The 141,089-nt window shown below is 39.5% G+C and overlaps 2 protein-coding genes across 2 annotated transcripts in view; both read right to left on the reverse strand.

The window, feature by feature from the left end:
* The window catches only part of LOC123249721 (solute carrier family 40 member 1-like), a 16,507-nt gene extending 13,875 nt beyond the window's left edge, over positions 1 to 2,632 (reverse strand). Inside the window, 2 exon segments of the mRNA XM_044678854.1 lie at positions 2,192 to 2,260; positions 2,463 to 2,632. Coding sequence (XP_044534789.1) covers positions 2,192 to 2,260; positions 2,463 to 2,632 — 239 coding nt within the window.
* A 29,253-nt stretch (positions 2,633 to 31,885) lies between these two features.
* FAM126A (family with sequence similarity 126 member A) lies at positions 31,886 to 92,911 on the reverse strand. Its single transcript, XM_044678855.1, has 11 exons — positions 92,844 to 92,911; positions 92,446 to 92,524; positions 78,932 to 79,033; positions 72,680 to 72,859; positions 63,934 to 64,014; positions 59,029 to 59,144; positions 58,819 to 58,914; positions 55,338 to 55,454; positions 51,779 to 51,866; positions 51,190 to 51,349; positions 31,886 to 32,468 (listed from the first exon to the last, which is right to left on the reverse strand). Exons 1-11 carry the CDS (start codon positions 92,909 to 92,911, stop codon positions 31,894 to 31,896), a joined length of 1,662 nt encoding a protein of 553 aa, XP_044534790.1. The 3' UTR covers positions 31,886 to 31,893.
* Between the last annotated feature and the right edge of the window lie 48,178 nt (positions 92,912 to 141,089).

Consider the following 141,089-nt stretch of genomic DNA (forward strand, 5'->3'; position numbering starts at 1 on the left):
TCTCTTCTCTGTCTCTCTTCTCTCTCTCATCTGTCTTCTATCTTTTCTTTCTCTCTCTCTATTCTTTCTGTTCTGTCTCTCTCTTCTCTGTCTCTCTTCTCTGTCTCTCTTCTCTCTCATCTGTCTTCTATCTTTTCTTTCTCTCTCTCTATTCTTTCTGTTCTGTCTCTCTCTAGTTTGTCTCTGTCTCTCTTCTCTCTCTTTCTCTCTCTACCCTCTGTCCTTCTCTTTCCTCTTCCTTCTCTCTTTTTTCTCTTTCTCTTCTCTCTTTTTACTCTCTCCCCTCTCTCTCCCCTTTTCTCTATTTTTCTCTCTCCCCTTTTCTATTTCTGTTCTCTCTTGTCTCTTTCTTCTCTCTCTCTCTCTTTCTATTCCTTTTCTCATTCTCTCTTTCTCCTTTCATCCATTGCTTCTCTCTGTGTGCCTGTCTCTCTCTCTCCGTGTACCCCTCCCTACACTCAGTCCTGTGCGGAGGGCTGTCAGGGAAAGCCAAGGACACAGCCCAGACCTGGGTAACAGCCTGGTTTTTAATTTAAAGGCATTTTCAGTTATGGAGTGAAAATAAACAGTTTGCCCCCAAGTGAAATAGGAAACAGAATCCACTCTGGCAGCTGGAGCCTTCAATTTAAATGGAAGTGATTGAATTGAGGGCTTGAAGCACATTTTCGTTAATAATTAAGCAAAGGGGCTTTTTTCTGCCTCCAATTCCTTGTGGCCACTAAGATCATGCTTCTCCCTCCGCTCTCTCGAAACCCAACAGATCTCCAAAGAAAAGGCCTGGCTCTGAACTGCAGGGAGAGACCTGATTAAAGCTTTAGCCTCCAAGGCTGTGGCCAGTCACCGAAGTGTCTCACCCATTTATCTCCCTGGGTGGGAGCCCTGCAGGAATTCCCATTTGTAAAATTCTCTGGGATTGTAAACTGGCAAGTGCTTCTGTTGCATGGAGCCCCATTGGAAATCCATCACGAAGAGACGCCTTCCCCCATGAGCAACGGATGTTCGGCAGGCCCTTCGGACACGTGAGACGCTTTGGAAGGGGGATTTCACTTCACCCTAAACCCCACGCTTTGCCATTTAATCTTACAAATGAAAGAAAGCAGGAGTCACTAGTGAAAACAGAACAAGAGATGACATTTTACAGTTGTTGCTCTAACTAGACACTAACAAGGTATTTTTAATATTCAATTCAATTAGGCAACAAGAAAGCGTACAAACACTCTCGGAGAGAGCCTTTGGAAAAGGGGCCAAATGGCTTAGTGACATTTAAATTAGAGAAATTCTGTTTTTGCAGTACATCATTACACAAAGAACAAATGCATGAAAACCCCCCTATTCATTTGACTTAATCCAATCCCCCCATGCCCAGTGGCACCGGGTAATTTCAGCCTGATGATGTTAACAGAGCAATATTTCCAACCCGGAGAGAGATTTGCTTCTTTTCCCAACCGAGCCGGCTTTGGAGAGCGCCCCTTTATTGGCGACCTACCTAAACGCCTCTTTTCTCTCCTAATTTGTCTGGTGCCCAGGATTTCACTCCATTTCTCTTTATTTCCACAGTCTTTGATAGCATTGCCTTCTCTCATCATGACTGCATACTGTGAACAAGAGATTTTCAAGAATGACAGATTTATTCAGGGGACCGGCGGCCATTGTCCTCGCCGGTGAGGAATTAACAAGCTCGCCCCTTCATTCCGAATGGATTTCCCCTAAAAACCGCTCCCACTTGATTCTTTCAACTGGAATAAGTTAATTGTACAATCTATTATAAGGTCTGCTGCATAGGAATAAAGTCGAAGTACTTGTCAACAAACGAGGCATGTTAATAATGCCCCAAACCAATTACTCAGGGGAAATAAATCTCCGTCAGCGGCAATCAAAAGCCCTCCCAGTTTTAATTTATCAAAAGAGAGAGAGAGAGAGAGAGAGAGAGAGAGAGAGAGACAGAGAGAGAGAGAGAGAAATACTTGAACAGTAAACAGCCCTTCATTAAACACATTATGTTTGCACTTTAATTATTCACCAGGGTAAATTGATTACATTTGCTGTAATTAATGAAAGTTTAAAAATGAAAAGAAAACCCCAAGCACATTTACAAGATCACAGCAACGAGCCACAAATGTTTGCTCCCACCTGCTAGAGAATTTTCTCTCAGATTAGAAGCATCGGAAACTTGGCGAATTGTTCTACTCACCCAGTGCAGGCAGCAGGGCGCAGGTTTTCATCTGGCCCCGCTTTCAGGCCAGCCTTGATTTCCCGTCCACTCCCCGGAGACCACGTGCAAAGATGAAACCGGTCAGTGAAAGGCCTCCGAAACTTACATGTGCCCTTGTCCACACACGCACCCCATTGTGCAAAAAGTGCTGGGTGTGCGAATGCCTCCTGTGGGGCAGCAGATGAACAGCCAGCAGTTTCTGCTCCCCGTGACAGGCCGGGGCCACATAATAAAAACGGGCCGTCTGCACCCTCTCCGCCGAAGGGCTGGGCCGGGGGAGGCCGTCAGACGGTCCTGAGGCCGGCCTTTCTCCTCGGCAGCCTGCACGGACAGCACAGCCGGGCTCTGACCCTGCTCCTTGAGGGTTTCCCCAAACTGGCACGCGAAATCTAGAGGAGAGATGGTGGGAATATCATTCATGATGGATCGAACACAGTCCCAGACCTGAAAGTGCTCCCTAAAGGATCATTTGTTTTATTTATTAACATTTTTATTTGTTTAAACCCTTCCCTTCTGTCCCGATGACAAGCCTAAGGCAGAGGAGTGGCAAGGGCTAGGCAGTCGGTACCCAGCTACAAAAGGCCTAAGCCCAAATTTGAACACAGGTCCTCCCATCTCCAGGTTTGGTGTTCTATCCACTGAGCCACCCTGCTACCTCCAATGACCGTTTATTTTCAGTTTGCTGTCATGCTTCAAAGGCACCCTCAGAAAAACCCGGTTGTTAGTCATGCCTCAAAGCGCTCCATTTTGATCTCCATTCTAGAGCTGAAGCCAATAATATCAAAGACTGGAAATAAAGAGAAATGGAGTGAAATCCTCAGCATTTGGTCTGGAAACAGACTTGCCCAAGATCTCACTAGTAGAGCCTGGAGTGGAATTTGAATCCAAGTCTCCTTGCCTCCAAACCCAGCACTCTCTCTGGAACATCACGCCCAAGAAGATGTTAGATGAAGTTTCTGAAGGAAGAGCATCATTGCCTCTCCTGGAGTGCTTGTAGGATACACCTTCCAGCAAGCACAAGTGGGCCCTCCCTCGATAGGAGGCTATGGGATTCGGGGTCCCCTCTCACTCACCCCCCCTCCGATGGCCTTTCCCATTATGTGGAGTCCCAGCTTTCCCAGGGCCTCGAGCTCTCAGCCAATCATCAAACCCATCTCACATGGCTGACCCCTCGGAGCACTCTCCTCAGGACCCCACTTCTTTGTCTTGTACCTCATTTGCTCTGTGTTCTCCAGCTCCTTCCTGCTAATTGTTGGTCTAAAAGGCTTTCGTAGACTCACTCACGCTTGGGTGCACACGTCTCATAATGACTTAATGGATCTCCCCTCCATGGGGTATTTACCTCTAACCCAGAGCAAGGTAGCAGCTCTGAGGTGAGGGGGAAGCTGCTGGGCAGCGGGTAGGTTGGAAGCATTCACCTTTGGCCCATCAGCTCCTCAGAGCCCAGGGTCAGAGGTTCTCCAGCTATCTGTTCCTGAAAGTATAGGAAGTATTGGCTCTGGATCCAGGGGATCTGGCTTCCAATCCCAGCTCTTTTATTGATTACCCATTGGACTTTGGGGCAAGTCACTTCACCCAAGTTTTCTCCTCCATAAAATGAGGAAATTCCCAAGAGTTCCCTTTAAGCTCAATATCCAGGGTCCTGTGACCCAGACTCCTGGACTTTTACTTTATAAGCCATTCAGAAGAAAGAGAAATCATGGCGGTGGCAGATTTATGCGCTTGAGAGGAATTATTCCCCTTTTCCCTATGAGATCCGTGCTTCCTCCTGAAACCCTGCTTTTTTGGGGAGAAAATAAAAAGAGAGCAGACTTGGGATTTTACAGATGGGAGAAACTCTGGGCATGGACACTCGACAGATCAGGGCCATCTCAGTACCTTAACATTTTAAAGACATTCCTGGGGGCATCGAGGTGTTACGTGACTTCCCCAAGGCCACACAGCTACCAAGGAGCCATGCCCACATCATGCTGGCTCTGAGTCTTCATTCTCCCCAAATGATAATAGTGAATAAATAATAGCCCAGACCTTTTTGAGTTTGCCAAGTACTCCATGTCCACCTCTGATCATCCCAAGGCAGCCACATTCCACAAGCCCTTCCTCCACTTCCCAAAGCCATCATGCTGAAGAGGTGACAAGTACTAGGTGGGCTCCACTATACGGGATCGAAAGACACTCATTTGGGACACCTGAAAATAGATGGGGAGAACTTCAGCCCAGGGGCCTGGAGATGGAGGCAGCCCCTTTAGGGAGTACACATCCTCTGGTAGTTTCAGGAAAGTAAAGGAGATCTTGGGGGCAGCTGGGTAGCTCAGTGGAGTGAGAGTCAGGCCTAGAGACAGGAGGTCCTAGGTTCAAACCCGGCCTCAGCCACTTCCCAGCTGTGTGACCCTGGACAAGTCACTTGACCCCCATTGCCCACCCTTACCAATCTTCTACCTATGAGACAATACACGGAAGTACAAGGGTTAAAAAAAAAATTTAAAAAAAAAAAAAAGGAGATCTCCATGGTGATGGTGGTGGGGAAGGGGATAAGGATAGCGATAGGGATAAGGATGGTACTTCTATCCTCTACCCTGTTCAGATCATGCCTGAAGTCTGCCATTTTAGGAAAGGGACTAGACTTGGGATTTCACTGATCTGGGAAATTCCCAGATGGAGAAATTACTTCTCCCACTGGAGCTCTGCACCTTCCCTTCAATTTGGTCTTAGAAAGGTGCCTAGAAGCCTTTGCCAATCAGTCCCCTTAACATTGGTGCCTTCTCTCTAGATTCTCTGCATTATACCTTGTTTCCATCTTCTTTGTCCAAGGCTGGTGTGTCATCTCTCTCGTTGGACTGGGAGCTCCTTAAAGGTCTGACTAAGTTGGCCTTTCTTTTTATCTTCTGTGCTTAGCCTATTCTCTGACAAATGGGAAGCTTTGTCAAAAATGCTTATTGACAACCTAGAGAATGGAGACATTAAATGACAGACTCACGTAAAGACATGTGGACCAGAAACCTTATTTGAGGGGGCAGCTGGGTGTCTCGGTGGATTGAGAGCCAGGCCTAGAGATAGGAGTTCCTAGGTTCAAATCTGGCCTCAGGTCCTTCCTAGTTGTGTGACCCTGGGCAAGTCACTTAACCCCCATTGCCTAGCCCTTATAGCTCTTCTGCCTTGGAACTAATACACAGTATTGCTTCTAAGACGGAAGGCAATGGTTAAAAAAAAGAAGAAGAATGATTTGAATGTCGGTTTATAGTGATTTTATAAGGATTTTAGCTGGAACTTGAAGGAATTTAGGGAAGCCATTAGGTGAAGATGAGGAGAAAGAGCATTCTAGACAGAAGGAACAGTCAAAGAAAATGCCTGGAGCTAGGAAATGGACTGTCTTGTTCCAGAAACTGGAAAGAGACTGGTGTCACTGGACTGCAAAATATCCATGGTGAGGACTATGGTTTAAGAAGACTGAAAAGGTAAGAAGTGGTCAGGTTGTGAAGGTGTTGGAAAGCCAAATGGGAGGAGAGATTTGATTCCAAAGGTGAAAGGGAGCCATCGGAGTTTATTTAATGAGATAGGTGAGAGAGGTTTGTGGGGGTGTGGGTGTGGGTGTGAGGGAGAGACAAAGAGAGACAGAGAGACAGACAGAGACAGAGACAGACACAGACACAGACACAGAGAGATGATCAGATCTTTGCTTTAGGAAGATTAACTTGCCAGCTGAGCAGAGGGTATTCTAGAATCAGGAAAGTCTTGAGGTTGATGAAGGGCTGGGCCAGGGTGGCAACAATGTCCAAATCAGGAGAGGGTGGATATAAGAGAAGTTACAAAGGTATAAATGACAGTACTTGGCAAGAGATTGGCTATGGATGGTGAGGGTATATGAAGTGGAAGATTACACTTAAATTGTGGTGTACTTGGTGACTGGGTTGATGATGATGGTGTAATGAGGAAGTTAGGAAGGGAGATGATTTCAGGGGAAGGATTAGAGTTTAGTTTTAGACACAGTGATTTAAGATGTCTCCCTGACAGCCAGTTGGAGGGGTCTCAAAGGTAGCTGGAGATGCTGAGTTTGGATAAATAAATCTGGGAATCATTAGCATAGAGGTGATAGTTGCATCCATGTTTGCTGATGGAATACTGTAGTGCAAAAGGGTGCATATTAACCCTGCAAAGCCTTACTGCAGAGTTTCTGACAGTTGAAAAGGGTTGAGAATCCTGAGGTTAGACAGTTGACCCGGATGAGAGCTGAGTTCTATCTTTGGACTGAAAACCTGGCCTATATTCTGCAGCTTTTCTCTTAAAATTTTTTAGCTTAACTATTTCCTTTGGATCTCCCTAACCTCCCCTATTCCCAAACATCATTTTCCCTTCCTGAATTTCTTGGGTTTCTGAAAGGAGGGTGGATCTGGGTGGTAGCTTTCAAACTTGGTAGATTTAGTTTCCCCATAGTCAAATAGGGCTTACCCTTGTTACAAATTATCTCTTGAATCATTGTATCCAACTTTCCTAACCCTAAAGGCTACAAAACCTCTCAGGGGCTGACTTAGGCAGGTCCTTTCTCAGTCTCACATTCCTGTCTCCCTCCCCCACCTGAAGTTTTCTCTAGGCGGCTGTTAGAGTCACCCTGTATCCCTCCATCCCTTCTAATCAACCCTAAAATTCAATAAACCCTGTTTGTCACTTAATCAAACCTTTGGCTAGTTCATTAGTTGATTGATAAGAGAGGGAGAAGGGGAGAAAGGAATAATATTGTCTCTGGGTCCTGAAGGGAATTGGAGGCACCCATTTTGGAGGAAGTGTAATCTCAATACTTCCTCTGGACTCTTCCTTTGTGAACCTGAGAAACTGACTAGAAACCCTCTAGTCAGTTTCAAGCCAGTCGTGGCTGGCCCCAACCTTTGTCTGTAGAAGTGCCCTTCCTGCCTGGAGGGTTCAGTCTGTTTTCCTTTAGTGTCTCTGTCTCGAACCCGTGTCCCAGTCTGTGTCTCCCAGGCTGCAGCTGCCTGCCCAAAATATCTCATCTTCTCCCTTGCAACTCTTTATATCTCCGTGTTTATATTCCCTAAACTCAGTCATTCCCTTATTTCTCCTACCACCTCAATTTACCACCTTCACCATTGTACCTTCCTTATCCACTTTACTGCCTTAGGGATCCACAAACCCTATCCACAGTGCCTCATCCCCTATTCACACTACCTTTAGTCCCTTACCTGCCTTATACCTATTACAACCTTACCTCTGCCTTAATTTCCCTATTACCTCTAGCCTATTCCCTTATTACAATACCCAAGAGAAATCATTTAGAAGAAGAGAAGAGAGCCCAGGGCAGAGTCTTAGGGGATGGCCATGTATGAAGGTCCAGGAAAGGAAATTGAGAAGGAGCAATCATGTTGGACGAGAAAGGAAATAACTTGCATCAGATAAACTGAGAAGGAAGCAATTCTCAAAGAGAAGAGGATGATAACCAGTGTTAAGCGCTGCTGAGAGGTCAGCAAAGATAAAGAAGGGGGAAAGGCTGTTAGCTTTGGTGGTTGAGGGAGCATGGAGAACTCTGGAGAGAGCAGCTTCAGCTTAATGATGAGTTCAGAAAGCAGACTGAGGGGCTTAGGAAGAGAGTGAAAGAAGGGGAAGTGGAAGCATCATTTCTGATGGCATTCTCAAGGAACAGAAGCCACGAAGGCAAGAAGAGATACCTCACAGGAGCCAGCAGAGATGGATGGATTGTGAAAGGGGTTTTTTTGAGGATGAAGGAGACATGGGCATGTTCGTAGGCAGGAGGGAAGCAGCCAGTAGACAAGGAGAGACTGAAGATGAGACTGGAATGAAGGGGGAGATAGTGGCAGAAGGCAGCTGGGTGGTGTGAGATAAGGAAGAAGGCATAAGAGAGAGCTCTTCAAATGGATGACCTTAATTTTTCAGTAAAATATGAGAGACTGAAGGATGGAGATGGGGTGTGTGAGGTGGGATGAAATGGCATGGAAGAGCTGCTGCGGTGAAGGCCCAATTAAGATCATAAGAAATGTTATAGTGTGCCCACTCTGCATGAGTTGAAGATATTCTACAAATTGATTCAGCAATAGGAATATACATTTATATAGCACTTACTATATGCCAGACACTATGTTAGGCACTTTTTGAAAAACAAATATCTGATTTGATCCTTATGACAACCCTGAGAGGTGGCTGTCATTATTAGCCCCATTTTTCAGAAGAAGACATTGATGCAAAAAAGGGCTAAGCGACTTGCCCAGGGCCACACAATAATTAATAAGTGTCTGAGACTGGATTCAAACTCAAGCTTTCCTGACTCCAAGTCCAGCACTCTATCCACTGTTCTACCCGCTGCCTCACATGAGTAGAACCAAAAGCAGTGGATGGTGGCTTTGATCTGAGACGGAGGCTTGGAAGGGCAAGATCTCAATAGAAGATGAAAGCAAGGGCCTTGACAAAGAAGACAGCCTGGAGTCAAATTGGTTCACAAAGTAGCCAGTGTAGAGGTTGATAGATCATGGAACCAAAGCCACACTTCCCCCAGCACCTGTCCAAGGCCTGGGACAAGAACTGCCACAAAAGCACACCTGGCAGAACTCCAAAACCTTGTTCATATTGCATCCCTGAGCACAAGCCTGGGAACCTAAAGCCCCCACCTCCAAAGTCAACTCTCTCAGGATCATCCAGTGAACTTCACCCAAGTAGCCCAGTTTGACCAGTAGAGGCAATCCAGATGACCTCATCCCAGACAACCACCCTATAAAAGATTGCCCCCTTCTCCACTCAGGTGGAGACACATAGTCATTCGCTAGATTTGGACCCAAGCCTTCCATTTCTAGGCCTGGCTCTATATCCACTGAGCCACTAGCTGCTCCCCACCTCACCCTCTTTTAAGTAATCTCTCAAGGAGGAGAAATAAGCAGGCAAGGAAGGGGTACCTATGAAAGGTGAGTCTTTTAGGTGATTTTGACTTTTCTTATATTAAAAAGAAAAAGTCATTACTCCAAACTGAGCCTAAATCTATGGATAATGGGAAATGGAGAAACCAACAATCTTCCAATGAAGCCTCATTTACTCACCATGTTCTATTCTAGCCTCAATGGTAGAAGTCACTGTTTTTAAACCCTTGCCTTCCATCTTGGAATCAATATTGAGTAGGAGTGGTAAGGGCTAAGCAATAGAGCTTAAGTTACTTGCCTACTTGAGCCACCTAGCTGCCCCATCCAACAGGGGTAGAATTCTAATGGGGATTAATTATTGGAGCCTGTGGGACCCAACTAAGGACTGTCCAAAACTCTCCTTGTTCCTCCCATCCCAGAAGGGCAAGGGATGCTGGGAAAATAACTAGTTTGTATTTGTTTTGTATATATTCTGCACATACAGAGGGGATGAGTGATGGAGCGAGAGCTAGCCTCAGGGGCAGGTAGGTGGCTCAGGGGGTAGAGAACCAGGCCTGGAGACAGGAGGTCCTGTGTTCAAATATGGCTTCAGACACTTCCTAGCTGTGTGACCTTGGGCAAGTCACTTAACCTCAGTTGCTTAGTTCTTAGTGCTCTTCTGCCTTGGAACTGATAGTATAAATTCTAAGACAGAAGGTAAAGTTTTGTTGTTGTTGTTTTAAAGAGCTGGCCTCAATGCCAGGAAGTGGTTCAAATCTGGCCTCTGAACCATCCTGGGTAGGAAGCCATCTAGCCTCCCAAGGCTCTGAGGCAACTCTTCAAGACACTAAAATGCAAAGAAGATGTTGCTCCTCACTCCCCATGAATCCCAGGTCTTATCCCTTATTCCCATCTATGTTGTGTCCTCTCTTAGAACAGAAAAGTCCTTGAGAGTCAGGACTGTTTCTTTCTCATCTCTATATCTGAAGGGCTCAGCAGAGTCAGATGGCTAATAGGTGCTAGTTAAATGACTGGTGGCCAATCTATAGATAGACTAAGAGTAGATCCCTTAGGGGTGAGGTAGAAACAATGAATGAAACCCCAGAAGGCCAAGATCTCTCAAAGAATCAATCAAAAGGAAATCTGTTGTGAATAAGCCATAAATCAATTCCAAAGTATTATGGAGGCTTTCTTTCATTGGATGAAAGCAGAGGATACAGATGCCAAGGGAATATCTTGTGAATGATTAAAAGGATCAAATATATTTATTTGCCTCCAATTCAGAATTCCATGGTCCAGTAGCTGACCAGTCTAGTTAGTGGTGAAGGGGCTCTGGCCCCTTAGGTAACTTAATTACTCTATGCCTCAGTTTCCTCTGCAAAATGGGGAAAATACTAGCACATACATTACAGGGTTGTTGTGGGGTTCAAATAATATAAGATTTAGCACAGTGCCTGGAAGAACATAGTAGGTGCTTTCCTGTTTTGCTTTGGAAAGGCACTGATTCTCAGAGTCCAGGAGATAGTTAAGCATTCATGTTAAGCATATTCATGAGGATTCAATGAAGGAAGAAAAGAACTAAAAATAATCTGGAATTTTCAGGTTCCTCTTTGGTCATATAAGTTCCCTATGGTATGCCTCTTTACCATCTTAATTATAAATTTAAGCCCCCTCTCCCTGTGGATGTTGCCTGCATGCAAGGGGAGAGCATTCTACTTTTTAGTAATTTTTAAAAAAAAACTGTCCTTCTCAGTAAATACCCTTTCTAAAAGTTAATTAAATCTGGCTGATAGTCAATGGAAAAACAGGTATGGCGGCTCATGAGTGTCTGTACTAGAAATCCCATCCACCCAGAGTTATCTCAAGAACTTTGATGAGAGAAATAGTCAGTTGTCCTCTGGGGATCCAGCCTACCAAAGCAGCCCTAGAAGGGGTGCTACATAAATTAAACCCTATCTTTGTTAAATAAAACCTAAAACCTTATGGTTCTAGAATATCTTGGGGGTAGTGCGGAGAGAATGCCTCCACTGTCTACATCTCAACCTCTCCATGCCTGAGCAGATAGGTTTACTAAGTTTCTGAAGCCAAGATAATTTTTTTTCTCAGTGGCTGGCCTCTGGAGATGAGTCCCTCTTACCTTCTCTTGGCTGGTCCTCAGGTGATAGAAACAAAGGTCTATTTCTAGATCTATTTTAGAAGGTTCTTCCACTCAGGAAGACTTGCTCAAGCTTGAGATCCACTGGCACAGCCTCTGAGAACCCTTTTACAAAAAAATCACTGCCATCATTACCCTTCCTGCAAATATCAGTGTTGGCTCTCATGGGGCTTGTTTAGCTTCTGACATTTTAAGGCTTGGTTTTAGAAAGCATGAATATCATAAGCCTTCTGGGCAATGATTTGGGTCTGACTGAACCTCTTCTGGTTCTGGAGTGAGACATAAGTGACAGCAAAACATTTCCAGAAGAGGCAAATCCCCACTCTTAGACTCTGCCCTGACATCAGCATTGGGCCTGATGCTGACTCCTCTATCATTGTGCTACTAAAGCATCAATTGCCAAATAAATGTCAGGGCATATTTATCCACATACCACAGAAGCCAACTAAAGAGGGCTGTGAGATGCCCCCACTCCCCCAGGAGGGCTGGATACAGACATTGTCCTCCAGCAGGAGTCATGGGGCATTCTGTGAGTTAGAGGGAGTGTCCTAAGTGGAATTCCTTCTATTTCCTCCAACTCCACTCCTTCTCCAAACTTTTCCTTTCTGTTGAGGATACCACCATCCTTGCAGTCATGCAGGTTCTCTAGCTAGAAGTCACCTTGGATGCCTACCTGTCCCTCATCCCACATATATGTTGAGACTTCTTGATTCTACCTTAACACTTTCTTTTTTCTCTATTCCCACAATTTCTAACCCCATTCATCATCCCACCCTCATCTTTCATCTAGACCAGTGATGGTGAACCTTTTAGAAATTCAGTGCCCAGATTGAAACATTTTGTGTGAGTCCCCTGTCTTACTCCAGACAGGGGAGGGAGGATGTACTCCCATTGGGCTGCTGGGCAGAGGAGTGGGTGATGGGAGAAATGTTCTCAGGTATACATGGAGGGGGGAAGAGAGCAGACCCCTCTGGCATACGTGCCATAAGTTCGCCAACACAGATCTAGACAATCACTATACTCTACTAATTAGTCTCTCTGCTTCCACTCCCTCCCCTTCCCAATCCATCCTCCATACATTTGCCAAGCATATGAAAATATGAATCTGACAGCATTACTCCTATTACTCAAGAATCCTCAGTGACTCCCTGTTGCCTCCAAGACAAAACACAAAATCCTCAGCCTAGCCCATCATCTGACTGCCATCTATCTTGCTAGCATTGTTTCAGATTCCTTCCCTTTCCATGTTAAAGTGGCCTTTCATGACATTCCATCTCTTGCCCCTTTGTTTTTGAATAGGAGCTCTCTCCCACCTAGACAGTGGACTCCCTCCTCACCTTTAGCTTTTGGAATACATCTGCTCCTTCAGAGGCTACTTTGTGCATCATCTGCCCAGTTCTTCCTGCTGGTGCCCTCATGAAATTTTGTGTTCACTTCTCTGTGAATGCACCCTATCTTCTTTTTCCCACCTTCCCAGGAGAATATGGAGACTTTCATATTTGTCTATCCTCAGTGATAAAGAAGAAGACTGAGCATTTGTTTGACTGATGCCAGCTAAGGACCATGGGACCTTTCCATCGAACTTGTAACTGAAATCTTCCATGTGCATTGTCTCCATCAAAATATTAGTTCCTGGAAGGACTGGATGACTTTTCTAAGGGTATATCTAGCACTTGGCACAAAGCTGTTCACATAGTCATTCAATCAATCATTCAGTGCCTGGCTCATTGTAGACACCTAAGTGTTTATTGAATCACAAGTAGTAGAAGGCACAAATGCTCAAGTATAGCCTGGGTTAAATGGTCTGTGAGGTCCCATCACCCAGCTCCAACATTCTGTGATAAACCTTCTGGCCCAGTGTGTCTTTGGAGAGTACCCAAATTTCTCCCAGCTTTCTTCTTCTGGATGCTAAATGTGTGCTCCCCAAACCAAGCTAGTATGAGCAAGCAGCAGCACAATTCTTTCTCTTGAGGGATGAGGTTCAGGACTGCTCCAAAGAGAAAAGTGGCAGTAAGTCAGTATCATGGAGGTCCCCATCCCCTTGTACTTCTGTGAACTCCCCATGATGCCCCCATGTCCTGACTGTATAGAAATTTTCTCTCTTCCCCTCATCCCAGTCTGCCCTCTCCAGGGGTGCTCTAGGTTCCAAAATGACCCTTTTCTCCATCTTCCAAACACCTATCACCATGTTGGCAAACCTATGGCATGTGTGCTGGAGGGCGAATGCTCACTTCCACCCCTTCTACACAGGCCTGAAGACATTTCTCATATCATCCACCCCTCTGTCCAGCAGCTTAATGGAAGCACTTCCTCCTCCCATCTGGGCTTATGGGGAGCTCACATAAAACATGAGGGTTGGGGCAGCTGGGTAGCTCAGTGGAGTGAGAGTCAAGCCTAGAGACAGGAGGTCCTAGGTTCAAACCCGGCCTCAGCCACTTCCCAGCTGTGTGACCCTGGGCAAGTCACTTGACCCCCATTGCCCACCCTTACCAATCTTCCACCTATGAGACAATACACTGAAGTACAAGGGTTTAAATAAAACAAAACAAAACATGAGGGTTGCAGTTTGGGCACTCCGTCTCTAAAAGGTTCACCATCACTGACCTATCACCTCAATGCCTCATGTCATCTAAGAAAGAAAACTAAGACACTAGTTCAAACTTTAATGGTTAAGAAGAGCTAGGGAGAGCATTCCTTCTTAGGGGTATTTGTATTATAAGAGAGGATGCCTATGGGCATCTTCCTTGCTATTTCTCTCATAAATACTCTACCTCTCAAACTCTGGGCATTTTTCTAGTCTCCAGGCCTGGAATTTTTTCCCTCCTCCTCATCACCTCTTGCCCTCCTCAGATTCTTTCAAGTCTCAGTTAAAATCCCACCTTCTCTAAGGAATCTTTCCTGACCCCATCCCCTAAAACTAGTGCCTTCCTTTTGTTAGCGGTCTCCAATCTATCCTGTCTATAACTAGTTATTACATAGCTGTATTCTTATAGTTTCCCTCATTTGATGGTGAGCTCCTTGAGGGCAGGGACTTTGCATTTCTTTGTGTTCCCAATTGGTAGCCCAGTGCCTGGCATGTAGTACCCATAATAGATGTTTAGCTGCTGCCTTCCTTGGTCTACCTGGGTCTGCCTTCTTCCTTTTGTCCTTTCCTGACTCTTTTAAGTCTGACTGAAGAACTTGGAAGGGACCTTGCAAATCATCTAACTAAGCTGGCCTACTTCTTGTTCTCAGGGGCACCAACTGCTTCTCCATGCCAGTGGTCAGATGTCCCCTATGCCTGGAGTGTGTTCCCTTCTATTCCCTACCCTTTAGAATCCCCAATTTCCTTCCCACCTCAGTTCGAAGGCCTTATCCAGCACTGGATCTTTTTTGATCCCTCCCCAAGTTCCTAGTACCCACCAGAGACATACCCAAATGAACTTTGGAGATTTTGGTTCTATTAAATGTGCCTATATATGTTATTTCACCCCACTTCTCAGTAGAATAGAAATGCCCTAAAGGCAAGAATTGTTTTGGTTTTTTTTGCTCTAAATCCACCTCACCTGGTACATGGTAGGTGTTTATGGAACCAATGAATGAATGAATGACATCTTGACCCCTGTGAAAATCCCTCTTTAGCCCCTCTAACAGCCAAACACCCCCGTTGGATGCTTTTCCTCCTGGTATTCCCTTGTATTATATTCGTGTGTGCGTATGTGTGTTGGGTGCCCCATCGCTCTCTGAAGGCAAAGGGACACTTTGCTTGTCATCTTGCCCTTCCCAGCATCTAGCCCACAATAAGCAAGTGCTTATCCAGTGTCGCTGACTAGAGAGGCCCCTGTGGTGCTCCGGGTCATCTGCCCCCAGAAGGGCATTCCTGCCTTCCTCAAGCATCCTTTGGCTTCTCCCCAGATCTCTGTCTGTCTCTCACCCCGAGCGTGCCTGGCCAACGAAGCCCCAAACACCAGCAAGGCGGGGAGGCTTGGTGAGTTCGGATTTTATTTTACCTTGCTCTACAGACTATGGTGACTAGAGGAGAATGTCCAAAATAACGTAGATTAGATTGGGAACCGATTCCAAGGCCTTCCAACTCCTTTGTTCTTATAGCTTCGGCTCGCAAATAGCTAATTTTAAGTAAAGATCTTCTGACAAGTAAGATCAGTTCTAAACTTGTTTTGCAAAATGCAGCAAGACACTGACTCCGCTTCCGACTCCAGCTGTTTATTCTGTCGGTATCCCCTGACTGCCCCTGGCCAAAGAGATAAGTCATTTTTCACAGTTTACAGCGAGTTATTTTTCCAAGAACAGAAAGAAGCAATTTGTAAATAAGACACGACAAATGAATAGAATCATGTTGCTAGACTTACTGGGAGTAATATGTATATATATAATTATGTGTATAATTATATATAAAAATAGAATATACGGGGAGTAACATATATGTATATTTATATATAAATATAAATATATATATATATATTAGGAAGAAGGGAGAAGGAAGCAATTTTAAAATGTTGCCAACAATTAATCCATAATGACCAATATGGCAAGTTTTAGTGGGCAGGAGACCTTCTTGGTTAGCTTCTCTATACTCAGCTGTATCCTTGGACTAACGGTTTCTCAGTGCCTCAGTTTTCCCTTTTGTATAAACCCCCGCAGAGCTATTTTAAGGGGAATCGGAAAATTTTGGAGGTGATGTACCTTTTATTTAGCCATTAGATAATGAGATTAGGGGATCGTGAAATGGAGTCCACCATCTCACAAACAAAAAGCAGATGTGTTTCAAGTGTTGACTTGGATAATGACTGCAAATCTTCATTTCTTATCACAAAGAGGAAACAGGAGACAGACAGTGGGACACCTGACGCTCGCTCGGGAGAAGAAGACCTGCCTTTGAATCCCGTTCTGCCACTAGTGAGGTCGATGAGTTTGGGCATGGCATCCAAAGGTCTGTTTTCTCATCAGTCGGGTGGGACTAGATGACCTGGGGGGAAGGGAAAATATACCCCAGATGACTAATGCATCCCAATTCTCCCTTTGATTATTTCCTAGCTGTGTGACCCTAGGCAAGTCATTTCACTCCCTGGGGTCTCCCTTTCCTTATTTTTATAATGAGGATAACACGAGCACTTCCTAGTTCACAGGGCTATTGTAAAGAAAGTGCTTTGTTTGAAGCTCCTTTAGCAATGTGAGTTTTTCTCATTTCCCACCCAAGAACTTTAGACTCCTAGCAGCATGAGTCACAATTGTTATTCAAAAACAACAACGATGCCAACTTCTCTAAAGTAACAAAGCAGACATTTGGGGAAAGTTGGTGATACCACTTTAGAGTTGGATCTTAGAGCTGCTCTATTTTTACAGTCATTTTAACCCCTTCAAGGATATCCAGATGAGAGCAAACAGTCTCTGCTTGGTACGAGGGCTGTTTGGCTGCTGCTGTTCAAGCCTTTTCCCATTTATTTTGGGTATCACTCCTGCAGCTCCCGATAATAAATGTTTCAAGAACGCGCAGCCCCTGGGAACATGATGTCTTCAGCAGCGCCACAGAAATGATTTTTTTTCCCAAACGAATTGGATTTTGTCCCTCATGCGTGAGCAACCACAGTGGGAAAGTTTTGTTATGAAAGAACAAAATTTAATTGCTCTGACAACCTCCTGCCCTTCTCGTAGACAGGCAGGGGCTGCCCAGTGCACACGCAGTTTTTACTCCAGACACAACCCAGGAAACTTTGGCCCAAATGTTAAAGCCAAAGATGGCCGGAAGCAGAGGTCAGCAACCAGGAGAGGAAGCACAAGGGAGTGTCCGTTGGCACCAATCCTTCGTACTTTCCTGAGCTCTCCATTAATACCGGGATGTCGGATGACTCTACTTTGGTCTAGCTGAACCTGACGGGCTCATCAGATTTTCACCTTATTCCAAAATGTTCTCCTTTTACATTTCTCTTTGAGCATTTCACTGGCCACAGAAAGGTCCCCGGTTCTATGGGCTCACACTGAAAGGAGATCCTAGACTAATCCAGACTTCCTCCCTGCTATTCCCCCAAACTTCCACTTCTCGCTGGCAGTAATATTAGGGGAGAGCAATGAATTAGAGATGCGTCCACTGGCTCAAAAGAGTCATCAGCCTCATAGGAGATGATCCGAGGGGCAAGGACTGGCATGGAGAAGACGTGCAGGTTAGTGGACGGAGCTCTGGACGTGGAGCCAGCCAGAGAATTCACATCCCTCTAACCCCGGGAGCGCGAGTTCCTTACCGCCTCTGAACCTCAGGTTCCTCATCTGTCAGATGGGAATGATCACATACAAGGTCTACTTTCCATCTCAGATGAGATTGTGTAAAGGGCACGATCAGCCTCTGGACTTTCAGCCCCATGGCTTGGATGGGAACATAAACACATACATTGTAGAAGCTACTGTTTCTAAGGACAAACGAGTTTGATTTCTGACAATTCCTATTTGCTCTGGCTGTGTCAGCCAGCAAGGATGATCATTAGGCGGGTAAGAATAAACTCTGAATGCTTAATGGGAAGCCCAAAGCCAAGACATTAAGGAATAAAGTGAAGCATAACCTAGTGGCCCTCAGTGAACCCAAGATGCTGGGTCCACACTTCGCACTCTGCCCATGTCTAGATTTTCTCTTCATAGGTAGTAATGAAACAGGTAAAGATGGGGAGAGAAGGCAGTGTAGGCAAAGGGAACAGAGTGAGGCAAGACCCAGATAAGTGAGGGAGCCGTACATCTATTTTGGCTAGAGTCTGAAGTGTGGAAAGGGACTAGACTAGACTGCAGGGGCTCTCACATGCCGAAAGGGTTTGAATTAAATGTGGTGGCCAGGGGGAACCACTGAAGATTCTTGAGCTGAGGAGGGGTGAGGCAAGATCCAGGAACCACTTCAAAGAATGGATTGGGATAGGAATAGGGGTGAAGAGGAAAGAAGAAAGAAGAAAAGTTGATAAGACAATTCAGGGGAAGGATAATGAGGCATTGTACTGGATTAGTAGCAGCAGGACTAGAGAGAAAAGGATGGATATGAAAGCTGCTTTGGAGAAAGAATGGACAAGATGAGATGATAGCTCACCTTTCCCGAGGGCTCAGGGGTTGGCAAAGCACTTTTCCCCACTGCCCCATGAGATAAATAGTACAGATGTCCCCATTTTACAGACAAAGAAACTCAGATGGGAGAGAGAGAGAGAGATTGAGTGTCTCACAATTCATGTTGTCTCTAGTAACTGCCAAAGTTAAGATCCAACTCAAGTCTTGTAACTCCAAGTCTGGGGTTCCCTTGACCACTTCATGCCTCTCCATAATGGTTCCAACGTTAGAGGTAATTCTACCATTTTGATTTTTTTTTTAAATCTAGATTACAATTGGTGTGATCCTAGAATCACAGGGTTGGAGGAGACTTTATAATCCTGAGTTCTTAAGAAGGAGAGACAGGAATGGCCAACTTTTTTTTTTTTAACATTTTGATAACTGCTCCCTAAATATAAATGGTTTCCTTTTAAATTTTATTCTATGCATTAAAAAAATGTGATTCTGAGAAGAGATCCATAGGCTTTACCAGATTGTGCAAGGGACCCAGAAGAGCTTAGGAACCTCTGCTATGGGAGAGAGATAAAGGAGAGGAAATAGCATTGATAGAGTGCCTATTATGTTCCAGGCTAAGCCCTTTGCAAACTCTATCTCATTTGAGCTTCACAGCAACCCTGAGAGGTAGATGCTGTTATTATCTTCTTTCTACTGCTGAGAAAACTGAGGCAAACACAGGTTAAGTGACTTGACTTAATCATCTTCATTAACTTAGTTAATTGACTTAGATCATCTAAGTCCAATTCCCTCAATTTTAGAGGTGGGGAAACTGAGGCTCAGAGTGGTTAGGCCATTGCCCAAGTTCAACTAGGTAGATCATCTAAATACGATCCCTAATATCGGCCAGTCACTACTTAATAGGAAATGTGCTCACACTCTTAGGTATATTTACAAATATCTTTTTAACATCTGCATTGAATATACTTTGAAGTGTTCTGAAGCTAAGAAGACTTGCTCTGGGCATTCGTTTATTTGAGGAACATAGCTTTTGCCCAGGTATAAATCCCAATATATGCCAATTCCATTTCTGCACAGCCCATCTCCTTTCAATCTTGACTCAGATCTTGCCTCACAAGTGGTAAACTTTGAGTAAAACATGGAATTATTTATTGAATTCTGTCCTATGGGAATGAGGGACTTTTAAATTAAATTACTTTTAAGAAATAAGCTTTAATCTCAAAATCTGAGAAAGGTATTACTTCATTTAGGAGGTAGTTCTGGTTATGACCTAGGACACTAGGTCGAACAGTGGATCAGGTATGGGACCTGGAATCAGTAAAGACCTGAATTCAAATCCAACCTCAGTTCTTTAGCCATTATTTGCTTTAGTTTCCTCATCAGCAAAATGGGGTACTGATAATAGCCTCTCCCTTCTATGGTTGTCAGGAAGATAAAACAAGATCTTTGCAAAGCACTTTGCAAACCTTAAAGTGCTATATAACTGCTAGCTGCCATCATGATTATTATCACCATTCTCCTACTTACTTAATTGCAGCAGTCTCTAGGATAAACTCTAAACTACTTGACTTAACATTTTAAAACCATCACAATCTGGCTCCACCTATCTTTCCAGCCTCCCTGAATCTTATGCCTTTTCCCAAACTCTGAGATCCAGGCAAGCTGGCATTGTCTTCATGTCTCTTTGGTCCTCTTCGAGTACAAAGGACAGCAACCAACCAAGCAAGCACTCTGCATGCCTGCAATGTCCTTTCTTCCTTCAAGATGGTGTCAGTACCATCATCCGTGTGAAGTATTTCCTGAGACCCCCAGCTGCTTCTTTCCTCCCCTTCTCACTACCTTGCATTGAACTTCTTATCTTGTTACCCATGCACGTGCGCGTGCACACACACACATACACACACACTGCTCCATTAGAATGTTAGCTAATGACCAATATGACAGTAAAGGAAGGTGATAAGTGTTGGAGGGAATGTGGGGAAATTGGGACACTAATGCATTGTTGGTGGAGTTGTGAACTGATCCAGCCATTCTGTGGGACAATTTGGAACAATGCCCAAAGGGCTATAGAACAATGATCTGATCCAGTAATACCACTACTAGGTCTATATCCCAAAGAGGATTTTAAAAAAATGGGAAAGGCCTTACTTGTACAAAAATATTCATAGCTGCTCTTTGAGAGGTGGGAAAGAACTGGAAATTGAAGGGATGTCCATCCATTGGGGAATGGCTGAACAAATTGTGGTATATGATGGGGATAGAATACTATTGTGCTCTAAAGAATGATGAACAGGAGGATGTCAGAAAGAGCTGGAAAGACTCTACCATTCATTGTATTTGGCTCTCTAACATTTAGCCTAAGGTTTGGTACACAGTACGAAGTAATAAATGCTTACTGATTGACTAAATTAACTGCCTCCAAGAAGTGAGAGAGGCTGGAAATATAATTTTAGAAGTCATAGTTTACATATAAGACATTTTGAAGTACCCATTTAATCTTTCAAGTGAAACAACAGGCAGATAGTCATTCTTTTTCAGAACCTACCAAGATGTAACCACCTAACTCCCGAGCCCAGGGGTCTTAGTGAGGGAATTGTCGTGTTCTGATTGGTGGGTTGGATTTTGTGACATTGTTCGTGTTTTCAATGATTTCCATCCTGTATTAAATTTTTAAAAAATAAAACCATTAAACACAAATGTTCTCCTGGTGATGCTCTATGGTCAGAAGGACCAAAAGGGTGGGTGACCCCAAGAGTGATATAAAAGTTCATTGTAGGCATGAGTGGGCCATAGAATATTCTCTCCATAATGACTGATACATAAGAAACGTCCTGAAGGATAATGCCAAGGAAGTGTGCCATTGTCAAAGGAAACAGGCCAATTAACAGATGGACAGCCCAGACGCTGTAATGGGTGCTCACAGGATGTGAAAAGATCTTGAAGGGGGCCTCAAGCACACTGGGTGGATGCTGTGTGAAGGACCACTAGGTGAAAATGGATGATGTGCAGAGAATGTTTCAGGTGTTGATGGGCTGCCATTTGTACTGATGGAAGGATGATGAAATCATAGATCCATTAAGTAGAAATGTGGAAGTACTGCAAGTATCATTTACTTGGGTGTTTGTCTTTAAAGTGTCTGAATTTGATTGTTCCTAACAGCGGGCAGGTCACTCCACCCTGTTTGCCTCAGTTTCTTCACCTGTAAAATAAACTGAAAAAGAAAATGGCGAATCACTCCAGTATCTTTACCAAGAAAACCCCAAGTAGGGTCAGGAAGAGTCAGTCACGACTGAAACAATCGAATAACAACAGTGCACGGAAGTAGATATTTGTTTAGAATATGATCTCAGAAATCGGATAACTATAATACATAAAACATCACCCCTGTATCCCAGAGGTTCTTAACCTTTTCTGTATGCTTGTGTCACTGCCTCTGGACCCCTTCTCGGCATTGTGCTCTTAAATAATGGAAGAAAATGTGTGTCTGCTTCAGCCAGAGATGACTAAAAATCCAGAGGGCGTTCTTTTCTCATCCACATTTACAGACCCAGGTTAAGAACCCCTGTTCTGGAGAACGATAGTTTGTTGTGTTTCCAATTTGACAAACATGGATCTTTTTCTGGGTCAGTAAAACAAAGGGTTAGGACTGAGTCTCTCTAGCTTTCTGGGCAGGGAGAGATTTTTGCCCCAATTCCATGGATGCTTCAGTTCTCTTTTCTTGGCTGTGGCGACCTTGTCTTTCATCACCTTATCAACCTACAATTCTAGTAAAGAATCCAAGAGGGAAACCATGCTCTAATTGACAATGGCTAGCAGGGGTCTGTGTGCAGAGAGGATGATCACCGACCTCCATGGCAGGCAGCAGGCTCTGAAGGGCATGTAATTCACTGGCCCCTGCATTTGAGACCTGGACCTTGGTTAGTCTCATCTTGCAGAATGCACCCAGATCTACTCATCAATGCCAAAACAAACATGTCCCAAAGAAGCAAGGCCCTGCATTGATAGGCATTTCCTAAGGTCATAGATTTAGAACTGGAAGGACCGTAAAAGTTAGGTCCAACTCCCTCATTTTTTAAAAGGGGAAACTGAGACACAGGTCAATTAAGTGATTTGCTCAAGGTCATACGGCTAACGAAGAAGAGTTATGGGAGATACATCTGGGCATAGATTGGTCTTAGATTCAAAGTCAGAAATGGTAATAAGAAGGATTTGGTGGTAGGGTTCAGGTAGAGTATACATGCAGTTTATTTGGGATAAAGTGGAATTTTGCATAAGAATTTGGAATAAAAACTGCATTAAGTGAAATGATTTGTACTTCCATTTAGTGGTGGAAAACCTTGAATGTGAGAGGGAAAGCAGTTTGAATTTTATGCAAAAGGAAACCAAGAAGTCAAGAAAACAAGGCAGAGAGAAAAATGTCCTCAACTGAGGCAAGACTTTTCCTAATACACCTTTTTATTAGAATATGGATATCCTTGATTTAATTCAATTCAACCAGTGCTGTCCATGTGGTAGAATGATACATGCCATGAATGTGTTTCAGAGAAGAGAGGACAAAAAGAAAAAAAGGATGAAAGAAAATTCTAGGTCATCATCATCATCATCATCTTTATCATCTTCACTGTCATCATCACCACCACCACCATCATCTTCACTCCCATTTATTTATTTATCATCTTAAATTTTGAAAAGCACTTTGCAATGATATCTCCCTCAGTCCCTCACAATGACCCTCACCACAAGGCAGGCATGATCTTGATCTCCTTTTTACAGATGGGGAGACTGAGGCTGAGCAAAATGGAGTGCCCTGCCCAGTGCCAGAAGCACTCGGTCTCCGTTCAGCACACCATCCATAATGGCATCCTGCCTCCTAAGGCATCCCAGCAAAAGCTTTAGTACTAGGGAAGGTTGTGCCAAAGTTCACAAAATGCCTAATGTAGCCATTAGAACTAAGAGAGGGGCTGAATTCTCTCAGAAAAACTTGGGAAGACTTACATGAACTGAGGCAAAGTGAAGTGAGCAAAGCCAGGAGAAAGTTGTGCATAGTAACAGCAATATTGTGCAATGATCCAAGATGATTCTGAAGGAATTATGATTAAAAAAAATGGTAGCTGCCTCCAGAGAAGCAGCTGTTGGAATCAAAATGCAGATTGAAGTTAACTTTCTAAAACTTTTTTTTCCTAGCTTTTCTTGGTGCCTTCTTTCATAATATAACTAATATGGAAAATATGTTTTACATGACTGTGCATATATAACCAATATCAAATTGCTTGCCATCTCAGGGAGGGGAAAGGAAGGGAAGAAGAGAAATTGAAACTCAAAATTTGAAAAAACATTTAAGTGTTTACATGTAATTGGGAAAGAAGATGCTAAAATTTTTTTTAAAAGAAAAGATCTAGGAGAGGTGTGCGATATGTTGGAAAGAATACTAGATTTGGAATGAGAAGAGGTGGGACTGAACTCTTGGGCTGACTCTTGGGCAAACAAATTCACGCATCTTTGGTCTTAGTTTCCCCCATTCCTGAATGGAAAGGACTAGACTAGGGTTCCAGTCTGATCTGATCAAGTTGAGCAGCACCTACTATGTGCCAGGCACCATCTTTGTGTATGAAGCCAACTAAGCAGCTCTATTTCACCATCAAGAACAATCTCGAGTCACAGAATCTGAAAATAGAAAAGGCTTCTAAAGAGTGAGGAAGTTAAGCCTGGGAGGGGTTTAAGTGATAGCTCAGAAAGAAGTGGCGAAGTCAAGACTTGAAGCCGAGTGTCCTGATGCCAAGCTCTCGAGTAACCGCTGCTACATCCTAGCGCACTGCATTCCTAAGAGACTTCATTCCTTGAGGATTTGGGTTCAGAGCATGCTCTGATTTTTAAAAAAACATTGAATGATGACATGCTCCAAACATTTTTATTTAAGTGGGCTCACTCAACCTCTTAATTCCCTTTGGAGTTAGAAAGTGCAGGCTTTGAAGTTCTTTCCCTGAGGTTGCTTAGGGTTTGATTTGGTTTAAATTCAAAATGTGGGTTTTCCTCAAGGAGAGATGGGGATATATGATGTTTCCAGGGGCAGCCCACAGTGGTCCAAGCACACCATGTCTACAGCTCTGTGCTCTCTTTTCCCAGCCTGACTGAGCGTGCCAAAGGCAACTACTTCATTATAATGATGGATGACAAGCTGACAAGCTCACTCCAGATCACCACAACCACTTTTCCACACCTGGTTCTTGCAAACAGGTCACTATTATCTCATCTTCTCATGAGTAATCATCATAATAATACTAATGATAATAATTAGCATTTATATGGCGCTTATAGCATGCCAGGCACTGGGCTATGTATGTGTTTTACAATTCTTATCTCATTTGATCCTCAAAACAACCTTGGGAGGTAGACACTATTATTATCCCCATTTTACAGATGAGGAAACTGAGGCTAACAGAGGCTAAGTGACTTGCCCAAGGTCATACATCTAGGATGTGCCTGAGGCTAGATTTGAGTCTTCCTGGCTCCAAGCCCAGTACTCTATCCGCTGCCCACCTCACTACCTGATGAGAGCACAGTCTATTGTGGTACTTGAACAGATAATGATCAGACAGAACCAGAGAACAATGTTCTGCTGCCATTTCTACAGTATAACTGCCTCTTGTTTCTACGGTAACAACTATACCATCCAGACACAGCAAGGAACTCCAGGACACCAAACTGATCGCCAAAACCAAGAGGTATGGAGGACCCTAAAAGACAAGATGGTGATGTACCACTGCCTGTCAATCTCAGGAATCATCATTTCTATCATTCTTGTTGGTGCTTAGCGGATGGAAGCCTTTTCACCACGGGCTTCCCTGGGTAGCCCTGGATTCATGGTTATGGTTGAGTAGCTTCAGAATTCAACAGCGGTAGAGTGCTTTAAGCCATAATATTTGAATGGAATTCTGCACGACTGCACAATGCACCATAGCAAATGTTAGGGACAATCTTTACCCTATTATTTTACACCAAACCTCATCTTGACCATTGCGGGTCAAAACAATTCAATTATTTATTTACTTCAAAAAAGTTCCTATTGTAGAAAATTTACATGGAGTTTTTTCTTTCTCATAATGTCAGCAAATCCAGAAAGCCCAAAGTTCTATTAAAAGCTGTAAATGATGCCGGCTAATTTTAAAATACTCTTGACAGATTTTTCATATGAATACTTCCTTTTGCTTATCTAGAATACTTATGCCTTCACGGCCTTTTTAGATTTTGTCTGTATCGTCCTATAAATCCTCTACTGTCTCTTTATAGTTGTGGTGGCCACATAGAATGTCCCTCATGATGTCTGTGTGCAAATACTGTTGGAAATAATTATGCTTTTGTCTAATGACATCCATTATATATATATATGTATATGTCTATATATATATTTATCTCATCCTTGCCAATAGAATTATACATGATTTTACATTGTTGGAGACTAAACCTGTTGTTTCCTGGGTACAAAGAAATCTCCTTGATGGAAGGGGCTGTTTCACCTTGTCTTTATGCACCCCGCCTCCAATACAATTCCAAGGCCATAGAAGGTATCATACTTATTGATTGGCTGAATTGTCCACTATAGGAAATGTCTTTGCTTGCCTATTTTCTTCTCATTTCCAATAAGACCTTTGATATCTATGTAGACCATTCTCATAAAACCATTTATAAAGAAGAAATCAGACATATATAGACTGGTAGCTGCAGATGTATTTTTCTTAAATTGTCTTTTTTGTAGTAATGTTTTGTTTTGGTTTTTATTCATCCTTGTGATATCTTCTGTGTAGGAGGCACAGCCCTATGGCAAGGCTATGCTTAGGCTGTGCCTCCTACACTTCTGTCCCTTGAAAAGTTCAGAAAATTGATTCTTTAGAACTTTTAAAATTGTAGCACTGGTTATATGGAGTTTTCCGATTTGTACTTCATCTTTTCGATTTTATTCTCCTAATTAGCATTTCCACTTCCTTGCATGGCACAAAAGTGGTGATTTTAATACAGCAAATCGTGAGAAGAGATCAGGAGAGAAAGGTTACCCAATCTCCTCCATTTTTTATTTCAAATGCTTTTGGGACAAGCTTAGATGGGCCCTACACCAAATTTTTCTCAAGACTTATTTTTGCTTCCACTGTTTAAGGCTATACTTCTCATAATTTTCAATGATCTTCCTCCATAGTGACTTAATAGATATGTCTATATTCTAAACAAATATTGCTCTTGCTTACAAGGTTATTTGGTGAGATCCAGGGTTTCTTGACAGATGGTTTCTGGGCTCTTTTGAACTCTTCATTGTGGTGATTATTTTAACACTGAATAAACATTTCTCAAAAATTTTACCTTTCTCCTCTACCTGTTTTAAGATGCTAATAGCTTAAGGTGGAAGTTTTAATTAATGTAGAGTCTTTTAATTATCCACTTTTTTTACCTTAATATTTTGACCTTTGTTCTGATTAGTCAATCACCTGACTGCACAAAGTCAGTACTTTCCCTCTAAGATAACCAGTTTCATTGATGTATGTGAGATGTTCATTGTTCATCACATCCCAATTCGATTCTCTGATTCTCTTCTTCCAGAAGGTATTTATGAAAAGTGGAGAAGCTTTCCGAGTGATCTATCATTCTGTCTTGGACCTCCATTTTTTAATCCAGACTCATTGTTTTCCAAAATGTTCTTTGCCATCCTTTTCTCTGCCCACATTCTTATTTAAGTCAATACACACTTTTAAATACTTTTTCCGAGGATCTTGCTTAATTCTTGTAGGCTTTTTTCCTCTGGCACTGACCACAACAGGTATTCATATATAACTGGAAGTGATCTTCATGATGGTTTTTTTTAAAGCTATATTAAATCAAACCTCAAAGTGATATTGTGGCTTTGGGGGACACAAAGTGACCTATGACTTCTTTTTGAGGAGAAACTATGAACCATCCTTCTTTATGCCTTTTCATTTAACTTATAGAGACCATAAACGTAGAGCTGAAGGGAACTTCATGGTTATCTAGTCCAGCCCCTCACTTTACAGATGAGAAAACCAAGGCCCCTGGATGTTAATTAACTTGCTCAAGGTCACTTAGGAAATAAGCACCAGAGATGAGATCTGATGCTCCTTCTTCTTTATCATGGTGTCTTCCATGGACAACGTTATTAGTGATAGGCTTTGGGTCTGCCATTAGACTCCTAACAGTTAAAAATTACTTCTTATGGATGATGTAGAAATTGCGTAAATTCCTCTGTCACTTTCCCACAGCTCTACCACTGTACCTAAAGAAATGGAAAAGGACCACAGGACTCAGGGATATTTTGTATTTTTCTTGTGCAACGGATTAAAAAATGGCCAAAGAATTCATCAGCTAGCAAGTGGCTTGCTGGGGGATGAGCCTCTTAGTATTTAGCCTGGCTGGTCCATGGCCAATAGACCAGCCATATATGTTTGTCTCTCCAGTCTTCAGATTTGTCTGCCCAGTGTGGTAGAGTCTGCTAGAACTTGCTCTACTGGAAAATCCTTCAAGAATTTGATCATCTAGCATATGATCAGACAAGAGTTAAGATGCATAATGCAGTTTAAAAATATGTTTTCTGTTTTTATAGCTTCTGCTATATCCCTAAAACTAGAACTACTTAATGGAAGATAAATAATTTTTGTTCTGAGTGAAATCTAGTCCAGCCAGTTAGAAAGGGGGTGAAAAGACACGATTTGAATCCCCACCTCTTCCACTGTTTTTGTTGGGGAAAAAAATCTTTGTATAGATTGGTGTGTAACAGTTATAATTGTTCTGCCCAAATTCATGGAAGGTGAGGACACAATTGATTAATTAGACCCTACCAAGTTCCTCTCTGCTTTGCTAATTCATGTTAGTTAAGGCTGTTACAAGAAGAAATATTTCAGCTGACCAGTATGACCCTTACTAAATTATTCCTGGGAGCTGTATCCAGGATAAATATATTATAGTTATAAAAACCCTTCTAGTTCTTTGGATAAAAGGCAATTTACAAAAGTATAGTTTTACTATATTATTAGCAAAGTACTGTTGTACCTATTAAGAAGTTTTCTATTGCCCTTAGACATACACATTCATTTTCCCGAAAGAATAATACTTAGTGGCACAGAAGACCCAGGACAAGGATGCCATTGTAAAAGAATTTCTATTGTATATAAACCACAAAATATCGGATCACACCTCTTCATGCAGCCATCCAAAAAGAATACATTGTGCCCCTACAATGTTCAAAGTACTACGCCAAGGGCAGATGGGGATACAAAATCATAACTTATGGTCTCTTCTCTCTAAAAATTTATAATCCTCTTAGGGAAAAAAAGATACCTGCTTATGAATTAAGGAAAGACAGAAGGCACTGTCGTCATTCTACATGAGTTTTTCTAATACAACTTGTCAAGCTTTTAATATCATCAAGCACTGATGAATGTTCCAGAGGACGCTCGGTTCACTTCCTTTTCCCGAAACAAAGCCCTGATGAACACCTTTAGTGGTACACATCTACTGTTCGTGTAACATCAGTTCTGCCATCTGTCTTATCCCTAAGACCACCCAATGAATGGCTCGGCCCTGGAAAGCAGTTCTCCATATTGAAATCAACTTATCTGGATTCCCTTCCTCACTTTCTTTCCACTTTCCTTAACTTCTACTAATTTTCAGTGATAGGGATTTTCATAATGAGTACATGATCTGGAAACAAGATTTTTCTTCAACTTTTATTTCAATAAAACCTATTTATTAGCAGCAACATTCTGCTATATAAAATACTGTATATGGAAAACACTTACACAATATACAAAACTTCAAAAAACTAAACTCCAATTTATTTTCATTGCCATAAAAAGGTAGGTAGCACATAAAAAGTATTCAAACTTGTGATTTATTCTTCAGGAATGTAAACTCTAGGTATACAATTAAAAACCAAACATTGACTCTGAAAAGATTAGTATCACGGCATAATTAGAAGAAAAGGTGACAAGGGAAAGGGGCGCAATCAAAACTATACATGAGAAAGCAATTCTAAGAAAAAGGATCTCTGATTGGACTAATTAAAAAAATTTCACATCAGCATAGTATGTGGACTCTTGAACTAACTGGTCTTCCACTATTAAAAAAAAGTGATATCACATTTTCCACTTTATCTAATGTCTGTAGATATGGAGTGGTTATAAAATACAAAAGAATTACAAAAAGGCAAAATATACTTCATACCCACAATGGGGAAATTCAATGTACTTTTAACACTGGTAGGAATCATTGACAGTACTGAGCATAATTTTACTAAGCAAGCCTGGAAAAAAAACCACCCTCATCAAAAGTCATCTTCCTTTTTCTCCCCATGGCTGGGAAGGTTCCATCATACATTCTTTATAAACAACTATCTTTAGTAAGAGTACACCAAGGTCAACAAATTATTTCCTCTTCTGAACCAAATGACCACAGAACAAAACACATATCTAAACATACACTGAGATTTGGAAGCCACAAAAAATGTTCTGTTAAGCAGTGAAGATACAGACTTTGCAGAATCTCAAAGGTAACGTTTCTCTCGCAGTATCGCCCTCCAACAACGTGGGACCTCGGGGTGCCCGGAAGTTCAAATGTCAGGCTGCATGACTTTCCCAATTCTTAGTCCTTTTAAGTCATCCTAGCTGCAATAGGCCTTCTGCTCCAGACTATTAAGAAAATTGAACACAGTGCTAATGCTTTAATTTTATTTTTCCAATGAATAAAACTGGGATAGATCTCAACTTTTGGCTCAAATGTATATTTCCTTCTATGAAAACATTTTAAAGTAATGTTTAAGAAATGAGTAATGTCTGATGAGTGTTTCATAATTAAAAAGGATGCAGAAAATGCTGCTCCAAAAGGAATTCCAGCCAGGATTCCTAGCCTGGGGGTCTCTCGGGAAGAAGCCCCTCTTTCTTACTGCCCGGCATGGCGGGAGCCCCAGTGATCTGGGTGACGCTCTCGAGTCTCCCCAGGCTGAAGGGGAAGGAGAGTGTCCGGCTTGTCCCCAGAGCCTCTCCCCACTGCATGGGTTTGGACTCGGACCAGAACGACCTTCAGTCCTGCTGAACCACGTCTCCCAGCGGTGAGAGGGCAGGACTGTGGCCACCAAGCTGGACGCCCATCCTGGAACTCCTCCCCACCCCAGAGCCGGCCCCCACGTTTTCTGTCAGCTTCCGACAGTGAGATCCGGACAGGGTCATCCATTGCTTTCCTGCTACGAGTGTCATTCTATGCTATGGGTTAACGGCAAACAAATGTGGTGCATGTGAGATTATTCCAAATTAATTTTCGGATGTTTTACTATCAAATAATTTTTCCATGATATGTCATGAGAAAAATAGGATGAAAATGCAAAGAGCATTTGTGAAAGAACTTTAAACCACGAGCCTGCGGCACGTCGAATGAGGGTCGGGCCTGCCGTGGGGCGCCGCTCCCCACACCTCCTCCATGGACACACCAGAAGGGATGCCCTGCTGGAGATGAAGACTGAAGACGGATTCATGAGGAACAGTAAGACCAGAACAGCTCTGGGCATGAGCCTGCCGCCCTGGCAGAGGGAAGGGATGCTCGGGAGCCTGGAGCCCTCTTTCCCCGCCTCGGCCCCTTCTCGTGGGCTCCCCCCGAGGAGAGGAAAGCAAAGCTCCCTCGACAATGTCGGGATTCGGGGCCCAGAGTCGGCAGGCCTGTGCTTTGGTTTTTCACAGATTCCCTTTTGACCTAAGTTTGCGAATCCCCCCATGGTGGCCCCCTCTGATTTCTGAGGCGCCGAAGGAAAGGCTGTAAGCAGGAAACATCCCGAGTCACTGTCTATCCCCCTCCGAGCTAAGCAGAAAAACGTGGGAGCACTAATCTGCAGAGGCTCTGGTCCTCCCGAAGGGCTCCGGAGAGGAGGCTGTGGGCTCTTTCGGCCAGTCTGTCCACTCCCACGGGAGGGCCGTCGTGGGCGGGAGCCGAGAAGGCCGTGGCAGCTCCAGTCTGCGGTTCTGTCCTGTCTTCCAGGGCTCCGAGACTTTGGCCTCATTATTTGCATAGAAATGCCTTGCCGTGAGGCTCTCTGGCCTCCTCCAGGCCCTCGTTTCCTTCTTGGCTGGAATGATGTGGGGTTTCCAGAGCTTTTCCTCCCCATTAACTAGCACAATCGGCGCTCCTCCTCCTCCGCTCAGGCCGCAGCAGGGAGCACCAGGAAGCAGGGGCCACCCAACAGGCCGATCCGGTCCTGTGGCCCATAGCCTCATCCCCTCCGCTGGCGCCCAGGCTTCTGTCCCACTCTGGTCCCGAGGTCTCACTACCGCCTCGCCTTCCTGACAACGCTAACATCGGCGGACGTTGTCCCTCTACAACTAACAGAAAGTTCACCTCTCCCGTGGTGTGGCCGGAGGGATCAGCGGCCCACCAGAACTGCACCCTACCTTCCTTGGGGGCCCCAAAAAGGGGAACGGGGGAGAAGGGGCCCAGCCGAGGAAGAGCCAAAGATCACTTGAACTCATTGCGATCCAGACATCGCTGCCATTCCAGATGATTCCACAATATAAGCCATTCGTCTTGTCCAAAACTCAGGTGAAGGACACAAAAGAAAAGGGAAGGAAACCTCCGAATGCACTGGCTACGGGGGAACGTCTGAGGCGCTAATCAGTGGACAGGGTGATGCTGATGCTGGGAGGTCTCTGCGGACCAGGAGGGTGCTTAACTGCACCTGGTGGCTCAGTTCTTTCCGAGATGTAAATCAGCTTTTCCTCTTGCAGACTACAAGCAGAAAACCTATTGGCATCCGTTCCTGCCCCTCCAGCCCCCGCAGGGCCCGGCGTGTGGGGGACGGTGCCGCCACTGACTTGTTCGAAAGACTTGCTGAAGACGGTGGTGGCAGTCCTGGCCAGGCTGTGGCTGCCAGGCTTGGGCAGAGATTGGCTGGTGGTCAGAGTGAGCCTCTTCAGGGACAGCAGCTCGAGGTTCTCACTCAGGGCTCTTGGATTTTGTTTGCGAGCGGAGTGCTCTCTGCCCGATTCGCCGGAGGCTTCCTTCTCTTTTCCTCCACTTCTGTTTCCTCCAGACCTTCGTGGATTCTTTCCTAAACTGGTCTTGCTGGTAGTGTGGTTGTTTGATAAGGCAGACTGGCTGGTACTGGATGCAGCCCTGGAATAAAACCCTTCATCAACTTCAGATATTTCCATGAGCTCCTCTTGACCTGTTAAATCTGTATTACCTAAACAAAGAAACAACAATAAAAAAATCCATTAGCATTCAATAATTCACATGGGGTGATTAGTTTTTAAAAATCAATTTAGATTTGAATGATTTTTTAGTAAAAATCCATAAAGCAACAGACTATCACAGAGCAAATTTCAAAGAATGAATCAAAACAAGCACTATTCCACTAAATTGTGGAAATGCTTCTGTGTGATTTAAATGATAGCAATTAAGGCTGTATTTAACACAAAAGCAAAAAAAGGCATGCTATTATCACACTCCATGGTGTTTTGGGAAAGATATCTCCTATAATTCATGCAAAAGATTAGGAAAGATTAGAAAAATATCATGAGGAAAAAGTAGGGGCAAAAACCCTGCTATTGCATGTACTATAATGATCAAAGCTTTGAAATAGCCAATCTCCATTCTTACATTTTTAGCAATACTTCAGGTAAAGACTGAAAAAATGGGAAAGTCTCCTTTCCCAGTTGGGTTCACTATGTCACTAGTTGGGTATTTCAAATATGGTCTGGATGATAAACATCAGTGATAATTTTTTTTTAATTTCCCTCCATTAATGAAGTAGACCCTAAAAATACCTAAAGAAGTACTTTAAAATTATATGTCAAAATTTGAAACAGACAGCCTTCGTATCAATGGTGATTGATAATATTCTTGAAAACAGACAGCAGAAAACAATCAGTTCCTGATCATTTTCTGCCCATGTTTTTCCTAACAATATATAAGTAGGTCTGACCATTCCAAGTACCATCAAGATTCGTGGGAAAGGTGCTGGGTCTAATCCATGCATTTTATTTTGATTTTTAGTGAATGACATGCAACATGTCTGTGCCTGTGCCAATCCTCTCCAACATGCAGCAGTGCCCTCGCCACCGGGCGGGTACCTTGGAGGGCAGTTAGAAAGAGCTCTGCTAAAGCGGCCCTCGGCCGGCCGGGGTCACTCCATCCTCCATCATTCTCCTCACAGATTTTTGCCTCCTGAGCTCTGGTAAGCCTTTGCTCTCAGTTCTAGAGTCTGTGGCTGTTTCCTGTACACCCTGCAAATGCTGGGCATCACTGTCTCCTAGGGCTTTGCCTTTTTCCCCATTCCCGGGTCTCTCTCCGGCCACCTTTGTGACACTAAGCTCAGGTATGACCAAGACGCCCGGGTCAGCAGAATCATTACTGTTGTCATCTTGCTCTAGAAGTGAAGATGATAAGACAAAATGATGGCTGCAGACAAACAAGACAAAAATGCAGAACGAGAAAAAACAAAAGAGCCCAAACAAAAACTGGATGTCTGAAGGATGATATATGAGGCAGACTTAGGACCATCAACCACAATGGGGTCACGGAGCTCGAACACAGCGTCGCACTCTCACAGTTTTTAGACACACTCAGAATATAAATTCACATTGAACATGGAAGAGAATTCTTTTTAAAAGCCAAGAGGAATTCCAGATGCTCTGAACCTGTACTGCACTAAACATTTAGAAGCAAACTGCCAACACATACACCTCCACGCTTTAGAAAACGCGCCTTCATGCCCTGGCTGATAAAAGAGAGCCACAGGTGAGAAAATCAAAGTTCTAAATGAAGGGGACCTTGGAGGTCACTTCATTGGGGCCCAGAGAGGGTAAGGGACTTGTCTAGTGTTATCCAGTTGGGAAATGACAGTCAGACTCATGTGCACAGAAGTACTTGACCTCTCCCTCAGCCCTTTCTCAGGTTTTCTAGGCTGCCTCCCTAGAGAGGGTCACTATTATCATTCATTCTTACAAACAAATGGTGCTTAAGGCTAGTTATTGTTGCCCCACTTCTCAAATGTTCTTATATCCTGGAGAAACTTCATATTTATAGCCTGTATATAAATTAAACACTTTGAGAAAAAAAGGCAAACCCTATTTGGAGGGCCTGTTACCTATTTAATAATTACTGTGAACACAAAGAAGACTGTCAAGGAGGTTCAACAGAATAATTACAAAAGATCTCCTGATCAGTGAAGCTTGTCTATAGACAGGTCTGAGAATGAACAGTTTGGACAGCTGACTTCTCCAAGTTCAAGTTCCATTCACTCTGCAGACTTTTCCTCAATCGCTTCAAGGTAATAGTAATGCCTCTCCTCTGTCCTCTGACACCCCCCTCCCCATCCCTCTGCCAAGTGCTTTCTTCTGCACCCAAGGTGTGTTAGGTGCCCTTCTTTAAAACTGTCTTGACATCAATCCATTTTGCTTGTTCTCCAACCAAAATGGCCAATCCTGGCTCTACAGCCTTACTATGTCAGGGACCCCACCAGCTCCCTCAGCCACATTTCCCAGCAAGGATTTCATTGCATCACCTTCCAAGCGGACTCACCCATTCTGGGAGCCATCTAGCTGCCTCCCAAAAGGGAGGAGGCGAACCCTGGTGAAGATGGCAGCCCTGCAGCCACTCCATGAGGAGTAAAGCTGACAACATCTACTTGAATGTACGGAGTAGTGCCTACTTCAGGGCTCTTTCCACTTCACTCTACACTGACCACTATAACATATGTCAGGCAATGGCCAGAGCTGGCTGCTAATATTAGGAAAGGGGCATAGACCCTCTCACCCCTAAAACGGCAATCACTAGGTTATAATAGGAAACTATCCAAACATCATGAATCTAGTCAATAGTAAAATATAACAGGGAAAAGAAATGGAAATGAGATTAATTAAGCTCAAGACTACATTATGGAAACAAGAGTAACTTTAAATGACATCACTTAAAATGGAGTTAAATCTTTGCATTCTCTCCCCATCACACAAACCAGACTGCCTAGATAAATTTCAATATCTTTCAGGAAAAAAAATCTTTCAGGGATTTCTTAAAAAGCAATTATGTTAGTTTGGTTAAAAAGAATGCCAAGTCAAATAAAGTTTCTTCAAGGCACCTAAGATGAGTTATTATTTCAAAATTATCCCAAATTATATTTATTTGTACAAAATATAAGTTGTGAATGATTAACTTGAAAATGAGCAGAGAGGTGAAAATGTTCAGTTTGACAAAAGTTAATGAGACATGGGCATTGGTGTTACCCAATACCTTAACTGTTGACTATAGTCATCTATATAGACATAAGGATCAGAAAAAAGAGAAGCATTCTTATTAAACTCACAAAATAAAGCTAAGTTATAAGTAGAAATTCGAGAATTAATGTTTTTCTATAGGAATAGTTACTTAACTAAATAAGACATGTACATGGGAATTAAAGTTGAGGGGCACAAAGAAGGCACTTAATTTTTTAAAAATGGCAATGCTTTAAAATATTCATTTATTATTTATTTTAAAAATTCTTTTTAAATTTTGAGTTCCAAATTCTCTCCCTCTCTCCCATCTTCCTCCACCCATAAGCAACAGGATATCAATTATGCATATGATATCATGGAAAACATTTCCAAGTTAAGCCACGTTTCTTTAAAAAGCAATAAAATCATACTTCAATTTATACTCAGAGTTAACCACTTCTCTCTTTGGAGGTGGAAAGCATTTTTTCCTCATGAATCCTTTGGAATTATCTTGGATCACTGTGTTGATCAAAGTAGCCAAGTCCTTCACAGTTGCTCATCAATACAACATTGCTGTTTCTGTCCACAATGATCTCCTGGTTCTTCTCATTTCACTTTACATCTACATATATGTCTTGCCATGTTTTTCTGAAATCATGCCCACACGTCATTTCTATAGCACAAAAGTATTCCATCACAAACATATGCCACAACTCATTCAGCCATTCCCCATTAAGTGGGCATCACCTCAATTTCTAATTCTTTGCCACCACAAAAAGAGTTGCTATGGATATTTTTGTACATTTAAGTCTTTTTCCTTTTCCTTTGATCTCTGGAATAGGGACCTAGCAATGATATTGTTGCCTCAAAGGGTATGCAGAGTTTTATATAGCCCTTTAGGCTTAGTTCCAAATTGTGCTTCAGAATGGTTGGATTAGTTCATTACTCCACCAACAATTCATTAGTGTACTTATTTCTCTCTCATCACCTCCAGCATTTGTCATTTCTGATAGGTGTGAGTTGGTACCTCAGAGTTGTTTTAATTTCTCTAATCAGTAGTGATTTGGAACATTTTTTTTCTGAGTATAAATATTTTTGATTTCTTCTTCTGAAAACTGCCTGTTTGTGGTTTTATCAATTGCAGAATGGCCCCTATTTTTATAAATTTGTATCAGTTCTCTATTTGGTATATATTTGAGAAATGAGGCCTTTATCAGAAAAAAAGCTTGTAAATTTTTTTATATTACTTTATTGTCTATGGTACCTTTTGGCAAAATGTAGTTTCCCTGATTTTCCCTGTTACATAAGTCTTTTGCTTTGTCTGAGAGATCATGATAGCTACCCCTGGCTTCTAAAAATTTAGCGGAAGCATATTAGATTCTGTTCTAGCCCTTTATTTTAATTGTGAGTCTTTCTGTTTCAAGCACCTCTCTTATAAACAACATATTGTTGGATTCTGTTTTCCAATCCATTCTGCCATCTGCTTCCATTTTATGGGTGAGTTCATCCCGTTCATTTTCACGGTTATGATTACTATGTATTTCCCTCTATCCTATTTTCTTCTTTTTCTTCTTTTATCTTTCTCTTTTTTAAATCATCCCTCCTCAAAAGCCTGTTTTGCTTCTTACCACTCCCTTCCTTCAACCAACCTTTTCCTTTATCCCCCTTTCCCTCCTACCTCCGAATAGGTAAGAATGATTTCTATATTCAACTGAGGGTGTATATGTATTCTTCCTTCTTTGAACCAATTCCAATGAGAATGAGGTTCAAGCACTGCTCCCTCCCCAATTTTTTCCTCCAAAATGTGTCTCTTTTATGTGAGAAAAATTTCCCCCTTCTCCCACTTCTTTCCCTCTTCTCTCAATGCATCTCTCTTTTTCGTCCATCAATTTTTTTGGAGATCATTCCAACACAATTGACTTACACCCATGTTCTCTGTCTGTATAGACTCCTTTTCACTACCCTAAAATAATAACATACATGTATCATCTTCCTATACAGGAATGTAAACAGTTTTTTATTGAGACTCTTATCTTTCATGTTTACCTTTTTATGCTTCTCTTGAGTCTTGTATTTGAATATGAAATTTTCTATTTGGCTTTTGTCTTTTCATCATCAGGACTGCTTGAAAAATCCTCTATTTCATTAAAGATTCATTTTTTTGCCCTAAAGAATTATACTCAATTTTGCTGGGTAGGTTATTCTTGGTTGCAAACCTGGCTCCATCACTTTCCAGAATATCATATTCCAAGACCTCTGCTCTTTTGACCTGGACGCCACTAAATTTTATGTTATTCTGACTGTGGCTCCATAATATTTGAATTGTCTCATTCTAGCTGTTTGAAGTATTTTCTCTTTGACCTGGGAGCTCTGAAATTTGGCTAAAATATTCCTGGTAGTTTTCATACCATGAGGACATGATCAGTAGATTCTTTGCATTGTTGCTTTACATATGAATCTAAGATATCAAGGAAATTTGATAATTTCTTAAAATGTGATGTCTAGGCTCTTTCTTTGACCATTGCTTTTCAGATAGTCCAGTAATTCTCAAATTATCTTTCCTTGATCTATTTTCTAGGTCAGTTGTTTTTCCAATGAGTTATTTTACATTTTTCTTTTATTTTTTTCATTTTTTTAGGTCTCATTAGCTTTGAGTTGTCCAAATCTAGTTTTTAAGAAATTATTTTCTTCAGTGAGATTTTGTATCTCTTTTTCCAGTTGGACAGTTCTGTTGTTGTTGCTTTTTTTTTTTTTTATAAACCCTTACATACCCATTGCCTACCCCTTACTGCTCTTCTGCCTTAGAACCAATAGAGTTAGTGACTTGCCCAGGATCACACAGCTGGAAAGCATCTGAGGCTAGATTTGAACCTAGGACCTCCCATCTCTAAGCCTGGTTCTCAATTCAATGAGCCACTCAGCTGCTCCTGATAGTTCTGTTTTTTAAAGAAGTGCTTTTCTCTGGGGAATTTTTGTACCTCCAGTTCCATTTGGCCATTCTGCTTTTTAAGAAAGTTCTTTATGGAATTTTTTGTATCTCTTTTACCAAGCTATTAATCCTCTTTTCATCATTTCCTTGTATCATTTTCATTTCTTTTCCAATTGTTCTTATCTCTTGAATTCTTTTAGGAATTCTCGTTGAGCTTGGGTCTGATTACTGTAAGTCTTTGTAACTGTTTTTACATTGTAATCTTCTTCTAAATTTAAGTCTTGGTCTTCCCTGACACTGTAGTAGCTATTTATGGCTGAATTCTGTTGTTGTTGCTCATTTTCCCAGCCTATTTCTTGACATTGGACTTTACATCAAAATTGTGCTCTGCACAAAATTAAGGGTGAGGAGGCACTGCACTAAGCTTCAGGCTTTTTCATGATGCTGTTTTCAGAGCTAGATCTGGGGTGCAGGGTGGAGTCTGTAAGTTTTCAGTGCTTTCAAGGTGGTGTGATGCAGGGAGAGGTGTGGTCATTGCTTTCCTGTCTGTACTCTAGTTCTACCCAGGAAAAGTCCTGGTCCCCTGAAGCCATAAGCACTAAAATTCTCTTTGCCTTGGCACTGTGACCAGAGCCCCTGCTCCTTCATGACCCACCACCACTGCTCTTCTCAGCCCTAGAACTGTGACCCAAAACCTTATAATTGCCAATCAGTGCCAGCTGTGTCCAGTGCCAGCAAAGGGTCCCCTGTAATCTCTCCTTGGTTACTTGCCTGACTCCCTTACCATCTGTGGGCTGAGAGCTCTCAAAGAGACTATGGCTGCTGTTGCTGCTGCTGTGTACAGGCTCCAGATAGTCCTCCATCCTGGCGTCACAAAATTTCTCCTGTCTACCTCTTAAGTTTTCTCAACTTAGAAAAATGTCTCACTCTGACCTTTTGTTGACTCTGCCACTCCACAGTTTGATTTGGGGTATTATTTTGAAGTTGTTTGTAGGGGAATCTTGAGAGACTTTGACTGGGTTGCCTCTAATCTACTATCTTGGCTCTGCCACCCCCACCAAAGGAGGCATTTCATAAAAATTTGTTGAGGAGAAATGTGAAAAACATATTTCTTCAGGGAAAAGCAGCAGCAGTCTTGATAATGAAAAGGGAAAAGAAATTGATCTAACGGTACTTCTAACTGGAAACATAGTTCCATCAGTTGAGGAATAGCTGAAGAGTCAGTCAGTCAATCAACACATTTATTAAGCACCTACTGTGTGCTGGACCCTGTGTTAAGAACTTGAGGATACAAATAGAGACAAAAGACAGTTGGCCTTCAAGGATCTCACAGATGCATGGGGGAGACAACAAGGAACTGAAGTACAAACCAGCTATTGACAAGGTAAATAGAGAACAGCAAAGGCAGGCACTAAACTTAAGAGGGGTTGAGAAAGGCTTCCTGTGGAATAAATTGTGGCATATGAAGGGCACAACGAAAGCACTTCAAAATACTTGCTGACTTTTGTCTTTTTGCATCAAGAGAAATCATGAATTTGATGGACTCAAACATGGAAAGACTGGTTTGACTTGTGTGACTTGATACAAGTGGAATAAGCAGCCCCAGACAATAACTGAAGGAATGACCATCAAGATAATCTGAAGAAAAATGACTCTGGAGATCTTAGAACCCTGATTCACAGCAGTGACCCAGCCTGACCTCCAAGGAATGAGTGTCAGCAGAGAGGCAGAATACATATATAAGACACATTTTTCACCATGGCCAAAGTGTTGATATATTTTCCTTGATTCTACAAGTTTATTATAATAGAGAGGTTCAACTTATTTGGGGAAATGGGAGATGATGGGTTAGTGGATAGTAAGAGATAGGAAAAAAGGGGCATTAACAAATTTTTTTCCAACTCCACCAAAGAAAATGAAAAGAAGAACAAAAGGGGATACAAATAGGCTAGTTATGTTACCATCATGTTACTTTAAGTCTATATGAATATATTTAAATTGTTTACAACAGAAACCCATTCAGCTGTCTTCTTTCTTGTTCTCTAACTGAATGCTTGTATTTGCTGATTATTGTTAAATTCACAATAAAAAGGAACATTTTAAATAAAAATGTGATATTTCACCTGGGATTTGAAAGTATGTAAGGTGGAGCAGGTGAAGAATACCTTCCTTTGAAAGGAATGGTATGAGCAAAAGAACAGAAGACAAAAGTGGAGGGATCAATAATAAATCTTGAACAAAGGTTATAGGAGACAAAGATGGAAAGGTAAGTGGGAACTACATTGCAAAAGGCCTTGAATGCCAGGCTACAGAATCTAATCTCAAGTTTCCACCCTTTTTGAGAATAAAGGTTTTTTTTTAAAAAACCTCTAACCCCTGGATAGGAGTTATATTGTTAATAATAAAGAAAATATATAATCATAAAGTAAGTTGCTCCAAGAGTTTCCTAATTTTTTTTTTTATTTTTTTAAACCCTTGTACTTTGGTGTATTGTCTCATAGGTGGAAGATTGGTAAGGGTGGGCAATGGGGGTCAAGTGACTTGCCCAGGGTCACACAGCTGGGAAGTGGCTGAGGCCGGGTTTGAACCTAGGACCTCCTGTCTCTAGGCCTGACTCTCACTCCACTGAGCTACCCAGCTGCCCCGAGTTCCCTAATTTTAAAATTAATTTGTATTCCATTAGCTACAACATAGCACATACATTCATTTGAAAAAAACCATAGCATGTGCAAGTAAAAGACATTTTTTCAATCTGCAGTAAATCTATTTGCTTATTATGGCCCCCACAGGTCCTCACCCCTCTCTATATAACATCCTGCACAGTGAGGAAGAAGCCTTGAAGGTTTTCCCAGAAAGAAAGTCACCCGAGCAGATCTGTGCCTTAGCACAATGAGATGGGTAGTAAGCAGCATGTCCAGGGTGCTATAGGGTAAAGATCAGAACTGGGGACACCAGGTGTGAGGCCATTGCAATAATGAAGGAAAGAAAGTGAATTGAGAGGGTGAACAAGGATAATGGGAGGATGAATAAAGAGTTAGGATATTCGAGAAGAATCACTAGGGAGAGAGAATTGCCAGGATTTGTCTACTGACTAGATGGGAGGAAGGCTGAAGTAGAAGAAAATAACCAAAGATAACTAGGGTTTTGAACCTACAAGACCAAGAGAATGGTTTTTCATGAGAATAAAAAGGGATATAAAGAGATGGGACAGGTTCTGGGGAAATGCTAAAATAATTTTGGATCTGTTGAGTTTGAGGTGATTGATAACAGAAATCTAGGCAGATATGTCCAGCAAGGCAATTGGATATATGGAAAAAGGTAAAAAAAGAGAGGCTGAGAGGCTAAAGCTTCTGATTTAGGAGAGAGTTAAAGAACTGGTAGTCTTAAGTCAGAAGTTCTCAAAGTGTGGTCCAGGGAGCTTGTGAAATCCAAACTATTTTAACAGTGATACCAAGACATTTAAATTTCTAATGTGTTAATATTGATAGCTATAATTAACTATAGAAGCAAAAGCTCTTTTTCAATAATTTTTAAGAGAGCTGAGGTATTTTGAGACAAAAAACTTAAGGCTGGTCGAAGTCATGAGAATAGATGGAATCATTAAGGACAGAGAGAACAGAAAGAGGAAGGCAAAGGGACAGAACTCTGAGGAAATATCCCTGTGTAAGTGCTGTGGGAGAAAGAGAAAACACTGAAGGAATTATGGGGTAGGAAGAGAACCAGAAGACAACAGCCATAAGATTACCAAGATACAGGAGATGGTCAGTGGCAACTTCTCATTCATCCCTGAACAATTTATTTGAGAATAATTCAGTTATTTTTCAAAGTAAGAACAAGCGCCCTCCTCACAGTGAGCTTCAATGCTCATTTGCTAACTAAGAGTTGCTTGGTCTTTTGTGATTTTAGGTGATGGTTTAGCTTAATTTGATTCAGATTTTTGTATGCTGAAATGGTAGCATAGGACTTAACATTTCAGATCAATTTAAACAACCATGTTGCTAACAATCACTTGGCACTGTCTTTCTAGAGCAATACCTTAACTCCTGATCTACTTAACTTTCCACTGTCACACTCTAACAAGGGGTAATGTCCTAATCACTCCAAAGGGGAGAGGGAACTGAGGTAGCCAGGATGGGAAATGATTGTACCAGCAGATCTAGGGGCCACTATGGCAATGCCTTGGGATGCTGGGAGATGCTACTTCTTGGTTCCAGTTACTGTGCATGAGCCCAACTGCACCTTGGAGAGTGAACATGCCCTAATCCCTTAATAAACTTCCTCAGGTACAAATGTAGTGAGTTTTTAGTCTTTTGAGCAGTCCTGAATTCATTTTACCCGCCTGTAAGATTTGGACTGCCAACACACAAGTCTCTTTTCATAGAAGATATACTCTTTACATTCTCATCTAAAAAGAAACTGACACAAAACTTGAATCAAGAAGGTTATGTTGTGCCAGTTAAAGATGTTCATCCTTGTTTCAAAGACTGCCCATGCCAGGGTCACAGTCACCACCTGCCTGGGCAAAGCTGAATCTGATGGTGGCTTTGCAGCAAGAGGCACTGCAGAGTGGATCAGCCTGAAAGGCCAATCGAGGGCTAGGGGCCAATGGATTCAGGGACAAGGGCTGACATAGAGTCTAATGGAAAGGAATCCATTTAATTCTATCCTTTAATAGTTTTAAAATACTGTGTGTGTGTGTGTGTGTGTGTGTGTGTGTGTGTGTGTGTGTGTGTGTGTGTGTGTGTAAAACTGAGGCACTGAAAGACAATTAGTCTTTATTCACTAGACCTTCTTTTAATTGTCAGTATCTTAAATATTATTTCTAAGCTTATTTGGGGATATATTTGATACAAATAATTCTACCTGATTTTGTCAATAAACCATAGCAGCCATTATAGCTTTATCAAACCACAAAACACTTACCGAACATGTTCAGATTTTCTCAGAATAACTTTACATAAATGTTCAGTTTGACCACAGCTTGTTAGTTAGTCCAAACATTTTAGCTTTGCAAATTTAAGTAAAATTGTGGGGGAAAGGGATGATTGTGGTCCAGATCAACATCCTGAAGAGTATTGAACAATATCAGTCCCATGTAAAGAGAATTCAAATATGCTGCTACATATTTAAGAAAGCATCTCAGCCAAGCAGAAAGCTGTCTTAGGAAGCTCCAGGGCATCACCCTTGCTCCTCAGTTGTCCCAGGTGGACAGGGACAAAGTTACCAGCTTTTTCATTAGCTGTTTTGAAGTTAACGCTATAATATCATAATTCAAATGCCTTTCCCCAACAATGCTCTTCTGGAGTCTCTTTATGCTGCCTATGCCGGTTTTCAATACAAACCCAAGAGACTCTGACCCCATAAGGGTCCTTTTTCATTTCTAGGCTCTTATCCATCTGTACTTTTTCACATTTTGAAGTGTTCACTTCCTTAATAAAGATGCTTTCTTTGCCTTACTATTTCTTGTAATTGCTAACAGCTGACTGTCTCATTTGTCAGTATGCAGGAGGCCAGGACTTGTAACCCCTTTGAGAGTCTGTGATTTCCATTTGACTCAAATTGTTTTGTTAGTTTCTCTTAACTTCCAATATTCCAGGAGATTAAGTATCTGCAAATTTGAGAGTGCTTAGGTTGTACTATCAAATCTGAACTCACAAAAAGAGTATATTTCTTACCTTCCAGTGGCTTTTTGCTACCTGAAGTAATTATAATGGATTCCACAGCTGTGGTTTGTGCTCCTGAGGGTCTAAGGAGCCTAAACCTCCATTCTCTTCACTCTTAAAAATCAACCACCTGCATTAGTATAACTTTCTAAGGGCAAGGCCCAATTCCAATATCCAAGAATTTGAAAATGTGTCTTTGTTCCAATTAACTCCCTGGCCCTGTAGGGAATTCTGCTCCTGGACTCATACTACACTTCCTCTAGAGAAGTCCTGTATTGGCTTATGTTCTTATGCAAACATGTTGCTCACTTCCTAAAAAATGAGATAACAGGTAAAAAAGGATTCTGAAAAGTCACCAAGCTTTGCATTGTAACAAATATTAGGTAATCACATTGATAGGACCATCCTTCAGAACTGTTGTCATTCATGGTATTGGCTATATAATCATTACGTTTGTCCTACTTTAAGCAAATGCAATGTATAAAAATCTAAAATTATCCAAAGAGGTGCATTAAAGATATTTTTTACCTTATAAAAAGATTTACCTTAAGATCGCTTTAAAAAGTGAGCTCCCCCTTAGGAGTTTCAAAATGAGACTTGATTTCTAAAAATCCAATTCATATTCAATCTCCCAGGGATAACTGTACTGTAAACAACAAGGCATACCGAAGCAAAGCCAAAGAAACATAATCTATTCCCAGAGGGATTGACACACCATAACCTTAATACTGACATAAGAATACAAATCATGAAAAAGAGTGAATAAGATTAAGTGGGCTCCCATTTATTTAATTTACTATGTGATTCTTTTTGGCTGGAGAGAAATCTGGAAAAAATAAACACTCATAATTTGTAAAAATACATTAACTAAAGTAAACTATAATTTTGACACTGAAATATTTTTTTAAAAATATTTTAAAAGACAAGAGGGAAGACACTTAAGAGCATTCCCAGCATGGGGAGCAGACTTAGGAAGGTTAGAGAAAGAGAAAGCCAGACAAACATGGAAATGAGTAGGAGAGAAGAGCTGGGATCGTGAAGGGGGCAGAAGACAAATGAGGATAACATCTTTGGAGAGACTTAAAATTGAGAGTAGAAGATAGGCAAGAGGTCACTTCAGGATTCAGAGGAAAAGGTGAGTGAGAAAAAAGGCTTTGGGGAGACATCTGGGACTCTCTGGAGGAGAGGACAGAGTTTCCTTCCCCAACTTAAACATCCTCTTACTCAGCATTATTATCACTGCAACTTGTGTTGTTCCTCTTTTTTCTTCTAACCTAAAGCACCAAATATTACCTTGTTTAATACTTCTTTCCCCTTCTCTCATCCCTTCCTCATCTTCATATTCTCCCTTTCTCCCTTCCAGTCTCCCTCCCATCTAGAGCAGGTCTGAGAAGCTAGCCTTGGAAACAGCTGGGCTGGGTTTCTTCCTTATCTAGAGTGTTTCTTCCTTCCCCCAACCCCTTGAAGAAAGAAAACAAACCCAAAAGTTGGTAATCAATATAGTTCTTAATTTTCATTTAGAGGAAAAAAGTGGGCCTTCCATTCTAATGATACTCTACAAACATCTGCACTGAAACCGAATTGTTAAGTTTTTAAATAACTTCTCAAATATTCAAAATAAAAAGAAAAGCTTTGAAAAATAGGACTGAACAGTTTGTCTAAAGAACATTGGTTGAAAAGTGAAAAATTCTGATTACCAGTTAAATTTCCTGTCACATGGCTCCCAATCCCCAAAAGCTATCACAATGAAATGAAGACAGACAGACACAGGCACAGACACTCAGACACACACACCCAGCAGCAGCTCATATAAATTTTTCCAGGTTTTTCTGACCTTATTCTGTTCGATATTTGTTATGCTGATGATTTATGTGGGTTTCTTTTATATCCTGCAGCTTTTCCAAAGTTGTTAATTGTTTCTATTAGTTTTTTGGTTGATTCTCTGGGATTCTCTATGTATGCCGTCATGTCATCTGCAAAGAGTAATAACTGTTTCCTCATTGCCTAATTCCTTCAATGTCTTTTTCTGCTCTTACTAATATAACTAGCATTTCTAGTACAATATTAAATATTAATGGTGATAAGGACTTCCTTGCTTGACCCCTGATCTTACCGGGAAAGATTCTAGTTTATCCCCATTAAAGATAATTCTTGCCAATGGTTTTAGAGAGATGCTATTTGTCGCTTTAAGGAAGCTCCATTTATCCTGGTGTTTTCTAATGTTCTTATAAGGAATGGATGTTGTATTTTGTCAAAAGCTTTTTCTACATCTATTGAGAAAATCATATGGTTTCTGTTGCTTTTATTATGGAGATAGTCAATTATGCTGATAGTTTTCCTAATATTGAACCATTCCTACATTTCTGATATAAAACCCACCTGGTTATGGTGTAGGATCTTTGTGATATAAAGCTGAAATCTCCTTGCTAGTATTTTATTTATAATTTTTGCATATATATTTATTAGGAAGACTGGAGTATAGCGTTTTCCCCTGGTTTAGCTCCTTCTGGTTTAGGCATTAGTACTCTGTTTGTGTTATAAAAGGAATTTAGAAGAATTCCTTCTTCCCCTATTTTTCCAAATAGTTTATGTAATATTGTAGTTAATTGTTCTTTGAATGGTAGAAGTCATTTGTGAATTCCTCTGGCCCTAGGGCCTTTTTCTTAAAGAATTCTTTGATAGTTGGCTCAATTTCCTTTTCTGTGATATGATTGTTTAAGCATTATATTTCCACTTTTGTTAATCTGAGCAGCTTATATTTTTACAAATATTCTTCTTTTTCACTTAAGTTGTCAGATTTATTGGCATATAGCTGGGCAAAATAACTCCCAATAATTGCTTTATTTTCTTTTTCACTGGTTGTGATTTCAACTTTTTCATCTTTTATACTGGAAATTTTGTTTTCACCTTTTTAAAAATCAAAATAACCAATTATTATCTATTTTATTTAAAAAACAGTTCCTGGTCTTATTTATTATTAGTTCAATGGTTTTCCTACTTTTAATTTTATTAATCTCTCCTCTGATTTTCAGGATTTCCAATTTGGTATTTAGTTTTTTTAACCCATACCTTCTTTCTTAGAATCAATACCAAGTATTGGTTCTAGGACAGAAGAGTGGTAAGGGCTAAGAAATTGGGGTTAAATGACTTGCTCAGGGTCACACAGCTAAGACGTGTCTGAGGTCAGATTTGAATCCAGGACTAGCCATTTCCAGACTTGGCTCTCTTTTCACTGAGCTAGCTAGTTGCCCCTGGTGTTTAATTTTTAATTTGTTCTTTTCTAGATTTTTTTAGTTGCATGTCCAATTCACTGGTCTGCACTTTCTCTTATTTTACTGATGTAAGCATTTTGAGATACACATTTTCCCCTAAAGTTTAGCTTTGCTACATCCTGTAAATTTTGGAATGTTGTCTCCTCATTGTCATTTTCTTTAATGAGATTATTGACTATTTCTCCGATTCGTTCTTTGACCCATTCATTCTTTAGCATAATATTATTTCATTTCCAATTAATTTTTAGACTTTCTGCTGGTTTTTGTTGAATGTAATTTTGATTGCATTATGGTCTGAAAAGGAACACACATAACAGCAAACTTCAGTTAGTGTTAAGAGAATGTTTGTAAGCACAATCAGAGCCACATACACAAATGCCCACATATCTATTTGGTCAGACAGTACTTACTGCATCTAATGACCCTGCTTGGCAACTGGCCCTATAATATTAGGGGGAGGACACATCTAGTCAAAGAATGGAATTAGACCAAAGATAACGTTAGGAAAGAAAAATGCAGAGATGTGAGTAACAGAGAGAAAAACTACCCAAAGAACAAGGAGTTATAAGGCAATCTTAAGCCTCTAGCACTTCCTGTCTTCTCTATAGTTTAGAAGGCTAAGATTGAAAAACATCTTCAGAAACCATAATAATAAATGGCTTTTTTTCAGATATTGAAAATGGTCTAAAGTAATATGACCTTCTAATGCATGGACCCAAATGTCTGACAAATCTTTTTTGGACTGTTTTTTTTTCTTTTTTTTTTTTAAACCTTCACCTTATATCTTAGTATCAATTATAAGACAGAAGAGCAGCAAGGACTAGACAATGGAAACTAAGGGACTTGCCCAGGGTCACACAGCTAGGAATTATTTGAGGCCAGATTTGAACCCAGGCCTTCCCAACTCTGGGCCTGGCACTCTATGCACTGTCTGTTTCCATGGAGAGGAGGTCCTCTTTTCCGAGGGAAATCACATCTCCTCTTCTCTCTTCTTCCTTTCCTCTTGCCACCCCCTTTTCCTTCTGGCTGCTATCTCCCAAGCCAGGATTGCCCACTTTTTGCCTTATATCAGCAAATATGGAGCACTGGGTAGAGTCAATGAGAACAAGAGAAAAAGCAGAAAGGGAAGGGGAAGAAGGAACAAAATGAGAAATGAAAATAAGAAGAAAAGTGGCAGACTGGGAGGAAGAAAAGAAGAGAGATGGAAAGGAAATGCAGAGAGGAGATCCCTTACTTTCTGACAGCGCCAATCATCACAGGTTCTAGTGCTGGAGCTGCTGATCCTTCAGACCACAAAGATCAAGACCATGGAAGGGTCAAACATCCTACCTTGACTGAACTTGGGGAACAAATCGGAAAAAGAAAATAAGCCTCTAGCCAAAGAAAGCAGCCCAAAGCACCTGGGGAATTAGAGGAGGGGGCCCTAGACCCAGTAGGCAAGGGGCTTCAAAGGAAGAATCTGGACCTTAAGGTCAAGCGAGCATTCATTGATGAAGCACTTCTTATGTGCCAATCCTTGGGCACAGCAGTGGGCAAACCTGGACTCTGGATCCACTTTGCAGGCCTGAAATCTCCTTGCCTAAATACAACATTCATCCTCATGGATCCTTATCAGTAAGACTGCTCCAGCTTTTATGCTTTGGTTGTAAGGAATAATCAAATAATAGCAACAGGAAGGCCTCAGCATAAGAAGGAGCCCCCTCCCCCAAGAATTGCCAATGATGATAAGACATGTGTTGGCCTTAAAGAGGATCTATTTGGATCTGATGACATACCAAAAAATATAAATAGAAAGGTGATCACAGAGCAATCTCTTCTCTTTTGAAAAAAATTAGGATTATTCCTGCAAATAATACATTTTGTGAACTTTGATGATCATTTACCGTAGTATATATTTTCGAAATGTATCTAGGTTTACATTTTCTGGTTAATTTGTTTTTTAATGAAGGGGATGTTTAGCCTAGAGGAGAGAAAATTTCATGGCTAAGAAAAACCTAATAGAAGAGAAAAACTATAGTTTTAAAATGTCTGAAGGGATGGAATGTGGGGGAAAAAACCCCAGATGTTCAGTCATAATCTGCCTGCCCAATAATGGAACAGAGCTATCTAGGAAGGTAGAGAGTTCCCTGTCATTAGAGAAGTCCAAACATGGGCCAGCTGAGCACATGTCAGGAATGGTAAGCATTGGATGAGATGACTTCTGAGGTCTCTTTCAACACTGAGATTCTAGTTCTCATTTCTAATACTTTGGAAAGTTTCCATCGCAGTGTGATTCTCTCTCTGTTCATCTTGTCAAGACAACCAATTAGAAAGGCAAAGCTAGTTTCTCGGGTAGAATTTCCAGCTGATCTGCTGGAGAGTGAGGCGCCTGTGGATTTGGATTGGGCAACCCGTCATCGTTGGCACAGATTAGACAAAACCCACAGCTCTGCTTATCAATGATTACAGCAACAAGCAAATCAAGCTGCAACATGCTCTCACTTGCACTCGAGTGGGTTTCTATCTTTTCCTCACCCCTCTCTGTGTCTAAGACAGTAGCATTGTTTTTTAAGATGACAAATATTTGCACTGAAGTATCTGAGTTATCACTAAAAGTGACTAGTAGGTTTTAGGACAGAGAGTCACATATGGCTTGTTTGTTTTAAACCACCAACTGATGTCTTACTAATAGGAAATATTAACATTTTTGTATCTTTCTTGAAGTGTCTAAAAAATCCAGGGCATCAATTGAAATTGTGGAAGAATTCATTGAAAAGAGAAAATTTCTTTACTCCCACAGTCATTTAATCAAGCTGCCTGGTTTTTTCTGCCGCCTCATTCACCCCAGGGGGCAACTCCTTATTTCCTATTTCCTGGAAGAGTCTCATTTGTCTCCTTTGCTTATTTTCCCTTAGCTCCAGAGAACAAAGTGGCAGCGGAAATCAGATTCACCAACAAAAACAGGAGCTACCATGACTATCTTGGTCAATCAAAAGAGGATTGGGAAATGGGTTTGGTTTCATTTTTTTCTGCCCCCAAATAAGCCCTTGCATATTAAAAGCTGCTTCCTAGGAAAGTGCTATTTCCCCCCCCCCCCCACACACACACCCCTCCAATCTAGAATCACCCTTTGAGGAAAGGATGAAGAGAGAAGATGATGAAGAGGAGAAAAAAGATGAAGAAGAAAAGGATACACGAAGGACAGAAGTTAGGAAAGAGAAGGGAGGTAGAGGAGAGAGCACGAAGAAAGACTGGCAAAGGCCAGCAAAATGTAAAATAATGAAAGTAATGAACTGTTGAAACAATGATAGATTTTACAAAGAAAAATCTAATTCCAAAGAAATAGAAAGGCTTGAAGCTGCTGTTATATTGTGATATTCCTTAACCAGGAAAAAGAAAAAACCTTAAAACCACTGCTATTCTGCCTCAACCCATCCGCCTACCTGCTGGTACAGTAATTTAGCAATCAGAACCATTATTAAGCAACATTCGGTGTGTAGCCATTCACAGAAGCACAAAAGCCAAAAATAACGAATGAGTGCAATTACAGTTTTCCATTTGAATTACACCTCTTCCATTTGAAATAAAAATGTTTGAAAAATAAATCAAAGCTAATTTTCATTCACTAACATGTTATGCAAAACATATATGCGGTATGCACAAAGCAGGTGAGTTCTCCCTAGTGCCTAAGGCACGCTTTGATAACAAATTACATAGATCCTTGGAGGGTCGTTAACACTTTCCAGGCCATTAAAGTACCATTTACTTACATACTGAACTCTCTGAAGTAATGATATAAAGATAAGAGAATCTGGTTTTTTAATATTTTGCAATTAACAATCATCTTGTTAGAGCACATATTTCTCACCATGTCTTTTCCATCTATGCCCTCTTATTGACAGGCTGGTTACTGCATTTCTGGATATTTTCAATGAAGATGGTGTAATTTCAACCTGAATGCATCTTTTACCATCCTTAGCAGATGTCATGGCAACTGTAGGCAATGAAGTCTTTATTGCATTAGCAACCTAAGAAGGAAAGATACGACTTAAAATGATCAACATCAAATAAATAAATAGGTATCAAGTTTTAAATCCCGTTACCCTTTTAAGGAAAGGCCTGAGTGAATAAATCTATAGACTCTCCAGAAAACATGAGCAGACAAAAGTCTTGGTATGTTCATTTAGATGCCAACTAAACAAGTCAAAACTTGTGGACACGCACCTATGTATGGAATGCAATGACTTATTCCAGAGCCAGAAAGGTACTTAATGATGGTCTCAGAATGCTTTAATAATTATGGAGTTCCTTTTCATGTATAACATTTCATTGCCCAGCAAGACAAGGTGCTAAATTACTGAGAATTCGGAGTAGGTTTCCTACACTGGGAATGGCAGCTTCACTGCTTATCCTAATTCAAAAGTTGAAAAATCCAGAATGAGTCATGCAGCACGTACCAGCAATGGTTCAGGATACAATTCCAACTGGGCTCTGTACAGGACATCTTCCAGTGCCATCTGGGCCAGATCCCACTCTCCATTATAACTACAAAAATTAAATCCAAAGTGTATAACTTTCTTCATTCATTCTATATAGTTAGACAACATCATAACTAGACATTATATTTATTTTCTGTAAGAGCGACAGCTAACTGTATTAGTAAGCACACTGCCTCTCCATTCCATTCTCTGAAACAGTTTCAAATCTCTGAATTCCTTTCTAACATATTGAGGCTTGTGAATAGTAATAAAATGAAATTTTATATTTGTCTTTTTTTCTTCTAAAGAACATTTTTCTATTTATAGAATGGAAGTTGAGCAAACAAGATACAACTTCAAAGTAGTTCAAAGTGTAACATGCTATATATTCTGGAATGAACATTCAAAACAGCATGTGGCTTAACTGCCAACAACTCCCCCAGCCTTTACTGGGAATCTACAACTAATGAGCCCTTGTTATTCCTAAGGATTCTGATAAAGTGGTTCTGAAGTACATGATGCTACAGTTTCATTGATATACTCATGGTTTTGAACTTCTATGAAGCATAAACTGTCCATGAAGATGAAGGGCTATTTCAGAGATAGAACCAAACCAGACACAAGCCCAACCAATGAATGATCAGGATGGATGGTGGCTATATTGTACCACCTTCTGTGCCCAAATCCAGGAGCTGCCACCTATGAAAAGACAGTGCTGGAGAAGGTTGGCTTGTCACTTGGACAAGAAGTAGCAGGGAGCAAGACACTGCTCCTGGAGGATAAACTTTGAGCCCTTTACCCCTTTTTGTGGCAGATATAGGACTGGCAAAGAGAAAAATTATACTGATCCATTCAGATTTTCCCTCAAAAGATAGATTCATGCAGAAAGCTTCATTCATTCAACAAATGTTCACTAAGCAGTGACCAGGTCTCATGCACTATGCTAGCCAACAGGGATAAAAAGACAAACATGAAATAATCCTCCACTCACAAGTCTTCCACTCTGTTGGAGATGAAAACAATACAGACAGACATAGAAAAGCAAATACAAAGGGATTTCCAGAGTGGCAGGGAAGTGTAGCACCAGTATATAAGAAGGAAGGAATCATGAAAGGCCTCCTGGAAGAGGTGGTATCTGAGGAGTCAAAGAAACAGGGGGAAGAAAAAAGGCACTTCTAGGCCAAAGTTTGGTGATGCTAGATGGAATGTTGTGCTGGGGGCAGCAAATGGGCCAGATGGACTAGAAAGCAGAGTATGGGAAGCATAATGGGCAATGAGCCTAGAAAGGGAGGCTGGAGACAGAATGAAAAAGGCTTTAAATACCCAACTTGAGACTATAGATTAGATCCTAGAGGGAACCAATTAAGCTTCTGCACAGGAGCATGAGGTGGCTAGGCCTGGGCTTTAGGGATGGCAATTTGGCAGGCTACTTCGAAGAAGAAGAGTTTGAATAAAAAGACTTTTAAAAAATCTCTAATCCTCATTTGGGGATTAAAGATGTTCTGTGTGGCAGGTGAGGGAGGCCATCAGGAAATGTAAAGGATGATGTGGCCTCAGTCAGTGAAATCTGTATCAGAATGCACCTGGCACAGAAATGGCGGCCCCTTCTATAATGGTGTCTCCCTAAACTCTTCCAGGGAGCCCAATTGGTTCAGTAAGTTGAAGATAAGGATTTTGTGAGGAAATATTGGTGTTGAACATATTTTTCTTTAAAATTTTGAATTCTAGGAATTCTCTGCTTCTCCATCACTGCTTCTTGGCTTCCCTCGATTTCTACCAGGCACAGTTACAATTCCACCTTCTCCAAGAAGCCTAACACCTTCCCTCATGCTGAGTGGTTCCCCTTTGTCCTGAGCCCTCTGCCATGTTGTCTCCCCCATTAGGTAGGCAGTGTGTGCTCCCTCAGCCCAGGGACTTTTTTTGCCTTTCTTGGTATCCCTGGGTGCTTAGCCCAGTGCCTGGCACATAACAGGCCCTTGACAAATGCTTGTTGACTGACAAATTATGTATCCAAAAATACAACAATCTGTGGGTATAAAAATGGACTTAACTTCCTGTTTGACTTAGAAATGTTTCTAACCTTTCCTTTATACTGGAGTTATCAAGTGGCACGATCCCTTGGGTTGGTATTTTGTTTTTATGTGGAATATACCAGTAGCACTCCACCTGTTGTGTGGTGAAGTTTGTCTCTGGCTGCAAAGGGAAGCTATTGAAAGTCAGCCATGGGGCCATGCCCGGGGTCCGGTGAGGCAGGGCACCAAAGAGGGTGTAATAGGTGGGGAGGGGAGTATATCACAAGGATTGCTTGTGAAGATGGCTTTTAAAGTAATTGCACGTGTTAATACCAGAACACTCCACTCCCTGTGTCAGATTTGGAAGGAGCAGGTGCTCAATAAATACTCGACTGTCTGACATAGGTTACGTTTGTGTACGAGTAATGTAAAAGAGTTTTCATCATCTTGTCTCAGGTATACAAAGGTCTTATCTCAGCTCTGATGGTTGGTCTCCAACAAATGAGTGGTCTCAACATACAGCTCTCATGTAAGGTGAGATTAATTATAAGTGGCAGCTGTCATCTATTGGGGAGCATCAGAAGATATTTCTACAAACCATATGAAATATGTAAATAAGATATGCTGTCCTCTCAGTTCCCAGAAATATGAAGCAGTTTTCATTTTTCTCCCTTCTAAGCCCAAGCAAATATTATTACCCTCAGTAAATCAATAAAGACTTCTGAAAACCTAAAAGAATATGTTTTCCTAAAGTCCTATGCAGACTTAATTGTGATTCTAGAGATGACAGATCTTCCTAGGTACAACAGGATGAAAGGAATAGAGAGAAGAATAAAATCTTTACTTTCACTGTCAGATTAAGGGCACAATGTCTGACTTCCTCCTGCTAGCTAAAGATCCCTTTGTTCGACAAACATTTATTAAGCATTACTGTGCTGAATAAATTCCAACCAACTAGAAATTCACTTGTTTTATATAATCATGACAAACAACTTTCTATAAGTATGCTAAAATATTTATGTTCTTAGTTTCTCATATAATCATGAGAGGCTTTGGAAAGCCAGTCTAAAGATCATGAAGTCAGAGAACTTTCTAAAAAGCAATGCAATTTTCCAGAAAACATGTAAAGTGAATAAAGGATAAAAGAGAAGAAAAGAATTATATGGGCATTCACCTAAGTCTTACTAAGTCTTATTTGATCCCCAACTGAATGAATGAAGCAAGATTTAGACTTTGCTTAAAATTCTCCTCTATTATAAAATATATTAATGCTGTTATAATCTATTTCTTGGTGACATACAGAATCTTTCAACCATTCTAAAAAACTTTTCTGAAGCAAGCTTTTGTCAAGAGTTTAATTCCATTCCTTTTATACAAAAATACCTAAATTGTAAATCTTAGAAGAGTAATTGAAAGAGGTTATTCTATCCTAGTACTGTAATCTAATTTACCACAGAGTACATTAACAGATGGCACTCTCTCCAAAAGATCAAAAGTTATATAGTTTGTACACGTGATAAACTTACAAGGCAAAATAAATTCCTGTTAACATTTGCACCATGAATTCTGCAGAAACTGGGATCTTGTAATTAATCTCTTGGTATGCTCTCAGGCGTTGTTGAGGAAAACCACAAATGCAAATTCTGGAAAAAATTAAATATTATGTTAATAAATTTGATCAATTAATTAATGTATTCCTTAACATTGTAAATTAATTTGCTTAGTACATTTCCACCAGAAATTTAAAATTTATAACTTTTTCCAAAAAAGTTTTTTCTTAGATGAATTGAATAGATACATATACACATATACAAATATATGTGTGTATATATGTATATATATAAACATGCATGTATATGTACCCACACGGGTTTGTATATGCACCAGGTCAGGCCATATTACCATCTTGTAGGGGAACCAGCCCATTCTGATGCTTAATGATAAACACTCCAGACTCTAGAAGTCAGCTAAATGGTGATCAAAATATCAATGACCCAAAATGAAAGGATTGGCTGGGCCATGACTTGCTCATTTCTCATGATTTAACAGAGTCTGAAGGTGCCAAGTACCCTCTCTTGGTCAAGTCAACACTTTCAGTTCCACACTAGGTCCTGCCTTTTATGACATGACTTACTCTCAGTAGAGAAGTAGGCAATGGGGGTTCTCATGAAGTCCACATAAAAGAGTTCCCCAGAGTAGGAACTTTTCCTAACCAGCATTTCCAGAAGGAGGAAGAGATGAAAATGAAGAAGAAAGGAGGAGGAGGAGGAGGAGGAGAATGGCAATGGATGTCTTCCTGGCTCTATTCCTAGGGTGATTGTGTTTCAAGGACTGAGTGGAATCCTTGAGGCTTCACATATTTCCATTTCCTTAGCCTTTGTTATTCATTCAGTATGAAGTAGATTAGTAGAAATGTGTAGACTGTCTAAAAACTTCTTCCTTCTGAATGCAGCCATGAGGTACTATGCTTAGCAAACTATGGGAGGCACACTTCAATTTTTGTTTCTCAAAAAAAATATATCAAAATCAATGTTAGCACTTTTCTTTAAATGGCATTTTGCTTATTAGGGCCACCATGAAATGAACATTAGCTCCTTGTGTTTCTCTCTTCTAGTTCTTCAGAATTCTATCATTCCTTCCTTGCATCCCATCCTCTTTCTTGGGGATTTTCCTAGGAATCTGCTTGGCCCCTCAGACCCAATCATCCTGCTCTGGGGACCCAGGATTCTCCACTTCAATGGCAACATTAAAACCTGTTTTCACAAAGAGCACGAGCATCAGGACCACTTGATTTCTGCATTAAATTCCCACACAGAGGTTTTAAAAGAAATCCTGAAATCATGGAGGGAAATAAAGCCTTTGGAAATACTAGCAAGCTGCTTGCCAGCACTCCAAGGAGGCCTTTGTGGCATAATTTGTGCCTCTAGAGAAGAATGGGCTCTTCTGGCCCTCACTGTCATCAGCTCCCCAGTTCTTGGGGCAAGTTAGCAAAGATAATGGCCAACATGAGTTTTCTATTTATATATTTGACACATTCATTTATAATTAAGATATATTCTCTTCTACCTTAGAACCAATACTTAGTATCAATTCTAAGAGAGAAGGTAAGCATTAAAAATAACATTTTTTAAGGGGGAAGGGGCAGCTAGATGATTTATTGGATAGAAAGCCAGACCTAGAGATGGGGGTCCTGGATTCAAATATGGCTTCAGGCTCTTCCTAGCTGGGTGACCGTGGGCAAATCACTTAACCCCCATTGCCTAGCCCTTATCACTCTTCTGCCTTACAATCAGTTGAGACAGAAGGTAAGAGGTTTTTCATTTTTAAATATATTTGGTTCACTTGTTATACAGATAAAAGAAATGGAACTCAATGAGTCACAAATGCTTCGAAGCAAAAGCAGTCTCTCTCTTTGCTTCCCTGCCCCATCTTCAAGAGGCTCTTCTTGCCTAGCCTACCCCTATGGGAGTTAGTAAGATTTCCTTTCTGTTTCTCCCCTTCTTTCATTAAGTGAGTCCTATCAATTCCAGTCTACTAGCCTTTCCTCAGGCCTGCTGTAGGCCCTGGGCCCACAAAAACCCGCAGGTCAGGCCCAATGCTCAGTGCCATCTCCCTGGACCTGCAGAAAAAAAAAAAACAGCAGAACCCATCCAAAAGATCTCCTTGTGTTAATGTGAAAGTAGCCTGATTCTGAACCCAAGACCAGAAGACATTTTCTGTCTGCTCCTCCTTAGAGATTTTGACTATTCAAAGTAGAACAAACCAGGGGATCATCACAGCACAGCCCCAAGCAACCTCACAAATGAATGGGGCAAGTTTGTCAGAGATTGATGGAGATCAAAATAGCACTTAGCAGTGCCTTCAGGAAAGCATTTCAAGTAAGGCAAAGGTAAAGGCACAGGATAAGAGATGAGTAAGGAGCAGGGAGGAAAAAGTATAGGGCACTACAGCCAAGGGTTTAGGTTTGGGGTACAGGTTGGGCAAGACTGCATCACCTCAACCTCTTAAAAGTCAAAGAAGCAGATGAAGGGAGCCTCACACAATGCTGAGTAGGTCTGATGATCCGCTTTCCTCAGTATAGCATAACAAAGGGATAAAGGATTTGAAGTCAAGAGAACTGAGTTCAAAACCTGCCCTGTGATCTTGAACAAGTTAGAGCCTCTCTGAGCCACAGACAAATGGCTCTTCTTATTTACTATGTTAGAATAACTGCTAGAGGGAATTCCTGTGCTGATGAAACTAGATCCTGGAAGTACTGATATCCACATATTTGGTAGAGAAAGATAAAGCACATAATTCAGTATCACCTTCAAGAACAAGAAACCTAATTAAATTTTAATTGAGGAATCATCCAATTAAGGTATGAATCTAAGACTACAATCAAATTCTCCCATGAGTCTTTGGCTTTTCTTGGCTCTATCTTCTCCTCTGGTCCTCCCATTTTTTATCCTCTGCTTTCTTCCTCTGACTAGCTCCCAACACTCCAATGACTCCAAAAGACTTTCCGATAACCAATTTAATTTCAAACCCTTCATTTGTGTACTTTCAATGATTCCAGGTCAAGCTGAGTCAATAAGCATTTAGGAAGAGCCTAGCACAATATACCTAGCATTGTGAAGTTCCCAAAGGCATCTCCCCACTTTCACTTCCTATCTCTTAACTGGTAGAGAGTTTATAAAAATAAACCGAACAGCCACCACTCACCATTCTAACATAACATGGGTCCTAATGCGCAGAGATATGGATCCCTCATTACTAAGAGGATATGAAAATCATTCAATCAAATGAACATTTATTAAAAACCTACTTGTGCCAGGCACTATGCTAAGCACTACCAACCCTTTTATATATTTGGTAAGTTTCCTTTATTTAGCTAAATGTATTCTTTTTTGCAACTTTTCATTTTTAAAGTGTTGGAAAAAACAGAGCAAGGAAGTTATCACTGACAATATAACAAGTTAGTTTAGTGATACCAAATAAAAGCTCCAAATTCAGTTTTTAATTTACCTTGAACAAATTCGACATAGTGACTGAAGAGAAATATTAGGCATGTAGGTTAAGGCAGCATTGTAACACAATAAAAGGAATGTGAACACTTCAAACCTAGAAAGAAAACAAAAAAGAGTTCACAAAACCTTAATAACTATAATATAACAACAATAATATGTAAAATGATTCTTTGAGTATTATGTAACAAATTATATTTCCCAATCTTACCGATTCTGAGCTGTTAATGTCTCCCTTTGAGGATGAGGTCCACTGTAAACAACTTTTGATAAACCATGATGGAATAAAGCACTCTCTGTCAGAGCCATGGAACCAATGTTGGAAGGCTAAAGAAAAAACATATTTGAATAAAGCACCCACAATAAACATTCTTGGAAAATATGTCATTGAGGAAAAGTAATATAACTGGCATCTTTTCCAGTGGCAGGAAAAAAACAGTAGCAATGTAGGAATTGATGAGTTCTGTTCGTTTATCACTGTTTTAACCCTTTTATCTTTTGTCCAGTAAACTTTTTTGGGGGGGTATCCTTAGCTTTCCTACCCAACCCCCACTCATTTGGACCTTTGTCCTCCTGATGGTATTCATATAAGACTCTACCATATTCTGTCCATTTCTTTAAAATTTAAGTTGGTTGTGAGTTCTCTGGGTACTTATAGTAGTTTATATTTTTTAATATTTTATTTTCCCAATTACATGTAATAATAATTTTCAACATACATTTTCCAAACTTATAAGATCCAAATTGTCTCCTTTCCTCCTCCTGGAGATGGCAAGTAATTTGAACTGGGTTACAGATGTATTATCATGCAAAACAAGCTTCCATATTAGTCACTGCTGTAAGAGAATACTCATATAAAACCAACCCCCCCCCCAAAAAAAACCACAAACTAAAATGAAAAATAGTCTGCTTTTATCTGCATTTCAACTGCAACAATTCTTTCTCTGGAGGTGGATGGCATTCTTTAGTATAAGTCCTTCAGAATCATCCTAGATTATTGTATTGCTCAGAGTAAGTTGTCTTTCACAGTTAATCAATGTTCTCCTGGTTCTGCTTATTTCTCTCTGCCTCAGTTCATGTAGGATTTTCCACTTTTTCTGAAATCATCTTGTTCATTATTTCTCATAGCACAACAGTATTCCATCACCACCATATACCACAATTTGTTCAGTCATTCCAATTGATAGATATCCCCTCAATTTCCAATTCCTTGCCACCATTAAAAGAACTGCTATAAGTATTTATTTTTATATGATTGTAGTTTCTTTATATAACTAAAACTTAATCTTTCTTCCTCAATCAAATGGTTTCTTATTTTTAGGTCTTCAGAATTTAATTCTCGAGAACTTTCTACTCATCCTACACTGACTTTGCCTGGAGAATTTTAGTCCTTTCTCTGAACACTTTGAGATCCACTTTCTCCAAATTCAGGTTGTATGTCAGACTATTCTCAAATTTCCTTTCCCATTCTATTAAAAGTTCTAAAAAGGAGTGGTCATATTCCTCCAGAGTTTCCATCATTTCTACCTCCAACAAGTAATTCCTTCTGATTGATAAGAATCCCATCCAAAATAGATTTTTCCCTTTGTTGAGCCCTCCAGCTTTTGAAAGATGTAAAAAGATGACTTCCAGTGGAAAGGAGAAGAGAGAAAGAAGCCAGAGAACTCTTTATGGAAGCAGCATTCCACCTGGGTCTTGATAGGCAGGTTAGCTTTCAGTAGATGAGGACAGTGGAATCAAAATTCTAAGCATGAAGAACAGTGAGATCAAAGGCACAGAAGCCAAAAAAATAAATGGACTCTTCATGAAGTAACAGGTAATTTGGTTTGACTGAGATGGAGAATATATTTGGGATAAGTGTAAGTTAAAGTTGGAGGTACAACTGGAATAATATTACATAAAGCCTGAAGTGCAGAAGCCATTGACATTTCTGAGCAGCTAAGTGACATGAGATTGTCTGTGTATTCATTAATTAGGCAGGGCAGCTAAGGGGGTCGGTGGATAGAGCAGTGGACTCTGTAAGAACACTGTAAGAACAAAGTATGTATGTAGACAGCTACCTATAAAGAAATTTTATTTTTCACCTGAATTAGATAAGGATGGATGTACAAATGTGATATGCAAACAGAGTAAATGAATAATGCATTTGATGAGAAAAATTTGACCAGCCCAGAAATCATATAGGACTTGGCATAAAATTGTTGAAATAGACAATAAAATGTAATTGCCTCTCCTCTGTTTATTATAAGGGTAAAGAGGAGACAAGGAGTGAAAAATCTAGGGCAAAATACATGCAACAAATGTTAGATCAGAATATTATTGGTGAAATTTAATCAATTATGTAAAAAATTCGGGGGATATCCATTTCAAAGTTCTGAAGTTTTAAATCAATATCCATTGGGAGAAATTTAATATCAAGGTTAATACATACAAATTTTACAGATACAATAATCTAAATAGCAAAAGAGGTTTAGAAAAACAAGGTTACTAGTAATAAAAAAGATTTTTCTTCATTTCCCAAGCAACATACACCTACTAGGATACGAAGCCAAGATAAATCATAACATCAGGACACTTTTTAAATAATATTGCAAAAGATTTAAAACTTTCTACAAACCTATTAACCCCTTCCTCACAGTAAATTTAAAACCTAAGGTGTTAATTAGCAGTCTCATTGAATTTTGATCTGGTATGGAAAATAATACCGTAACCTAAGCAGTCACAAGTATTGGATTTTTGACAAAATTGTTATATATTGAGTGTTACCAAAACATGTACTTTATGCAAATATAATTCTGAAAAAAACTGAAAATAAGTATATAAATGCAAGCCTATGCTTAAAAAAGCAATTTGTTCAAAATTGATCATGTTTACTTACAATGATATATGATTTGTACTGTAACCTAAAAGTTTAAGGTAAATTGGTTATGGCAGTGTACAAAAGATATTATATCATGTATTAGGATAATGTTGACTCTCTTCCAAGTTACTGACCAGTCCCTGTACCCAGCCATCATTAATCAAGATAATGTTAGTGGAAATTTAACTCCCAACAGAATTGTTAACCTTTTTCTGTATAAATTGGGAAGAACTGCCAAATAGCTTAAGCATTGGTAGTGAGTATTGAAACTTAGAAAAAACTGGAAAATTATTGGAAAGAAAAATTGGTTATCATGACTTGTAAAGTCAAATCTTTTCATTGTATATGTAAATATTGGAAATTTTTCAGCACCAAGCTGCAACTGGTGAGATTTGCTGTTTAAGGTAAAAGCTTTTGGGATTGCACTAATATTATTTTTGAGTTTTGAATTCAGGCATAGTTGTCAGATCATTGAACTACATCCACCATCTAAAAGGAAAGAATAACCCTGACTCTTACCTGAAGTCAAACAGTGTTATAATCCTTTACCTGCTTTTTCCTTTCAAAGCAAATTGTTATAATCAAAGCAAAGTGAAATAATAATTGAAGCCTCAGAAATATGAATGTGTATAGCAATCAAATATGTTCCACTACCTACTTAAGAAAATGTACCCTTCCCCAAGTTTCAATCGGAGTTAAAATGAATCTCTTGTAAGTTAATTCATTTGGATAATAACTGAATGACAACAACAAAAAAAAACAGAATTATAATATGGGAGTTGAAGTTTTGTTTTTATTTACACAAGAAATGAACACCTAGAGCAGAGAACCTTCTGGGAACAGCCAAATGTGAAAAACCCAGAGGACTGCTCCAAAGACCCCAGTCACCAAAGCCTATGATTTGGAGACAAGCCAAAAGAACAGTTCATGTGGCAGAACAATCCCTAGAGGTAGCAAGCCTCACTAAGAATGGTCAATCTTAACTATTAATCCCAGCCCAATTATTACTATTGTTGTGGTTCAGCTACCTTGAAAAATGTAACTTATAATGATGTACGACCTTGTATTCTGATATTAGGTATAATTATTTCTGTATCAAATGTAAGTTTTCAAAGTGTATTTCCCCCTCTATTAGGCTAAAGCCATGGAGAAAGATCTGCCTATGACAAAACAATAAGGACAGCACACACAGCATATTCTGAGACACACTCTGAAAAAGGCCTTAGTAAAAAACGAAATATCAAAAGCTCCATTTCCAAGCAAATAGGATTAACACAATTCATACAAATCATCCACTCACTTACCTTGCTTTCATTTGTTTAATTTATATAAAAAGGAGCAGATGTAGCTCCCAGCAGTGAGAGCAGGCCCCAATAAAATCAAAGCCATGGTCTGACCAGAAGCACTCCTCACATGAGGCCCCCAAACCCTTCCTTTCCACCCTCCCTGCTGTACTTGGACAACAATTGGCTGTCCTTGTTCTACCCGCTGAAGAAAACATTTCCCTGAGAATCTGGACTAGATGGTTACATATTTACCTGTGATTTATTATCCTATAGAAAACTCTGCTTAGAACCACTGACGTAATCTAAATCCACTATCTCTATCTTGTAAATCATCACTAACAAAAGGCTTACCTAATCCCTTAGCCCACGTTACTTTCTCTATAAAAATGTACCCCAAATCATTAAACTTTGTTACTGATCAGCATGAGGACCTTTGTGTCTGTCTGTAAGTCTGTCTTTTGACCCTCCTGATCCCAACTTCATTTTTCTTATCCCAATCTTTGACTCACAAATAACTTGATTGACACCTGTCAAGTGGGAAGTCTTAGGTTCCAATCTGACCTAGCTGTATGGCTCTAGACAAGTCATTTAATCCTAATTGCCTAGATTTTTCAGCAGTTGTTTTGGAACTGATACTTAGGATCAATTCTAAGACAAAAGGTAAGAGTTGCTCATAAAAATAATTTCTAAATGTAAATTTAAAAAGTAGTAAAAAAAATTAGGCAATAAAGTGATGATTGGATAGACACACAGAAGGGACTGGGAGAAGAAGACCAGAAAAGAGAACCCTTACACTTAGATAGCATTTAATTCTGGGCAAAGTACAAACACAAATGCATTCTTATCATATCTATTGCAGTTAAGTTTCTCTTTTTTTCCCTACCCTTTTCCTGCCTACCAAGAAACAACAATGAAATGGAAAACTTAACAAGCTAGGCCCACTGCATTCGTTTGGATCAATGTCACTTACTTCATGATATATTGATGGCTTGGATAAAGATGGGATTGTAAAACTCAATACTTTGTTACGTCCCTCTTTGTCAACTATTTCCTACAGGGAAAAAAAAGGAAGAGAATATTTCAAATTATTTTAACTGCCATATAGTTAAAGTCTATAAAACACACACACATATATGCAGTCTTTATATTCTTGGCTCAAATAATTAAACCTACCTAAAAAATTAAAATGCACCCCCACTCATGAAACCAGAGAAATAAAATCATTAGGAACTAGCACATATATACATGCATTCTTAAAGGCTCAGAAACAAGTGGTCAATTTCTTATATTTATCTCAAATAAGCATTGCATTTTTAAAACTTCCATTTTTCTGATTGAATACATGTAACATGTTTAAAGTTGTTTCCTCCCAAAAATCAACTAAAATAAAGTTGCTAATGAATAGGATAGAGAGACCTGGTAATTTAATTACATGCCTTGAAAGGTAGCAATAACCCACACTCCTTTGAGGAATGTCCTGGAAGCTTTCTTAATCCCTTACAAATTACCTAACTGAAGAAAACTGAAATAGCTAGATGGCACAGTGGATAGATTGCTAGGTCTGGAGGTTGAATCCAGCCTCAGACACTTACTGTGTGACCCTTTGCAAGTCACTTCATTCTGTCTCAGTTTCCTCATCTATAAAATGAGCTGGAGAAGGAAATGGCAACTTCCTCTAGTATCTTCACTAAGAAACCCCCCAAAGCATTTTTTCCCAAGGGGTTTGACTGAGGATAGAGAGAGAAAAGCATAAAGCAGTGGTAGGACCTAGGGGAAGTTTTCTTATGGGTAAGAGACTTGGGCATGCCGGAAAGCAATAAGGGAAGAATCAGAGATGGAGAAATTGAAGATGGTCCACATAGCTGCCAAAGTGATGATCCTCAAGCCACTGGTACTTGGACCTGCTCAATAAGTTACAGGGACTTTCTTTTGCCTCCAGGACAAAATATAAACCTCACTACTTGTCATTTAAAGATTTTCATAATCTAGTTCCAGATTAGGCAATTAGAAGTGACTGAAGATAAGTTGAAAATGCTAAAGGCAGACATGCTATCAAGTAGTTTAATCTATTAAAATAATTCCTGCAAAATTCCAAAGTACACAAAAAGGTATATGGGAAACAGTGGCCAAGCATATAAAGACTTCATAAACATTAATTACCCTGAAAGGCTGTTGGTGCCTACAACCCTTAGATCTACAGAATACTTTATTCATGGATAAAACAAAGGAAACTTTTTAAAAACACACTGGAAAGTTAGCGGCTTCATAGATGGTAATTTCCAGTCATCCTCTAACCCTTTAATAGCTGAAAGGAGGAATGAGGGCCCTAGTGTGACCATGCCTTTATACCTTGTGCAGGTTCTATTCTTCTTGTCTACTATCCACCACAAAGGATGTCGCCAATGTGCTGAAATGGTAGAGGTAAAAGGAGCCTGGGGTGGGGGAGGTGGGGAAGAAAGCAGTTGGGTGGCTCAGTGGATGGAGAGCCAGGCCTAAAGACAGGAGGTCGTAGGTTCAAATCTGGCCTCAGACACTTCCCAGCTGTGTGACCCCGGGCAAGTCACTTAACCCCCATTGCCTAGCCCTTACTGTTCTTCTGCCTTAGAACCAATATTGATTCTAAGATGGAAAGTAAGGGTTTAAAAAAATTTAAATTAAAATTTTTTAAAAAGGAGCTTCCAACCTACACAACAAACCCAACGAGCTGCTTGAAGACTTCCAATGAGCACAGGCAACCCAATCCAATTTGGAGTAACTAAATGTCAGAAGTGTTTATCATCTCAAGCCTTAACTGGCCTCTTCAGTCAGACTGTTTTGAGTTCTGCTGAGGACAAACAGAAGATGAGCTCTTCTGTGTGACAGGACTTCAAACGCCTGAAGGTAGGCATCAGGAACAACTAAGACTTCTCCAGGCCAAACATCCCCAGGTCCTTTGAGTGATCTTCATTTGGCACAAACTCTAGGTTCATTTCTATCTTGTGGCTGCACTCTTCTGAACTTTCTTTCTAGCTTATCAATGGCATGTCTCCAATGTGGCACTGCAGCTGCGATCTGGCCAGTGCTCTCCTGCCTGTCTAAAGGCAAGCTTCTGGCTCTCAAGAAGGCTATCTTTCAAGCTAACCTTCACCTTTCTAGCCACCATGTGACAAGACTGATTCATACTGGCTCGCTGTTTTTCTTTGGGGCCCATCTCCTGCCCTCAAAATAGGGGGCTTCAACTTAGTTGAGACGTTGTTTATGTCAAATGCCCTAAACCTTCTCATTCCTCAAAGCCCAAGACCTTCTCTTCTATTCCACCTGATACCTTACATCTTCTATCACCTATGAGCATTCCATTTCCATAGCCAAAGCCTCTTGTTATCCATTTCTCCCTGTGTCTCACCTCTCTTCACCATCATCATGACCCTAGTCCTTTCATGTTTCAGAGTTTTTTTCCCCTCAAGTCATCACCCTTCCTCCATCTTCACTCTTCTCCCTTCCCAATCTCGACCACAGACTTAACCCATTCAACTATAGAATATCTTCTGCTCTCAGCTTCCTTGTCCCTCTGTCCTATCACCACTCATACCTTGCCAAACCCTAGTCTTGCATTCCTCTCACTATCTGTCTCCTTCATGCCTACTCAGATGCTTCCAAACAAGAGTCATGGAATGGAGCTGACTAGATTTAACCTCCTTTTTGCTAGACATTTTTTTAAACCCTTACCTTCCATTTTAGAATCAATGCTATGTATTTATTGGTTCTAAGGCAGAAGAGTGGTAACTGCTAGGTAATGGGGGTTAAGTGACTTTCCCAGGGTCACACAGATAAGAAGTGTATGAGGCCAGATTTGAACCTAGGACCTTTGCCTCTAGGCCTGGCTCTCAAACCACTGAGCCATCTAGCTACCCCCTTGCTAGACATTTTCAACTGAGTCCTCTTCATGGAAGCAAGGAAATCCTTTATTCTTCCCTAAATGAATCTCTATCCTGCTCCTCAAAGAGGCTGTTATCGTTTGACACCATCTCCCATTCTTTCCACCTTTATTCCAGTCTCGGATAATGTTCTCCTTGACAACACCAACATTTGGATATGTGCCCTTGATGCTGTCATCTTCATTTCTCTGGAAGGTCACCTTCTTCCTTTCTCTCTCTAATCTTAACCTCTCACCATATACATGGTTATTTCCTACTACTTCCAGATAAATATTTCTATGTCTTCCATCATCCTTAAAAATCTTTATGAGGTTCTGCCATTTTCCTCAAGCTATCATCCTCCACTTCTCAGCCAACCTCCTAAGAAAAAAAATTCTCTCTCCTCATTTTCATCACTTACAGCCCTCTTCTTCACTCCTTTACACTTTACAATTTGATTTCTAATGGTATCACTCAGCCGAAATTGTTCATTCCAAAGTTAGCATCTGCCAAATTGGATCATCTTTTCTGTCTTCATCCTTGTTGACCACTTTGCTAGTCACTTTTCCCTGCATCATCTCTCTTCTCTATACCTTTTTATTGTCTGTTCTCCATGCCTGGATTCTTCTCCCTCTTTGTCTCTACCTCCTGGCTTCCTTGAAATTGTAGCTCAAATCCTACCTTTTGCAAGAAGCTCTTCCTGGCCCCAACAATACTGGTACATTCCTTCTTTAAAAAAAATAGCCCTTCCCTTCCATTGTAGAATCAATACTATGTATTGGTACTAATGCAAAAGAATGGTAAGGGCTAGGCAAGGGGGATTAAGTGACTTGTCCGTGGTTACACAGCTAGGAAGTGTCTGAGGCCAGATTTGAATCCAGAACCTCCCATCTCTAGGCCTGGTTTTCAGTCTCTGAGCCACCTAACTGCCCCGCTTATCATTTTATCCTCACACTAAGCAGAGTAACTGGTCGATAAGAAGTATTTAATAAATGCTTGCTGACTTCACTTGACTTTTGTGACCCTCTTCTGGTCCTCTTCCTGCTTGTCCCCTCTTTCATCATCTCTTTTCCTGGCTCTAGTTCATACCAAGTGCTCTAAGTGTTGTTATCCAAGGTTCTGTTCTGAGCCCTCTTCTCTTCAGACTCATTTGTTCCTTTCCTTAGTACCTTTATTTCATTGATCATTGATTACACACGTGTCTAACTGGTGCCAGGTTCCCCCCTAAGCTTGAGTACACACTCCATCTGCCTTTTGCATATTCCAACCTAGATGCCCCCCAAATATCTCAAACTCAGCATGTCTGGAATAGAATTCAGGCATTTTTGTAGCAAACAACACCTCTTTTAAACTTTCCTATTTCTATCCTATGTCCTTCTGTTTGCAACCTCAGTGTTATCCTCATCTCCTCATTCTCTACTACTTCAGACAGCCAATTAGTTGGCACATCTTATTTCCTTGAAGACTGATGGAGACAAATTATTATTATCAGTTAGCATTTATAAGGTGCCTGCTAAGTGCCAGGAATTATGCATTCCATATCTTACATTCATCCCCTTCTCTCCATTCTCACAGACATCATTCTGGTTTAGGTCTTTAGCACCTCTCATTTGGACTACTATATTTGATCTCCTACGTCAAGATTCTCCTCACTCTGATCCATCCACATAGATGCCAGGGTGATTTTCCTAAAGTACAGATCAGTTCTCTTCTCAATAAACTCTGGCTCCCTATTATCTCGAAAAGCAAAGATAAACTCTTATTTTGCATTCTTTTGGTTTTTAGTCGTTTCAATCATGTCTGGCTTTTCATGATTCCATTTGGGGTTTTCTTGACAGATATTGTAGTGGTTTGCCATTTCCTTCTCCAGCTCACTTTATAGATTAAGAAATGGAGACAAAAAGTATAAAGTGACTTGCCCAGGGTCACATAGCTAGTAAGTGTTTGAGGCCAGATTTGAACCCAAGAAGTTGAGTATTCCTGATTTTAGGCCCGGCACTCTTCTGCACTGCCTAGCTACATAATCTAGAACTAGATTATAAAGGGCTTTAAATGACATGGAGTAGGGTTTATATTTTGTCCTGGAGGCAAAAGAGAGTCACTATACCTTACTCAACAGGTTCTAGTACCAGTGGTCAGACTTGTGGCTTGAGGATCATCACTTTGGCAGCTATGTGGACTATCTTCAACTTTTTGCTGTCTACTGATTTCTCCTTGCCCAAAAGGAAACTTCTACTAGGCCCTACTACTGCATCATGCTTGCATAGTCTCCCTCTGTTCTCAACCAAACCCTTTGAAAAAGCTGTTTATTCTTGCCACTTCCACTTTTTTTCTCTTACTTATCAACCCTTTGCTTCTGCCTTCTAGTGTTATCACTCAACTAGAACTCCTCTTGCCAAAGTGAACAATGACTTTTTAGATGCCAGGCTTGATAGTCTTTTCTCAGTCTTCATCCTTCTTGACCTATCTGAAGCATATGACACTGTTGATTATATTTTCTTCCTTCAAATTCTCTCATTTTTCATTTTTTATTTTTTGAACCCTTACCTTCCACTGTAGAATCAATATTGTGTATTAGTTTCAAGGCTGCAGAGCATTGAGGACTAGGCAATGGGGGTTAAGGGGACTGCCCCGTCTTCCATTCGCATTATCCTCCACTCCTTCCTTTCTCTTGCCTAAAAGATCCAATCATTTGCCATTTCTCCATCACATCCCTTTCTTTGCACATGAGAAACATCAACGCTTTAGTTAGGCCCTCATTGCCTTTTGCCTAAATTACAGCAATAGCTTCCTAACTGAGCTCTCTGGCTTACATCTCTCACATAGCCTATCCAACCTGATGTTGTCATAGTTATTTTCCTGTCCATTTACTCCCCTACTCAATCAACTCCAATAGTTCTTGGCACAACCTCTTTTTAGGCTCACTGGATATCATTCTCTCTCTTTTACCCTCTGATGCAGCCTCACTGGCCTTCTCTTTATTTGTTCCTCAAAGATGAATCCTATAAACCAGCCTTTGTACTGGCTCTCCCATAAGCCCAGGATGTACTTCCTCCTTGATTTCATCTGAGAGTCCTTCTCTCCTAGTAAGACCTAGGTCAAGCATGAAGTCTATCCTGAGCCTCCTTAACTGCTGATGCCTTCTCTTTTGAACAACACTATCTTTAACTATTTTGTACATATTTGTATTTTCTCACTTTACATTTATACTGGATAGATTTACGTGTACTTGTTGTTTCCCTCATTAGAATGTAAGGCCATTCCAAATTGGAACATTAATGCACTGCTGGTGGAGTTGTGAACTGATCCAACCATTCTGGCTGGCAATTTGGAACTATGCTCAAAAGGCTATAAAAGAATGGCTGCTCTTTGATCCAGCCATACCAATATTGGGTTTGTACCCCAAAGAGATCATAGATAAACAGACTTGCACGAAAATATTTATAGCCGTGCTTTTTGTGGAGGCAAAAAACTGGAAAACGAGGGGATGCCCTTCAATTGGGGAATGGCTGAACAAATTGTGGTATATGCTGGAGATGGAATACTATTGCGCTCAAAGGAATAATAAACTGGAGGAATTCCATGTGAACTGGAAAGACCTCCAGGAAGTGATGCAGAGCGAAAGGAGCAGAGTCAGAAGAACATTGTATACAAGAGACTGATACACTGTGGTAAAATCGAATGAAATGGACTTCTGTACTGGCAGCAACACAATGACCCAGGACAATTCTGAGGGATTTATGGTAAAGACGCTGCCCACATTCAGAGGAAGGACTCCAGGAGTGGAAACACAGAAGAAAAACAACTGCTTGAACACATGGGTTGAGGCAGACATGATTGGGGATGTAGACTCAAAACTACCACATCAATGCAACTATCAATAATTTGGAAATAGGTCTTGATCAATGACACAAGTTAAAACCAGTAGAAATGCATATCAGCCATGGGAGGGGGGGAAAGTCGGGGGGAGAAGGGGAAAGTAAGAGCATAAATCATGTAACCATGTTAACTTATCTAAAAAATAAATATTAATAAATGTTAAAAAAAGAATGTAAGACCATTGCAAGTAGGAATTGTTTCATCATTTGTACTTATAAATAGTACTTATGCTAGGGACCTGGCATGTGGTAAACATTTAATAAATGATTATTGATCAACTGATGGTTTGGAAGGGGACCAGGCTTTGAGGCAGAAGGCTACTTGTGAGACTATCTGCCTAGTCCAAGCAAGGGGTATTGAGAGCTTGGCATAGAATGGTAGCCAACTATGTAAAGGAAAAGGAATAGAGATGAGATGTTGGGGAGGCAGTGTTGATAAGACTTGGCAGCTGGATATGAGACTGCATGGGAGTGGAAAGGGAGAGGAAAGAATGGCCGACCACCCCAGACCTGAAAACCTAGATGTCTGGGACAATGGTAGTGGTCTCAAATGCAATGGGAAGAAAAGAAGGGGGGTTAATTTGGGAGAAAGTGATGAATTCTTTTTTTAACATGTTGAATTTGAGTTGTCTATGGGGCATCCATTTGGAAACATTCATTTGAGTGAGATGGGATTAGAGCTAGGGTCATCTATAGAGAACTGGGAGTCACCTGCTTAGGGAAGAAAATGGTACTGGGGAGATCACTGAAAGAGGGTATTTATTAAGTCATTTGATCATATCCGACTCTTTGTTACCCCCAAGACTTTGTCTATGGGGTTTTCTTGGCAAGGATACTAAGAGTATAGAGAAAGAAAAAGTGAAGAAGGCCCAGGACAGAGCCTTCAGAAACACTTAACACTTGTAACAATCCTCAATTTATAGGTCCCTTGACAGTCAATGAACAAGTAGTTATTAATTATCTACTAAATGCGTCAGACATTATGTTTGGCTCTGGGGAAACAGAGACAAAGATGAAAACATCCCCACTTTCTTTAGATAAGTTTTCATTCTATTTGTTGAAATTAACATGTATATGCAAGTGTATGTTAAATATATGTGGAGGAAATGCTAGAGAATTTTGGAGAGAGGCCCTACCAGCTAGAGCAGGGGTCGGCAACCTTTTTGGCCGTGAGAGCCATAAACGCCACATTTTTTAAAATGTAATTTTGTGAGAGCCGTCCAGTGCTCACAGTGCGGCTCCTGTAACAGCGCCTGAAAAAAATGGACTTTATGGCTCCTGCAGAAAGAGCCATATCTGGCCCTCAAAAGAGCCAGATATGGCTCGAGAGCCATATGTTGCCGACCCCTGAGCTAGGGAATCAGGAAAGGACTCTTCCTGTGGAGCTTCAAAAGAAGCTGGGGAATCTAAGAAGCAGGTTGAGAATGGCAAATTGTCCAGGCAAAGGACTGAGAGACAGAGGGTCATGTGTGAGGAACAGGAAGAAGACAAACTGATGGAATTTGGGAATTTCCATTTAGTTTAACTACAGTTCAGTTTATGTTTAAAAGACAATTGGCCAATAGTGATTTCTTAGCATTGTCTGGATACTTTGCCACTGTCCTACTTCTCTCCCTGCAGAAGCAGAGGGAACTGTGGACAATACAGATTCTCTTTACCTTCCTAATAACCCAACAGTTTACCATTTGCATTATAATACTGTTTAAATGTATTCAGAAAGGCAAAATAAAAAAGATGAGTTGAAGCAAAGTCTTGCACAAATAATGGCTAGGAAAGGAAAACAAAACCAAGCCTACAACTATTTTCATTTAAATAAAGCTGCTCTTCAAAGAAAAAGGAAAAGATGGATCATAAACTCTGAGAGAAAAAAAAACAACCCACTAGAGAGTGGTGATTCCCCCTGCCCAGCATGTTCTGGGCCATGGGCCATTATCTTCATACAAACCAAGTTGTAAACTCCTAGAAGAAGGGCCTCAATGCAGCCCAAGCTGTGCCGCTTCTGGGTGACAGCCGTGCTCAGGTAGCACCATATCAGTTCTGGGAGAAACTGCAGTGTGAAGCATTGAAGCTTCTCTTCTCCACCTCTGTAGAATTCAAAGAGCTGGTGACACACAGGCTCTATCAGCTGGGGAGAGAAGGAGACACAGTCAGTTTTTATAGGCATCATTACAGAACAACAGGCTTTCCCTACTCAAGCAATACATTACAAGGAAAAGGCTAGCTTGGTGAGCAAGACCTGCCCAAGGGCAGCCCTCTAGGTCTTCTCTTCCCTCTTTTCTGTGCAGGAAAACATCTCAGGGCTTCATGCCAATCCTAAAACATCATTGCTAGGCAACCCACAGCCCCCACCCCAAACAAAGCAAAAAAGAAAACCATAAAATTCCACAATTATTTTCTTAAACCCACGAAACATCCAATCTTGCACTTTGTGCAGATAGAAAAAAAGAATAGCTTCTGGATGTGCATTTGCATATGAGAGAAAGTTAGCTACTCTCCACCAGTCTTTGGATACTCTGTGGGTTGGCAATCCTGAAACTATAGATCATCAGCCTTAACCAAGCTGTCAGTCAGTCAGTCACCTAGTAAGCACAATTACTTCAAAATAAAGACACTGAGCAAGCCCAGTCAGTCCATCCCAAGTCAGTCAGTCAGCAAGAATTTATTAAGCACATATGATATGCCTGGCACTGTGCTAACCATGTATGTATCAAAAATGGCCAAAAATGTCTCTGCCCTCTAGAAGCTTACATTTAAACATAAAGAGATCTTATAAATAGATAGGTGGGAAAGAAATCTGAGTGCAGCTAGGGGAAGGTCTCCTGTATGAAGGGAGGATTTGATACCAAGATCTTAAATTCTGAGAGAAGCCAAGGAAACTAAGCCACAATCATTCTTCAAGGACAAATATAGCAGCAGACTTTTAAGAGCATCTAGAAACATTAATTTAACCGCTAGCACTTTTAATATACAATTATTATCTAATAACTTCATTTACTACAGAAGAACTAAACCATATGTGATGATGTTCTCATTATAAAATAAACCAGAAGACACAAAGAAGCTGTAGCCAAAGAAGGTGACTACCAGGAGAGGTCTTGGGCAGCAAAGCCTCTTGGAGAGAAAAAATGGTCATAGAGTTAGAGATTTAGAGTATAAAATCAATGGCCATTCAAGGTCACAGGTCCTCTAGTTCTATTCCTTCATTTTTTAGATGAAGAAGCTGACCCTCAGGGAGACTAAGTGATCTGCCCAACTGCAGAGCCTTTTCCATTGGACCATGGCCTCCTTTTCAAAGCCTCTGACTGGAGAAGAAAATGAAAAAGAATATGGAATCCATTTTATCCTATGGCCAAAGGCTATAAATACAATTTAATAGAGACCCTGCTCATCTTACCTATTTAATATTCATAGTAATGGGAAGCAAGAAGCCAGTCATGAACACATTTGTAATGCCTGTACTAATACTGGGGCAAGAGAAGGAAACAAAGAAACTGTGACCAATTACTTAAAGAGATCACTGAAACGAAGTCAACAATGACCTTGCTCTTGCTCAGGATGGCTTCAATTCTAACATGGGTACAAGGAAGGATATTTTTTAAAAAAAGATACTGGGAAATGATCAAGGGCTCAGGGTCTATCTAGATACCTTTCACCAACACTTCAGGAATATCTTCCAGAGAGACTTCAAGATACAGTGGTTAAGAAAAGTGGAAAGTTCAGACAAGACCCAAACAACAGCCAACAAAAGGACCTCACAGAGAGAGCAGGAACTTTGGGTACCAAATGAGGAAAACATGGGATGGGTTCAATGTATCACTCTGTTTTGGTCAATTGTAGTCTTTATTACACAGGAATATTAAAGTGTTCTGTCAGGACTAAGTGTGTCAGGGGCATTACAAAAATGAGACAGCATAGAAAAGTGGAGAATCCTGGCTTTGGAGCCAGAGGACGGGTTCAAATTCCTCTCTAGGACTTTGGGCCAGCCAATCTTCCCTGGTGGGTATCAATTTCTTCATTTGTAAAATGAAAAGGTAGAACTAAACGTCCTCCTAGTTCCCTTTCTGCTCTAAATCTGTGAAATTAAGATGAATTTAAAAAATGACTTTTAATGAAAGTAACTATATACCAACAGATAGAAAGCTAGTGGAAAGGTCTAGGGTCAGAAAGACCTGAACTCAAATCTAGTCTCAGACCCTTCCCAGTTGTGTGACTTTGGGCAAGTCACTCAACCTCTGTTTGCCTCAGTTTTCTTATATATAAAATTGGGATAATAATAGCACCTTCCTCCCAGGATTGGTGTGAGGAGAAATAATAATTTTAAAATGCTTAGCATAGTACCTGGCACATAGTGGATGCTCTGTAAATATTATTTTTATTATTACTCATATCTGCCTACTGACATAAGTCATTTAAGGTTATCAAAAATTGATCAAGAACAAAAAAATTGATCAGGAAAAAGATCCAATCAATTATCAAACTAAAATAAAGCTAAGATGACATTCCAAGTGATTATAGTACCTTCATATTGGCCTGTTGACCTAAAAAATGGGAAATGGACCAAAGTAGCAATAACAATTATTGTCACTTTCTGGAAAAGTTTAAACCTTGTATATTAGTGAGGAGTTAGGAGCCTGAAAAAGCCCTAGAAAAGACTTTGTTTAGCTTTCTCTTTGAAAGATGGTAGCCAAGGGAAATAACTGACTCGGAATAAATATGCTTCTGTGGAAAACAATTCAGAAGGACATACCACAAGCAGTTATTACCTTACAAAACAACAAAAAATAATGGAGGGGAAAATAAACTTAAGAGTTTGATGTGGAATTCACTCATATTATACCATCCCATCAGCTTTTATAAACTAAATAAGGAGACCAAAAAAGATACAAGAAGGAAAGAACCTACCAGAATTTCTCTAGTGACTTATCCTCACTGATGACAAGAGAGGAACTTAGTTCTTCTCTTTTCTTCTACTCCATTTATTTAGCAATCAACATAAGATGTGAGGAAAGGCCAATGGCACTTGAGAATATGAAGTATGGAAGAATGTCTGGATCTGGCCAACCATATGCAGAAAAAAATCATGTTTTGAGGTAGCACTGTTAAAATTATTCAGGGATATATGTTCAAGTCCTTTGGAAGAGAGGAAGATTTCAAATGCATGAAGAAAATCCTAAAAAATCCTTTTACTCAAAAAAAGGGGTGAAGACATGAGAAATTACCTAGCCATGAATTTTTCATGCCTGTAAAATCTTGAAGAATGGTCTAGGCAACACTCTTAATGAAACATAGAAGAGCAAGAGAGGGGAGCTTTCACAGACCACTGTCACCAAAAGACAGCATCTTCAAAAGCACATAATTGATAAAACTGCAGAGAATATAAGAAATAGATGGCTGAAAAGAACAAAGCTTTAAAAGGTTTTCCAAAAACTAAGGAGTCTCCAACACATGTTGAAATCATACAAGATTCTATATCAAATCAACCAACCACCAAACATTTGTAGTAATGCCTACTATGTGCCAGACACTGTGCTACCTCACATCTCTCTGGAGAGAAAAATACAGATGTGAAATGGTCTCTGCCTGATCTCAACTTTATCAGAAAGGATGTGATGTAGGCACAGAACAGACACAAAATAAACTTGAAACAACTTTGGGAGAGCACAAAGGTCTGAGTGGGGAGGGCAGTAGGGAGCCCAGAAAGGCTTCTACAGAAGCCGGTGTTTGAGCTGAGACTTGAAAGACCTAAGATTCCAAAAGGTAAGTAAGGTGTGCTCTCCAGGAACAGAGTACAGCCACTGCAAAAGCAAGAGATAGAAAGTGGAGTGTCCTGAGCTATAAAGAAGAGCAAGAAAACCAGTAGAGTGTAAGAATGGAAGTTTTCTATAATGAGACTGGGAGTCATTTGGAGATCTATGTGAAGGCCTTTAAAGGCCAAAAAGAGGAAGTGTTATTTGATCCAAAAGGCAAAAAAGCCAAGACATGGGAATTTCTTGAGTAGCAAAGTCAAATGGTTAGAGCTAAGCTTTAGAAACATCATTATGGCAGCTGTATGGAGGATGGATTAGAGATGATGGTCTCAAGGCAGATACCAATAAGAAGTCTATGACAATTGTCCAATCAATCAATCCATAAGCATTTATTCAACACCCACCAGGTGTTACATTAGAGAGGATGAACTGCCTGAACTCTTCCTCATCATTCTCCTTTTTCTTCTTCCCCTTATCTTCTGTGTTAGTATCATCAGTTCTGAGACAAAAGAGTGAAAAGGGCTAGGCAACTGGAATTAAGTGACTTGCCCAGGGTCACACAATGTCTGGGACCACATTTGAACTCAGATTCTTCCTACTCCACGCCTGGGCTTCTCTCTACTGTGCTACCTCACTACCTCTCAACCTCCCAAACAAGCATTTCTTAAGCTCTTACCATACAATGCACTGGCATACATGGACAAAAGGGAGGCACTCTGTTTTCAAGAAGCTGACATTATAATGGGAGAGGCAATTGGTATCTTTATATATAGGTACAGAATTGAAACAAAAGGAATAAAGGATTATTTTGGGAGGGTGAGCTCTGGCAGCTGCATAGGGGGTGGAGTGAAGGGAATGAATAGAGAGGAAAAGTGAGGAATCCAAGATGACCCTGAGATTATGAACCTATGAAGCAGTAGAGATGCTAGTGCCCACAGCAGAAACAGGGAAATTCAGAAGGGCCACAGGTTTGAGGAAAAAGATCTCAAGTTCTGTTTTGGAGCTCTGAGTTAGAAATGTCTTTGCCAGCAACCAGAATGTAATCTCCAACAGATAGTCATTAGTGATGTGGGATGAGAACAAAGGAAATGAGAGTTGGATATCTAAATCAGAGATAATAATTAAGTCCACAGGTGCTCAGAAAGCCACCAATCAAGAGAAAGTAGAGAAAAAAGAGAAGCCCAGAACAGAGTATTGGGTGCATACACACAGTGGGGAGGTTTGATTTGGATGAGGAGACTGAGAAGGAGACGTCAGTCAGATAGGACTCAAACCATGAGAAATCAGGGTTACAAAAGTCCAAAAAGAATATATCTTCGAAGAGAGGGGGATCAGCAGAGCACTCTGACAAATGCTGCAGAAATGTAAACAAGAATCCAACTTGAGGAAAGGTCCCTGGATCTAGCAATGGAGAGATTACTGATGAAGTTGGAGAGGCATACCAGTTGAAGGTCCAACTGAAGCCAAACTGCAAAGTGCTGAGAAGTGACTGAGAGTCGAAAGCATGGAGGCAATGAGCACAGATAGCTTTTTCTAGGAGTCTGGAGACAAAATGGAGAAGAAATATACAACAATGGCTTTAAGAGTTGAAAGGAACACGAGAAGGATAAATCTGTTTAACTGAATAGCACACATAAAATAAGAAAACATTATGACTAAAAGTGCCTGCTATCATCACTGGGTACATCCTATGAAAAGTAACAGGAAAGGTTTAATTATTTCTGTGCAGATGACCAGTCTAGATCGACAACCTTACTTTCCTGGGTTTCAATCCTATAATGCCAACTGCTGACTGGAAATTTCAAGTTGGATATGCCAAAGACATCTCAAGCTCAACATATCCAAAACAGAACTCAGTATCTTTTCCCTGCAATGCTTCTCTTTCTCACTTCCCATTTCTAGAGAAGATACGATCATTCTACCAATCTCCCAGACTGATAAAATTCACTTAAGGGAGAGGTAACTAAATTCCAAGTTAAGTTAAGAGGCCAGATGAGAGATGACTTGCAGGAGTCCAATCAGATGGGACTTTGCAACTGCCTGTGCCCAGCAAGTTCAAAGGCTTTAGGTGCTGCTGGTGACAGTGACGGTTAACAAAGGCCAAACTAAAGGCAAATGATATGACCAAACTCAGCTGGGAAAGGCTATAGTATCAGAAGGAAAACGCAAGTCAAGCCAAATCAACTGATGGTCAAGTATTTATTCGACAGGCACTGAGCTAGATGCTGAGAAGGCAAAGAAAAAGAAGAACCTTTCCCTGTCCTACAGGAGCTTCTATTCTATGTCTTGATGGGAGATGAGGCTAGTGAAGGTAATGAAGGTTCTCTTCAAAAGTTAAATTTTATCAGTAATGTCAACTACCAATTTCTAATCAGAATCAGATCAAAATCTGACCCCAAACCCACATCACAACTGGTATCATAACCACCCAAAGAAATCAAATCACCTACCTCACTTTGTAGCTCCTCGATAACTTTATATAATGATGAAATCAAAGCAGTTTTATCTTTCAAACGTCTGGCATACTCTGATATAGATGGTTCTGGTAGTGTCTGAAAACAAAGCAAAACTAATTTTAATCTATTATGATGCCACATTATTTCTATTGTCAATATTAACCTAAATCAATTAACTATTAAAAATCATTTAAGTAGCATCATTTTATGCTCAATTGGTCAACTAAAATGAGAACAGTTGATGAAAAATTATATATAGCATATAGAGTTGCAAGTTATATCATATATATTTTTTTCTTAAAACGCTTTACCTTCCATCTTAGACTTAATATTGTGTATTGGTTCCAAGGAAGAAGAGCAGTAAAGGCCAGGCAATGGGGATTAAGTGACTTGTCCAAGGTCACAGAACTAGGAAGTCTAAGGACAAATCTGCTCTAGGCCTGGGCATTCTATCCACTCAGCCACATAGCTGCCCCCAGTTTTATTATATTTTATTTGGAGAGATTCAATTGTTATGATCCATGTTAGATCAGTATCTGATAAATTTATAAGCATAAAAGTGAGAATTTCATTTTGTTAATATAACTCATATACTCTGAATGTTAATATATAGTAAAACTTTAGCTAAACTCTAAGAAAACTTAGCTTTTCTATGCTTAGAGGGAATAAGTATTACACTAGCTATAATTATAAGTCAGCTCTTCTGCTATTGAAGAGATAGATTCACAATTCAGTCCAGAGATAATTCACTCTGAAGCAGCAAAAGGGGTCTCCTGTCACTAGCAAAGCCAGAGAGAGCCTGGAATTTCCATAGCACTTGATTACCACAAGCCTTCCCTCTTAAACATACTCCTCTAGCAATTCTCTCCTCCCAGGTCATTATTATCTCCCCCTAGAATGTTTACCTACTGAGAATCTTCCATCGTGGAGGCTAGCTTACAATGTTCTTAACAGTTCTCTTGAAATGCTCCCTGCAGCATGTCCTCTTTCCTGATACTACATTGATTGTTTTTAGCTAATTGAAAAACTAAACGCCCAAACAGAGATAGATGAAATGACACAGCTAGGAATTTTGACATAAAGATATTAAATTCATTTCTCATTAAAGGTAAATAGAACAAGAATTCACTCAAAGAAACTGTAAGTATTTACTTTCAATAGATGATTTAGAAATCCCTTTTTTTCACTTACCAAAATCACTTCCTGTCCCCTATCCAGAGACAGGCATTTATTTACCAGAATGCTAAGTAAATGTGAATTACTTGGGGAGCATCTACCATTCTCTGAAGAAAAGAAAATTGTTTGCTCTGGTACTATTTACATAAAGGCAGAATAGGGCATTCGTCAATATTTCAAAAGCATGTAACATAAGATCTCTAGGCAACATTCCATTTAAGTCATTTGATCAACTGTAACCTAATAAAGGAGGCATTTATATAAAAGGGAATGGTTATAAAACACACACACACACACACACACACACACACACACACACACACACACACACACACGCACGCTTCAGCCTGATCCTTGAATCTAAAAATGCATCTAATTTAAGCCTACAAAAAGACTGTTACCAATTACAAAGTAAATATAAAAGATAATAAAACTAATTAGTAAACTGAACAAGTATCTCAAAATTTCAAAGTATATTAGAGAAACCTAAATTTTTCTATTTGAGAAGGACAAAAAAAGATCTTGAAATTAAACTATTTTTCTGAAAAATACTATCAAAGGAACAATTTTTGGGAAATATTTTGAGCCTAGAAATTATTATCATTGATGCTCTAAGAACTGGAGTGATGATATAATCAGTACCTCTAGATTTCTTTCCCAATTCTGTTATTAATTGATTTTATGAATCTGGAAAAAAGATGTTATGAAAAATGAGAAAAATTGTTTGTCTGCCATGATTATACAGTATTCAGAGTAATGAAATTCTTAAAATGTCATTATATTTAGATATTATTATAATAACATTATAAAACTTAAAAGCAATAATGCATGTCAAAAAATTTTTCACCATACTAATTCAAGAAATTTTTATCAAATGTCTACTAGGAACAATACACTGTCCAGAGAGAATGGCCTTTCATAAAAAAAAGGCTATCATATAAAGATTCTGAAAGCCCAATCAGAAATCTCAAAGTAATGATGGAAAACCAAGCTGTAGAAATGAATGCTTGGCAAGATTTGAAGAAGCCAGATGCTCCATATGAGAATCATTTGGCAGATGGTTAAGAAGCAGACTTAGAATTAATTGCAAGGATGGAAAGTAGGGGGCATGGTGCAAAGGGTACAGAAGGAGGCATATGGTAAAGGCTGAACAACAACCAAAAAAAATCCCCTTGTCAATCAACCACATACATGATATGGCAAGCCTCTGAGTCTTGCCATATATTGGTCACCAGAAAACAAGGAGGAATTAGGGGGATGAAAACAAGTTAGATAAAATTATATAAAGAATTCATAAGAGCACAAGCCAGTCTGAAAGACAATTAAAAAGTTTTTAAAGTAATCACTTTATGAGCTAGAAATAAAATATAAAAACAAATCATGAAGTCCTATTTATATAAAATTTTCATTCACTCATGCTGTGAATGCTTAATGATTTTCCCATTAAGATATATACTTTTGAGCTATTTTCCATGTAATAAAAACTTATCTGTACTGATCTATCCACACTATCCCTTCAGAGATCCTCCTTGAGACTAAAGGCAGCTTTCAAAAACAGTGATTGACATGAATCTGACTGTGTTGAATATAGAAACTGAACTCATTAACACATACTTCCTGCTCCTTAACTTCTTTCTGCTCCAATAACTCCATCATTGATTAACACCACACTCGTACTAACTAAGCAAACCAATCTAAGATGTTCTGAATCCTAGGACCATGGAGGGTAGAAGTTCTAGTCAAATGGTATTTCTTAATCCCATGTCTTTTATACAATGCAATTGATAGCCATGGGCAAAATCCTCTTTTCCATCCAGCACTCACCAGCTTTGAATTTCATTCTATAATTGACAAATTTTCCTTCATCCTAGACCTCTTACAGTCCTGCCATCTTCTTGTAAACTCAGACTGGAAAAAATGCATCCTTTGCTACCATCTCCAGTACTAGGTATTCCTGCTCCCCAAGACATGTGGCCAGGCAGAAGAAGAATAAACCAACTTTTGCTCCTCATTGCTACCAGACTTCTCCTCTTAGCTATCGTCATTAACAACTTCTCCTCTTTTGAGATTCACTCCATCTCAGTCAATTTATAAACACTGATTAAGTGTGCCTACTATGTGCCAGGCACTGTACTAAGTGCTGAGGCTACAAAAAGTACCAAAAGGCAGTCCCTGCCATGGAGGAGATTCCATCTGTCCATATTACCTCATCAAAAGTCACTTTCCCTCCTTTCTCAAGCAGCTCTTTCTCACTTCCTTCTTTGACTCCAATGCGCAAGCTTTAAGCCCCCTCACTACTGTCCCTCCCCTGAAGATTACATTTTATCAAGGGAAAAACAAGACCACAGTATAGACAGAAGATACATAAGAGTAAAGATCAGGTCATTGGGGTAGGAATGGCCCTATGGCTCTAAGTGATGGGAAAAAAGGAAGGAGGAGGGAATATTTTTCAGGTGTAAAGGAAGGCCAGGACAGAGGCAAAATAGCCAGAGTTAGAACCTCAAGAAGGCCAACATGGCTAGCTCCCAATGTGGGAAGAGAGGCAGGCAGCATGTAAGAGGCTAGAGGGGGGCCAAGGGTTTTCAGGACAGGAGAGCTGGCATTCTATCTGAGAGGCAATGTGAGGGTCATTGGAGCTCATTGAGGGAGGAAATAAAGAGGTGAGGAGACTTAGCCAGGCAGGCCCAATAGGAGGATATTGTTGTGGTCCAGGCGGAGGTAGAGATGGACTGAACTAAAGGCAATGAGAGTAAAGAAAAGGGGGTCCATGGGAGAGCTGCCACGTGGGGAAGAGAAAGAGATGTGGCATAGGCCATGTGTGGAGATGGAGAGTGACAAGTCTTAGATGTAGAGAAGGCTGACTTCAGTGAGCAAACAGACAGCCTGGTCTTCCAGCTTCATAAGTTCCCTCAATCCCATCTAACCCATTTATCTGCCCCACTTCAGTCATCTACAGGGATGATCAATCCTAGCCTGTGGCCCACAACTGTATTTCTTCCATGATCCTAAACTCCAAAATTTCCTTCTTGGAATATAACCTCCTGGCCCGCTACCTTGTTCTCCATACACTTCTCCATTCTCATTGTGAATTCCATTCCCTTTAGCTCTCCCTCTCCTCCTAGTCACTCCCACTTTATTTAGCCTCATCTTCCTCCCATTAGTCTCAATCCTACAGTTGGCCAACTCATTTATGAATTCTCCCTTCCCCTTGATGCCCCTTGACATTTTAGCCTTTTACCATTAAAGTGGTCATTTCCTTGCCAAAACCAACTTTAGGTCACCTCTCATCATCTGCTCTCTCTTATCCTATTCAAATGCCACTGAAAGCTGATGGAGTAAGTCATCTAAGAATGTCTGGTAGTAACTGTATTTGCATTTATTAATGCCAGGCACTGGGCTAAGCACTGGAGATACAAAGGGAAGTAAAAAAACAGTCTCTGCCCTTAATGACCTTACATTATAATGGAGAAGCCAATACACCAATAACAAAGCCCGTGCTTTAAATACAGATGTGTATGTGTATGTATATATGCACACACACATGCGTGTATCTATGTGTACATATTTACACACACACATCCATATTCAGAATAGATGGAAGGTAATCTGAGAAAGGGAGGCTACCAGCAACCGGGGAGAGAAAGAAAGGCCTCTCACAGTAAGTGAGATCTGAGCTGAGTCTTGAAGGAAGCCTGAGATACTAAGAGGCAGAGGCGAGGAGAGAGAAGGGCATTCCTGGGGTGGGAGACAGCTGGACTAAAAGCATGAAGACGGATCTTCCAGGATCACAAGCAGGACAGGTCTGCAAGCTTATACAGAATATTGTTCTTTCATTTTTTAGTCATGTCTGACCCTGTGACACCATTTGGGGATTTCTTGGCAAAGATACTGGAGTGTTGAGGGAACTGAGGCAAAGAGGGTTAAGTGGCTTGTCCAGAGTCATACAGCTTATAAGTATCTGAGGTTGAATTTGAACTCAGGAAGACAAGTCTCTTTGTGCTCTAAGCCTAGCATTCTATCTACTACACCATCTAGCTGCCAGAGAGTACACAGAGGAGAGTAGACTCCAAGAAGACTAGAAATACAGGAAGAAGTCAGGCAGAGTTTTAAATGACATGTGAATTTATATTTGATCCTGGAGGGGAGAGGGGAAGGGAAAGGAGAGTGTCCTGACAAACTTCCCTAATAAGTTTAAATCTATCAAGTACACTAGAATAATGCAAGTGGCCAGCAATTAATGAATGAACGCCAAGGGGGCGGGGCAGCTGGGTAGTTCAGTGGATGGAGAGTCAGGCCTAGAGACAGGAGGTCCTGGGTTCAAATCCGGCCTCAGACACTTCCCAGCTGTGTGACCCTGGGCAAGTCACTTGACCCCCATTGCCCACCCTTACCACTCTTCCACCAAGGAGCCAATACACAGAAGTTAAGGGTTTTAAAAAAATGAATGAATGCCAAGGCACATGAGATTTTGGGGGCTACTTATGCAAGTCCAATTTCTCCCATTCTGAACTTAACTGAACAAAATGGAATCACAGTACAATTTAATACATCTGTTATCCTTTCTAACAAAACATAATAAAATTAAGTAGAATTTGAATATTTTGTGATATTGTTAATGAAATGAGTTTCATTTATCAAGACTATGCCTTCTTAAGATTATTCAAAAGGAATTGAGTTTTACCTTTTTTTTTAACAGCCTTTTAGTTTCCCCTAAAGCATCAAAAGGAATTTCTTCTTCTCCCTATTCCTCTAACCTCAGTTTCTTCTGAGGGAAAAAATAAACTGCTAGGCCCAAGGAGAGAAATAAACCCTAAAATAATTCACTCCTCCAAGAACTATTTTGGTTAGCAGGGTTAGATAGTCAGGAGCACCACAAAATGACCTTGAACTGGAGATAAATGCAATGACAGACAACTCTACAAGGTCTCCTGGAGAATGGGGAAGATTGACATCCATTACCACTGAATTTGCCAGGTACAGGACAGCGACCAAGCTGCCAGCTCCTCTAGGGGCAACTAGAGTCAGAGCACATTCCAGCACAAAGCATCCACAGAAAGCTCAACAAGAAAAAGAAAAGACAAAGACTACACTAAACTAATAAAAACTACATTTCCATTTTAAATAAAAATTTCCATTTTTAATCCTTTATTAGCATGCAACAATACTTTAGTGTATGTATAAAGGGAACTTCAAAACTAAAAAGTAGTGTTCCTAGAATGAATAAGAAGATGAGATGACTTCTGAAAGGTTGGAAATCCATATACTATAGCCATCAGTTTGAGAGAGGGTTAGGTATCCGGTATCCACTAGAAAATATCCATATTCCTTCCCCTTAAATCCTCAAGCCTCCTTTTGCCTGCTTTCATGGGGAAGGGAAATATTGCCCAAAAGTTATGTAGTTCAAAGGGTAGAAAAACAGATTTCTGCTCTCTGGTTCCATTATGGTAGGAATTCTGTTTCCTTAGATAATTTGGTGCTATAATCTTGTACACTGTGATTACTACAGGACAGATGGGGAGTGTCTGAGAACACATTCAGAAGGACTGAATTATTCCTAGTTTTCAATTATTTATGTTAATAGTTTCTTCTGTTATTATGAAAATAAATGACCATATTTAAGTTTGTAAGTTTCACCTTTCCAATAAACAGGAAAATATTCTAACTAGAATGGTATTCCATTGTACAAACATGATACTTGCAAGCAATCTGTACCACTTTAGCTAAAGCCAAAAAAATCATAATTCAGTTACACATTAAGCATTCCTGAAGTAGAAAACAAAAATGAATCATATCTCTAACAGCACAGAGCATGTTAAAAAAAACTGTATGTGTATATCTAGATACACATATCTATGTATATATATATAATCAAACAGAGGCATATATAAAATATTGCTAAGTGATTAAAAATATAGACAGACTATTAACTCCATAAACTCCAATGTTTATGACATTCTAAACTCATCCCCACAACCAAGGGCATAAATCAAGGATTTATCAAAATCAAAACTATGAGTCAGTGCCCTTATCCATATGGACACAGCACTTTTTTCACTGATTTGGATCCCAGTCTATGCAATTCTGCTGTCTATCTTCCATAGGAACACCATCCAATGTGCCATATCCTGCCTCAAGATCAGTGGAGCCAAACTCAAATAGAAACAGTGGGCTAGTAAACCATACAGAAGTATCCCTTTGGGCATATTTAGAAAACTGCATATTAATATTATTTATTCTTTATTGTATTTTTATTTATTTTATTAAATACTTCCCAATTACACCTTCTGTCTTGGACTCAGTACTGTGTATTGGCTCCAAGGCAGAACAGTGGTTACGGGTGGGCAATGGGGGTTAAGTGACTGGCCCAGGGTCACACAGCTGGGAAGTGTCTGAGGGCAGATTTGAACCCAGGACCCCCGTCTCTAGGCCTGGCTCTCCATCCACTGAACTACCCAGCTGCCCCGCCCCCCCATTACATTTTGATCTGATTCAATCCAGCATTTCAGAGTGTTATGGGACAGTATAGATATCAATGGAAACACACAGGTTGTCCACAGAATATCCATCCTGTAGCTATATCAATAGATTATTTTTTCTCCTCCAATTGACTTCTCTGGTGACATCTTTCTATTGCTTCTCCTACAATTCTTTATATGTAGTGTGCTTGTGCTCACCACATGCCTCTCCATTGCTCTTTGAGTAACCTTCAACTTTAACTTTTAACATAGGAGACTCTCACATCATGCCTCAAAGATACATAGCAGCCCTGGACAGCTACTGGTAAGAAGATGAGCCTTTGTTCCAAAGAGAAGCACAAGGTAACCAAAAACAATTCAGTTTTCCGAAAACAAACCAGCCTACTGTGCTTCTGGTCAGTTCTGGACCCCACTCATTTTCCAATCACAATGTTTACACCATACTAAGTACAATTGGACTGGCTCTACAGCGCACAGATCACAGGCTAGACAACAAACCATTCTTCACACATTATTTTTTTCCATTTGGCTATAGGTATGGGAGTCCAATCCCCATCTTTGTAATTTTCAAGGGCTTGATACAATCAGCACAATAGCATCTGCAAATAGGAGAAAATGGAAGATCTCAATCTTTATAAGGAACTCCTCTATTCAGACTCTGACCATCTATCATGACAATGGCAAATACTTTTGTCAAACACACATCTCTCTGCTATGTCACTTAGATCAGATAATCAGAGAGATGAACAAAGTTATCTCTGTTGACATAGCTCCAAAGAGTCATTTATTTTGGCATATGCAGAAGAGAAAACTTTGCTAGAAGACAGTCACCTTTTCATTTTTTTTTTTTTGCTTTGAATCCAGTAGGTTTGAAATTTTTTTTACAGATAATAAATGATAATCCCAATGGGATATAGTGTTTTCTAGACTTTAAGTAAATGATGTGACTGTTAAATTGAAGTTTGCCATATGAATGAAAGAAAAAGCACTGACTGAGTGTTTATCTTATCCTAAGCACTGGGACACCAATGTAAAAGACAGTCCCTGCCCACAAGGATAACAACAGATATAGGGGAGTGATGGTCCAGGAAGGATTTCCAGACCTTAGATATGCCAGAGATGATGACTGAAACAACAGAGCAGTCTAGGCAAGGAGAGGGTTGATTTGATTACACTTTTCAGAGCAAGAGGGGCAGGGAGAGATAGTTACAGTGAAGAAAATAGCCAGGTGAAAGCTGAGGATGCCTGATGCCAAGGAGTTCATAGCTGAGTTGCTTAGCTTCCCCCAGGCATGATCTCTGAAGGTCTACTTTGAAGACCTGAGCAGCAGTAGCTGATTAAGCAGCAGAATAGAAAAAGTATTTAGAGTATCATTTGAAAAAGTCTGCCTGTTCCCTTCTTTTATCTTCATCAGAAAAAGTTTTTTTTCAAAAAGACAGATCTATAGAACTGGAATTTTCTTGGTTGTCTTTTTGTATAATATTGAGATCTGATATTTTGGGGATCCTTCACCTCTTCCAAATACCTTAAGAATCAAATTCTCCATGACATTGCACAATGAGCTTTAGGCCTGCTGCTCTTCTAAATTTATTTTCTTTCATGATATTTTTTGTTCCCCTCAGGACTGTGATGCTAGAGTGTACCTGTGGTAGTTCCACTGTCCTTGATGCTAAAGAATCATGTAAAAATTTATGGACATCATTTCTTGTTGACTGTTAATCTTCTTTTAGTTTTATCCAGATGGTCTTTGGAACAATGGCTTTAATACCCTAGAAGTCTTACCAAGTTTTCTATCAACTTGTTTTCTCTCCACTGTTTCTTCTTGTTTTTAAAATTAGTTTTTACTGATATTTTATGTTTCTTGTATCACTCTAGTTATCCCCAAACCCCTTTTCTCTTCCCAAGAGCCATCTTAGATTACAAATAGCATTTTTAGAGAGAAAAATCACCACAACTGATTGATTCATTGATAAAATCTAAAAACATGAGCAGTCATGAACCCCCTTCCACAGAGGAACAGGTTAGGGGAGTCTCCTCATCTTTCTTCATTTAAAGTCCTGCCAGGGCTTTAGAATTGTATTACCTTTCCTTTCAACTGTTTGGTGTGTCATTGTTTTTTCCATTTACAGTGCCATCATCTTTGTGTATATTGTTTTGTTGACTCTGGTCATCTCTGTGTCAGTTCATAGAGATCTCTCCAGGCTTTTCTGTAGTTATCACACACATTATTTCTTATGGTACAGTCATCTTCCATTACATTCATGTACCATAACTTATTTAGTTATTCTCCCATTGAGGGTTATCTAACTTTCTTTCCAATTCTTCATTATCACAGAGTGTGACTATAAATCCTGTAGACTATATGGGGACTTTTATCTTATCAATGTCCTCCTTGGGATATAAGCCCAGTAATGAAAATTCTAGTTCAAAGAGTATGGATATTTTGGCCACTTTAATGGTATAATTTTAAATCGCTTTTCCAAAATGGTTGTACCATTTCACAGCTCCACCCAAGATATTTTAGTGTGCCTATCCTTCCATAATCCCTCCAACACCAAATTACTATTTTTTGTCATTTTTGCTAATTTGTAGAGTGTGAGGTGAGACCTCAGGGTTCTTTTGATTTGCATTTCTCCTATTCTTAGTGATTTAGAGCATGTTTTCATGTGATTGTGAATACTTTGCAGTTCTTTTGTTAATTTGTTTATATCCTTTGATCATTTATCTATTGGGGAATGGCTATTAGTCATACATGTATTTATTAATATAGGTAATATTATATACCTTAGATTCTAAATTCTTCTCAGAGGAATTTGATAAAGATTTTTTTCCCCTGCCACTTCCCCTCTTATTCTAGATAAATTAATGATATCTGGGCAAAACAGTTTCTGTTTCAAGTAACCAAAGTTAATTATTTCATATTTTGTAACTGCTTCTACCTCTTATTTAGTTAAGAATACATCTCCTATATACCCAAAGGGCTTTAATAGAATGTGTGCCTTTAAATCCAGCAATACCACTACTAGGTTTGTACCCCAAAGAGATAAAAAAGTTTGTACAAAAATATTTCTAGCCATACTCTTTGTGGTGGCAAAAAAATTGGAAAATAAGGGGTTGTCCCTCCAGTGGGGAATGGCTGACCAAATTGTGGTATATGATGGTGATGGAATACTATTGTGCTATAAGGAATGATGAATTGCTTGATTTCTATATAAACTAGAAAGACCTCCATGAATTGATGTGGAGTGAAATGAGCAGAACCAGGAGAACATTCTACACAGAAACTGAAACATTATGGGATAATCAAATGTAATAGACTAATAGCAATGCAAGGATCTAGGACAATCCTGAGAGACTAATGAGAAAGAATGCTATCCACATCGAGAGAAAGAACAGTGGGAGTAGAAATGCAGAAGAAAAACACATGATTTATCGCTTTATAAGGGCATATGATTTGGGGTTTTGATTTTAAAAGATTACTCTATTACAAAAATGAATAATATAGAAATAAGTTTTGAGTGATAATGCTAGTATAACCCAGTGGAATTGCTTGTCAGCTCCAGGAGGGGGTAGGTAAAAGGGGAGGGAGAGAACACGAATCATGTAACCATGGAAAAATACTTTTAAAAAATAAAGAGAAAAAAAAGTATAGGAAACTTCTATACATACAAAAAAAAAGGATACATCTGCTCATACTTATAGCTGTGAGAGAGATATGACTTGTTTCCCTTCTAACTTTAGTAATATGGTCTTTCATTTTTTGGTCACAAATATATTTGAGAATGCATTATAGAATGGGGTGTGGAATGTTGGTGTAAAGCCTAATTTCTGCCAGTCTGCTTTCGAGTTTTCCTGGCAGTATTTTTTTTTTTAAATCAAATAGGGAGTTTGACCCTACGTAGCTTATGTTTTCCACTCTGTCAGATGCTGGATTATTGAGCTTTTTCCTGACCTTCCTTTGTCTATTCTGTCCTATTTCTCCAATTTACTCTTTTTTAGCCAATGTCAGAGGATGTTGGTAACTGTGTATAAGGTCTTCATCATTTCCCCTCATATCTAGATATTGTATCAAACTTTGTAAATGATCCTCTTGGTAATTTGAGTGGTATAGCATTAAAACTGTAAATCAATTCCAGCAGTATTGTCATTTTTGTTACAGCCTTATCATGAACACCAGATATTCCTCCACCTATTTAAAATACTCTTTCTCTATAAATTTTTGAGGATTTACTTTTTTATTCTGTAACTTTGCTGAGTGTGAGGGTGGATTTTGTTTTAATTCGGTAGCCTAGGAGGTGAGGAAGAAATGCTCAGTGAGGTCAGAGGCAGTGAGCATCACTTTGTAAGTTTAAGATATTATTATTTTTTCAACCTTCTTTTGGATTCTTCCTATCCTAGACCATGGAGACAGCTGAAGTTGTTTTATCTTTGGTGCATAATTTCTTTATTGGAAAAGTTTTAGAGATCAGAAGTCAGAGGAAAAGTTTAGTCTTCAATCTTGTTTCTCATATGATCCAGAATTGCAATAGCCTTAAAACTGGTCTCCCTTCCTGTTGTCTTATGATACTGCTCATAACCACCCACCATCCCCCTCCATCAGATTTTAAAACAAGAGTATATTCTGAATTGGTGTTACCCTGGGATGCCAGATCTCTCCATTTGGCAAAGATATTAAGCATTTCCTTCCTGAGAAAGTTTCTAGATAATTCTGGTCTACTTTTAATGTCAGGTGGTTCATGCTGGTTAGGAAACAGTGGTAATGTGGTCTATATTTTTTATTCACTTCTCATTTTTTGGCATCAGCAGTTCATTTAAATAGGTTAGCATAGGGTTTTCTCATTTGAATGTCATATCTTCTCATTCTTAATCTTTCTTCTAATTTGCTTATTGATTTTGATCTGTTTTGCTAACAAAGGTCACAATTTCATCTTTATTTTTTACTGACTGCACACCTGGGTTTCACCATGGTCTCCAGAAATCCACCATTCTGCAAGATCACATCAACGCTGAAACCCCCAACTCTTCAACTCTTCAGTGCCACCAGCTCCCTTGGGCCCTTTTCCATCCTCCACTTAGGCAGAGCACCAAGGTAAGTCATCTCCTCATTTCCTGCCTAGCAAAACTCCTCTGGACTTTATCGTCCCTCATCATACCTTATGCCTAGCATCCTCCCCTTATGACCTCCCCTTTCCACCTTGTTTTTATATACTGTTTTCTCTTGTGAACTCCTTGTTCACAAGGAGCTTGTGAACTCCTGGAAGACAAGGACCCTCTTTGTAACCCTAGCATTTAGTATAATAGTGTCTGGCACAGGTAGTGCTTAATTAATAAATGTTCATTGACTATTATTGACTATTGACTTGCTTGGGAAGTATGTGTTATAAATATCATTGTGCTTACTATACCAACATAGCAATTAGACTTAGAGAACATCACTTGAGGGGAAAGGGATGAGGGTGGGGAGTAGAAGACATTAAAAAGAGATAGAGTTTAAGTATCAGATAGAAAGGAGCCAAGAGGAAGAGGGAGCTATTTCTTTCAATTGCTGCATGACTAGTAACATCATCAGAGTCTATTCACAAAATTAACCAGACTTTAGAAAAAATACTTCTTCATCTTAATTGATTATTCCTAGCATCAGCACAAAATTTGTTATGAGTGGGATAAAAGTAAGGAAATCAACTTATTCTGATCCAGGAGGAGGAGACCCCAAACAATTGTTCATGGGAATTTTCTAGGTATACTCATGATTTAGACAGATAATTAGTTTTGCTGATATCACAAGCCAAATAACTAGTAATTAACTTGGAAATGAGATTTATTTCTAAAATGTTTATATTATACAGTAAATATTACCTTAAATTCTGACAACCATTCCTCCACAATCACTTTTTCTGTCTCGAACATCTTTCCACATCTGTTCAAAGCCTTTCTCCTAAAATGAATGGACAAAATTGTTAAAATGGAATGTTTTCCTTATAACCAACTGACAGTAGAAACCGAATAGTATGATTTATCTAATTCCAATAATCATATCAAGTTAGTAAACATAATTACTTAATCCTTACTGAATAACAACTTCTCAGCCAGAAACCATACCCTGAATATTTTAACCCTTTAATCTCCTGAGCTTCTGGCTTTCCCCTTCTATCCCCATCTCAGCTGGTAACTATGCCACCTGGCCCACTATTTCAGGCAAATCTCAGTCATATTTCACTTTGCTACCTACTTGTTTCCTGGCCATCTTTTCTCACCAAACTACTTGGTCATCCTGCTTATAATCCTTTCCATCTTCCTCCATCACTTCTAGCATCAGAACCATTATTAGATCAACTCCACTACTGTCCTAGAGGGGGGGTCAGATGTCAAACTACTCCCTTTTGGCTCCCTACACAATCCTTTGATTTCTCTGATCAGTCCTCTAACCTAGGTACTACTTCCTTATGAAGGTGGTTTCTCCATAACAGGATACAAATTATCTTAGAGCAGGGACTAGCTTTACTTTCATATTTGTATTTCCAGGGTTTAACACAGTCCTTAGCATATTATAATAGTTGTGAGAAGTTTTTTCATACATTCACCAAAAAGACAGAAAATGATAAGATCCTGACAAAAGCATCAAAATAACCATGCAAAAACTGGTTCCAAAATTGTTCCATCAGCTTCAGTAATAACAGCATATTAGATATTTGTTTTCCTGTGATAACAATTTTTAAATTCCAGAATTAATTGGAAGTTTAACAGAAATGGTAGGGGGAAAACACTGGAAGTACAAATGTGTAAGAAGAAAAATATTCATACATAGTTGACTTTGAACTAAACACTAAAGAAACTTAGCATATTTTTAAAACGACATTTTAGTCCTTTATGAAAGAGAAAACATCTTAGAGAAACACTTGAAAAATAATCTACAAAAATAAAAGGTCTTCTAGTACCTGAAGTTGTGAATTTTCCTTTGCCATAAATGTATCTAATACCTAAGCCTCCTTACCACTGTATCCTATATTCATATCCATCTTTCCATGGACATTGCATCTGGAGGGACAGTATGCTCCATGATTTGGGGGAGAATGTTCTGTACCAACTGTCCTCCCTAAGCCATCCTAGTAAATGTTTTTGCTAAAAGCCAACTAAAACTACTGGCTTATGGTTAGAGAACATTGGTTGGAGTTTGTGAGCTTATACTGTCAGAAATAAAGCCCCACAGGGTTAACTCTAGAATCCAAAGGTGGCTGCCAAACTCTGGGATTCTATCCCCAAAGTGTAAGTACAGTTCTAAGAATAACCTTAAAGAATGTTGTTAAATAGTCAAAATTCTGGAGAAAGACTGCTAAGAGAGCAATAAATCTAAAACAATGTTTTGGAAAAAAAATTCTATTCAATCTCCTCCCATCCAAGTCAAGAGAACTCAATAACTATTAGTAAGATGTAAATTGAAGATGGCTAAACAGTAAACTGAAGATATGAGGAATGGGTTGCAATATCAGGTACATGAACAAAAAGAACTTCACAAAGCTGTTTTCTCAGGACTAGTAAGTAAATGAAATGGACTTAAATGGTAGTTATTTTAGGGACAAAGAAAAGTATTACAGATTATAACACACTTTTGAAGGAAAGTACTATATGACATGGTTGAAGGGATAAAAAAATATTATTAAAAGCTCACTGAATCTGCCAAGAACTGAGCTATATGCTGGGGATATAAAGGCAAAAATAGTCTCTGTCCTCAAGAAGCTCAGACAAACTAGTAGAGAAGAGTGTCATGAAAACCTTGAGTAAAGAGTATATACAGGAAAAGAGGCAAAGTTGAAGGCTGCAGAAAGATCAAGAAGGATGAAGGCTGAGAAAAGGCCATTAAATTTGGCAATTAAGAGATTACTGGTAATTCTGGATAGAGCATGCTTAGCTGAAGGATGAAGACAGAAGCCAGTCTATAGAAAGTTAAGAAAAAAGTGACAGGAAAGGGCCTGAAGGCAACAGCTGTAAATGGCTTTCTCAAGGAGCTTAGCCATGAAAAGGAAAAATGATATAAGATGATAGTGGTAATGGATCAAATGAGGGAAGGAGGAATAAGTAGTGTAGAACATTTGGAGAATGAGGAATTACAAAATAGCTATATGGAGAGCCTGATAAACAGCCAAAATGAGGTCCTTTACTCCAACTTCTTCAAAATGAGCAGCTAGGATTTTTCTCAAATGAAAATTAAGGAAACAAAAGTGTTACAATTTGGTTGCTCACTTTTCTTGTGAGCAACATCCTATAATTTGACTAGGTGTGACATTTTACTGAATCATAGAATTTGAAACTTGGAAAAGACTTTTGTGGCCATCTAGTCTTACCCTTATTCAAAGCTTTCTGATCCAATGGTTGTCTTAAATAGCAATCTAAAGGCACCCTTAAAAATGTTAAAGACTTCTAACTAGCTGTATATGGTTCTAGAAGGCTATTAGAAGGCTGATCTCTCTCTCTTTTCCTATCCCCCATTACTTCAGTGGCTTTTGTGAGATTGCTACACTGTGAAGAGTGCTTAACAGTGATGTAATGACTATAAGAGTAGCAAATTTCTATGCTATATCATTAGAAGGCAAAGTCAAGCTCTTGGGAGGTAGGGACGAGCATATTACATCCTGAAAAACTTTGGCATATATAGAAGTTTAATTCTTACAGGCTTTGTTAGCTATATTTTTTAAATGTCATCTTTCATTTTCAAATGTTATGTTACTGACATCAATTGCTATATCTCTAACATGAAGGTGTGTCTAAGAAGACAAGATTGAATTGACAATTTGTAAAGTAGAAACAATCCATACTCTTACTACATGAATGTGGGATGAGGGAAGAAGGTGAATGATGGAGAAGATAGGTATGGGGTTAAAACTTTTCATTTTTTATTAATAAGCAGTGAGAGAATGTGTTTCTTGCTAATATAGTCAATGTGTTTCTACCCTCCCCAGTTGGAAACAAGTTACACTATGAAAACAACAAAAGTAATTAAAGAGAAGTGGTATCTTACCTAGACATTTAAGGGAAAGGAAGCAAAGAAAAAGAATGGAAGCCAAAGATGGCTGGGGTAGGTGGGGGGGGAGGATCAGTGAAGGGGAAGTGGAATGTGATAAGAAATAAAATATGCAAAGAGGCAACAATAATAACCTCAGAGTTATCTAGTATGAAGTATGACATACATCCATTCCAAACGGATGATTATTTTGCCATCTCCAATTTCTAAACAGATTTTGGGAATACTTTCTCCAAAATAAGAGCAAATAACTATGCTCAAAAGGCTACAAAAACTGTACATACCTTTTGACCCAGCAATACTAGATCTGTATCCCAAAGGGATCAAAGAAAAAAGGAAAATATCCATATGCACAAAAATATTTATAATAGCTTTTTTGTGGTGGCAAAGAACTGGAAATTGAAGAGATGCCAACCAATTGGAGAATGGCTAAACAAATTGTGGTGTGTGAAGGTGATGGAATACTATTGTACTGTAAGAAAAGAAGAGGATGATTTCAGAAAAACTTGGAAAGACATATGAAATGATGCAAAGTGAAGTGAGCAGAACCAGGAAAACACTGTATATAGTAATGGCAATATTATATCAATAAACAGCTATGGAAGATTTAGCTATTCTGATCAATATAATGATCCAAGATAATTCCAAAGGACACCTGATGGAAAATAGTGTCGACTTCCAAAAAGAGAGCTGATGAACTCTGGATACAAATTGAAGCATATTTTAAAGTTTTTCTTTATTTTTCTTTTCTCTCTCTTTTTTTTAACAACATGACTACATGGTTAATATGGAAATATGTTTTGTGTGACTTCATATGTTGCGTATTATAATGCTTTCCTTTTCAATAGGTGGGAGAGGAAGTGGTGGTAGTGGTGAGAATAATAACCAAATAAAAAAAAACTTCAAGTCTGATGGATATGCGAAAAAAAGTGAGAGGGAATATATTTGTATCATAATGGCATAATTAATTACAATACAACTACAAAGAAACAACATGGTCTTTAAAATCTTATTGGGATGTAACAGATAAAATTCTGGGTTCTGAATTGGAAGGATCTGAATTGGAACTGCCGCTATCACCTAGCTGACAAGTGGCCATCCAAGTCTATGTGAATTCCTCCAAGATGGGGGCACAGCCTATGGTCTACTATGGGGCAGCTCCAACTGTGAGGAGAGTTTTCCTGACTTTAAGCCTAAATTGGCCTTTTGGAATCTTCCACCCTTTGCTCTCTGGAACCAAATCTCATCCAATAGATTAGATTTGAGCAAACAATCAGAACAAATTGAATCTATCCTCTCCCATATGACAATTCTTCATATCCTTGAAGATAGTTCTGTCTGTCCTGAATTCTCTTTGCCAAGTTAACCCATGCCTACATTCCTTCCTTCCTTTGATCCTAGAGGCTCTACACCCTCCTAGTTGCCCTTTTCATTGTACTCAGCAATCAGCCAGGACTCATCAATGTCCTTCCAAACTGACCATACTCTCCAGGAAAGAACCGAAGAGGGAAGAACAAAGATGGCCTCTTACTTCCACATTTCCAGAAGCTCTACTTCTTTTAATTCAATCCAAGATTGCATTAGCTGTTTTTAACTGCCTGCCACATCACAAAGAGGACTCACGTTGAGCTTAAAGAATAGTCAACAAAACACTTCTTCGGCACTTACTATGTGCCAGGAGAGATAGAACACTGGGCCTGGAGTCAAGAAGTCCTAAGTTCAAATCCAGCCTCAGATATTTTCTTGCTATGAGATCCTGGGTAAATCACTTACTACTGTTTGCCTCAGTTTTCTCATATATCAAATGATCTGGAGAAGTAAATGGTAAACCAGGCCAGTAACGTTACCAAAAACAAAAAAAAGCAAAAAGGGGTCACAGAGTCAAACATTCCTGAAAGCCTGGGCAACAACTTGGTAACCACAAAACAGAAAGATCACTTCATTTAAAGCTTGTTCAAGTTCATCCACTCAACCAACAATAATTAAGCATCACTGAATAGATAACCAAGGAACAAGACTGTAATGGCAAGTACCCTGAGTTTGGAGTTAAGAGAAAGACCCTTCCTTTAGGGGGCCATGATACTACTCACGAGCTCTGAGTTCTTTTCTTCATCCTACCCCTTCCTTAAAGGACCCTTAGTAGAAAACAATTCTGAAAACCTTAACAACTTACATTTACATAGCTCTTTTTTATTGTGGCAGTCTATATCAAAAGAAATTAAATATTTCATTTTCTACCAGTTCAACTATTCTCAATATTGTCTACAAAGTTTAAGCCATACAAAAAAGTTATAATATTCGTTTCTGATATATTTTTATTTTTAAAGCTACTTCAAAGTGGTAAACATGAAATGTGAATATGACATGTTTCCAAATAGTTATAATTATTTTTATTAATGTTTAAACATAAATAAAATGTTTCACCATAAAAAAATTGCAACAGTTAACATTACCATTCGTAAAACTGTCACAAAAATGGTTAAATGAATTGTAGTTGTTTCACAACTGAATCAAAGGAAGAACCATGAATCTCTCAAATTACTGCTCTTGACCAATAATAAGGATGTCAATACCAAAGTGATATCAAATTAAATTTGTATGTAACCCCTTGGAAAGATATGGAAAAATGACAAAACTAAAATAAGTTTTCTTAAAGAGAGTGTGAGGGGAGCCAGTTAGGTGGCTCCGTGGATATGAGCCAGGTCCAGAGATGGGAGGTCCTGGGTTCAAATCTGACTTCAGAGAAATGTATGACTCTGGGTAAGTCACTTAAGCCCCACTACCTAGCCCTTACCAATCTTCTGCCTTTGAACCAATATAGAGTATTGATTTTAAGATGGAAGGTAAAGGAGAGGGAGAGGGAGAGGGAGAGGGAGAGAGAGAGGGAGAGGGAGATGGAGAGGGAAAGAGATGGATTCCAAATGAAAATCAGTGATGTGAAAATTCACTAAGCCTGCTATTCAAATCATAGGTTTACTAAATTCTCACCTGCTTACTTATACTTGTCCCCAAAGTAAGATTGGCCACAAAAACTGCTGTAGTTTCTCCACCCACCATTCCACCTACCTATCTCAACAATTCAATCAACAAGCATTTACCAAATGGTTACTCTGGGCCATGCACTGAACACTTGCTATAGAAAGCTTTGCAATCCCCAAAAGCTGCCTTTAACAAATGAAATCCCCACAAGGCCACCCAATAAGTCTATCCCTGAATCAATGCAAAGGAAGGTTAATATATTCAGTGTTTCCAAGAATACAAGTTAGAAAAGATTGAGTTAGAAGGTTTGGTCTAACATACAGGTGAAGTAGAAATGTCCCATACAACCTTCTCACAAGAAGTCCTACGAGTTCCTCCAGATGGAGGGAACACGCTACACTGAAGCTGCCCATTCTGTTTTTAGTCACTTTTAATTATGAGAAACTTTTTCTTTTAACTGAACTGAAGCATTCCATAGAATTTTCTCTCAATACAAGGTGAAAAATATTTATCTAAAATCATCGGTTTAGTATCTTAGGAAAAAGTTAGCATTTGGAACCATGTTTTTAAAATACAAAAATTTTCATCCAAGATGCATACAAATGCACAATAGAAAGGGCACCGAATTTGGCACCAAAGGAGTTGACTCCTACTCTGCTATTTACTAATAACTATCAGTTTGGGTAAGTCCCCTTTATCTGTAAAATGAGAGTTGGACCAGATGGATTTCTAAGGTTCCCTCTGGCTCTAAACCTATTTTTTTTTTTAATCCTGGGACTCCATTCTAGGAGCATAGGGCCACAACCAGTAGGCAATGGGACACACAGTCACTCAGGGTCACCCAGCTGGGAAGTGTCTGAGCCTGGACTTGAACCTAGGACCTTTCATCTCTAGGCCTGGCTCACAATCCACTGAGCTAGCCCAGCTGCCCCTACTTTAGGTTGCAGTTTCTTTAGCAGATGTAGTTTTTACAGGATGGGGTTGCTAGCCCCACGCCCAACCCTCCTCCTTTTTTCATCTGGGCTAGGGACTGTCCTTGGCCCAGGAGTGGTAAGGGTGGGCAGTAGGGGTCAAGTGACTTGCCCAAGGTCACACAGCTGGAAGTGTCCGAGGCCGGACTTGAACCTAGGACCTCCAGTCTCTAGGCCTGGCTCTCAATCCACTGAGCCACTCAGCTGCCCCTTTATAAACCTATAAACCTATGAAATTACTGCTAGAGCAATCTGAGACAAGAACTACATCTGATAAGATGCTTTAGACTTTTGAGCCATTAGCTTTTTAAAAACTTTTTTAACAGGGAAAACTTCTTAAAAGAGCATTAAGAACATGCAGACACTAAGAACAGAATCTAAAATATGAATGCATCATGGGAAAAATGGAAACTTTGAGTTGTATAGGCTTCTTTAAAGGATGTGTGACAATGAGTGTTAGATGACATAACACTTTTTCATGAAAAACTGTTTTAATTCTCTGCCATACTTTTATTTGTGTCAGAAACTTTCCTTCTAATGAGCTGTCCTCTACTCCAAGATGAGCAACAGTGGGACTAGAATGATCACTGAGGGCAAGGACAACTCAAAGGACTAAAAGAAACCACAAGTTCAATACAAAGTAGAAACAAGGCTTAATAAACTCTTTTGCTGTAGCATCCACCAATGCTCAGCAAGAGACTTCTAAGACCACCAAATTCACTCCTGCAAACTAATCTATAAATGTTTTCTTAACCCATTAACATACATGGAAAACCAGAGTACATATTGACTTTGTAATTTTGGAGCATATATGAATATCAATTAAGCAAACTAAGCAACATTTAAACCACTGCCTCACACACATTTGAGAAATATAGTTTGTTGTGAATGCTTTCTTCCTGGAAAATAAGGAGAGATAAAGATAGGGGCGAGAAGGCTTGTTAAGGTGCAATCCACTTCCTATTTTCTATTTCTGTCCTTTTATAGCAGAGGTTTTTTTCAGTTGGGTTAGAAAGCCTCTTGGGTTTCTCAGTAGACACTCAGGTGAAGTTAATTATTTTTTCTCTATAATATTAAATTCACATGAAAATATTTCTATATTTGGTTCTTGTCTTTAAATTGCAACCATCTTCACTTGATGGTACATCTATTCAATCAATTAGCAAGGATTTAATAGGAATGCACTAGGGACAAGGCACTCTGGATAAAAAGAAAAATCAGGAAAAAGTGCCTGCCCTGGGGGACTTAACAGGAAAGAAATAATTCCTGCTGACAAGGAGCATACATTCTAATGCAGGAGATGAGTCGGTATAAAAACACATAAAAGCATTTTTTAAAAGTGTATAAAAACAAATATGTGGAAAGTAGTTTTAAATACAAGTTCTTGGGGGGGGGTCACAAAAGGGTATGTGCCCAAGATGGTGCTTTTGACAGAAAATAGGTCTCAATTTCCTTCTCTGTAGAATGAGCAGAACTAGGTGCTAGCTAGACACATATCAAAACAAATGCCTTGTTCTTCTTCTATCTATTTTTTAAAAAAGATAGATCTCATATCCTTAAGACTGTGATTTTAGTCTTGGTAACATAGTTGAAAAGAACTATTTTTCAATTTGAAAAACATTTTGGTATTTAAAATTGAATTCTCCTGAGTAAATAAATGAAACAGGTAATGACACTGATTACCCAGAAGCTGAGAGGGAAGCTACCAAGAAACTAGCAATAATTAGAGTACACACTGATTTTTTAATTAGGCCTATTAAACTATATGAAACACTAATTTGAATTTCAATTATCAACCACAAGTAATGTTTAGTCAGTGAAAATATAATAGTTTAAAATTGTCACTCTACAACCTGAACTCATTTTTCATGATATAAAAGGGATTTTTATGTATGTGATACAAAAATCCAAATATATTCAACTGATATTTTATAATTTATGTAAAAGAAGCTTTCAATCATTAATCAGTGAATTTTGTCTTTTTTTTTAATAAAAGGTATATTATTGTTGTTTGATATAACCTTATAGAAACTGGTTTTTCCAGACAAAAGTTTCATTTTAGAAGATAGAAATCTATGCTTCGGAACAGGGTGTTTGAATTTTTAAAAATGTATTACATGATAAAATCAGAAAATGAGTAAAACATAGATTCATTTCTTAAAGCTAATTGAGGCAGATACTTGAAGTCATTGGAAAGGGAAGGTTCATAGATTTAGGGATTGCAGTAACCTCAGAGGTCTCTTCTGAAGTAAACTCTAGATCACTAAAGTGATTATTCAAAGGATCTAATTCAATCCCCTCATTTCACAAGAGCAAAGAGAGGAGAGAGAAGTAAAATGGTCTCCCCACCGGTCCTCTCTAAATCTAACCCTCTTTCCACTCTAATGCTGACCCACAATTTAATGTGTTAATTCGATAACTAGGGTACATTTTCCCTACTTTGCATAAGGCTAATACCAAAATTATTTGCTTTTTTTAAAGTCTTACTTTCTGTCCTAGTAACAACTCTTAATACAGAAGGGCAAGGACTAGGCAAATACAGTTAAATGGCTTGCCCATGGTCGCACTGCTAGGAAGTGTCTGAGGTCACATTTAAAGCCAGGTCCTCCCAACTCCAGGCCTGGTTCTCTATCCACTGTGCTACCTAGCTGGCCCAAACATTCTTTATTTTTAATTTTTTTTATTTATAAATTAAGAAAACTTTTCCATTGTTACATAATTTATGTTCTTTCCCTCCTCTCCTTTCAACCCCCCCACTCCCATAGCCAACAAGCAGTTCCACTGGGTTTTACATGTGTCATTGATCAAGACCTATTTCCACATTATTGATATTTGCACTAGGGTGATCGTTTAGAGTCTATATCCCCAATCAAATCCAAACATTCTTATTATTTACCAAATAAAACTAACATTTAAAAGTTTAGTTCCAAGTATTAGAAGATATTTTTCTGCAACATAAAAATCATTTTAACAATACTTTAAAATATAAAAGTTAAATGTTTTAAAATAAAAATTGGAACATATCATTCATGCTAATATGAAAACAAAATATAAGATGAGTTAACTCAGTATTTACTTTCCTTCTTCTAAACAGCAAGACTGAAAAAAATTAGTTAAGCTTTTTTCATTTTCCAAATTCATTTTTTAATTTTAAATTTAAATTTCAATGAATCCAAAAGAAAAAAAATATTCAACATGCAGAAGTTTCTGACTACTAAAATTGTTATCCCTTCAGAAACCTTCAATGAATTCAAATGTTTCATTAACTTATCAGTTCAGATAAAACTCCCATTAAAACTTTGTCCCATTAACGCTAGTCAAATCCTTGATGTCAGAATATAGCAAATCATTAATTCATACACATGTAGATAGAAACTAACATTGGAGTCCACAATATAGGTGCAAAATTGTATTTAAAATCTGTTCATTGTGGGCAGCCAGATAGCTCAGTGGATTGAGAGTCAGGCCTAGAGACGGGAGGTCCTGGGTTCAAATCTGGCCTCAGACACTTCCCAGCTGTGTGACCCTGGGCAAGTCACTTGACAAACCCCCCCCACACACACACACTGCCCACCCTTACCACTCTTCTGCCTTGGAGCCAATACACAGTACTGACTCCAAGATGGAAGGTAAGGGTTTAAAAAAAAATTTTTTTTAATCTGTTAATTTTAAAAATTAAGTCAATCCAAGATAAATGGGGAAAATCCCTCAGCCCTTGAGTCTGACCTTTGTCTATGCCACTAAAACTTCCTGGAGAATGACAATTTGAACATGATGGCTGGTGTGGTCCCTGGCAGTTCTAAACTCTCAGTTATTTTCTCCAGGTGTTAATGATGTCAAAGACTGGCCATCCCCTGACTAAGAATGAAAGAAATGAGGAATGGAGCCCAAGAGCATTTCCATAGTGCTACACTATTCCCAGTGAATCATCTTCTATCTTCTACTGAAGTGCTCCTTGTGATGATGGAGAGTTCCCTTGTCAAAAGGCTGCTCCAAGTGTTAAAAAGTCCCTCCTGATCCAAAAACTGGCTCCTGATAAAATTCAGTAAGTCCTAGTTATGTGCTCTTTGAACCAATACTGAACCAGGGAGCCTCCTTGTTCTAAATGACAACCCTTTAAACCTCTAAAGACTGCTCTGGTAGTCTTCCTATCTCAAGGTTCTTCAATGCTATTCCTTCAAAAGATCTAATTTATCTTTACTAACCTTTTTGGTTTTCAGGGATTACCACTCACCCTGAAAAGGTTTTGCTGGTTAGTGTGTGATCTTTTAGCTTTATAGGGAGGAAAAAAAGAGGATCAATATGGGAACAGGAACTTTGCCAGGGGTGGGGATATCTTGAGGAGATAGAGGTGTTCCATTATTACTTGGCTTCTGTTTTCTTTACAAAGGAGAATGACGTATACAAGAAATGACAGAACCTAATAGGAAGTAGATACACCTCAGATAAGTAAGGAGATGGTGAGAAAGCACCTCTGGCCTTTCATGAATTCAAGTCACCTGGCCTAAAAGAACCATTCCTTCTATTTCTGGGGAAATGGGCCAAGGTGATTGCTGATACATTCTCAGGGATATCTGAAAGAGCAGGGTAAAGGGAGAGGTACTACATGATTAGAGAAGGGCAACTGCCCCAATTTTCCAAATGAAAGAAAAGGGAAGAGAACTGAGTCTGCAAACTATAGGTCAAAGAGCTTGTACTTTGATTACTTGGAAAATTCTAGAATGGATCATTAGAGATGGTTGGTAATATCTACAAAGGGAAATAATGACTACAAAAGTCAGCATGGTTTCATCAAGAGCAGGTCATGTCAGACTAAATCCATTTCGTTTTTAAGGCAGAATTCCTCTTTTAGAAGATGAAGAGAAGATGGTGTAGTTTACTTAGGTTGTAGCATAGCTTTTGAAAAAGTAGGAGATTGAGAAGTATGAATTATATGAAAATGTAATTGGAATTAGTTGGGAACCAGAATCAAAGAATAATTGTTGTGCTTTATAATCAATGTCACAGAAGGTCTCAATTTGTGCTTGCCCTGGACTACTTACTTAGTACTTTTATTAAAGACTTAGATTGATATAGACAATCCCCTCATCAAATCTTCTGATGACAAAGCTGAGAGAGATGTTTAACACAGGAGATGACAGAATCTGGATCCAAAAGAACATTGACCCACTCCCAGAGGACTGGGCTGAATCTCTAAAGCAGAAATTCAATAGGGATCATTGTCAAGTTTGACACTTTGGTACAAAACAACTTGGTAAATACAAAATGACAAAGAGATGGTTTAGACCCCAATCTGAAAAAGATCTGGGTTTTAATGGAATGCAATCTCAATAAGTCCACACATATATACACTAGAAGGGATCAGGACTAAGGTCTTCCATGAAAAAAAAAATTCCTTTAAAAATAGAAATTGGTATTAGATCCTAGGAAAATATTAAAAGTGAAGTGAGGAAAATTTAGGAGACAACTCACTAATCTGAAGGAAAAACTTGAACTAATGATTAGTAAGGCCAGTATTGTCCAGGTGGTTTTATCCATTTTTCCTGTTCCTTTTCCTGAGGCTCCTAGCTAGAAGGATCTTTGGTCCTTTTAGGGGTGGAAGACCTCAGGAACAAATCACCAGCTCTGGGCATACTTACTTCAGCATGGAACAGAGGCATCCTGAGCTCAGTTTGATTCTACAAGTATTTATGAAGTACTTGCTCTGTTTTGGGCGCTATACTAGGTCTTGGGGACCTGACAAAGAGCCAAAAGGAGACCTTCCCAGACCTTCCCAAACTTCAGTTCCCGAGTTGGAGGAGAGTAAAGTGGAGACAAAACAAATACACAGGTGGGGAAATCCAAGTTACATACAAAATAAATAAGAAATGATTGGGGGGGCAGCTGGGTAGCTCAGTGGAGTGAGAGTCAGGCCTAGAGACAGGAGGTCCTGGGTTCAAACCCGGCCTCAGCCACTTCCCAGCTGTGTGACCCTGGGCAAGTCACTTGACCCCCATTGCCCACCCTTATCACTCTTCCACCTATGAGACAATACACCAAAGTACAAGGGTTTAAAAAAAAAAAAAAAAGAAATGATTGGGGAGGGGAGTTTGGAGAAAACTAACAACAGGGGATATTAGAGAAGGCTTCTTGTAGGACCTTGTACTTAAACTAAGCCTTAAAGGAGACTGGGGATCCTCCATGTCAGAGTCAAGATGGTAGAGCCTTCTAGGTATGGGACGTAGTCAGCTGGTACTCAAAGAGCAGAGAGAATGCCATGGACATGGAATGCTAGTAAGCCAATTAGGGTATGTGAGGGGAAGTAGTGTGTGTCTTCGAAAACTAAGCCAGATTGCAAAGGGTCTTAAAAAATCAAAAAGAGGAATTTGGATTTTATCTAGAAGCAAGGGAAGGGGAGTAAACCTTTATACAGAACCTCCCATGTGCCCAGTACTGTACTAAGGAGCTCTCAAATTTTCTTTAACAGAGGAGTGACGTGATCAGACCTTTGTAAGTTTGGCAGCTTGATGGGGTAGAGAAGGAAAGGATTGACTTCAGAGAAACCAATTAAGAAGTCATTTCAATAGATCAGGCTAATGGTGATACAATTCTAAACTAGGGTAGTTGAGGTATGGCTAAAAGAAAGGGTTTGAGAGAGCAATGTGGAAGTAGAACAGATGAGATATAGCAATTGATTGGATATGGGTGATAAGTGAGGGCAGAGTTGAAGGTACTTTGTAGGCTACAGTCTGGATACCTGGAAGAATGATGGTGCTCTTAATTGGAAGGAGAGAAGTTAGGAGAAGAGGATTTCAGAGGGAAGGATATTCCTAAGGATAAAAGGTCTCAGTTTGAAAGCAGAATCTCAGCTCTCCATAAGCATTAAAAGATGGGCCTTCCATCTATTGCAGAAGTGTATCTCCAGAATAATAATTCAACATTTATATAACAATTTAAGATTTGCAAAATGGCTCTCTCATAACAAGCCTGTAAGGTAGGTTATTAACAAGTAGTATTACCCCATTTTGCAGAGGAAGAAACTGAGGTTCTGAAAGATAAAGAGCTTTGCCTATTGTGCCTGAGCTGATGAGTGTGTGAGAGAATTTAATGGAGCCCTCTGACTTCCACTCTATTATTCTTTCTATCTTTGCCATACAATCTTCAACCAGGTAGAACTCTTCTGCTATCCTGTATACGTGAGCCTTTCAAAGGAGACCCACGCAAGCTTATGTTCTCAAAGAGCAATGAAGGATGGACTTGCCTTTCTATCACTGACTCAGATACCCTGATTGTTGATATTTTCTAGGGAATTACAGACTTTTATGCTAGGAACTTCTGTACTAGGAAAGGAAGGAACAACTGGGAAAAGAGCTATAGAAAAGGGAAATAAAAACAAGTTTCTTAGGCTTTCAAATGGGTAAAAGAAAACTGAAGTTGAAAAAGAAATCAAAAGAACAGTGAACTTTGAGGCCAGGCATCTGGTTTAAATGCTAGCTTTCCCACTCACTCATTAAATGATCTCAGGCAAATCACTAGGTCTTTTTTTTTTTTTTTTTTTGTTACCTGAAAATTGATGGGGTTGGCCTAGATGATCTTAAAGCTTCCTTCTACCTCTAATTCCTATGATCTGGTAAACAATTACGATGTAAACTACTGTATTTAAAGAGCATTTTTACTGGCAGAAAGCGACTAAAGCACTGAGAATTGTCCTAACCGTCTGAGTGGCAGAAAAATGAAAGGTTGATGCTGTCACTTTCCTCCTGTAAAGCTATCATGTCAGTTAAAATGGCAATCAGGAAAAAAAAAAAGCTTTTGCTACATGGGGTATTTTTCCCTCTTTGTATTATATTATAGTCAATGTTAAGCATTTCTAGAAATAACATCATGCAGTATTACTTGTCCTGCCATTTCAGAAGTTTAACCAAAAAACTTAAATGTTTTAAAAATCTGAAGCAGAAAAAATAAAAATATTGGAGCTTAACATTTTAATTGATTAAAAATATACCATATTCATTTATGTAAAATTTCAAAGCAGATTGGAAAATAGAACTAAGTTGTACATGCTTTAATAATTTCAGATATTTTATTTTCATCTTTTAAATCAGCTTATTCTGATGCAGTTAAATTCTGGATGCAGGCAAAAAAGTAAGTTTAGTAATGGTGGAGGCAATAGGTCTTAGAAGAACCACCACTGACCTTGAAGTCAGCAAACCTGTCTGGTTCAAGTTCCGTTGTCAATGAGCTCTGTGACTTAGCCATGGCTTTATCTAAATGAACTTCATTTCTGAACTTGTGCAATGCAGGGGCTGACCTTAATGAAATATGAGTTTCCTTCTAATTCTAAGATTCTACGTTTCAATAGGTTAGAGTAATAGCTAGCCATGTGTCATGTCTTTCAACAAAATGATGAACTTTAAAGACAAGATGGGGAACAGGTGAAAATGAATGCTCTGTTTTATACAAATACTGTCATTTACATGTTGGACTGCTATTGGATAGGGTCCCTCAGTCTGCTAGAACTCTTAGAATTATGTCTGAGAATAAATTCTCTTCAAAGAAAAAAGTCTGATAATCTAAAATAAGCCTTTTCACCATTTTGGAAAAAGTTCATGGAGTAAATTTAATTTTCTTTTTTAATTGTTGTTCATACTTCTATTTCAAAAGAACTAGGCCAACCAGTGAAATTAGTATAAATTCTTGGGCTTAGTGCTTGCACAAAATACTAGACTTGCCTTATGGTTAAAAATCAGACTACAAGCCATAGTGGTCTATGCTTTATTGCTTAAGCCTTCCATTTCTCTTGGAACATTGATAAAGAAGCAGAAAGAATAGATGACTGGCTTCTTTGGGTGAGCAGATCTCAAGAGACCTAGTAATTATGGTTTTCATTTGGAGGAATGTGGATGGGAATGCCCTGGATTAGTCAATTTCTTCTCTTGGAAGAAGAGAACCTTGTGAAGGTATTCCTTTTAATAGGTAAAAACCATATGCGAGATGTCTTTGGTTTAAGAAGACCAAAGGACAACTTCAAGCAACTAGAGGAGGACTTTGGCGTAATCTTCAGAGTGTGTAAAAGAATGGAAGAACAGGGAGAACAGAAGAAAATGGATCCTAATGTTGCTCATAAGGTTTGAAGGGAGAAGAATGTGAAACAAGGGAAAAAGAGGATGCTGGATTAGTGAATATTTGAAGTTGGGTAATAAACAGGAGTCTTGTTCCTTAGAGAGACGACTCTGGATCATCCCCTGGAAAAGATGGAAAGATTGGGGTTTGAGGGCATGTCTCAACAAGAGAAAAAGAAGGGTTGTGTAGTGGTAAAGGCTCAGTTGCAGTTAGATAACACTCATTTCTTGACTTCTTCTAACAATACTTGTGGCTCAGGAAAGTGAAGGCCATTCAATGATTAAGGTGACTGTTAAAGATTATCAGGGCAGAAATAGTGGGAAAGAGAAGGGGCCAGAAGATAAGGGGTAGAAGATAGTCCTTTGTTTAACTGTCAAGTCTATAAGACTCAAGACTGAAAAGGGAGGAATGAAAAAGGTGAGCAAGGAAGACCAGAGGCTGTGATAATAAGGAAGTAAAAGGGAGAGAGCCCTAGATTTGGAGGAAGACTTGGGTTTGAATCTACTTTCAAGACTTTCATGACCTATAAAGTCCTTTTTAGTTTGAAGTCAGATCAAAGTTGTATTCAGAAAACAGAATTTTATCTTCAAGATAAATCTTGGATGGGGAACAATTAACAGTGAAAGGCATGGCCTCCCTTATGGATGACTAAAATAGAATGGAGGCGACGGTTATGGGAGTGGAAGTGCTAAACTTCAGGGCCAAGTGTTCAAAGAGTCACCCTAATGGATAACGAAGTCATCAAATATGATGGCAGGGTTTTAGTGGAAGTCTAAGCTTGTTTTCAAAGTCATTAAGAAAAAGGAGAAAGCACCTTGGAAGTCAATGGATAACAGCAACAAGGATCTGGATAGTGTGGTATAATTGAATGAAATTAATTCAGAGAGAAGTTGCTAAAAAAAAATGACTGCAGGTAAATTGTTGGAAAGTGGTAATGAGGAGCAAGTATGATAGCTCATTTGGAGATCATGAGAGAAGTGGCCAGCTTTGGAGATGGTGACAAGGGATACATAGTCTTTAAGGGAAAGCCATATTCACTTAAATTTGGTGAGATGAAGATGATGGAATTTTATTAATAATATTGTGGGACTTACCGATTGCACAACAAAAGAAGTGAATGGGGATTAAGGGATGGAAAAGAACAGAATTACTATCATGGAGAATATAAACAGAGGCAGTAGGGAAAAGGGATTTAGGCTAAGAGGAGGGGAAAGGGTTTGGTGGGGAAAAGTCTTAATGATGGAACTGCTGTCATAGTAAACAGGATATAGTCCAAAGTAAGAAAACTTTGTCCTCCTATCCCACTTATTTCTGCTTGGATTCTTGGCTTCTAACTCTTCCCCCTGGACTGAGGCTGCTTTCTCTGTGGTTACCATGAATTTCTTAGTTGTTAAAAAAAAACAATGTCCTTTTCTTAGTCTCTGTTATTTTTCACCTCTCAGTGGTAGGTGAACACAGACTACCCCATCCTCCTGGGTATTGTCCTATCCCTGACTTTTGTGATCCTGTTCTCTCCTGCTGCTTTTCCAGCTGATTGAACTATTACTCAATCTACTTGAGCCTGGTTCATCATCCACATATATATACTCATCCATCCTGGATGAGTACGTAACCAGAGCTCTGTTCTGGGTCCTCCTCATTCTCTATACCTGTGCTTTAAGAATATCATCCTGTATTTTTCCTTCTCCCTAACCTATCTAAATAGCTTACTGGATAGAGTACCTGGCCTGGAGTCAGGAAGACTCTTCTTCCTGAGTTTAAATGTGGCCTCAGACATACTTGCTAGCTGTGTAACCCTGGACAAGTCATATAACCCTGTTTGCCTTAGTTTTCCAATCTGTAAAATTAGTTGGGAAAAGGAAATGGCAAATAACTCCAATAACTTTGTCAGGAAAACCCCAAAATGGGCCACAAAGAGTCAGACATGACTGAAAAACAACTAAACAAAACCTATCTAATTATTACCAAGTCTGGTCATTTCTCTCTTCAACATCCCTCACATTCATTCTTTCTTCTCTATTCACATCAGTCATTTTATTTTTTTAATAATGCAAAACATATTTCCATATTGCTCATTGTTGTAAGAGAATACTCACATAAAACCAAAACCTCAAAATAAAAACACAATTAAACTAATTGTGAAACTGAAGTGAAAAATAATATGTTAGTCATTTTATCTTAATTTATGCCCTAGACTATTGCAAAAGAATTATTGGTTTTCCTGCATCCAGTCTCTGGTTCTCCAATCCATCTTTCTCCCAGCTAGAACTGATGGATAGTTAAATTCACCATTCATTTGCTCAAGAAACTCCAGTAGCTCCTTATTTCTACAGGGATTAAACATAGACTTCCATGGCATTTCAAGCCTCCAAAATTTGACTCCAACTTTTTTACAGACTGATTTCACATTGAGGCTAACTTATGGTAGATTGAGAGCTGGCATCCATCAGTGAGGCATGGCTTTAAGTCCTTTCTTCATAGACTACTGGCTGGACCATGGACAACCCATGCAGAACAGGCAGAGGGAAGCTTTCCTATAACAATGAAATCCCAGGACTTGACCAGGTTCTGGCTCCTTCCAGCCCCTGTTGATCCTCCCCTCCCCACCCTTAATGCTTTGCTTCTTTTCTTTTGCCTCCATGAATCCTTGGCTTCCTTCAAGGAGTAGCTCATGACACCTGTTCCTGTCATTCTCTGGACTTCCAATATAAAGAACATACCTATGCCCTCAATGAATTTCTTCATCTGCCTCTCCGCCCTCCCCCCCCACCCCCACACACCTCATTATTTTTCCTTTCCCCATTCAATTTCCCTAGGTGGTATTTTACACTATTAAAATATCAGCTCCCTTCCTCCTTTCTTTCCTTCCTCTGTCCCTCCCTCTCTCTCTTCTTCCCTCCCTCCCCAGGTTGGAAATACAGAGTTTGCCCTCCCTTAGTTAGCCTGGCAAGCTTACATTTATTGTCCTGAACAGTTAAGAATGTTTTGCTGCATCGATGAGTCATTTTTCTGTATACTTTATAAAGATAAATATCAATTTACAGCATCTATTCAGCATCACTTCAATGTTACTGCTATATCAAGACATTTAAAGATTGTAAGTGAATTTAAAAGGATGAACTCAAAACCATTCTGAAGATAAGGACATTTTTTATGGTTATTTCTAATGATATTCAGAGAGTTTAAATCCCACTCAAGGAACTAGGTACTCATCCTTCTATCCTTCCCAGAGAGCCATCTCATATAACAACAACAAGTAAAAATTTTAATTTAAAGAAAAAGAGAAAAAAATCAGCAAAACTGATTAATATATCAAAAAAGTGTAAAAATGTACACAATGTCCACACGTGTGGCCTATGACCTCTACAAAAGAGGAGGAAGAAGTTATCTCCTGTCTTGTTTGGGTTGTCAACAACCAGGTTCCAACTCTTTGGCTCAGTAGGCAGCGCATCGTCTTGTAAGCTGAAGGTCCCAAGTTCGATCCTTGGAAGGAGGGTATGATATACTGGGAGAGGCTTCTGGAGACAAGAAGAGTCACTTGGCTTGGGCTTAGCCCCTACCTGATGTGGATTGTCTTTACCTTAAGGTCCATTATTCAGTCTGAAACTGCTAGCCTGAGATTCCCATCAGGGCGGATTCTCACAGGAACAGGGAATAAGTACAAGCTTTAGGGTCTTACTTACTTACAAGCTAGTCCTAAAACTTAGGGCTCATCAGATCTTGTTAGGCTACAAGTTTGGGGTTTCTAGATTCCATGCCAACAGAGGCCATGATTGTTCCTTGTAATTCTCCATTGTTTACCTTCAATTGTTATGAAGTAGCTCTTTCATTTCATTTACATTGTTGCAGTAGTTGTCTATATTATTTTCTTGACTCTCCTGACTTCAGATGATCAGCTCACTGTCTTTCCAGGTATATTTGTATTCATCTGTATTCATTTGTCCTTTTTAACAGCCATGTCACATATAAGTCAACCTCAGGTGAATGGGCTATACTATTAATTATTATGAATCAATGGGGTGACATGAGAAACCATACAATTTAAAAAATAAAATGGTAAATATATGGGGGGGGGTGTACACATACATATACACATATATTCTTGCATTTTGCCAGGAATTTGAATAAAGATCTCCAGTCTCTGAAAAAATCTCCCTTTTCTGAGTGTTCTCATCTAACATAATGGAAAGAGCCTGTAAGAAGGTACATTCACTGAACTTGTTTATGCTTTGAAGAGAAAGACTTCATCAGAAGCCTAGAATAGAAACAAATCTCAACCCCGCTTTTTGCTTTTCTTTGGTATGGTAAAATATCAAAGAAATGTAGGTAAGAAAAAATATAAGTAGTGTGTGGTTCACATTGGGAGGTTATTTATGTTGTAGCTCATCATTTAGAATAAGCGTCTCTCTGTAGTTTAGAAACCTATTTGTAGTTTCTGAAGGAGAATGATTATTTTAAAAAAAGAAATCACAATCCCTAAGGTTGCCAGTTTGCAACTGACTGGAGTTTGTCAGACAGGGGATTTTTCTAACAAGTGAGGCTGATTCTGTTGCTGAGAGGCAGGGTAAGCTGGTTGGTAGTTGCTCAGGAAGGGCCAAGAATGCAGTTTTACCTCTTGGAGGGAGCTGACGTTTAGGAGCTTGGGAGAAGCTCTATGGATTACTATAGGAGCCAAAGTTTTGCAAAATGAGTCATCCTGAAATCTTAAGAGCAAGATGAAAATAGCCACTGTAGTGGACACTTCAGGAGCTTTCTAGCTGTAGATACTCAATATTAATTACAATATTGGAGAACCAGAAGAGATCTCTGTAGCCATCTTACCCAATCCATACTCAAAAGGAATACCTATTAGAACACCTGAGAGGTGTTGTTCTAGCCTCTGTCCAAAGCCTTTCAGGGAAGGGAGTCCCCCTAGGTAGCCCATTCTCTTTTAGTTGTGGTTTTCAGGTAGTCCAATGATTCTTAGATTATTTCTCTTGACTGTTTTCCAGGTTGGGTGTTTTAAACAGAAGATACCTTACATTTTCTTCCATTTTTCAGTCTTTTGATTCTCTTCTTGTATTTCTATTTGTAGAGGAGTCATGGATTTCTGTTTGGTTCAGTCTCAGTTTTAGAGGGTCTGTTACTTGGTAAGATTTCGTACTTCTGGCAAATGAGATTTTAACACTTAGCACAGTGCTTGGCACATAATAGACACTTAATCACTTTTTAAAAATTCCTGGACTAACAAACTGTTAATTGCAACTTTTTCCACTTCAGTTTTCATTTGATTTGTAATAGCCTTTTTTAAAACTCTTGTTTCATGTCTTCTAGGAATTCTAATAGACCATGTGGGCATGCAATATCTTTATCTTAGGCTTTGCCCATAGTCAAGTCAACAAGCATTTATTAGGTGCATAATATGTGCCAAGCATTTTTCTAAGGGCTATGGATACAAAGAAAGCTCCTGTACTCAAGGAGCTCACTTTTTAATGGAGGAGATAGTATACAAGATACTATGTACATTATACATATATACATATACGTGTATATGTGTGTGTGTGTGTGTGTGTGTGTGTATATAGGAGATAATCTCAGAGCGAAGGTACCAGCACTGAGAGGAATTTTAAAGGCCTCTAACAGAAGACTGAAGGAAGGCAGACAGCTGAGCTTAGTAGAGTAAGAAGAGCACTCCTGGTATGGGAGTGAAGATGTCTGGAGTCAGGAGATGAATTGTGTGTGTGAAGAACAATAAGGGTACCAATGTCACTGAGTCTGACTACATAAAAAGGATTAAATTATGAAAAGATTAGAAAGAGAGGAAGGGATCAGTTATTCAAGAGAAATAATCTAAACTTTAAAAGCCAAGCAGAAGATTTTATAGTTGATTTTAATATTTATATATATATATGTGCATATATATATTTATTTATCTCTATGGAGTCCCTCTTTTTTCTCTAGATTTGGGTCCTGGGATCTATATTTCTTTATTATCAGGGACTGTTTATTCATATTTTCAGCTTTACTTAATACTTCTTAAAAAATCAGAGCCAAGCTCCAACTTTCCCTTACCTCCTACCTTAAAATCAATACTGTATATTGGTTCCAAGGCAGAAGAGTGGTAAGGGTGGGCAATGGGGGTCAAATGACTTGCCCAGGGTCACACAGCTAGGAAGTGTCTGAGGTCAGATTTGAACCTAGGACCTCCCATCTTTGGCCTGGCTCTCAATCCACTGAACTACCCAGCTTCCCCCTCCCTTTACTCTTAGAGAGGATGATAAATAAGCTGCTGCATGTTCTGATGTCTGTTGTTTGAGGTCCCACCACTAGTGCTCTCTTCTGATGGTGTCTACTCCATACAAAATATTAGAAGGTCTTAGGCTCAAGATACAGAAAAAGAATGTGGAAAGAATGCCAGCCCTGGAGTCAGGAGGACCTAAGTTCAAATTTAGCCTTAGATATTTGCTAACTGTGTGACTCTGGGCAAGTCACTTAATCTTGTATGCCTCAGTTTCCTCACCTGTAAAATGAGCTGGAGAAGAAAATGGCACATCATTCCAGTATCTTTGCCAAGAAAACCCCAAATCAGGTCATAAAGAGTTGGTTGTGATTAATCGGCTTAACAACAACAATTAGGTTCCCAAATCGGCCAACCAAAGCCTATCTAACTCACAGCATAACTATAATGCAGTATGATGCTAATAGTTCCAGTAAGACGGGCAGCAAACCAAGATGTACCCAGTCATTTTTGTATCTGAGGGAAGCAAACAGTAGGAACTGGTCCTGAAGTGAATAGCATGAAAACCACACTTTGTTGTATGTGTATGGGGGGGACGGGGTCAGGTGGGGTTTGAAGTGGATACCACCCTAAAGGGGGAGATAGGCCTCAAACCTGAAGGCTGCTCACCCTACCCCAATCCCAGGAAGCAGGCCACTAAGTAGCCTCCTACTTTAATTATTATTGATAACAATATGCTAAGGTCAGTTATTTCTTTATATCTGACATCCAAGAAGTCTAATTTCTGGGAGGCATCAATCAAATTTTGCTCTAAATCAGACCACTTAGGAACCACTTAGGAAAGCTTGCAAGTCCCTTGCCTGAGCTATCTTCCTGGAATGAGAAATGCTTAATGTCCCCCCAAAACAGCAATGGGATCAGCTCAAACCCTCTCTCCAAAAGAGCACAGAGACCAGTACTAACATCAAGTCTGATGCAGGAAGGAGGCTAGAAGAATGAGCAAGCAAAAAAAAAAAAAAAAACGAACAAAATTCAAAAAAATACTATTATGGTTAAAGGGATGCTCAAGACACAACCCCAAAAGAAAATGATTCCAAAATATCTGTAAGCAAAGCCTCAAAAGAAAATACTGCTTGGGCATAGATTCAACTAGAATTCTTGGAAAAGATAAAATGAGAAATTTTTAAATAGTTTAAAAAATGTTTTTGCAAATGAAATGAGAAGGCTAGAAGAAAAAATGAAAAAAGAAATTATAGTTTTGGAAGAAAGAGTTGAAAAGGAAATTTAGAGCTTGGAAGAAGAAGTACAAATGCTGCCTAATCAAGACCCTGAAAATGAGAACAGACCAAAAAGAAACTAATTACTTCACAAAATAATATTAAAATAAAGTTAAGAGCCTGAAAAAAAATTTTTTAATGTAAAGTATCTTATAGTAAAAACAAATGAACTGGAAAATGGATTGAGGAGAAAAAAAATTTAAGAATCATTGGACTCCCTGAATGCCATGCCCCAAAAGAGCCTAAACATTTCTTTAAAAAACAAAACCAAAAAAAAACCAAAAAAAAAAAATAATAAAAAAAACAACAGCCCAGAAAATCTTTGAACCAGAAGGCAAAGTGAAAGTAGAGAGGATCCACTAGTCACTTCCTGGAAGAAACTTCAAAATGAAAACTCCCAAGAATTAATATTAAAACTTAAATCTAGAGCTTGCATTGCAAGTCAAAGAAAACATACTGCAAGCAGCCAGAAAAAAATCTTTATATGAAAATTCCACAATCAGATTCACACAGGATTTAGCAGTGACCACTTAAAGAAGCAGAGAACTTGGAATATAATGTTCCAGAAGATGAAGGACACAGGCTTATAACCAAAAATAACTTACTCAACAAAATTGAGTTTTCTACAAGTAGAAAAATATATTTTTTTTATAAAATAAAGGACTCCTAATGAAAAGATCACTTGCAGGTATGTAGAAACTCTGAGGTTTGACCCAAAAGTTAAGGGAAATACAAAAAGGTAAATACAAATAAGTAACCATAAGGGAATAAACAAGGACAAACTACTTATATTTCAACAAAAGGAATATGGTGTCTCTTCTGAACTCTATCATTATCTCATTATCTAAGGTCATGAAAGAATCTACCTAAACAAGGCCTTGGAAATGGTTATATCTTGATCTTAACAGAAGAATTGAAAAGGAAGAGAATACACAACTGGAAAGAGAAATGAAGGTTAGGGGAAATCATCTCACATAATCAGGATATGCAAGTAGATTTCTATACAAACAAAGAGGAAAGGGGTAGGAGGAGAGGCTGACACTTGAACCTCACTCATCTAAGTTCAGTTTCAAAGAGAATGCACATATGCGCACACACACACACACACACACACACACACACACACACACACACACCCCTGCACAGTTGGACAAGGAAATACATTTTATTCAATAGGGAAATAGAAGGAAACTTAGAAGGAAGGCAATTTAAGGGATTAATCCTAAGCAAAACAATGTCTATGTCTAAACATGTACAAAAACATTTATAGCCCTTTTTGAGGTGGTAAAGAATAAGACTCTGAGGCATCCTGATAAAATGGGGAATGGCAAAAAAAATATGATATATAAATGTTATAGAATACTATTGTGCTGTAAGAAATGAAGGAGATGGTTTCAAAAAAATATGAGATCTGTATGAACTGAAACAAAGTGAAGTGAGTAGAACCAGAATTCTTTCTGCAATGATAAAAAAATGGCAAAAACAAACTAATTTGGAACATTTAGGGATTCTGATAAGTATAATGACCAATAATTATCACAGAAGATTAATCATGAAACATGCTGTCCACATCCTGATAGAGAGGTGAAGAACTCAGAGTGGAAAATGCAGCATTTGAGGAGTAGGGAAGAAGTCAATGTAGACATTTATTTTGCTTATAACAGGTTTTGTTTTCTTTTATTTTCAGTTAGGGCAAGATTGAGGGAAGGAGAAAAGGCAGATTTTTGCTGATTGAAAAAAAATACACTCTAAGTGATTACCCTAATGCAAATATTAATAATATGGAAATAGGTATTGATCAATAACACATATAAAACCCAGTGGATTGCTCGTTGGCTATGGGAGGGGATGAAAGGAGGGGAGGGAAAGAACATGAATCATGTAACCATGGAAAAATATTCTAAATTAAATAATTAAATAAAAAATTTCAAAAATAAAAAAATACATATAATTTAAAAAAAGAAAAATTATGAGTTCCATTTGGGTCATGTGTTTAAGATGCTTATAGGAAATTCCCTTCAAGATGTCCAATAGGCAATTGGAGAAAGTCTGTAGATCAGAAGAGAGATCAAGGGCCTAGAAAAGGAGGTATAAGAATCATGTGCATAGAAATTATCCTAAACCCATGGGAGCCAATGAGATCACCAAGTGTATAAATAGTGTAGCAGGAGAAGAAGGTCCAAGAGAGAGTCTTGAAAAACATCCATATTAAGAAGGCACAAACTAGATAAAGATCCACAAAGGGCACTGAGGAATGGTCAGGCAGGTGAAGGAGCAAACAGAAGCAGTATCATAAAAACCTAGAGAAAAAAGGGAATCATCAGTGCCAACAACTCACTCCTTTGCAAACATGTTAGCATACAGGTATATTCTCTATTGAAATACTGAAAGGTTTTCAACAAGGAGTTACAAGTGGCAATTTTCAGTACCAGCTTGAGACAAAGGAAGAAAGAAACATTAGGAGATTTAGATTCCAATTAAGATTTCCACTAGGGTGAGTCACTCTTCTTCCAAAAAGTAGGCTCTTAAAGGACCTAAATGCTCAAATAATAGTCACACCCACATCCTGTTTTAAAAAAAGAGAGAGGGAAAGAGAGGTAGTATACAGTGGTGGGGATGGGGGGGAGGCAGGGCGTTATACAAGTAAATCTAGTATATGGCATTATACTACCATGATCCCTAAAATACAAGCATTTGAAAAACGCATATAACAAAGGTAGAAAGGAAGAAGGGAGACTTAGGAAAAATTTTATATAGGAGGTAGCACCTGAGCTAACCCTTCAAAGAAGCCAGAGACTGTCAGGAAAAAGTGAAGGGGGAGTATATTCTAAACAAGGGACAAAGATAGCTTACACAGTCATCTACATTTCAAGGGAAAACTGGTCACTGGCTACTGTTATACTAACTAGACATTTCATTCACACAAATGAAAAATAGCGTCAATTTTGGGAAAGTGGTTGTAGTCCAGTTTGATTAAAATAGTTAATGAAGTAGAGAAATATGAAATAAGGTTGAAAAGAGATGAACATAGGACTACAGATTAAGAATTAGAAGGGGATCACTGGTGTCTTCTAGAATAAGCTCCTCATTTTGCATGTAAGGGAACTAAGGCTAGGAGTCATTTAAATGACTAAGCCAAGAATCAGAACTTGAATTCAAATCCTCTGGCTTTAAACCTAGTACTCCTTCTCTTGTAAAAATGCTGATAGATGGATGCCATTGCAAAGAGCGTTCAATGGCAAACTAGGGAATCTGTACTTTATGCCAGAAGCAATGGGGAACTACTAAGGGTTGTAAGCAGGGGTGTACCACAATTGGAAGATTTTGGCAACTATGTATGTGCAAGATAAACTGAAGAAGGGAGACCATTTGGGAGGCTTTTAGAGTAGTCTAACTAAGAAGTGAGATGAACTAAAACTAAGACAGTGACTTTGGAATTTGTATAACCTATTTTAGAGGTAGAACTTACAAGGCTCAGTACTTGATTGACTACAGAGGGATGAGGGAGTTGGAAAAGTCCAGGGTAATTCTGAGATTATATAAATCTAGATGGTTGGAAGGATGGCAGTGTCTTCGGGGAAAACAGGGACATTTAAAGAAGGAGCAGGTTTAGGAGTGAAGGAATTGTGAACTGAATTTTTAAAATAATGAGATGCTTAAAAGGACATCCATGAAAAGATGTAGAGCAGGCTGTGTACGTGCAGAACTGGAATTCAGGAAGTGAAACTAAAGTTCAACATAGATTTGGGGGTCACATTCATAGAGATGGAAACAGATGAGGTCATTGAGAGGAAAGAATGGAATGGAGGTGGGGAAGCAAGCCAGCCTTGGGGAACATGTACATTATAGAGTCAAGAGATACATAACGTTCTAACTAAGGAAAAATAGTCAAATAGGTATGAAGAGAAACAGGAGAGTCCAGTGCTATGAAAGCCAGGACAGGAGAGAGTATTCAGGAGGAATGGTGGTTTTAACAATACCAAAAGCTGCAAAGAGGACAAATAGGATACTATTTGCTACATTATCCTTATATTATTAGCACTATACAAATAGTGCTAGAAGCCTCACAGAAGACAAGCAACCAGTAGGCAAGAGGAAAGAAATCAAAGAAGGCTTTATCAAAGAGATGACATTTGATGTAGCACTTAAGGATAAGCAGAAGTGGGTTAGGAGGGGTAGAGATAGGGTTGCTGTTGTTGTCCATCCTTTGTTTTGACTTGTCTGTGAATTGGATTTAAATGAGGCAGAATTGTATGAAGCCATCAGCCTCACTCTTCCAGTCATCAAAGTCCAGTGGCAAAACAAAAGTCAGGATGACTAGCAATGACCAGGAAAGCAGTGGATTACCTTGGCATCTTCGATGTCTGACCAAGTTCTAAGTGTGCAATAATGCATCCTTCAGAGCTATTGGAACAAACTGTTCTCATTCACCTTTTCAGAAGGGGAAGCCTTTGCATGCTTGGGGTAGACATCCCACTAACTCACCAGTGGGTTTGAGACCTATCTGTTACCCTCAACCTCATTTACCTGGCTGCTGGGATGCTTTTACCAGGTTGTAGTCATTATATATGCGATACCTTCTTGGAGTTTCAGGTAAGTCGGGTGACAGGTAAACAATAAAGGTGGATGAACAGCCCCCAAAAGGGCTCAGCAATCCCTCACACCAGAAGTGCTCTTCTTTCCTGAACACCCCATACACCCTAGAAGCAGAGTACAAAAAAAAAAAAAAAAAAAGGCTGAGGAGTGAGAAAGACAGTCTAGGTCAGTGATTCTCAAAGTGGGCGCCACCACCCCCTGGTGGGTGCTGCAGCGATTCAAGAAGGCGGTGATGGCAACAGGTGCATTTATCTTTCCTACTGATTGCTATTAAAATTTTTTTAAAATTAATTTCCAGGGGACTAAGGAATATTTTTTCTGGAAAGGGGGCGGCAGGCCAAAAAAGTTTGGGAACCACTGGTCTAGGTGAACAACATAAGCAGAAATAAAAAAATGGAAACATTCCCAACATATTCAAGGGGGAATTAGTAGCTCATGTTAACTAATGCACAGAATATGAGTAAAGGAATAATGAGAGAAAAGATAAGAAAAGTTGAGGCTATCACATAGGGAATACTAAATGCCAGGCTAAGGAGTCCAGATTTTGTTTTGTAGGCAATGGGAAATCACAGAAGGTTTCTAAGCAGACTAATTGACCTAAAATAAAGGTCTGTTCACATCAATCTGACAGCAATGTATAGTACAAATTGGCAAGATATTAGACGAGTATCTACCTGAGAGACTAGTTAGGAAGTTCTCATTTAGCCAAGACCTAATAATGATCTGAACTACATTAATAGCTGGAGGGAAAGAAGCCGATTCAGAAGAATCAAAGTAAAAAAAAAAAAAAAAAAAAAAGAAAGTTCAAGAAGATCTCATTGAACTGTTGACTAAAATATGTGCCAGAATGCTGAAAAAGCCTTTAACAAAATACAACACTCATTCCTAATGAAAACACTAGAAAGTATAGGTATAGAAGGGCCTTTCCTAAAAATAATAAACAGTATATATCTTAAACCATCAACAAGCATCATATGCAATGGGGATAAATTAGAAGCCTTCCCAATAAGATCAGGTGTGAAACAAGGATGCCCATTATCACCTCTTTTATTTAACATTGTACTAGAAACACTAGCAGTAGCAATTAGAGAAAAAAAAGAAATTGAAGGTATTAAAATAGGCAATGAGGAGACTAAGCTATCACTTTGCAGATGATATGATGGTCTACTTAAAGAATCCTAGAGAATCAACTAAAAAGCTTGTAGAAATAATCAGCAACTTTAGCAAAGTTGCAGGATACAAAATAATTGACATAAATCATCAGCATTTCTATATGTTTCCAACACATCACAGCAGCAAGAGGTAGAAAGAGAAACACCATTTAAAATCACCCTAGACCAGTGATGGGCAAACTACGGCCCTCTGCCCAGATGCAGCCCCCTGAAATGTTCTATCCTGCCATGTGACATTATTCCTAATCTAACAAATACAACGAGTAGGATACAATACAATGAAACTTCAAAAGAGTTGCCTTAGAAACAGACTGACAGATGAACATTTCTTTTCCTCTAAGCCCCCTCTTTAAAAAGTTTGCCCATCACTGCCCTAGATGATATAAAATACTTAGGAATCTATCTACCAAAACAAACACAGGAATTATATGAACACAACTACAAAACACTTTCCAAACAATTAAAATCAGATCTACACAATTGGAAAAACATTGATTGCTCATGGGTAGGATGAGCTAACATAATAAAAATGACCATTCTAACCAAATTAATTTACTCTGAGGTACCACCTCATACCCAGCAGGTTGGCTGATATGACAGCAAAGGAAAGTAATAAATATTGGAGGGGATATGGCAAAATTGGGACACTGATACATTGCTGGTGGAGTTGTGAATTGATCCAACCATTCTGGATGGCAATTTGGAACTATGCTCAAAGGGCTTTAAAAGACTGTCTCCTCTTTGATCCAGGCATACCACTGCCAGGTTTATACCTCGAAGAGATCATAAGGAAAAAGACATGTACAAAAATATTTATAGCCACTATTTGCTCTTTGTAGTGGCAAAAAACTGGAAAATGAGGGTATGCCCTTCGATTGGGGAATGGCTGAACAAATTGTGGTATTTGTTGGTGATGGCATACTATTGTGCTCAAAGGAATAATGAACTGGAGGAATTCCATGTGAACTGGAACAACCTCCAGGAATTGATGCAGAACCAGGAGAACACTGTACACAGAGACGGATACACTGTGGTAAAATCAAATGTAAAGGGCTTCTGTACTAGCAGCAATGCAATGACCTAGGACAATTCTGAGAGATTTATGAAAAACAATGTTATCCACATTCAGAGGAAAAACTATGGCAGTAGAAACACAGAAGAAAAACAACTGCTTGAACACATGGGCTGTTGTGAATATGATTTGGAATGTAAACTCTAAACAACCACCCCAGTGCAACTATCAATAATATGGAAATAGGTCTTGATCGATGACACATGAAGAAACCAGTGGAAATGCGCATTGGCTATGGGGGGGGGGTGGAGGGAAGAGTAGAAACATGAATCATGGAACCATGGAAAAATCTTTTACTATAAAATTAAAAAATTTTAAAAATAAAATAAAATATGTGCCAGAGAAGGGTGTACTTGAATACAGAAGATGATATTTGATAATTTGAAAATGATAAATGATAAACTTTCCAATGGACTTTGGAAAAGCAGATTTGATTTGGTAAAAAGTCTAAATTAGAGAACAATGATGAAAGGAACTTTTTTATTATTTTCAAGCATTTAGAACAAATTTTTTAAAGGATATATAAAATAATTTTATCATTAACAACAGTGTTGCCTAGTGAAAGGAAGAGGTAGTGTGGAGCTGTGGAAGAGATAAGACTGCTGGGTTCGAATTGTGTCTCTTGATACTTAGAAACCCTATGACCATAAGTGAGTCACTCAATTACTCAGTCTGTTTCCTCACCTGAAAAATGTGGATAATAACATCTATAGTAGTTGTCTCAGAGTTTGTGGTGAAACTCAAGTGAGAAAAATGTATGAAAAATGCTTTGTGAACCTTAGAAGTGCTATACAAAAAATAAGTTGTTATTTGCTTAGGTTGTTTTAATGAACAGAACAATCATTATCAGCATAACTTTTTATTTGCTAATAAATGTACCCAAAGTACAAAAATATATAATGTCCTCCTATATCTTGTTTATGATATTAGCATTTTCTTTAGAGCATTTTCTCCTGCATAATTTTCTTCTACTTCAATATTTTTGTGTTTAAATTTTTTCTTAGTGCTAATTTTTTTGGACAGACTTTTCCATCATGTACTCACTGCAGTACCATAAGTGAATTAGTTGGGGCTGGAAACATGAATTATTAAAGCTGGGGGGTGAGACGGGGGTTATTTCATAAAGTTTTTACCCTAGTACTACAGAAGGAGGGGTGTTGCAGAGCAGAGAGTTCTATCTTTTTATCTTGTGGATTTAACTGTAAGTGTTCTATATATGATACATAATTCCTTGCTTTTGATACCAGAGAAGCTTAAAGAAAGTTAGTTTTCAACCATGAAGCTAGCCATATGTTTTACCTTTAAAGAAAGGGTTAGGCAGCTTCTAGCTCAGAACCTTTGTGAATTCTATAGAGAGAGCAATAACATGGTAACAACTTCTCTGATCGTCAGTCTTCTCAACTATAAAATGGGAATGATGCTGTAAAGAAAATTGTTTGTGAATCTTAAAGTACATAACAGAGCCAGTATCAAAAATTACTGTTTATCAGAATACAAATTAACTTTTATCTATTTGTTAATTCATTATATTGCACAAATCTATTCTTGGCTTTAAAAATCGACTTTTACTTTTCTCCTTCTTGGTGTGTGTAAACGAGTTTAGGGGACAGGGAGGAAACACTTTTATTGTTTAGTTGTCTCTTTGGAGACCCCTTTGGGGGGATGGGATTTCTTGGCAAAGATAATGGAGTGGTTTTCCATTTCCTTCTCAGCTCATTTTATAGATGAGGAAACAGAGGCAAACAATGCTTAAACAATGCTTCCTGGTGCAATGGAAGGAGTACCAGGCCTGAAGTCAGGAAGACTCATCTTTGTGAGTTCAAATCTGACCTCAGACACTTACTAGTTATGTGTCCCTGAGCAAGGGATGTTGTTTGCCTCAGTTTCCTCACTTACAAAATGAACAGGGGAATGAAATGGGAAACTATTCCAGGATCTCTGCCAAGAAAACTCCCCCCAAAAAAGGGTTGAGAAGAGAGTTGAACATAACTGAAACGACAACAAAACAATGCTTCCTGATTAATACTCACAATGTGACAATGGTTCACAATGGAGAAATGTGTTCTGGGTTCTATATTAATAATCCAGAATCTAAGACACAATAATAAGTACCTTCACCTAGCCCGGGTAGACAAATGGGGCTGCCCAAAAACTTTTGAGCACTAACAAGGGTGCCCAGCGACATGAACTAGGGATAGGAAAGCAACTAAAAAACTAGTAGAAAAAAAATCAATAACTTTAGCAAGTTGCAGGGTACAAAATAAACCCACATAAATCATTAGCATTACTATATGTTTCCAACAAAACCCAGCAGCAAGAGTCAAAAAGAGAAACTTCATTTAAAATTACTCTAAACAAGATAAAATACCTGGGAATCAACTTGCTAAGACAAATTCATGAATTATATGAATATAACTACAAATCACTCTTCACACAAATAAAACTAGATCTAAACATTGGGAAAACATCAATTGCTTATGGGTAGGACAAACTAATATAATAAAAATGACTGTTCTACTCAAATTAATTTACTTATTTAGTGCCATACCTATCAAACTACCAAGAAACTTTTTTACAGAATTAGAAAAAAACTATAACAAAGTTCATTTGGAAAAACAAAAAAATCAAGAATATCAAGGGAAATAATGAAAAAAAAGTGAAGGATGGAGACCTAGCATTACCAGATCTCAAACTATGTTATAAAGCAGTGATCACCAAAACTATATAGTACTGGCTTTGAGAGAGAAGGATGGAGCAATGGAACAGACTTGTAGTAAATGACAGTAGCAAGATAGTGTTAGATAAACCCAAAGTTTCCAGCTTTGGGGACAAGAACCCACTATTTGACAAAAACTACCAGGAGATTTGAAAAACAGTATGGGAGAAATTAGGCTTATATCAACATCTTACACCCTATACCAAAATTAGCTCAGAGTGGATAAATGACTTAAATATAAAGAGGGAAACCATAAACAATTGGGTGAACATAGAATAGCATATCTGTCAGATCTTTTTTTTTTAAATTTTAAAGTTTCTGAACAAACAAAGCCAAGGCAACCAAAATTAGAAGGGAAGCAACAAATTGGGGAAAAAATTTTATAAAAGAACTTCTGACAAAGGTCTCATTTCTCAAATTTATAAGGAGCTAAGTCAATTGGACAAAAAAATATCAAGCCATTCCCCCCACTGACAAATGGTCAGGGGACATGGATAGGCAGTTTTCAGACAAGGAAATCAAAAGTATCATAAACACATGAAAAAGTGTTCTAAATCTGATAATTAGAGAAATGCAAATCAAAACAATGCTGAGGTACCACCTCATACCTAGCAGATTGGCCATTATGACAGTAAAGGAAAATAATAAATGTTGGAGGGGATGTGGCAAAATTGGGACACTAATACATTGCTGGTAGAGTTGTGAATGAATCTGGTCATTCTGGAAGGTAATTTGGAATTATACCCAAAGGACTTTAAAAGAATGCCTATCCTTTGATCCAGCAATACCACTGCTGGGTTTGTACCCCACAGAGATAATAGGGAAAAATACATGTATAAAAATATTCATAGCTGTGCTCTTTGTAGTGGCAAAAAATTGTAAAATGAGGGGGTGCCCCTTGGTTGGGGAATGGCTGAACAAATTGTGGTATATGATAGTGATGGAATATTACTGTGCTGTAAGGATTGATGATCTGGAGACTTTCCATCTGAACTGGGAGAACCTCAATGAACTGATACAGAGTGAAATGAGCAGAACCAGGAGAACATTGTACACAGAAAGTAAAACATTGTGTAAAAATCCAATGTAATGGACTTTGCTACTAGTAGCAATGCAACAAGCTAGGTCACTCTGAAGGACTTACGTAAAAGAATGCTATCCACATTGAGAGGAAGAATTATGGGAGTAGAAATGCAAAAGCAAAACATATGACATCATTTATCACATATATATATAGGTATGTGTTTTGAGGTCTAGGCCTTAAAAAAATCGCTCTATAGCAAAAATAAATAATATGGAAATGGGTATCAAGTGACAACATTTGTACAACCCAGTGGAACTACTTGTCAGTTCTGGGAAAGGGAAGGGAAGAGGGGAAAGAAAATGAATCCTATAAACATGGAAAAATATTTATAAATGAATGAATGAATGAATGAATAAAAAAGAGAGCAAAACCAAATTGCCACTAAGGAAAAAAAAGGAAAATTCACAACAAATTAAGATTAAATTTTAAAAATCATTAGAAATTACTCAATTTTATGCCAACAAAATCTATAGCTTAGATAAAATGGATGAACACTCCCATCCAATAACAAGAGTTACAGAACAGGAAATAGAAAATTTTTAAAACTCAACTTCATAAGCCATAAATGAAATCCCAAAGAAAAAAAGCCCTAGGACCAGAGTGTTTTACAAGTGAATCCTATCTAATATTAAAGAACGATTAACTCCAATGTTACATAAACTGCTAGCAAAAAGAGGAAAAGAAGGGATGCTTTTAAGTTTTATGATACAAATATAGTCTGGATACCTAAACTGGGGAGAGACAAAGCAGGAAAAGAAAACTATAGACTAATATACCTAAAGAATATTGGTGCAAAAATAGTAAGTAAATTACTAGGACAGAGTTTACAATAAAATATTAAAAAGCAGGGGGCAGCTGGGTAGCTCAGTGGATTGAGAGTCAGGCCTACAGACAGGAGGTCCTAGATTCAAATCAGTCCTCAGATACTTCCTAGCTGGGTGACCCTGGGCAAGTCACTTAACCCCCATTGCCTAACCCTTACCACTCTAAGGGCTTAAAAAAAGTTAATATGCTATATAACCAGGTTGCATTTATACAAAGAATGAAAATTGGTTCATAATAAGGAAAACTACAAACAAAATAAAAACAACAATAATTAAATGATTTTTGTCAATATAATCAATGAATACTTAAAAGGCTTTTGTCAAAATATAATACTCACTTCCTCTTTTTAAAAATTACAAAGCATATAAACAGACCTTTCCTTAATACAATAGTGTCTCCACCTAAAATTTAGGCTCAACATTGTATGTAAGGGAGAAAGGTTAAAGGTCCTTCCAATATCAAGATAAAACAAAACTGTCCATTACCTCTCCTATGATTTAACATAATACTAGTAATGCTAGCTATTGGGGGGAAAAAAAAAAAGAAAAATTAATTGCAGGAATAAACATAGTCAAAGAGGAAACAAAACTATCACTTGTTGCAGATGTCTTTTTTTAAGAACCCCACAAAGACTGACTTCACCACTCTAAGCTTCCTAGATCACTATTTTTTTTTTTTTATCCTGGGACTCCATTCTAGGAGCATAGGGCCACAACCAGTAGGCAATGGGTCACACAGTCGCTCAGGGTCACCCAGCTGGGAAGTGTCTGAGCCCGGATTTGAACCTAGGACCTTTCGTCTCTAGGCCTGGCTCTCAATCCACTGAGCTAGCCCAGCTGCCCCTACTTTAGGTTGCAGTTTCTTTAGCAGATGTAGTTTTTACAGGGTGGGGTTGCTAGCCCCACGCCCAACCCTCCTCCTTTTTCATCCGGGCTAGGGACCGTCCTTGGCCCAGGAGTGGTAAGGGTGGGCAATGGGGGTCAAATGACTTGCCCAACCAAGGTCACACAGCTGGAAGTGTCCGAGGCCGGACTTGAACCTAGGACCTCCTGTCTCTAGGCCTGGCTCTCAATCCACTGAGCCACCCAGCTGCCCCCAGATCACTATTGCTGGTGTCTAATCCCTGATATAATTCAACAATTGGTCACAATTTAGCTTGAGACCCTTCTGCTACTGCTGCCTCTCAGGTGGTAAAACACTGCAGGTTATCCCATAACCACAGGCCTCAGAAAGTGGGCAATTAACACTTGACTGAGCATACCAAGTTTATGACAGAATTGATCTAGAAGTTGAGAACGTTTGTCCCCTCTGTGCTACCAAGGATAAATAGGCTCTTAAGTTGCCCCCCACCTCCCGCCCCAAAACAAAGAATGAGAACTCACATCCAGGCCAAGAGGAAGAGAAAGGAGCTCAGCAATTTTCTAGCTGCCATGAGGAAGGCTGCTGTCCAAAAGAACTAACCTTCACTCCCAGTAAAGAAATGACAAATGAAGGAGGGAGGCTTTCCACATGCTCTGCCCAGTATAACACTCTTCAAGAGCAACTTAGCCAGGGAGCCAAAGAACACAGCTGTCCAGGCAGAGGTAGCATGTTTGACGATGGAAACCCAGCTCTTTAATAATCACTAGGCTAAGCATGTTAATACTGGCCCTCTCCTACCCATAAGCCCCAAAAAACTCTGGTTATGGGTCAATGCACTAGAGATCACATTGCCAAAGGTGAAATTTCTTTTGAAATGGCTTTCAGAATAAGCCAATGAGTATATTTAGGGGATAAGCCTTCTAAAGACAATACATGAAATATTCTGACAGGCCTTCAAAACACCCTCCAAAAGCAAGATACCAATAGACAAATCAGAAAACTCTGGGAAATGGTACTAGACAAATGACTTCAAGCTAAGGCATCACCTATGATGAGTCAATTCCGACTAAGCAATTAATTCCTGGAGGACATAGTCAAAACTCTTCGGGACATCTGCCTGAATCTTGATCTCGATCACTTGCCTGGGCTGATCCAACAATGTCTGTGAACCAAAGATTCATTTCTCCTTCTATCCGGGCATATTCAATTCCCTGGCCCCCATGGCAAACTTATTATCCTCACTAATCACTCCACTTTACAAGGGAAATTAAGTTTAGTTGACCTCCCCCCTCCCCAAGAGTACATTTATCAATCATATATTACAAAATCTGTGGTACTAGCTTGCTAACTGACTCTTTCGAGGTGGTACAAGAGATGGCAAGGGAGAAACCTCATGAAGGTAGGACACTCAACACTAATGATTTGCAATATGATGATGAAGTTGTTCTAAAAATTCATTCTAGTAGTTTTCAGTGATACCAAATGCCTAAGAATATTATGGAAGATGGAAAACTCAATAACGGCAATAGTGATTAACTCAATCTTGAACCTCCTTCACATTAAAATCTGTAACATGATCAAAAGTGATGGCATAGAAGTGCCCATAAGGAAGAAGGAAATTTTCTGTAACATCTTTGATGGGATCTTTAATAGTAGCTTCCTGGATAAAGCAATCCCATATCCTGTAAAAATATTAACCGGTTAGGACAAAATTCTTAATACATATTTATATTTAACTTTATATTCCCCATCAACCCATGTGATCAAGGAGTTGTTTTTCTTCTGTGTTTCTGCTCCCACAGTTCTTTCTCTGGATGTGGAGAGCTTCTTTCTCATAAGTCCCTCAGAAATGTATTTAATCTTTTTTTTTTAACATTTATTAATATTCATTTTTAACGTGGTTACATGATTCATGCTCCACCTTTCCCCTTCAACCCCCCCCCGCACCCCCCCCCTACCCATGGCCGACACACATTTCCACTAGTTTTGTCATGTGTCCTTGATCAAGACCAATTTCCAAATTGTTGGTAGTTGCATTGGTGTGGTAGTTTCGAGTCCACACCCTCAATCATGTCCACCCCGACCCATGCGTTCAAGCAGTTGTTTTTCTTATATGTTTCCTCTCCTGCAGTCCTTCCTCTGAATGTGGGTAGCATCTTTACCATAAATCCCTCAGAATTGTCCTGGGTCATTGCATTGCTGCTGGTACAGAGGTCCATTACATTCAATTTTACCACAGTATATCAGTCTCTGTGTATAGAGTTCTTCTGGCTCTGCTCCTTTCGCTCTGCATCAGTTCCCGGAGGTCTCTCCAGTTCGCCTGGAACTTCTCCAGTTTATTATTCCTTTTAGCACAATAGTATTCCATCACCCGCATATACCACAGTTTGTTCAGCCATTCCCCAATTGAAGGACATACCCTCATTTTCCAATTTGTTGCCACCACAAAAACAGAACATCTTTTATTAGAGCAGTAAAGACCCTTTTGAACACTCACATTCTTGACATTCCTGCCCCCCTAAACTCTAAGAGATCACCCCAGTGCAAATATCAATAATATGGAAACAGGTCTTGATTAATCCAGTTAAACTGCTCATTGGCTATGGGAGGGGATGGGACGAGAGGAGGAAAGAACATGATTCATGTAACCATGGAAAAAATATTCTAAATTAATTAAATAAATAAACTTAAAAAAAAAGATGTCCTGATATAGTTTTACTCATACTCCCAAAGGCTGACCATCAATCATCTTGCTCACCACATATTTCAAGTCAGATCCCAAACTCCTTATAAGAAAGAATATCATCACCTTCTACCCACTCAACCCAACAATGGGCACTGTGCTTTCTTCCATCCCCCTGATAGGACCTATTTATGTCAACCTTCATTACTGAAACAGCTTCTGGGGCTGCCTCAATACCCTACTCAAACTTCACCAGGCCTATACAGTGGGTATGGTGGGAAGAGGCCCATAGTTAAAGCCTGACACAATTCAGGTGGGACTCTCTCCAAAATAGGCTAGTCTTAGGGAATAAGGAACAGATACAAATCCAGGCCATCAAACCCATTAAAACACAAACAAACAAATGAACCCTCCCTTGCTGTCCCCCACAAGTGAATTGGCTACAAATAGAATTTGTCTCAGTGAGGTTAAGTAAGCTGAATTTCCCATTTTAGTCACCTAAAATGTGACAAAGGCTACACCTCTACATGATGGCCTTAAAGCAAAGGGAAATCCTCAGTAAATTCTCCAACACTATTTCTCTACAACTGACAAAATTCTGAGTTGCTCAGAGTGTCAAATACGCATCTGTGACCCATTAGGTTCTTCATCAAGTTTAGAACCAGATAAATTAATGATATCTCCAGAAGTCCAGACACTCCCATGTGTGGCATGAACCAGATTAAAATGTAATTGGGAATGAGTTACCCACATAAATAAAAATACAACAAAACATAGATAGTATTACATTTAAAACTAAGTCCACATGTGGCCCACAGGGATCCCTGGCCCCAGTTCTGAGTTTGGCACCACTGCATTAGCCCACACCCTCACTGCCATTGGGGTAATGATTCACTGGTTTTCTGGGCTCTGACTTCCCTATCCTGGGCAGGCCTCAGACAATTTTCCCACCAGCCCAGATTCCCATTCCTCATCGTCATTATTGCTCTGATTTTCCTCTCTCTATCTCTGGAGGGGTTAGTTGATATTCTACAGCTGAAACTTTGAGTCAGCGATCATGTTTGCTATCTGCAACATTAGTCCTTCCTCCATTAGCCTTTTTACAACCACTCCTCACCCTCTCCAAGTACCAGGCCTCAAAGATCAAAAGCTCATTCAACCATCTCTACTTCTATCTATCAACTATTCAAAGACAACTTTTCTTCTTTTCTCTTATGCTGGCAATCCAGAAGTTCAAAAGAACCAAGAAATATTTAATTTGAACAACACTTCACTCATGCTGGGCTCCATTTCTTCTATACAATCTTTCACCCACTTCAACAATGAAATCAATCAGGAGCAGCTGGGTGGCTCAGTGGACTAAGAGTCAGACCCAGAGAGGGGAGGTCCTGGGTTCAAATCTGGCCTCAGACACTTCCTAGCTGTGTGATCCTGAGCAAATTACTTAACCCCCATTGCCCAGCTCTTAACACTCTTCTGCCTTGGAACCAATACATAGGATTGATTCTAAAATAGAAGGTAAAATTAAAAAAAAAAAAACAATGAAATTAACCAGAAAATCATTGCCAACCATGCCAAATACTCTGTGCCAGGCCTAGCTCAGGTGGACCATAAAAGCTAATAAGGAAACAATTGCTCAGGTTGTCTAAGAGTCATTTTGATACAATGGCTCCACCTCTGCATTCACCATAGCACAGAAAGTGGCCAGTAGTTAATAAGCATTTAGGTCAGAAAGTTATTCCTACAAGGAAATGAGAATTCTGCTAAAGCTTCCCAAACCAATTCCCTACTAACTTGGCCTTTTATGGATTATGCAGCAAAGAGTCAAACTAATGAGGATCCTGAGAATGGTCTCCCCGTCCTCTTAAAGGATAACCTGCCCATCCTACACAGAAGAGGTGCTGGTCCTTCCAAACCATTTTTGTGGTGGTAGAAACTACTGCCTGGCATCCTCTTTCAGTCAAGACCTACCACCCATTTGGATCCATCTTGAGCAGCATGTCTGAATCAGTAACCCTTCAAACCTACTCTCAAAATCATGTCCCCAAGCCAACCTTCCCCTCATAAGTGCCTTGACATGATACCTGTCGAGAAGAATCACATAGTTTGGGAGAAAGAATTCCTTTTCCCTCACACAAGAGACCTGACAGCACGAGGCAGTGAGGCCCAACTGCCAACAGTTTTAAAAGCTGACCACAACGAGATAAAGCCGCTGGGCCACTCACAAGGCGCGTCCTGAGTCATGGTCAAGTTTAGAGCCATCTCCAAAAAACAAGAAACCATGAATTGTGTTTTCAATATGCTGAGCTGGCAATGGCGATGTCCATTCAATCTAATAGGCAGTTATAACGGACTGAAGATTCAACAGGGCAACAGGAAGTGAAAGGCTCACGTGCAGGCCTCCTGAGGGTAGAAATGCTTCCTCCCCGGCTCCCCATCCCACCCCCACATAGTCTTCTGTAACTTTCATGCATTTGTGGCTTTTCTCTGACTCTACAGTTCAGTTTCTCCAAGGCAGAGACCAACATTGCAAACTTCTCTAAGGTGTAGTGATTATAGTATTGGGCTTGGAGCCAGGAAGACCAGAGTCCAAATCCTGACTCAGATATTCATTAGTTGCTTGGGCAAGTTATTTAACTGCTTTCAGTCTAGGTTTCCTCATCTGCAAAATGGGGATACTAACAGCACCTATCTTGAAGGGCTAATATAACAAATCTCATGGTCTCTAGTTAGTAGTAGTAATAGTAGTAGATTTCCTCTAAAGCACCTGGTACACAGATGCTGAATAAAATATGGGGATTGTTGACTTAGTACCTTAGTACTTAGAATCTAAGAGCCTTTAAATGTAGGCTTAGTGTTTTAAATACTCCTGAAGTGCTAGGCCTCTCCAGATGGTACCATTCATATAAAAGGAAAAATTAGGCCAGTACAACAAAAACACACAGGAGTCCAAATCCAAATTGCTCACCCAATTTCAGTATTTTTAATATGCATTCATTTTAGACAGGTGGCCAAGTCTGCAAGTGACACTTGTAAGAAAGTTAATATGAAATTTATAAAATAATGGAGTTCTGCAGGAATACTTTAGAGTTCAAAATATGAACACACATGCACATACATATATACATATATATTTACACATATACATATGTATATATGTGGTATGTCCATTAAACTCATGGCAATTATAAATGGATCATAATCCATTTAAATAGGCAGGCAGTAGGCTCGCAAGTGATTTGACCTGGATGAATCCAGAGGTTCCTTTCTAACTCTCAAAATTCTGCAAATTCTAGCAGATAACAAAAAGCTTCATGTAAGGTTATCAAGACAACATCCAAGAAGGTCCTAAAGTACAAGACCCTAACCTCCTCTCTCTTCTTCTACAGTGCCAACTATTGAATGATAGGTACTAATACTTACTATATCATTCTAATAAAACACAAGCCTCATCAAATAAACCTCATTTAACATTTGCCATTAAAAGACCAAGAAGCAGCATGGCTGGGAGAGAGGTTACCAGAACTTGGCACCTTTACCACTTCTAACATATTAGCTGTGTGACCAAAAACATTACTCTCCCTCCAAGACCCCCAGATTCTCTCCTTTAGAATAGTTCCTAACTTCCTTGGCCCCATTTATCCTATCAGTTGCCAAATCATGTTGATTGTCCCTCCACAACATATGTATATCCATGACCTTCTTCCTCTCTACTCACCCAACTACTAGCCTAAGTCTACCTCTCCCCTGGCCTCATTCTAGTCTCTCTTCCACTCCAATCCGCCTCCCTGACTGCTGCTAAAGTGGCCTTCTTAATCATCTTTACCCTCTAGATGCTCTCCTCCCTGCCTGCCTGTCTGAAACATCCTCAGGGTCTCTAAGGTACAGCCACTCTTCCCTTTTCCCTTTGTACTCTCTAACTTGGTGACCTCCTCAGCTCACCGAGAAGCAATTATCATCTCCATGCAGACAATTTCCAGGTTTCTATATTCAACTCGAGTCTCTCTCCTGAGCTGCAGTCCCACACCAATAAGTTGCCATGTTGGGCATCTCAAACTGGATAGCCTCGCCATCTCAAACTCATCAAATCCAAAAGAAAAGTCATTCTCTTTCCCTCTCAAATCTTCTCCTCTCCAAACTCCCTTTGGCTGCTGAGGCTGCCACCATGTTTTCCAGCCACTGAGGTTCTTACTCTGGTGCCACCCTCTAATCCTTATTCTCACTCACCCCACATATCCAGTTGAAATTCTTTTCTTCTCCTCCAGCCCCCTCCCGTCCCCCACTCATGGATACCATCCCAGTTACCTTCCAGTCTGATCTTCTGCAATAGCTTCCTACCTGGCACCCCACCTCACTTCTCACTCCACTCCAAACAGCTGCTACAATGATTTCCTGAAGTACAAGTCTGACCATGTCACTAAATACAAATTCCTCTGTGTAGCATTTAAAACTCTTCTTCTTGGCTCCAGCCTCCATTTAAGGAAAGGGTCCAGGTAAGCCATCTCTTCATTTCCTATGAGCTGCATTCCTTTGGCTCTCCATTATATACTTCAAGGGCTTTCTCTCGCCCTCATTCCCTTTTCAGCTTCCTTTTATTAGTTCTCTTCCCTTATTAAATTGTAAACTCCTTAAGGAAAAGAACTATTTTCTTTATATTTGCATCCAGCACTTAACACAGTGCCTGTCAAACAGTAGGTGCTTAATAAGTGTTTACTGACCAATTCTATATTATTCCCTTTTGCATACTCTACAGCCCTGGTCAACAGAACCTCTTGTTTCTTCATTCCAGCTCCATCTCTCTGTCTTTGCTTTGGTTGTCCCCCATGTCTGGAATGCTCTTCCTCCAAACCACCACCTCTTGGCCTCCCCAGTCTTCTTCAAAGCTCAGATGAAGTCCTCCTGATGCCCTTGATTGCTAGTGCTTCCCCTACTACCTACTACCTATTTGGTAAACACTTAAACATTCACATGCTGTCTCCCCTAATAGAATATAAGCTCCCTGAGGACAGCAATGATTCCACTTTTGTCTCTGGAGTCCCTGAGTCTTGCAGAGTGACTGGTAAACAGCAGGTTCCTAATCAGTGTTGATTGGTTGAAGTCAATGAATCTCTCTGAACTTCAAGCAGCTTTCTAAGACTTAAGTTTTCAATATTCTTAGGAGTTACCACACCAGGTAAAATAAATCACAGGTACTTGGCCAGTATACTGGGCTTAACAAAGAGAAATCTTTTAACCATAAAAAATTCCTGTGTCCCTCAAATTCCTTACTCTCCAATAAAGGGAGCATATACATATATATTCAGCATAAGGTCATAAACTAAGAGCTGGAAGAACCTGAAACATCACCTAGTCCAACCACTTCATTTTACAGCTAAAAAACCTAAGGCCAGAAAAGGGAAATGATTTGCCCATGATCACAGGGGTATTACATGGCAGGGCCAAGATTTGAACACATGCCCTCTAACTAAATCCAGACCTCTTTTCACTCCATACACCATGCTGCCTCCCTGTACATGACAAACATGACTCAAAGAATGCAAGTGCTTATTAATTCTCTGATTTGGGGACAGCACCTCTTTATCGTCCAATAAATTAAAATGATAATTCTTTAAGAATATTATGTAAACATTACTTTAAAACTCTTTCTCCTGGATCTTCTTTCTATATACATTTTGTGTGATATTTGCTCCCAGTAGCAAAAACTGCTGATTATTAGAGCATAATAATTTAATAATGTATTAAGTGGGTCAGGTAGGTGGCACATTGGATAGAGAGCTAGGCCTGAAGACAAGGAGGACCTGAATTCAAATCTGGTCTCAGATACTCCTGGCTGTGTGGCCCTAAGCAAGTCACTTAAACCCTTCTGTTGTTAACAACCTCTGGAATTACTAAGACAGAAAGTAAGGGTTGTTTGTTGCTTTGTTTTATTTTTTAATAATGTATTAAGTGCTTACTCAGCACAAGGCACTGTGAGATTCTAGGGAAGACCCAAAGATTAGTAAAGCACAGCCCCTACTCTGTTCATGGAGCACACAATCTAGTAAAACTGGGCAGAGAACAAATAACCGCCATCAAGATGCTTTACAACTAAAACACAAGCTCTCAAAAGAAGAAAGCCCCTTATACTATATCCCAAAGGCTGTAAAATAATCTATTATTCAGTTACCCTGGTCAGGAAGGAAAATTTCACTGTAAACCACTGCATTTCTTACTGTCTCTAACATTAAAATGCAACAATTAGTATTTTCAGTTACTTTTAAAACCAGCCAAGGTCTACCTCCTCCCCAATCTTCATAGGTAAATGTATACCTGGATCCAAATACCCCCAACACCACAGAACTTCCTCATTTCCTTGGTTTGCTAACCTGGAGTAAAGAAGAAAACACTCCAATTGTACACTCACTCTCCTCAACTAAAAAGATCCCAATGGGCATATTGGAAGTGAAAGTAACAGACAGTACTTTGCTCCCAAGCAGTCATCAATGGCCAACTATTCCCTTTCCTAAATTCTAAATAATCACAGCAATTAAACATGTGTACATTTTGTATACTGAAAGATAGTTTAACCTAAGCTTAAATTGTTTTAAATGCTTTAGAATTGATAATAGCTCATATTTACTAATCGTTTACAAAGTATTTTCCATGAGGCTTCAGGGAACTAAATAAAGCCTAAGATACCAACCTAAATAAAATTGAGTGGTCATGAACCCAAGTCTCTAAAATTACATCTTTCCAAAAATAGCTGTTTCTAACAAAATACCACATATTGAATAACAAAAGAAAGTCATCCAGCATGCTCTGAGTTTCATAAATCATTAATGGGTCTCATGATTCTTTGTAAGTTCTTTGAGAGTAAGTCTCCAGTGCCGATGGGGCATAAGTACTTAAGAAACCATGAATGAAAGAATGCCCCTGGCTTCGTGTGTAATGGCTAGAATGCAATTGATAGGCTCTCCTTAGAAATTTCCTGACAAAAATTAATAAGGGAGAGGTTGTTTTTTTTTAAGTCCCTTTTCTAATTAAAATGTCAATATGAGATATGAAGAAAAACATTCAGGTATGATAGGATTTGTTCCATAAATATATCAGTGTTTTTCTTCCTGGTGGGTTTTTTCTTATGAGCATATTAGTTTGCAGTTTAACAAGCTGACTTTGAACAAGTCTTATTAGCACACCAAAATACTAAAGCCACATTTCTTCTTTACTACCCTTCCTTAAACTAAAGAATTCCTGGTTTTGTAGCTGTTTGTCATAAACCCTAAAAATCACTACATGGTTTGTGGGTGGGGGGAGGGCCCTGCGGGCAGAAAATATTGTTGTTGCTATACTTTTGGCTAAGTCCAAAACAAACTGTTCTTTCTAGTGGTGGAGGAAGTCTACTAGGAACATTGAAGCACAAATTATAAACTCTATGAATACTGGAACAACTCTATTGGCTCAAAGTTAGAGCGATTTTGATATATTTCATCAAAGAAGGATTCCCAAACTGAAAACCTCTTAATATATAACCAATTACTACATGAATACAAAAGCCAGGCATAGTGAAGCATGGCAGGTAGTCAATCGAAAGAAGAAACTTTAGCCTTAAACCTTGTAGCACTAACATTTAGCACTAAAGTTGGCACCAAGAGCCTAGGATGAGCAGATCCTGAGCCTGCAAAGACCTCAGAGGCCTTCTTTACACCATACTTTACAGATGGGGAAACTCATCTTTTAAGAGCCTCTGAAGCCAAGGAAGGTTAAGTCAGTTGTACATAAGTGGCCCTAAGTATCAGAAGGAAGACCTCAGACCCAGTGACAGCACTCTTTCCCACTCAACGTCTCCTTGTTCCAAGCAATGGCTCCTCTCTGAGGAGGTGAAAGAATTTTCAGTTGTTACAAATACTGTATTTAAGGAAAATAAAATTCTGGGGGCAACTAAGTGGCTCAGTGGATTGAGGGCCAGGCATAGATAAGGGAGATCCTGGATTCAAATCTGGTCTCAGACATTTCTTAGCTATGCTCTGGGCTTAATTTCCATTGCCTATCCCTTCCTGCTCTTTTGCCATGGAACCAATACTTAGTAGTGATTCTAAGGCAAAAGATAAGAGTTTAAAATTTAAAAATGTTTAAAAATTCTGCACAATGTAACAGTATTCTCCTTTCCAAACTGAGGAAAGGATCTAAGTATAGAAGGTAGTCTGAACTCAACATGAAGCACATCAACAGAACTTGCATTCAAGTCTAAAATACTGGTAATCTATAATTTTCTAGGCAACTAGGTGGTGCAGTAGATAAGAGCACCAGGCCTAGAGACCTGAGGTCTAATCTGATCTCAAGATACTGCACACCTGTGTGACCCTGGGCAAGTGACTTAACCCTGCTGTCCTCAGTTTCCTCACCTGTAAAATAAGCTAAAGAAGAGAATGGCAAACCACTCCAGTGTCTTTGCCAAGAGAACCCCCAATTGGGAGCACAAAAAGTTGGGCACAGTTGAAACAACTGACCAACTAAAATTCTAAAATTTCCATGAAAAGAATACTGAATTTGAAGCTTAATCCTAGATGGAAATGGTAGTGTTGAGGGATAGTCTCCAAATAAAGGAATTCAAAGACTCATTTGTGCCATTTAGTACCTAATTTCACAAAAATCCCTTAACTTGTCTGGTCTTACTTCTCTCCTTTGTAAAACAAGGAAACTGGCTAGATGGTCTCTAAGTCCTTTCCAGAGCGTCATCTATGACTATAGAGTCATGTCAGATCTAAGGGGACTAACAATTAGAAGGGTTCGTCGGGAGAAAGTATGGAAGCCAGGTAGAATACAAAGAATATACTGTGTCTTATAATCAGATGACCTGAATTCAAGTCTGAAATTGACCACATACTGTGTGATTTTAGGCAAATCCCTTCCCCTTTCTCAATCCCAATTCTTTCCTCTATAAAATGAAGGGGCCTAAACAAATATATTTCTGAATCAGAGGTTCAGAGTTCAAATCCAATCTCAGCTATTGTGTAGCTTTGGGCAAGTATAATCTCTGGCTCTTCTTCTGTAAAATGATCAAATGCAGGGCTTGACCCAGATAACCCTTCCAGCTCTAAATCTTTGGGACCTTTGAGACCCAAGTTCTTTAGTAGTTATCACCTTCTAGGAGGCTACTATGAGCCAAGCAACTAAAGAAACAAGCAAAAAGAGAAATGGTTTCATAACCAAAGGATCACAGATTGGAGCTGGAAAGGACCTTGGGGTCATCAAACTCGGCATATTCCACCTTTCAAAGATAGGGAAACCGAAGCCCAGAGATGTTAAGTGATTTGCCCAAGACTACAAGGATAAGGTGCCAGAGCTGTGATTCAAACCCAAGACTCTGGATTCCAGATAAGGTACTCTTTGCACTGAGAAATCAAACACAAAACATTCCCTACCTTCAGTGAGCTTAAAAGGGATGGGTGTGTTTGCTCCCTAAGAGACAAGAGCAAGGGAATGGGGGGGGGGGGGGAGGGAAGAGTCCATTCAAACAGCACTGGGTGTCCGGGAAGCACATTACTTATCTTTTTCTCACCTAGGGCACAGGAGTAGAGGGACCTCAAGGTGGAGGCTGGAAGAAGAGACATCTGGGAGAGCGTCGGCTGGAGAGGAGGGGAAGGCTAAAGGGAGCTAGTGGGTCAAAGGGATTAAGGGAGGTTAAGGGAAGGGGTCAAGCACAGCTGGGGTTTGGGCATGGGTCTGGGGGAGACAAGTCGGGCCAAAGGAGGTCAAGGAGGAGGGGGCTGGAGGAGGTGGGGTCAAGCAGGGGTCAAGAGAAGGGGGAGTCAAGGAAGTAGAGGCGTCAGGTTGGGGTCATTGCTGGAAGGGAATGGAGGAGGATGGGGTGGATGGCCGAGGGAGACCGCCGGGGTCCGAGCAGACTCCCTAGCTCCTGGCTCGGCCCCGCCCCTGGGCCAGCACGCGCG

Source organism: Gracilinanus agilis, chromosome 5, assembly GCF_016433145.1.
Source record: "Gracilinanus agilis isolate LMUSP501 chromosome 5, AgileGrace, whole genome shotgun sequence".
Classification (NCBI taxonomy): Eukaryota; Metazoa; Chordata; class Mammalia; order Didelphimorphia; family Didelphidae; genus Gracilinanus; species Gracilinanus agilis.

What these genes read in the sequence shown, in the direction of transcription:
- FAM126A (XM_044678855.1), bottom strand. Translation starts at nt 92,911, where the DNA reads ATGGTTCTGATGCTAGAAGTGATGGAGGAAGATGGAAAGGATTATAAG. An exon ending in TTCTAGGAGTTTACAACTTG is followed by an intron (nt 64,015 to 72,679) that starts GTTTGTATGAAG and finishes TTTTCCCTGTAG; the next exon opens with GAAATAGTTGACAAAGAGGG. An exon ending in AGCCATCAATATATCATGAA is followed by an intron (nt 59,145 to 63,933) that starts GTAAGTGACATT and finishes TTTTTTCTTTAG; the next exon opens with CCTTCCAACATTGGTTCCAT.